The sequence below is a fragment of the Netta rufina genome, assembly GCF_964035555.1.
Source record: "Netta rufina genome assembly, chromosome: 5".
Taxonomy (NCBI): Eukaryota; Metazoa; Chordata; class Aves; order Anseriformes; family Anatidae; genus Netta; species Netta rufina.
Window position 1 is genome coordinate 56,636,637 of NC_140128.1, and position 143,552 is coordinate 56,780,188.

Below are 143,552 nucleotides of genomic sequence, written 5' to 3' on the forward strand. Positions count from 1 at the left end.
TAGTCAGCAGTAACTCTATTACATGTGTCAACAACCAACTTATAGGAGCAAAAGGAAAGGGAAAAATAAAAGTGACACCCACGGGTCACAGAAAGACAGAACACACTGAAGTTGTTCCTAATCCTTGTAGGTCATATTTCCTAGGTGCAACTGGAGGGCATGTGCCGTGAAGGAGAAGTGACAAAACTGAGACAGGAAAGTCCTCTCTGAAAGAGCAAACATAGAGCTATGCAAATCACTGATTTCTTTTTTTTTTTTTTTTTTTTTAAATAAGCTCTTCCAATCAAAATACAGCTAACTAGCACTGAGTTTTAGATTAAAAAACAACAACAGCAACAAAAAACATATTCCAAATATGTCACATATGAAATGTTCTAAGTCTAACTTCAATGTATTTATTGAACTTTTAAAACAGTTGAAATTGAGTAAATCTTTAAAAACATTTTCAAACAGAAAGCCAAACTTTGATTTAAACAGAAAATTTCTCTAGGCTTGTCAGCTGAATCAGTTCCCCGTTCTTGACCTGAAATGACATTTTCTTTCAGCTACTTTGAGCGGCACAGTCTTTTGGCACAAAATATAGATCGAGCATTTTCCTTCTCAAGCGTAAGGCCTCTGGCTGTTTGTGCTTGCCATCCTGCTGCTGGCTGTTGGCGTCCGGAGCCTGGCAGCTTGGTCCTCATGAAAATGAAAGTGTAATTCTGTAGTAATCTCTGCAGGGATAGTGACGCTCCTGTCTATTATTAGCTCTCCGAGACGAGAACATGTTAAACCGACAGTTTCTTCTTAGCAAACCTCCCACATATAAAGATCTTTCACTCTGTCTTGTAATACACATTTCTAACAAACTGGAGACCAAGCATGGCTGTAAAGAGAGTGTGCTAACTGGAGAGTGGCATCCAACTGTAAGGTGAGAGATTTATTTACTCTGTGTGGGGGAAGGCAGCAAGTCAGCAGCTGGCAGAAGGAGCCTCCTCTGAGAAACAGAAGTGGAGGAAGAAAGCAGATTTTTGTTTGCCCTGACATTTGCCAGTCTTCCCCTCCCCGTTGTGTAAGTGGGTCACACAAACCATTTTCCTTCTCCCCACAAACCCACTTCCATCCTTAGACACTCACCACTACAACACTGCTGGTAAGGGCAGAAATGTGTGATTGATGCTGGGCTGCTGTGTGGGATCAGATAAGCAGAGGGAAAACAGCCCTTTGCTGTTCATCCTCCCCCTTTCCTTTGCAGGCTGGAAAGGGGGAGGATGAGGAGATAAATCAGAGCTGTAAGTGCTTAGAGAGCTGCCAAGGGGGAGGAGAAAAATGATTCAATTTTCTGGAAGCATCCTTTGGGAAGAGCAGTCTCTGGAAACCAGCGTCTTTGTACCACATCGAGTTGACTGCTCACAACCTCTGGCACAGCAGAAGTCATTTTAGAGAACCCTGGCTTTAGACTGTGCTGTGTGCTTCCAAGTTTATATAATAGGTCTTAAATCGTGGGGGAGATCTGCAGAGGAGAGCAGCGTGTGTGTGGAGGTTGAGCTTGTGCTGCTGGAGCGTTGCTGGTCCTGTGATACAGTCCAGCCTCTCTTAGTCTGAACTAAACTGGTGATACTGGAGCAATGACTCCTTAGCTGCGTGGAGCCAGGAGGTTGTTGTTAGCTCCTGCTTCCAGACTTTTCTTTAATACATCCAGGATGTATTAATACAGTCATGAAGAAGTATGATGTAGCACTACCTTAGCGTTAAAGCTGGAAGTGACCAGAGAAAAGTCCTGAACTTCATACAAATATGCTGCTTCTTGTGAGGTGAAATCCTGAAGCCCATGAAATCCATGGGAGCTTTGGTTATTTACGTCAGCATAGTTTATGCCAGAATTTCAGTCCAGTGTACAAACAGAGCGAGGCAGCTTATTGCTAAGCTTGCTCACACGTGCATCGCACACACTGACTTGAACCCATCACACACTTGGCTGCTGCGATGTGCAATTTGGATGCTCAGCCTCTGAAGTCAGTGGAGGAACAGGGGCACTTCCAGAGCAATTTGGACCTTTAGCATGGCTGCTCACTGGAGTTGCCTCTTCTCTCTGAGTGCAGACAAAGGCTAGGTCATGCAGGATCCTGTCTGCAGCTTTCTGGTAACTTGAGGCTAAAGGGGTGGCAGTAGCCTTCACCTGGACCCAGCCCAGTTTTAATGGAGACTTAAGATGTTCCCAGTGATGGGTAATCTGTGTAGAGCAGTACATTCAGGAGAGAGCTGTCTGGTCACACAGGCTTCATATCAACTCCATGACCTTTTTTATCACATTTGGCCTCCTTTGAGTAACTGCTCTGTTGGTCCCAGGGAAAGCAGAGGATTCATAATACCATTATCTTCCCAGAGAAAGGCCGCTTTCTGCTATACCCGACCTATCCTCTGGCTCCTCCTAGTTTTTCCATCTACATTCACTGTAGAGCAACCTCCCTCAGATGCCAAAGCAGGGAACTGCATTCTTCAGTTCAACAGGATCGAGGGACTGCCTGGAGAATTACAGCAAAGTGGCTACCTGGGTAGTATTGACTTTGTAAAACCTTTGGATTTTTGCAGGAGACATGATTTCTTAGAAGCTGCCTCAAACTCAACATTGCACGTAACCTTCACCTTCAACAATTTCTCATCAAATTCCAAATACTTTTTATTTATGAAAGCTCTAAGATGTATTATTTCAAAGGAGCTAGCTTGCTCTTTTACATATATCCAAGGTCAACTGAGCAGAAGAGTTTGATAAGCAAGAAGAGAGGTGGTATTGAAGGGTTTGCTCCTAAGTTTGAAATGAAGTTTCTGATGGGCTGACAATAAAGCAGTGAGAATATTGCCATGTCCCAGGCACAAACAGCACCAAAAGCTGAGTAATTCTTTCAAGCAGTGTCTTCTTGTGCTGAGCTAGGCAATAAACTTACATCAGTGAACACCGTGAGAATTTAGTCATTCAACAGAGTTTGAATTGTGGGAAGTTATGCCAGATAGGTGGAGATCAGGATCTGGAACCTAAGAATTGAGTAGCAACAGCTAGATGGCAACTTGTCTCTGTAGTATTCATTGTGGAACTCGGTGCTTAAGAGGAAGTACTCAGCAGGAGGAGGAAGAAAACAGAAGAACCTGAAATAAATCTACTGGTGAAAAGCGTGTGCACCGTCTCCTCTATGTGTAGTTGGGAGTAACATCAGACTACAGAAGCACATCCACACAGGAGGTCTCCCAGGATGGTAAGTACACTGACGAGCTTTTGAGGGTGCTGGGAGTAGTAATGGAGAGGTAAATGCACTTTGTTCATTTGAGACCCTTTAAACATCTTGTGGGGAAGATTTTCTAGCCTGAAAAGTCTCACCCTTGTATTTGAAATCCAATATCTGAAACAGTTTGACCCTGAGGGAGAAAAGAAGTAACAAGTATTATTTTGGGGTGCAGGGAGAAAGCAACCTGATGCAATAAACAGCCTCCTGTGTGTACTGTGTAGATTGGGGTATTAGCTTGTGATCCAGTCTGTGAAGCAATGCTTAGTGCTTGCATTTATTACTCTTGGATGAACTTTAGTCATTGAAATTGGCAACCGGTGAAGCACTGAAAGCTAGAGGAAGCCATAGCTAATTACTGACCTGCTACAATATCATTATTAAGAATTCTGCTTGCCTGTGATGTTTTCTTTCTTGCTGAAATGAACCTCAAAGTGGTGCCCTTCCCCCCACTCTGTCCCTATATATTATAGTACATTTCTCATGACCTCTCTATAGCAGCTGGGAATCACAGTATTAGTGACAAATATCAAGGAGGACTTCATTTGAACCAAATGACAGATGACTATTATGGCATGCATGAGATATGTTAACTCATATTTTAAGAGAAATGTTGCTTTTTGAAGCCATTTTGTTGCTGTAGCAGAAAAAGGGAAGTGAAACGAATCATTTCTCACAAGCTCCATCCTTCTGAAGCCATCACACGACTGTCAGCGCACCTACAGCTGCAGCGTCCTACCAAGATGCTACCTGAGCCACAAAATGTGTCGTGGGGAGCACTTTAGCTCTGGGGGTCAGACAGACAAGATGGCACGTCCTGTGCTCAGGTTTGGTGTCGAGAACCACCTGGGCACCCAGAGGAGCCTGTTTGTTACCAGACAGCCCAGCTGGTCGGGACAGCTGCTGCCGAAGCAGGGAGCTGTGCAGCGGGGCCTGCAACCTCAGTGGGCTTTCCCTGGCTGAGGCTGAAGGGCTGCTGCTGTTGTTTTTCTGTGACCTTTCTCATCCTCTTTTAAAATCATTTTGCCTCAGTTTCTTAGCAAACTCCTTAGCCTCTTCTGCCTTGCTGTCTCTTCATTTTCTTCCTACTAACTTTCCTGGCTCAGCATTCAACCCAGACTTGCGTTGCTATCACACAGCTTTGTCACACAGCATGATGTGTTATATCCCCCTCTCTGCTTGGACTGTAAGCTCCTTAGGGTGAGACACCACGTCTTTGTACTGGGCTTAAAACACAAACTGGGATCTCAAGGTCACAAGGACCTGCACATGACCCTCACTATATTCCCCAAGTCAGTGTTTCAGGCTCAGCTCCCTTGTCTCCCAAGACATCCTCCATCTCTTCTGTTCAATCTCGCTAGTTTTTGTTAGTTGGATCCCACGAGAAGCCTTTGGGGCTATGGCCGTGCTGCATCCAAGTCCTGCCAGCACCGTGCAGCCACAGTGCAGCAAGGTGCAGGGAGGGCCAAATGCATGGCCATGCTGCCTTGCTGGTGTGGGAGGGCAGACAGCATCAGCCCCTGCAGTTCAGGTAACAATAGCTGTGAACATATGGTAAGATGGACAGGACAAGCCTGGCAGGATCCTTTCTACCTAAAACTAGCTTGAGTATGACCACCAGCAGAGCAACTGAGTATCTGATATCATAACAGCACGTTCATCCATCAGGCTACAAATGCCCGGTGGCTCAGGGATAGGAAGCAGCGGTCTGGGGACTGGACAGGTGGCGATATCATCTGGTATCACTTTTTGAAATCCACCATACCCCAGGATGTGCTTCTTGCTTCTGAGCATGAAACATGACAGCTGATTCCTCAGGGCAAGTTCACCTCTGGTGTCAGTGCAGTGATAGCATGCAGGGATGATTCATAACTCATTAGAAGTGTGTGAAGTGTTCGGTTTGGGCATTTGAGAAGGCAGAATAGGCAAGTGGCCAGCTTACCCCTGCCCCACCATCTGCTTTGAGTTTGGACATACTTTGGTATTTGCTCTTGTGGCTGCCTCTGCTGGTGATAAGACAGAGAATCCTGTCTGAAGAGGAAAATAAGTTAACTTAATTCCTAGCATCATGCTTGCAATAACAGAGGAGTCTAGATTTTGGCCTAATCTGGCCCAAGTCCTATTAACAGAGTCCTTTCTGGAAGAGACAGAAGCACTGAAAATGGCTCAAATGCATAGGGAGAGAGCAAGGGCCTAACAGAGTCACACACGTGATGAGATTGGTGCTGTACGTTATCACCCATGGTATCTGCGCTTAGTTATTGCTTGATGGCAAATGTGCTAGCCTGCAACAGTACAAAAGTGGGGGCTGGAGGATAACTTGAAGAGGCGGTGATGCAGTTGTTTACACATTAATTACTGCAGTGATTTTTGTGTGTAGACAGCACCAGGGAAAAGCTGCAGGAGACTGTCTCCCTCTCTCACACACTGGAATCTGTTAGTGTCACTCAAGATCCATAACACAGAGAGAACGTTGCACAGATCTGTACTTAAATCTCAGAGCACTATATAAAGCAATGGCAGTGACCTGCTTTTTTACTCTGTTACTGGCTTTCTTCAAACGTTACCACAACACTTTATTTTCCCTCTTGCATACATTTCTGTTTTTCAGATTGTGAAAAAAGCATTAGGAACATCCCTGATGGTTAACAAGTCTTCCAACACAAAATTAAGCATGAACAATCAAAAAGACGTCAAAATGGTAATTATTGGGATACACTACCTTTGCTTACAAGAGCTGAGATTACACTGACATTTCTGAAAAGATATAATAGATCAAGAAGAATGATTTTATTGCCTCCTTTAGAAACCTGTGTAGGTTTTAATCCTGTCTGTAAGCAAGTGAGTGACAAAACCCTCATTGATTTATCCAGTAGGCTGATCAAACCTTGCCGAGAGGGACAAACCTGGAGCCTAATCCTGCAGCCTTCACTCAGGACAGTGAATCTTGCTCATGCAAATAGCCTCACTTCTTTCATTAGCCTAGAGGCTAGTGAGTGCCAAATAAGTAAATGGAATTTGTATTTCTTCTGCTGATGTAAATCAGCACTGATTAAAGTCAGTTTCTATGAACATCCTATATTCCATATAATGCAAGAAGAATTTGGTCCATATAACATGGTGAAATTCTTCCTAACACCTCAACACTTTCCCCTTACTTTGTGAGGTCTTGTGTGTGTTGTCTGACACTTGGCTGACTGTCATTCAGGCTTAGTCTCACCATAGCAAGCTTCTGGAATCACTTGATTTATTTAGCATGCTTCAAGCACCTGGCATCACAGCATGGTGACAGCCAAGATGTGACTTGGAAATAGACCTTCTACCTGAGAAATGCCTTCTAAAACCTGCATGATGTTTAAGTCTTGCAGGCATGTTCCCAGGATGAAATTCAGAATTGTTAAAAATTGGTAGGATTTTCTTTGTCATCAACAAGAGTGAGAACAAGCCAGTGGGAATAAAATTAAGTAGATAGTTTAAAAGCATTTTTCTCATTCTAGGTCAAATCACTCTCTGAAATTGATGGCAGCACTGTAAATCTTGAGAAAAGCATAGAAAATGAAAAGTAAGAGATTTTATCCACATAGAAACCGAAATAGATGCTTTCAGAAGAAGCTGGCTTCTACTCAGTTTTCATATGTACCATTTTGGGAGTTCACATTTATAGCTACAGCTACTCGACTGCTGCCAGACTCACTTCTCCTGTCTGGAGGTCCAAAAGCCCAGCTCTGGATTGCACATTGCTTGCCATGGGGTGGTGGGTGCTCCCAGCTCCCAACACCGCCAGAGGGAGCCAGCCAAATTTTCTCACTGCTGGGGGAACATCGATTTGCTCTGGTGTCCGTCTTCTCCTTAAGAGTGCAATATGTAGAGCCTGGTGCTTTATGTTTCAGCATGTGAGTGGATGGACTACAGAGCTGGGTATATGAGGTAGCCAGGCTGTGGACTTTTTTTTTTTTTTTCCACTTTCAGGAAAAAAAAAAAAAAAAAAAGAAGAAGTAAAAGAAGTACAGAAAAAGGGAAATGAAGCCAATCCACCACACTAACATGTCACAAAATGTCTTTCCGTTTCTCCTTATGGTACTAGTAGGCTTGATACCACAGTTAATTTTGTGTTGTGGGCTTTCTTTCTTTGTTTTTGGTGGAAATTTTGTTGAACGTTCATTTCTCCTGTACTAAAATAATAATCAATGTCAAACTAATCATAAGGCTTGGGGGAAAAAATAAGTGTTTTTTTTTTTTTTTTTTTTTTTCCTTGACAAAATAAAACAAAACTAAAATCATGGTCCTCACATAGGCTAACATACTTGCCTCACGTAAGCCCACATATTTGGATCATGGTCCTCACTTTAAGTGATGTATCTAAGAAAACTGACTGCCAGTAGCTGAAAGCAGAACTACTGTTGAATGGCTTTGATTTACTCACCTGCAACAGGTAGTTATCCATTAGCTGATATATCAGTGACTTGGCGAGTGCTTAAATCTTACCCTGTTGGATTCTGTTCTAGTATCAATTCTCAGCAATTTTGATGCTTGGTTTTGTTGCCCTGATGGCTGTTTACTTCATGAGAACATCTAGCACAGTTGATCCTAAGGGAGAAACTGTTGTCAGCATTTACCGAGAGGTGGAAGAAGAAGAACTTCATGGAGACTTCCAGAGACCCACGATAACTGAGGAGGGCACCAATAGATCTAATGATTCCTGCAGGTAAGCCAGGCCTGATGGCTCATGGAGAATTAATCACCAGGTGGAGAAATAGCTACAATGCTGACAGCATCTACATGGATTTTGCTGCTTTCTCAGTGTGGAATAGCTGATAAAGTACCACTAACTGGGGAAGAGCAGGGGTGTTGTTTGGGCACAGGGTCATTAGTAGATGTTCCCCTAGTAGAAGGGGTGATAGGGGCGATATCACAGATCCACTATTGTCCTGTGCTGGTAGGTTCAGCACAACTCTGTAGCTGCCCCAGCACCTACAAGCACCCCCTTGGCAGCAGAATGGGAGGCAGCAGGGTGAGCAGCAGACAAAGCATCCCTACACTGAGATCACCTCTCTCAGATGCCACAGGGGGCAGTGGGTTTTGGTCTCTGGGAAAGGTCAGGGAGGGTGCCAAAGTGCCACCCAGCCCCAGGGGATAGCTTTTGTCCTCATCTTTAGGATGGTAAAAATCAAAGCTCAGAATGAGCTACTGAGAAGCCATTCTGATGGATATGGGAGGAAAAATTTACATGTATTCTTGACTATAAAAGCTGGGGATAGAGAGTACTCTCAGCTCATTTTTCCAACTCAGCTTGTTTGGTTTTGGCACTGACATTCAGAACGATCAGCTGTGCAGTGTGACAGGTGCTTGGTTTCCTGCTGGGTCACAGTTGCTTGCTTCACAATATACAATTGCTGTTGCAGATTTGAACTTGTGGAAAATGTTCCTTATGACTTACCTTTTGAGGTAAATACCACTGCAGCCAAACCCTTGTACCAAGCCTGGATAAGTCTCCTCGATATAGCCCAGGAAAATATTCATGTGGCTTCTTATTATTGGTCTCTTACTGGGAAAGATATCAATGTCAATGATTCCTCTTCAGAGCAGGTAGGAGAAAATCAACGACAAGCACATCTGCGGTTGTATATCTCATGTCCACGGGGCAGACTGACTGTATGGCTTATCTCTAAGAAACATTGCTTAACTCACATAAACCCGCAACAGTTTTTTATGCTGGTCTGAAGCAGCAGAGCAGTTTTCCTCCTCCAGTCAAGCTAGACTTCATGTAGGCTCTGTCCACATCTCTGAATACTTCCATGCTGTGTTTTAAGAGCAGCCTCGAGGTCAGTCTCAAGGTGTGACCTGTCACCCTGTGTGACCTGTGGTGTCTCCCTGGCTCCAGTGCTAAGAGCAGATAACACAGGCCAGTGCACAGGCTCACCCTGAGAACATCTGTCATGTTTAATTGCTCCTTGGTGCAGTTTTGGCCTATGGCAATTGGCAATTTCCCAAGCAATCCTGAGCAGGGTATGGGGGACAGTACAGGCTGGGGACTGCTCTAATACAGGCAAAAATGGACAAGACCACCCTGCTTCAGGCACGTAGAGAGTTTACCACATGTCAGGAATGGTGCTGTTTGAGATCTGGGCCAAAGAGCTGACACTGAACTGCTTTTTACTGTGGGCATAGCCACTGCCTCCCTCCTGAGTCACCTTCCTCATCCTCTTCAGGGGCTCCCTGTCCCTTCCTCCCAGGTGCTGGTGTGAGTTGACTCAGTCCTCAGCATGAGAGGAAATAAAAGTGGCAAATGTGAGGCTGAGCCCTACCTCGGTTAAAGGGACAGCCCAGTCTGAGTCTCTGCTAATCATATAGTAAAACATGATAAATAACAAAAAAACATATCACGTAGGGTGAAGATATTCTGAAGAGGTTTGAAAGATTACTTGCGGAGAATGTCTCTGTGTATATTGCAACAAGTATGCCAACTTTGTCTACGAATTCAACTGACCTTGAGCTTTTAGAAAATAAAGGTAATTTTCTCACCTCAGTGTTGATCTCTGAAGTTTGGTATTGCTTAAAGGCAAGATAAATTGGCCTCTGAGGCCTATTCTGGCATGGTGCTTACACGGTCCTGAGCTCGAAGTCATACTGTTCATAGGATAAGCACTGAATATTCACTACTTCACAATTCCTGCGTATTTTGCCATGACCTCAATGATTTTTCTTCAAGTTCATGTTTTGTATATTTTTGCAAATTATTGTATTTCCAGGAACTGGTGCTTTTGAGTTTGGTAGCCATTACTGGCCGCAAGCATTAAACATTCAGCCATGCTCTGGCTGTTAGGGGAACGGTACACTATACCACCTCCATGGTGTATCTAAACTTATTTCTCCATTCCCTGTCTTTCTTTAGGGGCTCATGTAAAGAAAATTGATTTTGAACATTTGACAGGAGGAGTTCTGCATAGCAAATTCTGGATTGTAGATATGAAACACGTATATATTGGTAGTGCAAATATGGACTGGAGATCTTTATCTCAGGTAAGCTCTGCTATTGTGTATTCAAACACCTTGGGTAAAATTAATGTCCAAGCACATAACAGAAAAAATCCTAATGACATAAAAATATTGACTGAAAGGGACAAACAGCAAAGAACCCCCTGATGCTGGAGGTGGCTCTTGCTGGGGCTGTGACATAGTGTGTTCTCTTTGCAGGTGAAAGAGTTTGGTGCTGTGATATACAACTGCAGCTGCTTAGCCAAAGACCTATGGAAAACATTTAGTACTTACTGGGATCTAGGACATACTAATGCTACCATCCCATTCCCTTGGCCTCGAAACTATTCTACCCACATTAACCACAGTCATCCTCTGGAAGTAGAATTTAATGGAACCTTGACAAAAGCCTACTTTTCTGTAAGTAAGTTTTAAAATAACAAGATGAATTATAAACTATGTTTAAGCTTTGACCAGAAAAGTTTCTTCAGTGCTTGTTAGCTACTTCCACTCTAGCTAGATAATAATTTATTCAACAGGTTTCTCTGGAACTACTCAAGGAATAAGGGTCACCATGGCTTGGGCTATCAGGTTGTATGGCAAGGACGGTGTGCAGGTCTCCCGTGGGTTTAATAACTCAATAAGTATTTGACTCACTGGGCCTGAGAAACAGTAGTGTTGCACCTCATATGCTTTGTTCTACTGTGATTAAAACTGAATAGACTTGAATGTGAATGAATCGCAGTCTGATAAAAGAAGGATGAAATCACTGACCTGCATGCTTTCTTCTGACAGGCTTCTCCTCCTGCATTTTGTCCAGAAGGCCGCACTCATGACCTCTTTGCTATTATCAGTGTTATCAGTGCGGCACATAAATTTGTCTATATTTCTGTTATGGAATATTTCCCTACCAGCCGTTTTGTTCACCCAGAAAGGTATGATTTTAATCCTGACCAAATCAGTTGACTGTCTAGGTTGCTTCTGTATCATCTTGGGCTATTTAAAGGGAAAATGTAATATTTCCTCCCCTGCTCCATCCAAAAAGGAAATCATTCAGCTTTCTTGAATACCAAGAACTGAGGCTTTGCTCCACAATCAGTGGCTGCCTCATTGACTGTGCAATTACTGTCTAGATCAAGAGCTCAGAGGATTTTCAGTTTCTGTGTAGTACAGTTGAACCTCTGGTTTTCTCATCTCCTGCTCTTTCCTATGAATACATTCACAGAAAGTCTCTTCCCCGCCTTAGGAATGGAAGTGCTAATTCTCCTCATTCTTCATGTGAAGCCTTAATCCTCCATTTGTGACATCTAGGGCCTGATCTGATGCAAGCAGGAGTTTGAAAGGCGAGGGGAAGCGGCACTAGGCCTCAGGCTATCTCCACAGCAACCAGCTGTAGGGCGATGAATTGGGGCTGATTAGTTCAGGTTAGGTTCTTCCAGCAGCTGAGGCACAGGGAACAAAGCAGCTGTCTTAATGCCCCAGTGTTAATCAACTAGAAACCAATACATTGAAAACATGGAAACTGTTCAAAAACAGCATTCCTAAATAGCATGTTTTTCCAAGCTTTTCAGGATCTACAAGTAAGTTTCAGACGGTCAGCCTGAGTCTGAAAGCACACAGCTGCTCTGGTTGTGATAGGAAGATGTGCGAGGGAGGATTTGAGAATTCAGGCCTTTGTACAATGGATCAAAAGGAATAAGCTAGGGAAATTAATTCATCATTGCTCATGGGACTGTGAGTGAGTGCTGGACCTCTCTGCATCAGCCATCCTGTCTGTGTAAGCGACACTTGCCTTCCTCTGTGCAGCACTTGTTATGTCTACGAAATGAAAGCCACATGAGAGTTTGGAGTTACTAGTCCTGGGCTGCACATTGCCCAGCTCTTTGTGTTATATAGTTAGGACCAGGATGTTAAATACTCTTCCCTAAGCTACTGCCAACACAAATGTCAAGAAAACTGACAGGCTCCGTGTTTAGGGGAGCACAGCTATGTTTGTTACCTTAGGGGCACACGGCATACTGAAGAGAGCAAGAAGGAATGGGGCAGCAGAGAGACCATGTTGGCTGATGGCACAGGACCACTGCAGATCCTAGAAATAGCCTTCAGGTCCCTGAAATGGCCACATTCTGCAAAACGTCTCTTAGGCTTTCCTCTGGGCTCTGCCCTGTCCTTTTTATGTTGTGCTGTATGATCTTGCTTTACATTGGAGTTCCTATTGTCATGTTTAGTTTCCTAAGGAAATGAGCATGATGTACACACATTCTATGTGTGTACGTGTATACATGCACTTTACTAAGTTTATTTATTTTTTAATATATATATATATATATATCAATTCCAACTAAATTTGAGAGACTGGATCTCTCTAAACAAATTGTGAAGAGACCTGGCTGAGTAGAAGGCAGACATCTTATGCATACCTTCAGTGAAGGCATGACTGCCGGTCCTAGTAGTCAATAGCGATCCCATTTGTGCACAGCATCACTTTTGTTCTCAGTTTATTTTCAAAGTTTTCTAGAGAGTCATTTCAAAAATTCTCTTCTCTCCACCCACTTTCTTTTCTCTAGATACTGGCCAACCATTGACAATGCTCTGAGACGTGTGGCTTTCAACTACAGAGTACAAATTCGGCTTCTGGTCAGCTGCTGGACCCACTCTGACCCAGCCATGCTCCACTACCTGAGGTCCCTGAGTGCTCTCAACAACCCACATACCCACATCAGTGTCAATGTGGTATGATAAGAAACCTGATTTTGAAAAGACAGTTTTCAGGATATGGTCTCCAAACTGATTTTTGTGTCTAAGCTGTCAGCTGCATGTGCAAATATAAGGTTTTAGAGAAGCAGATTGTTTCCACTGGTGTGCTACGTTTCAGGTCCTTCAGAAAATAAGGTCCAAATGATAACCTTTGAGGAAGGTTAATGCAAACCACTGGTGATATCAAGGGATGTGCCTAGCTGCAGCATTTGTGATGTTAGCAATGCAATCATTTTTGCTGAGCACCATGACAGTAACAGTTCAAATTATGACTTATTGCTCTTCTTATGACCCTTTTCTGTATGCAGTATCTCAGATGGGTCTATCTAGAATTAGCAGAATCACAGAATCATTAAGGTTTGAAAAGACCTCCAAGATCATCTGGTCCAACCATCACCCTACTACCACTGTCACCCACTAAGCCATGTCCCTAAGCACCACGTCCAACTTTTCCTTAAACACCCCCAGGGACGGTGACTGCACCACCTCCATGGGCAACCTGTTCCAATGCCTAACCACTCTTCCTAAGAAGAAATGTCTCCCCATTTCCAACCTGAACCTCCTTTGTTGCAACTTGAGGCCATTCCATCTGGTCCTATCACTAGTTACCTGTGAGAAGAGGTTGACTCTCAGCTCCCCACACCTTCCTTTCAGGTAGCTGTAGAGAGCAATAAGGTCTTCCCTGAGCCTCCTCTTCTCCAGACTAAACAACCCCAATTCCCTCAGCCTCTCCCCATAGGACTTGTGCTCCAGGCCCTTCACCAGCTTTGTAGCCCTTCTCTGGACATGCCCTAGGGCCTCGATGTCCTTCTTGTAGTGAGGAGACCAAAACTGAACACAGTACTTGAGGTGCGACCTCACCAGAGCAGAGCACAGGGGGACGACCACCTCCCTGGCCCTGCTGGCCGCACTATTCCTGATACAACCAGGATGCCGTTGGCCTTCTTGGCCACCTGGGCACACTGCCAGCTCGTGTCCAGGCAAGGATCAACCAGCACCCCCAGATTCTTTTCCTCTGCACAGCTTTTCAGCCAATCTGCCCCAAGCCTGTAGCGCTGCATGGGGTGGTTGTGGACAAAGTGCAGGACACAGCCCTTAGCCATGTTGAACCTCAACTCATTGGCATCTGCCCATCAACTCATCCTGTCCAGGTTGCTCTGCAGGGTCTTCCTACCCTCCAGCAGATCAACAACTTGGTGTCACCTGCAAACTTATTGAGGGTGTACTCAATTCTCTCATCCAAGTCATCAATAAAGATATTAAGGAGGATTGGCCCCAACACCAACTCCTGGGGAACACCACTAGTTGCCAGCTGGATTTAACTCCATGTTAAATGGAGTTAAACTGATCCACTATAATTTTATTTTATTTTATTTTATTTTATTTTATTTTATTTTATTTTATTTTATTTTATTTTATTTTATTTTATTTTCAATTGAGAGCTCTTCTATTTGCCTATATAAATTGATCCATTTTATTTCAGCAATGAATATTACACAGAGTCCACAGACAATAGAATGGAAAACACAGAGTGAGTAAGGGATGGTGTGGAGGCTCCCAACATGATGCATTTATCAAGAAAAAAAGGCAGTAACAGATGTAAGGTGGAATTGTTTTTACTGGGAAAAGGGAAAAAAAAAAGGATCAGAAATGTAGATTTAGTAAGATTTGACACAAAAAGTTAGGCATTATTGTTGTCTACAGTACTCCTTGTGTCTGTGATCAGCCCATTTTAGCACGAAATAAGAGCAGCAATCAGTGGTAAATGCAGATCTATTAAACAGCTGCCTAAAACTGCATTTAATTGTCTGCCCTGTAATGATAATAGCTGTGCCTCTAATGGAACATTGTGAAGCAAACATCCTTATCTGATTTCAATTGCTTATCCAATTTTATGTATAGTAGAAGTACTATTTGTTAGTTTTCTTGGATAAAAGTAAAATCTCTTTTATGGTACACTTAATAGCAGTGTGTGGAATATTCTTTCTGTAGTTTAATATTGCTTGAAAATATAGAAAATCTGCATTGTCAAATTACTCAGTCTGATCCTCACCTGGTATTTCTATCTATGTTTTAATTTCTCCCATCCAGAAACTCTTCATTGTTCCAGTTTTTAACCACACAAATATTCCTTATGCGAGAGTGAATCACAACAAATATATGGTCACTGATAAATCAGCCTATATTGGTACGTATTCCATTATTACAAACATTTTTAGTATCTTCAGATCTATAGGGCTGAGAATGAGATAGGATGGGCTGCAATATCAAAAAAAAAAAAAAAAAAAAAAAAAAAAGTTAATTTTGCCATATAAAGTAGATAAACATATCAAAATACACATCTTTTTCAGAATATCTTCCCTGGGCATAGAAGCAGAGATGCAAAGGGGAGAAAATAATGTAGGTCAAGTTCAGTAGGAGATTATCTCATATGATCGTGAACCATTAAGAATGGAGTGTGACAAGTCAGAGTGCATGGTTTGTGACAAGCACAGTGGGAATTTCACAGACTGTGTGCTCAGAATGATGCAGTGATAGCTAATGCTCTAGTACATTATCGTGCTTTAATAAAAATAAATTGCTGGGAGGATTTAATTCCACATAGTTTGTTGAACAGAATTCTAGGCATTGAAATAAGGAAATAAAGAAACTCTAGTGTCAATTGCTGCTCAGTTCCTGAAAGTCAGGATAGTGTTTATTTTTCTTGCTCTTTTACGAGGATCCCTCTAAAAAGGAAAGGGGCCTGTCATTTCAGTCAGTTCATCCTCCAAGCAATATAAACCAGCAAATATCCTGACCTTCCAAAGGGCTGAAGACTTGCAGCTCCAATTGCTTTTAATAGAACCTGTTTCTTACCATGTTGTCTTTTGAAGATAGGTATGCAGATAAGTTGTTTTCATGACTAAGCACCTTCTGGAATTGATAGTAGATTTTTCTGGCTAAGGCAAGCACCAGAAAAAAAATGCTAAGTGCTAAAATATGTATTGTTCCATAATGTTTGTTTTTCTGAATGCTGGTGGCTTTGGAGAGAGCCCTAAGCAACATTTACAGCCAGATTCCCAGCTTTGCCTGGTTTATAAGCAGGCTTTGCATTTTGAGCTCAGAACAGCTCCTGAGGATTTAATCTAGGATCCAGTTTCTCCTCTTATTTTCCTTTAACAAGTGAAGACCCACTCTGAAGCTCATTTGTTGCTAGTCCTTTGCTTCTGATAGTATACAAAGTGCTTGAGGTTATTTTACTGGTAGCATACTGCCTCATAGATAAAGAGAGAATTAAGTACATTGAAGATTCTCCTCTTCTCTCCTCTTCTTTATGCAGAAACCTGTATCAAACACCAGCTTTAGCCCCCTCATAATACCCAAATGCTGTGCTCTGTTCCCATATTTATTCAAGCAGATGCACACATCTCTGCCACACACTAAGAAATCAGATTGCTGTGAAGCTTCAGAGTGGCAGTTAACACTGTCTTTCCAAAACTTGAGGTCTGGAATAAGAAAGAGGTGACCTGATTTTTGTTGCTCAGTTAGCCCTAATGAGATTTGCAGTTGTACAGCAAATCAGCAAAGCAAGACAATGTATACTTAACAGGTCCGGAGATCAAACAAAACATTGGAAAATGAATGTTTTCTAATTAGCTCCTTTTCCACTACACAGGGACTTCCAATTGGTCAGAAGATTACTTCACTAACACAGCTGGTGTGGGACTAATTATCAAGCAGAATTCAACCAACCTGCGAAGAAGGCCTATCCAGGAACAATTAAAAACCCTTTTTGAGCGTGACTGGAATTCCAAATATTCAGTGAATCTAGAAGATGTGCAAGGACAGAAAGACTGTAACTGGAGAGACAGTCTCTGAAGTGAACTGAAGTATGCATTTAAAATAGAAAGAAAACTATATATTAATCTTGTTCCCTGTGCAAAACAGGGAGTTTTCTGTTTTATTTCTTTGTCAGAGAAATTTATTATTTGTGGTATCCATGCTGTCTGATGATGTTAGAACTTCTCATAGTTGAGTCTACCTGCCTACTCATTAGTCAGCGTGTGACATTTTCTTTGCTGTGTATGATTACCCCATCTCAGAGTTAATGAAACGCATGCAGTATGATAAGACAAGCTGTCTGATATTAAAGCAAACATGGAAGACATAACCAGATCTGAATACATCAGAGAAGCAGGTCATTATTGCTGTGCTGTTTTAGGATGCTGTATATTCAACCCTAATATTCCACTAACAGTGTTTTCTTACATGTGTTTAAAAATAAAGTTCTGGCTACTATAAGGTTTGAGTACTGCAAGTAATCACCTACAGCAGCAAGGGAAGATATTTGAAAGCATTTAGGCATTAGAGGTACAAGGAAGCACCTGTATTTAAATGTTGAGGCTAATCACTGGAGTTAAATACCCAGGATTTAAATCTTGGGATCAGCTTCCAGCTCAGCTGCCCTGGACTGCGTGTCTGGTGTGCTTGGATATCTGTGCATTGGCCTCCTGTAGTAAGCAAAATGGGGGCCAAGCTGTGATGAGAGGTGGAGCTGAACTAGGACTGAGATTCCTTGGACTGTTTAATCCATCACTACAAGCCACTGTTTGTCGTTAATAAGGCATATTTTTTAAGACGTAGTTATATCTACTGATCACGCTGCATATTCACATACATGTTAACATACTGAGGAGATACAGTTGCTTGCAATGCACTCCTCTCCCATTTATTTTCTAGAGTCTGCTTAAAATTTTGAGATTTCCATTCACTAATTAAAATTTCTTGCACAGTAGAATTTCCCAGTTCAGGTTTTCATTAGCTTCACAGGTTTCTCAACCTGTACCAAGAAATACATCTGGCCGTACACTGTATTAATAAATGTGTGCAGGAAAAACATCTGGACGGATTTTTCCCAGTACAAGCAGCACACGTGAATGGTGGGAGAATTTGAAAATCTTTTTGAGAAGTTAATGTGCTCATGAACATCAACGAAGCTACTTTCTGTAGAGCAATGCTCTCCTCTAGATGGCACTCGAAGCTACGTTTTCACTTTTTTTCCAAGGCAAGTTTAGCAGGAAAAGGAAGAAAACTTTTTCTTCCCCTTTTGAGCTCCAATCGGACAGTAATGGTAAGTTGTTTAGTGGGGCAAAGTTTCTGGGCAGGTTGTGAAGCTTGTATCTTGGTAATACAAGAATCCTCTAGAATCCTCTGGGATAAGATTCAACTTATAAAGGAAAATTTGATGCCTTCAAGGGTGCTATTTTATTTTCTGCCATCACCTGTTGTTTTTTGTTGTTGTTGTTTTGTTTTGTTTTGTTTTGTTTTTGTTTTGTTTTCCTCCACATACAAAGGAGGGCTTTGCAATTAAGGCAATGAACTGGATTTCAGATGAACTTGGGTTTAGTTTCCTTTTTTTTAATAAGTCTTTTGGGGCCTCTTGGTAGCTACACGTTATTTGTACTCTACTACAAAGGTAAAATATGGTGTAAATTATAACCTGGCCTTGCATCTCTCAGTATTTTCCTTTTCCATGTGTGAGACACGGATAGTAATAGTCCTTATCAACTCACCTATTGCTTGTCTCTTTCATTCAGATCGTGATTTCTTCAAGGTAATGATTTTCCCAAGTGTAACTCATTATTACACTTCACAATTCATTAATTATTATGTGTTAGCCTTGGATGGATTTTTCAGTTTGGAGGTCAACTAAGCCTTGACCACAGACAGTTCACATATTGCTCAGTACTGGTCTACTTGGGTGGGCCTAGGCAAAATTCCTGGCTTGGGTCTTGAGCATGGTAGTCTGCTAGACCCAGCTCTTCTCCCCTACCTGTGATGAAGTACATCTTTAGCTAATTGACCTGCCTTTATTTGAGAGGATTTCATGTAGAGCTTCTGCCCTGCTGTCCCAGCAAGTTTCTGAGGACACTTGGCTCAGTGCAAGGCCTTGTGGCTATAGCACTGCTGACAGCCATGCAGATGACAGCCATGCAGTACCTAGCAGGCTCCATAGCTTTATGTGTTTGGACAAGACAACAAAGTCACCTGAACTCATGCATTAGACATCAGCTTCATCCCAAAGCTTTTCTATTATCTGTTTTTGATCCTAATTTTTTGGTAGTTATAAATTTTTCAACACCTGCTGGCTCTTTCATCAGGAGCACTGGCTCCTTGGCCTTTGTGTTTTTTCATTCAGGATTAACTTTGGCTGCCTTGCCTTTGGGATATCAGAGGTCATACTTCAAACAGGAGACATGAAAAAGATGCAGAGTGACTTTTTTACACGGGCAGGTAGTGATAGGAGAAGGGGGTGTGGTTTTAAACTAAAAGTGAGGAATTTAGTCTAGAGGTTAGGAGGAAATTCTTCACCCAGAGGGTGGTGAGGCACTGACACAGGTTGCCCAGAGAAGCTGTGGATGCCCCATCCCTAGAGGTGCTCACAGCCAGGCTGGATGGGGCTTTGGGCAGCCTGGTCTGGTGGGAGGTGTCCCTGCCCATGGCAGGGGGGTGGAACTTGGTGATCTTTAAGGTCCATTACAACCCAAACCATTCTGTGATTCTGTGTTTCTAGGAAATATAACAGCAAAATAGCCAGCTAATTGTCATGTATTTATGTCCCAACAATGAAAGATACTGGGGTGGGGGAGAAGGAACGGCGACATACATGTCCTTCTTTTTAATGTATTTATAGCTCCCTTTCCATGCCAAATTGTAGTTCTAGGTTTGTGTGGCTGGAGACTGCACATAGATGTTTAGCTGAACAGCCCAATTTTCCAGCATTAAAAAATGAGCAGCAGTATCCCAAGAAACCTACCATAGTTAAGGAAACAGCCTGAGAGTCAAAAAATAGGTGGGGTCAGAAACACAGGAGCCTGTTGACAAGATGTCAGTGTTTTGCAGACTTGTGTCTGTGCTCCTTGCACTCTTTTAAGCTCTGTCCTTAGCTATTCCTGCAGTCAGACCATCGGGAAATACTTCGTTAACATGGTTGTTTTTTTCCTAACCTTCACTTTCACCAAGCTGACCGTAGCCTATTGGAGAAAGTTTTTATTGCTGCTTCTTTTCTCTATTGTTCTTTCCTCATCTACTTCATTCAACTTTTAATAACATAATAGAGAGTATTGCTCTGTGGTCATTGCTGTCTCAGAGCTCAGTTTTAATTGACCTCATTCTTTCACCATCATGACAGACTCCTACAGGTGGTGCTGTCAAGGTGGATTTCTTTCTGTGTGCCTAAGTTAAGGGACACTACCTGAGAAACTTTTTATGTGAAGGCTGCCTTTCAGGCAGATGAGAACTGCTGTTACAATGGGATGTCCTTTATTACATATATTACATTCTTCTGGTCTCAGTTTTTCTGGCGTGATCACAATGCTCTTCTTCAGTCCTCGTATATGTTGTCTGATGTGGTAACTTCGAGTCTTTTCAACAATGACACATAAACTTAGGGAAACTTTGGGGAAATGCTGCATGATCCACATACAGGCCTACTACTTATGTCCACAGTCTCTTCAGAGATAATATGAGGAACACAGGCTTCCAGAAGGTCTCTAGAATATTTAAGACTACCATGAAGATGCAGAAATGGAGAATACCTTGAGCTACAAGTGATTACACAAACAAGTACACTTCCATGATAACTCAATTTCTAAATTTTTTGCTATGTCTGCATTCCCTGTATGAAGTAGAATATAGAGATAGACAAGACAGGATGAGAAAAGGATGAGAAAAGACAGGATGAAAAAAAATAAAGATGCATGACTGCACATGCAAATTGTAAAACTTGGGATTGTAATGGGTGAAAAGTCTCAGATTAATTTGTAACCACTACCATCATATTTAGAAACTGTACTGCTATTAAGCAGTCACTTCAGAATAGATTAGGATACAATCAAACCTGCAAATCAAACCTGGGGTTTTCAGCTGCAGTTTTCAGAACCAGAAAATGGCACTATCAGTAATTCATGGTACTTGTTTTATTTTTCATATGGTGAGTTTATTGTGAATTAAGAATACAGACAGTGTTTTAATGATACATATGAAGGCTGTCACGTATGCACTCTGGTTTTGGCTGTGCACTTTAGAGAAGCATTAATATAAACAGAGGTAAATAATTATATACATCTCCTTTCCCAGAAAATCTTTGAAGCAATTCCACCAAAGTGTGGCAGATCATTCTGTGCATTTATCTATCCAGTAAATATACACATAAAAATTTATTTTTCCAAATTTTTATAATTATTCTTTACCACCATGTTTTATTTTGGTACCTTAAAATGTGAAATATTATTTTTGGTCTTGAATTTATTGATTTATTGATTTATTTTTGACCTTTTAAGGCTAAATATGACCCACCACAGTAATCTAAAATGAGAAGAGAGGAAGGGGTAAAGACTTAGTCTCTCTACACTAGTATTTTGTTTCCATTTTGCATTTTTAAATGACTGTGGAATATATGCATTACCTTAGCTGAAATAAAGAAAAATAGTTTAGTAAGAAAGCAAAAATAGGTCAGAAATGTCCAAAATCTAAACAGGTAAGTATAATTCTCGTAGTACTAGTTTATACTCTGTTTGCAAGTAATCTATAATCTAATCATAACTGGCATTGTTTTGAGAAGCATATTTAACAAGTTTGTATGTTGTCATTGAGTCTTTTCAATAGTTTACTTTCATGGTTCAGGTATCTTCTACGACTTTACTAAAACTATGAACTTCCCTGTACTTGTAGTAGTTGTTGCCTTTGGGGCAGATTTGGATGAAATAGTATTTTTATTACTGCACAGTACAGCACATTCATGTGTCTGAAGATTTAGAGGAGGTAAATCCTGTTCAGTCAATAGTTTTCATAAATATCAACTTTGAGTTTTGTTCAATTTTTGACTACTGGAAAATCAGGAAAACATTGTTTCTTTTTCTTTCTCTCTCTTTTTTCTTTCTCTATCTCTCTTTTTCTTTTTTCCGTATAGATTATTTTATTTTCACTGAGGGTGTTGAGAGAAGACAATCTTCATTTGGTTGTCTCTCCAGAAATATTAGATTGACTATCTTTTTCTTCCTCCAACAAGATTAGTTCAGTCCTTGCTGAAGATGTAACGATAGTTCGAGAGACTGGAACATTAGATGAGGTCCCATCAATTTCAACTTTTTCACCCTCTGTTGTTTCTTTGGGTGATAAGGTTTCTTGTGCATCGAAAAATACTTCAGGTTTATCTGATGGGCTATCTTCATCTGAGATTCTTCTCTCTTTATGACCTATCTCTTCTTTGTCAACAGTCTTAGCTTTTTTGGAAGGAGACGAGAAACCAAGCTTGGGAAATCTAAACCATCCAGTTTTTTCTGTTTGCTTAGAAGAATCACTAGCAGATGTGTCACTTGGTTTCATATCTTCTGGTTTCATTTCTTCTATTTTTTTTACTTCTGTTTTTGAATCTGAGCTTGTTTCATCACCAGAAGATGAAAAGCCAATACTTGGAAGCCAAAATTTGAATCTTCCAGGAGATCTTTTACTATCAGTCTTTTCTTTTTCGTTAGTTATGTATTTTTCTTCATCTTCTAGAGCTTCAGCTACATCCTCATCTTTAGAGAGAGGAGCTGTGGTTATTTCCTCTGGTGACTTGTCAGGATGACTCTCCTCAGGTTTACCAGAGGGCTTTACTTCAACGGCAAATGTTTTTAACTTTGGCAAACCTATCACTCTACTAGATCCTTCAGTCTCAGTGTGAGGTTTATCACATGGTTGAATCTCAGCACTGCCAGGCCTCTGTACGTCTGCTCCAAAGCTTTTACCAGAACATTCCATTGATGCATCTTCCACTGAAGATGGCTCCTGGACTAACACTTCTAAGTCACTGTGTGATTCAGGCAACTTCACCTTGAGCAATGAGAATCCCAAGGTAGCAGTTTTAACTTCAGATGAAAGAATCTCTGATTCCTTCACTATCTCAGTAGTGTAAATTTCACACCTTTCAATAGCAACATGTTCAGGTTCTACTATCTCACTCACTTCTTGGCCTTCTACATATGACCAATGAATGTCTTGCCCTGCATTTGAAAGGGAGGAATCTATGGTAGTAGTCATCTGTGCTGTTTTAATGTCAGGTTCAGTCAGAGTTAGAATTTTGCTTTTTGCTTTTTGAATATTGCCCTCTAGAGTCTCTGGAGTTTCTTCAGGGACAGCAGAACTTGCTTGCAGATGCACCACTTCAATGTCAGAAATAGTTCTTTTTTGATCCAGTACTACTTTTGACACTGAAACATCAGCTTCAGTTGGGAGAGCTTTGAAAGTGAATCTCGGTATTTTTAGCTTGGGAATTTTTATATTTACTTCCAGGCCATCTTGTGATTTGTCCACCGTTTCCTCTGTTATTCTAGCAGATGAGTCCATATGATCTCGAGTTGGACTTGTCAGGCCAATGGATCCTTCTAATTTTTGAAACTGCATTTCTGCTGTGCCTATTTCAGTTTCAGACACTGACATAGCTTCTGACTTTGGCAAATTGATATCATCTTTTAAACCCTTTACTTCTGAGTGCAACACTCCGAACTTTGGAATCTTAAACTTGTATGCTTTAATTTTACTCGTTTCTGCTCTGTCTTCTACTTGCTCTTCCACATTTGCAGACATGTCCTTTTCAACACTTTTTTTCACTTGAGATTTCATTTCAGGATCTACTCTGGCAATTTTAACATCCATTTTCACACCTGGAACTTCTACCTTTATATCTTCCAGCTTAGCTACAACATTTGTTGTAGACCATTCACACGAGGGCCATTTTAACTCACTGTCTTTTCCTATAATTTTCATCTCACCTGTCTTTATCTTTCCTGTATTAATCACTGCCCCTTGATTTTGAATGTCTAGCTCTCCCTTTGAAAGACTAACATCTGCTCTGTCCTGTGTTCCGTCCAGAGTAATTTCAGCTGATGATGTTTTAAATTCTGCACTTGAAGCCTCTAGTTCAGTGGTACTTTCAATCTTTGGGAGCTCTGTATCCTGTGATTTGACTTTATGCTCTTGAAGAGACAGAGTACATATAGGGAGCTTACTTGGTGAACTGCTGTCTCTGTCAATTTTTGAAACACTTATTTCTGGTTTAGTTAATTCTGTTGAAGACACTACGAATTCTGAAGTGTGCATTTTTTGTCCTTCAGCACCACGCTTAACTATGTCTGCATATGTTTCAGTTTTTGGAATATTCGCTCTACTATCTGTACTTTCTGCAGATAATGAAATATCGCCTTCCATCTTTGGCAAGCTAACACCAGAACCCTTCACAGATTCTCCTAATTTTTGAATCCCTTCTTTTCCAATAGTAATTTCAGCAACTGCATGTGGTAATGAGAAGGTATCTTCAGGAATACTCGTTTCAGTGTGTTCTTTGGAAGAGGGAATGCCTGCCTGAGTTTTTTCCAGACTTCTTTCAACATCAGCATCACCTTTTTTTTCCTTTAAGGATGTCCGGCCAAATGCAGGTATTCTGAATTTTGGCATTTTAAACCATCCCTGTTGTTCTTCAGTCTGAACTTCTTCAGCTTTAATTTCATGTTCTTCTTTTAATTTGACTTCTTTCTCCTCAGGACTCTCAGTATCTTCCTCTGTCATTGATTTAGACACTGCCTTGGGGCTTATGTCTACCTTTGGAGCTTCAGTGCCAGCTGTCAGAACTTGAGGTGTTTTTGCTTTACAAGCATAAATCCCTAATCCAGGATCTGGTGTATCAGATGTAAATTCTGATGCTGGCACTCCCACAGCAATGTCAGCAATTTCTGTTGTCATTTTTAGCTGGGGTAGCTCAGCTTCTATTTTTGGAGAGCTGATCTCTGACTCTGGGCCTTTCCCTTTTGTCAGGGAGATTCCAAACTTTGGCTTCTGGAATTTGGGCATTTTAATCTTCCCATCAGGACCTTCCACTTTCATCCTTCTTTCATCCATAATTAATGATCCTTCAGTTGCTGTTTCAGGGCTCTTCAGTTCAATTGCAGTATCTCCTTTGGAGTACTTAATACCCGTTTTTTGAATGAAATCATCATCAGAACTTGGTTTTAGGACAACCTGTTGAAAACTCCCCTCTGAGGCAGGCACAGCAGCATCAATCTTTGCTGAGATGACTCCCTTGTCAGTCTGGGAGGCTCCAGTTTCTGTTTTGGAAAACTCCAACGTGGAGATCTTAACTGCAGCTGGTTTTATGCTGATTTGTGCCCCTTCTTCTGTCCTTTTGGAATGACTTCTTTCTATATCAGGTATCTGTATGGAATCATCTCCATCTTTTTGTGTTTTAGGAATAGTAGCACCAGCTTCAACTTTTGGTGAGTGTGTCTGCGATTTGGGAACCTTGATCTTGGAAAGTGAAATTTTAGGCATGACAAACTGAGGTTTTTTAATTGGACTTTTCTGTTCATCTTTTCCTGCAGATATTTCGAGATCAAGGGCTGGCCTAGGACCTTGATCATCACTTGCAGTTCCTCCCACTTCAGTGTCTGTTCTGCCTGACTTTGCAGCAAGTTTATTATCTTCCAAAATTGCTCCAGAATCTGGCTTAACAGTTGTTTCCTTCTTTGGTGACCAATTGAAGGATGGAAGTTTGAATTTTGGCATTTTGAAATGTCCTTCTTTCTCTTCTCCATCTCCATCTGCACGCTTTATTTCCTCTTTATTTTTTAGTGCTATATCTGAATCCTGAATATCACTGTCTGTCTTTGGGATAGAAATGTCACCTGATGGGAGGTGAACATCAACTTCTGGTGCCTTATTGTCAGCTTCGGTTGTTTTGAATTTAGGGCTGGATGTTTCTGTTCCTGCACCACATTCCACCTCCAAATTTGGTGCTTCCATGGCAACATCAGCTATTTCTATCATTGCTTTTAGTTGGGGAACCATGGCTTCTGATTTGGATTGGCTGACCTCCTTTTCCGACCCTTTCCCTTTAGAATGTGTCATGCCAAACTTTGGCATTTGGAATTTAGACAATTTTGTTTTCCCTTCAGAACCTTCAGCTTTTATTTCTACACCCCCCACAGCAATTTCACTTTCAGTACTTGTCTCAGAACTCTTCACCTCAAAGGAGCCTTTAGCTATCATCTTAGTATCTGAGGTAGAGAGGCTGGTATCATCAACAGCTGATTTCAATGTTAAGCCATCCTGTTCACATACAGGAAGTATGATCTCACCTGTAGGCATGCTAATATCCACCTCTATTTTGGGAGCTTTGACTTCTGGTTTGGAAAATTCCAAAGTTGGAACTCTAACTTTTGGCATTTTTACACCCATTTCTGCCCTTTCTCCACTACTCCCTTTCTCAGATTCCTGTACTGAAACACCTCCGTCTTTTTCTTGCTTGGGGTCAAATACATCAGTTTCTAGTACGGGCAGAGAGACCTGGACTTTTTGACCCTTCACTTTAGGGAGTGAGATCTTTGGCATGATAAATTGGGACTTCTTGTTTTTTCCCTTTTCACCATCTTTTTCTGTTGCTGTATCCAATTCCATATGAAGGTGTTGATTCTCAGGGATAATTAGTGTTAACTTTGATTCTGTGTCTCCGGACGAAATAGACACATTGGATTCTTCCAGATGTCCCTCAGCTTCAGAAGGAGCAATAGCTTCTTTTTTTGGGGACCAACTAAATGAAGGTAGTTTGAATTTTGACATTTTAAATTTGCTTTCTTTCTCCTCCGTGTCCTTCTCTCCTGAAATTAATTCCTGTTCTGTCTTGCACTTTGGGCCATGGATTTCCATTTCTAATTCTGGCATGGCATCTTCTGTTGATGGGAGACTGACGTCCAACTTCGCTGCATCCGTAACACATTCGGGTGAAGGCTTTTGTAACTTTAGACTTAATTCTGCATCAGGAATCTGAGATGGATATTCAATATCAATATCAAACATATCAGATGTTATCTTTTCCTTGGCAATTTCAGATTCCACTTTGGAAACAACATCACTTTCTGATGGCTTTCCCTTAGACCAAGAAATTCCGAACTTTGGTTTTCGGAATTTAGGTATTTTAACTGTATATTCTGTGTGTCCAAGAGATATTTCAGCAGTTGGTGTTTTCATTCCTGGCTTTGTAATTCCTTCCTCCCAAGAACCATCTTCATTCAAAATTTCAAAATCTGATTCAGATTCTCCAATATTCATTTGATATTTAGTAAGAGTAACATCCCCCGTTGATAAAGGTGAATCCTGCTCAAATTTAGAAGAACTAATATCAACCTTAGAGAAACCCAAATTAGGAATTCTAAACTTGCTACTTTTGGGAGCATTATCTCCCTTAATATCAGAAAACAAATTAGAATCAAGACCGCCTGAAATCACAGCAGGAGATTCCTCGGTTACAGAATAACAACTAGATTCTGATTCAGAAACTTCCATAACAGACTTACTCTGTAGATGCTGCTTAGAACTTTTAGGAAGGGAAACCTTAGGAATTCTAAACAAAGAAGATTTAGTTTTAGTAACAGCCTCCTCCTTAACTGAGCTTGTACCTAAACCAACATCAATACCGGCCACTTGTATCTCGGCCCCGGGCAGGGTCACCTCAACGTCAGCAGCTCCCGAGGGCGCCGTCACTTGGGGCTCCTTGAGGCTCACGTCCACATCGGCGGCCACGGTGCCCTTGGCCTCTCTGCTGCTGGACCAGCCAAAGGAAGGCATGCCGAACTTGGGCATTTTGAACTTGCCGTCCTTGGCCTTCGTGGCCTCCTTCTCTGGGGCTTTTGCTTCCCCTTCGAGGGCGAGCGCCGCCTCGGGTGCCTGCAGCTCGACGCTGGCCTTTGGAAGGGTGACGTCGACGGAGGGCAGGCTGATGTCCACCTTGGGAGCTTTGATGTCAGCTTTGGGCATTTTGAGGGAGGGCTTTTCCAGCTTCCAGCCAGCCCCTTCGGTCTTGGCACCGGCAACGTCAGCTTTGAGGCCCAGTGCAGGGCCTTCCCCTGCCACCGTCACGGTGCCGGAGGGCAGGTCAACCTCAGCGGTGGGCAGGCTGACCTCGCCTTCGGGCCCTTCCGCCTTGGGCGCCGACACTCCGAATTTGGGCTTGTCGAACTTGGGCATCTTAAACTTCCCTTTGAGGCCCGTGGCTTCCAGCTCGGCTCCGTCAAGCGAGCCTTCGGCGGAGGGCACTTTCACGTCTACCTCGGGTGCCTGGAGGTCAAGGGAGCCTTCCACGGAGGGCAGCTTGATGTCGGGCGCCGAGATGCTGATGTCGACGGCGCCGGCCTTGACCTCTGCCTCTGGCAGGCTGGCCTCGACTTTGGGCAGGCTGACGTCCGCCTCGACTTTGGGAGCCTTGACGGTCGGCTTGGAGAAGGCCACGCTGGGCACCTTGACTTTTGGCATGTGTATTTTCATGCCGCTGCCCTCCACTTTGCCGGCAGCCACGTCCAGGCTGCCTTCGGCGTCGGGGCCCTGCAGGGTGAGCTCGCCCTCCGGGAGTTCGGCCTGGGCTTTGGGCACGGAGATCTCGCCCTTTGGCAGGCTGACCTGCACGTGGGGCGCTTTGACTTTGGGCAGCTTGACGCTGGGCATCTTGACATCGGGCATTTTGAACCGGCCTTTCTCGCCGTCTCCGCCGGCGGCTGTCTCGATGGTCACCTCGACGCCGGGAGCTTGGATCTCGGCCCCGGGCAGGGTCACCTCAACGTCGGCGGCTCCCGAGGGCGCCGTCACTTGGGGCTCCTTGAGGCTCACGTCCACATCGGCGGCCACGGTGCCCTTGGCCTCTCTGCTGCTGGACCAGCCAAAGGAAGGCATGCCGAACTTGGGCATTTTGAACTTGCCGTCCTTGGCCTTCGTGGCCTCCTTCTCTGGGGCTTTTGCTTCCCCTTCGAGGGCGAGCGCCGCCTCGGGTGCCTGCAGCTCGACGCTGGCCTTTGGAAGGGTGACGTCGACGGAGGGCAGGCTGATGTCCACCTTGGGAGCTTTGATGTCAGCTTTGGGCATTTTGAGGGAGGGCTTTTCCAGCTTCCAGCCAGCCCCTTCGGTCTTGGCACCGGCAACGTCAGCTTTGAGGCCCAGTGCAGGGCCTTCCCCTGCCACCGTCACGGTGCCGGAGGGCAGGTCAACCTCAGCGGTGGGCAGGCTGACCTCGCCTTTGGGCCCTTCCGCCTTGGGCGCCGACACTCTGAATTTGGGCTTGTCGAACTTGGGCATCTTAAACTTCCCTTTGAGGCCCGTGGCTTCCAGCTCGGCTCCGTCGAGCGAGCCTTCGGCAGAGGGCACTTTCACGTCTACCTCGGGTGCCTGGAGGTCAAGGGAGCCTTCCACGGAGGGCAGCTTGATGTCGGGCGCCGAGATGCTGATGTCGACGGCGCCGGCCTTGACCTCTGCCTCTGGCAGGCTGGCCTCGACTTTGGGCAGGCTGACGTCCGCCTCGACTTTGGGAGCCTTGACGGTCGGCTTGGAGAAGGCCACGCTGGGCACCTTGACTTTTGGCATGTGTATTTTCATGCCGCTGCCCTCCACTTTGCCGGCAGCCACGTCCAGGCTGCCTTCGGCGTCGGGGCCCTGCAGGGTGAGCTCGCCCTCCGGGAGTTCGGCCTGGGCTTTGGGCACGGAGATCTCTCCCTTTGGCAGGCTGACCTGCACGTGGGGCGCTTTGACTTTGGGCAGCTTGACGCTGGGCATCTTGACGTCGGGCATTTTGAACCGGCCTTTCTCGCCGTCTCCGCCGGCGGCTGTCTCGATGGTCACCTCGACGCCGGGAGCTTGGATCTCGGCCCCGGGCAGGGTCACCTCAACGTCGGCGGCTCCCGAGGGCGCCGTCACTTGGGGCTCCTTGAGGCTCACGTCCACATCGGCGGCCACGGTGCCCTTGGCCTCTCTGCTGCTGGACCAGCCAAAGGAAGGCATGCCGAACTTGGGCATTTTGAACTTGCCGTCCTTGGCCTTCGTGGCCTCCTTCTCTGGGGCTTTTGCTTCCCCTTCGAGGGCGAGCGCCGCCTCGGGTGCCTGCAGCTCGACGCTGGCCTTTGGAAGGGTGACGTCGACGGAGGGCAGGCTGATGTCCACCTTGGGAGCTTTGATGTCAGCTTTGGGCATTTTGAGGGAGGGCTTTTCCAGCTTCCAGCCAGCCCCTTCGGTCTTGGCACCGGCAACGTCAGCTTTGAGGCCCAGTGCAGGGCCTTCCCCTGCCACCGTCACGGTGCCGGAGGGCAGGTCAACCTCAGCGGTGGGCAGGCTGACCTCGCCTTCGGGCCCTTCCGCCTTGGGTGCCGACACTCCGAATTTGGGCTTGTCGAACTTGGGCATCTTAAACTTCCCTTTGAGGCCCGTGGCTTCCAGCTCGGCTCCGTCGAGCGAGCCTTCGGCGGAGGGCACTTTCACGTCTACCTCGGGTGCCTGGAGGTCAAGGGAGCCTTCCACGGAGGGCAGCTTGATGTCGGGCGCCGAGATGCTGATGTCGACGGCGCCGGCCTTGACCTCTGCCTCTGGCAGGCTGGCCTCGACTTTGGGCAGGCTGACGTCCGCCTCGACTTTGGGAGCCTTGACGGTCGGCTTGGAGAAGGCCACGCTGGGCACCTTGACTTTTGGCATGTGTATTTTCATGCCGCTGCCCTCCACTTTGCCGGCAGCCACGTCCAGGCTGCCTTCGGCGTCGGGGCCCTGCAGGGTGAGCTCGCCCTCCGGGAGTTCGGCCTGGGCTTTGGGCACGGAGATCTCGCCCTTTGGCAGGCTGACCTGCACGTGGGGCGCTTTGACTTTGGGCAGCTTGACGCTGGGCATCTTGACGTCGGGCATTTTGAACCGGCCTTTCTCGCCGTCTCCGCCGGCGGCTGTCTCGATGGTCACCTCGACGCCGGGAGCTTGGATCTCGGCCCCGGGCAGGGTCACCTCAACGTCGGCGGCTCCCGAGGGCGCCGTCACTTGGGGCTCCTTGAGGCTCACGTCCACATCGGCGGCCACGGTGCCCTTGGCCTCTCTGCTGCTGGACCAGCCAAAGGAAGGCATGCCGAACTTGGGCATTTTGAACTTGCCGTCCTTGGCCTTCGTGGCCTCCTTCTCTGGGGCTTTTGCTTCCCCTTCGAGGGCGAGCGCCGCCTCGGGTGCCTGCAGCTCGACGCTGGCCTTTGGAAGGGTGACGTCGACGGAGGGCAGGCTGATGTCCACCTTGGGAGCTTTGATGTCATCTTTGGGCATTTTGAGGGAGGGCTTTTCCAGCTTCCAGCCAGCCCCTTCGGTCTTGGCACCGGCAACGTCAGCTTTGAGGCCCAGTGCAGGGCCTTCCCCTGCCACCGTCACGGTGCCGGAGGGCAGGTCAACCTCAGTGGTGGGCAGGCTGATCTCGCCTTCGGGCCCTTCCGCCTTGGGTGCCGACACTCCGAATTTGGGCTTGTCGAACTTGGGCATCTTAAACTTCCCTTTGAGGCCCGTGGCTTCCAGCTCGGCTCCGTCGAGTGAGCCTTCGGCGGAGGGCACTTTCACGTCTACCTCGGGTGCCTGGAGGTCAAGGGAGCCTTCCACAGAGGGCAGCTTGATGTCGGGCGCCGAGATGCTGATGTCGACGGCGCCGGCCTTGACCTCTGCCTCTGGCAGGCTGGCCTCGACTTTGGGCAGGCTGACGTCCGCCTCGACTTTGGGAGCCTTGACGGTCGGCTTGGAGAAGGCCACGCTGGGCACCTTGACTTTTGGCATGTGTATTTTCATGCCGCTGCCCTCCACTTTGCCGGCAGCCACGTCCAGGCTGCCTTCGGCGTCGGGGCCCTGCAGGGTGAGCTCGCCCTCCGGGAGTTCGGCCTGGGCTTTGGGCACGGAGATCTCGCCCTTTGGCAGGCTGACCTGCACGTGGGGCGCTTTGACTTTGGGCAGCTTGACGCTGGGCATCTTGACGTCGGGCATTTTGAACCGGCCTTTCTCGCCGTCTCCGCCGGCGGCTGTCTCGATGGTCACCTCGACGCCGGGAGCTTGGATCTCGGCCCCGGGCAGGGTCACCTCAACGTCGGCGGCTCCCGAGGGCGCCGTCACTTGGGGCTCCTTGAGGCTCACGTCCACATCGGCGGCCACGGTGCCCTTGGCCTCTCTGCTGCTGGACCAGCCAAAGGAAGGCATGCCGAACTTGGGCATTTTGAACTTGCCGTCCTTGGCCTTCGTGGCCTCCTTCTCTGGGGCTTTTGCTTCCCCTTCGAGGGCGAGCGCCGCCTCGGGTGCCTGCAGCTCGACGCTGGCCTTTGGAAGGGTGACGTCGACGGAGGGCAGGCTGATGTCCACCTTGGGAGCTTTGATGTCAGCTTTGGGCATTTTGAGGGAGGGCTTTTCCAGCTTCCAGCCAGCCCCTTCGGTCTTGGCACCGGCAACGTCAGCTTTGAGGCCCAGTGCAGGGCCTTCCCCTGCCACCGTCACGGTGCCGGAGGGCAGGTCAACCTCAGCGGTGGGCAGGCTGACCTCGCCTTTGGGCCCTTCCGCCTTGGGTGCCGACACTCCGAATTTGGGCTTGTCGAACTTGGGCATCTTAAACTTCCCTTTGAGGCCCGTGGCTTCCAGCTCGGCTCCGTCGAGCGAGCCTTCGGCGGAGGGCACTTTCACGTCTACCTTGGGTGCCTGGAGGTCAAGGGAGCCTTCCACGGAGGGCAGCTTGATGTCGGGCGCCGAGATGCTGATGTCGACGGCGCCGGCCTTGACCTCTGCCTCTGGCAGGCTGGCCTCGACTTTGGGCAGGCTGACGTCCGCCTCGACTTTGGGAGCCTTGACGGTCGGCTTGGAGAAGGCCACGCTGGGCACCTTGACTTTTGGCATGTGTATTTTCATGCCGCTGCCCTCCACTTTGCCGGCAGCCACGTCCAGGCTGCCTTCGGCGTCGGGGCCCTGCAGGGTGAGCTCGCCCTCCGGGAGTTCGGCCTGGGCTTTGGGCACGGAGATCTCGCCCTTTGGCAGGCTGACCTGCACGTGGGGCGCTTTGACTTTGGGCAGCTTGACGCTGGGCATCTTGACGTCGGGCATTTTGAACCGGCCTTTCTCGCCGTCTCCGCCGGCGGCTGTCTCGATGGTCACCTCGACGCCGGGAGCTTGGATCTCGGCCCCGGGCAGGGTCACCTCAACGTCGGCGGCTCCCGAGGGCGCCGTCACTTGGGGCTCCTTGAGGCTCACGTCCACATCGGCGGCCACGGTGCCCTTGGCCTCTCTGCTGCTGGACCAGCCAAAGGAAGGCATGCCGAACTTGGGCATTTTGAACTTGCCGTCCTTGGCCTTCGTGGCTTCCTTCTCTGGGGCTTTTGCTTCCCCTTCGAGGGCGAGCGCCGCCTCGGGTGCCTGCAGCTCGACGCTGGCCTTTGGAAGGGTGACGTCGACGGAGGGCAGGCTGATGTCCACCTTGGGAGCTTTGATGTCAGCTTTGGGCATTTTGAGGGAGGGCTTTTCCAGCTTCCAGCCAGCCCCTTCGGTCTTGGCACCGGCAACGTCAGCTTTGAGGCCCAGTGCAGGGCCTTCCCCTGCCACCGTCACGGTGCCGGAGGGCAGGTCAACCTCAGCGGTGGGCAGGCTGACCTCGCCTTCGGGCCCTTCCGCCTTGGGCGCCGACACTCCGAATTTGGGCTTGTCGAACTTGGGCATCTTAAACTTCCCTTTGAGGCCCGCGGCTTCCAGCTCGGCTCCGTCGAGCGAGCCTTCGGCGGAGGGCACTTTCACGTCTACCTCGGGTGCCTGGAGGTCAAGGGAGCCTTCCACAGAGGGCAGCTTGATGTCGGGCGCCGAGATGCTGATGTCGACGGCGCCGGCCTTGACCTCTGCCTCTGGCAGGCTGGCCTCGACTTTGGGCAGGCTGACGTCCGCCTCGACTTTGGGAGCCTTGACGGTCGGCTTGGAGAAGGCCACGCTGGGCACCTTGACTTTTGGCATGTGTATTTTCATGCCGCTGCCCTCCACTTTGCCGGCAGCCACGTCCAGGCTGCCTTCGGCGTCGGGGCCCTGCAGGGTGAGCTCGCCCTCCGGGAGTTCGGCCTGGGCTTTGGGCACGGAGATCTCGCCCTTTGGCAGGCTGACCTGCACGTGGGGCGCTTTGACTTTGGGCAGCTTGACGCTGGGCATCTTGACGTCGGGCATTTTGAACCGGCCTTTCTCGCCGTCTCCGCCGGCGGCTGTCTCGATGGTCACCTCGACGCCGGGAGCTTGGATCTCGGCCCCGGGCAGGGTCACCTCAACGTCGGCGGCTCCCGAGGGCGCCGTCACTTGGGGCTCCTTGAGGCTCACGTCCACATCGGCGGCCACGGTGCCCTTGGCCTCTCTGCTGCTGGACCAGCCAAAGGAAGGCATGCCGAACTTGGGCATTTTGAACTTGCCGTCCTTGGCCTTCGTGGCTTCCTTCTCTGGGGCTTTTGCTTCCCCTTCGAGGGCGAGCGCCGCCTCGGGTGCCTGCAGCTCGACGCTGGCCTTTGGAAGGGTGACGTCGACGGAGGGCAGGCTGATGTCCACCTTGGGAGCTTTGATGTCAGCTTTGGGCATTTTGAGGGAGGGCTTTTCCAGCTTCCAGCCAGCCCCTTCGGTCTTGGCACCGGCAACGTCAGCTTTGAGGCCCAGTGCAGGGCCTTCCCCTGCCACCGTCACGGTGCCGGAGGGCAGGTCAACCTCAGCGGTGGGCAGGCTGACCTCGCCTTCGGGCCCTTCCGCCTTGGGCGCCGACACTCCGAATTTGGGCTTGTCGAACTTGGGCATCTTAAACTTCCCTTTGAGGCCCGCGGCTTCCAGCTCGGCTCCGTCGAGCGAGCCTTCGGCGGAGGGCACTTTCACGTCTACCTCGGGTGCCTGGAGGTCAAGGGAGCCTTCCACAGAGGGCAGCTTGATGTCGGGCGCCGAGATGCTGATGTCGACGGCGCCGGCCTTGACCTCTGCCTCTGGCAGGCTGGCCTCGACTTTGGGCAGGCTGACGTCCGCCTCGACTTTGGGAGCCTTGACGGTCGGCTTGGAGAAGGCCACGCTGGGCACCTTGACTTTTGGCATGTGTATTTTCATGCCGCTGCCCTCCACTTTGCCGGCAGCCACGTCCAGGCTGCCTTCGGCGTCGGGGCCCTGCAGGGTGAGCTCGCCCTCCGGGAGTTCGGCCTGGGCTTTGGGCACGGAGATCTCGCCCTTTGGCAGGCTGACCTGCACGTGGGGCGCTTTGACTTTGGGCAGCTTGACGCTGGGCATCTTGACGTCGGGCATTTTGAACCGGCCTTTCTCGCCGTCTCCGCCGGCGGCTGTCTCGATGGTCACCTCGACGCCGGGAGCTTGGATCTCGGCCCCGGGCAGGGTCACCTCAACGTCGGCGGCTCCCGAGGGCGCCGTCACTTGGGGCTCCTTGAGGCTCACGTCCACATCGGCGGCCACGGTGCCCTTGGCCTCTCTGCTGCTGGACCAGCCAAAGGAAGGCATGCCGAACTTGGGCATTTTGAACTTGCCGTCCTTGGCCTTCGTGGCTTCCTTCTCTGGGGCTTTTGCTTCCCCTTCGAGGGCGAGCGCCGCCTCGGGTGCCTGCAGCTCGACGCTGGCCTTTGGAAGGGTGACGTCGACGGAGGGCAGGCTGATGTCCACCTTGGGAGCTTTGATGTCAGCTTTGGGCATTTTGAGGGAGGGCTTTTCCAGCTTCCAGCCAGCCCCTTCAGTCTTGGCACCGGCAACGTCAGCTTTGAGGCCCAGTGCAGGGCCTTCCCCTGCCACCGTCACGGTGCCGGAGGGCAGGTCAGCCTCAGCGGTGGGCAGGCTGACCTCGCCTTCGGGCCCTTCCGCCTTGGGCGCCGACACTCCGAATTTGGGCTTGTCGAACTTGGGCATCTTAAACTTCCCTTTGAGGCCCGTGGCTTCCAGCTCGGCTCCGTCGAGCGAGCCTTCGGCGGAGGGCACTTTCACGTCTACCTCGGGTGCCTGGAGGTCAAGGGAGCCTTCCACGGAGGGCAGCTTGATGTCGGGCGCCGAGATGCTGATGTCGACGGCGCCGGCCTTGACCTCTGCCTCTGGCAGGCTGGCCTCGACTTTGGGCAGGCTGACGTCCGCCTCGACTTTGGGAGCCTTGACGGTCGGCTTGGAGAAGGCCACGCTGGGCACCTTGACTTTTGGCATGTGTATTTTCATGCCGCTGCCCTCCACTTTGCCGGCAGCCACGTCCAGGCTGCCTTCGGCGTCGGGGCCCTGCAGGGTGAGCTCGCCCTCCGGGAGTTCGGCCTGGGCTTTGGGCACGGAGATCTCGCCCTTTGGCAGGCTGACCTGCACGTGGGGCGCTTTGACTTTGGGCAGCTTGACGCTGGGCATCTTGACGTCGGGCATTTTGAACCGGCCTTTCTCGCCGTCTCCGCCGGCGGCTGTCTCGATGGTCACCTCGACGCCGGGAGCTTGGATCTCGGCCCCGGGCAGGGTCACCTCAACGTCGGCGGCTCCCGAGGGCGCCGTCACTTGGGGCTCCTTGAGGCTCACGTCCACATCGGCGGCCACGGTGCCCTTGGCCTCTCTGCTGCTGGACCAGCCAAAGGAAGGCATGCCGAACTTGGGCATTTTGAACTTGCCGTCCTTGGCCTTCGTGGCCTCCTTCTCTGGGGCTTTTGCTTCCCCTTCGAGGGTGAGCGCCGCCTCGGGTGCCTGCAGCTCGACGCTGGCCTTTGGAAGGGTGACGTCGACGGAGGGCAGGCTGATGTCCACCTTGGGAGCTTTGATGTCAGCTTTGGGCATTTTGAGGGAGGGCTTTTCCAGCTTCCAGCCAGCCCCTTCGGTCTTGGCACCGGCAACGTCAGCTTTGAGGCCCAGTGCAGGGCCTTCCCCTGCCACCGTCACGGTGCCGGAGGGCAGGTCAACCTCAGCGGTGGGCAGGCTGACCTCGCCTTCGGGCCCTTCCGCCTTGGGTGCCGACACTCCGAATTTGGGCTTGTCGAACTTGGGCATCTTAAACTTCCCTTTGAGGCCCGTGGCTTCCAGCTCGGCTCCGTCGAGCGAGCCTTCGGCGGAGGGCACTTTCACGTCTACCTCGGGTGCCTGGAGGTCAAGGGAGCCTTCCACGGAGGGCAGCTTGATGTCGGGCGCCGAGATGCTGATGTCGACGGCGCCGGCCTTGACCTCTGCCTCTGGCAGGCTGGCCTCGACTTTGGGCAGGCTGACGTCCGCCTCGACTTTGGGAGCCTTGACGGTCGGCTTGGAGAAGGCCACGCTGGGCACCTTGACTTTTGGCATGTGTATTTTCATGCCGCTGCCCTCCACTTTGCCGGCAGCCACGTCCAGGCTGCCTTCGGCGTCGGGGCCCTGCAGGGTGAGCTCGCCCTCCGGGAGTTCGGCCTGGGCTTTGGGCACGGAGATCTCGCCCTTTGGCAGGCTGACCTGCACGTGGGGCGCTTTGACTTTGGGCAGCTTGACGCTGGGCATCTTGACGTCGGGCATTTTGAACCGGCCTTTCTCGCCGTCTCCGCCGGCGGCTGTCTCGATGGTCACCTCGACGCCGGGAGCTTGGATCTCGGCCCCGGGCAGGGTCACCTCAACGTCGGCGGCTCCCGAGGGCGCCGTCACTTGGGGCTCCTTGAGGCTCACGTCCACATCGGCGGCCACGGTGCCCTTGGCCTCTCTGCTGCTGGACCAGCCAAAGGAAGGCATGCCGAACTTGGGCATTTTGAACTTGCCGTCCTTGGCCTTCGTGGCTTCCTTCTCTGGGGCTTTTGCTTCCCCTTCGAGGGCGAGCGCCGCCTCGGGTGCCTGCAGCTCGACGCTGGCCTTTGGAAGGGTGACGTCGACGGAGGGCAGGCTGATGTCCACCTTGGGAGCTTTGATGTCAGCTTTGGGCATTTTGAGGGAGGGCTTTTCCAGCTTCCAGCCAGCCCCTTCGGTCTTGGCACCGGCAACGTCAGCTTTGAGGCCCAGTGCAGGGCCTTCCCCTGCCACCGTCACGGTGCCGGAGGGCAGGTCAACCTCAGCGGTGGGCAGGCTGACCTCGCCTTCGGGCCCTTCCGCCTTGGGCGCCGACACTCCGAATTTGGGCTTGTCGAACTTGGGCATCTTAAACTTCCCTTTGAGGCCCGTGGCTTCCAGCTCGGCTCCGTCGAGCGAGCCTTCGGCAGAGGGCACTTTCACGTCTACCTCGGGTGCCTGGAGGTCAAGGGAGCCTTCCACGGAGGGCAGCTTGATGTCGGGCGCCGAGATGCTGATGTCGACGGCGCCGGCCTTGACCTCTGCCTCTGGCAGGCTGGCCTCGACTTTGGGCAGGCTGACGTCCGCCTCGACTTTGGGAGCCTTGACGGTCGGCTTGGAGAAGGCCACGCTGGGCACCTTGACTTTTGGCATGTGTATTTTCATGCCGCTGCCCTCCACTTTGCCGGCAGCCACGTCCAGGCTGCCTTCGGCGTCGGGGCCCTGCAGGGTGAGCTCGCCCTCCGGGAGTTCGGCCTGGGCTTTGGGCACGGAGATCTCGCCCTTTGGCAGGCTGACCTGCACGTGGGGCGCTTTGACTTTGGGCAGCTTGACGCTGGGCATCTTGACGTCGGGCATTTTGAACCGGCCTTTCTCGCCGTCTCCGCCGGCGGCTGTCTCGATGGTCACCTCGACGCCGGGAGCTTGGATCTCGGCCCCGGGCAGGGTCACCTCAACGTCGGCGGCTCCCGAGGGCGCCGTCACTTGGGGCTCCTTGAGGCTCACGTCCACATCGGCGGCCACGGTGCCCTTGGCCTCTCTGCTGCTGGACCAGCCAAAGGAAGGCATGCCGAACTTGGGCATTTTGAACTTGCCGTCCTTGGCCTTCGTGGCCTCCTTCTCTGGGGCTTTTGCTTCCCCTTCGAGGGCGAGCGCCGCCTCGGGTGCCTGCAGCTCGACGCTGGCCTTTGGAAGGGTGACGTCGACGGAGGGCAGGCTGATGTCCACCTTGGGAGCTTTGATGTCAGCTTTGGGCATTTTGAGGGAGGGCTTTTCCAGCTTCCAGCCAGCCCCTTCGGTCTTGGCACCGGCAACGTCAGCTTTGAGGCCCAGTGCAGGGCCTTCCCCTGCCACCGTCACGGTGCCGGAGGGCAGGTCAACCTCAGCGGTGGGCAGGCTGACCTCGCCTTCGGGCCCTTCCGCCTTGGGCGCCGACACTCCGAATTTGGGCTTGTCGAACTTGGGCATCTTAAACTTCCCTTTGAGGCCCGTGGCTTCCAGCTCGGCTCCGTCGAGCGAGCCTTCGGCAGAGGGCACTTTCACGTCTACCTCGGGTGCCTGGAGGTCAAGGGAGCCTTCCACGGAGGGCAGCTTGATGTCGGGCGCCGAGATGCTGATGTCGACGGCGCCGGCCTTGACCTCTGCCTCTGGCAGGCTGGCCTCGACTTTGGGCAGGCTGACGTCCGCCTCGACTTTGGGAGCCTTGACGGTCGGCTTGGAGAAGGCCACGCTGGGCACCTTGACTTTTGGCATGTGTATTTTCATGCCGCTGCCCTCCACTTTGCCGGCAGCCACGTCCAGGCTGCCTTCGGCGTCGGGGCCCTGCAGGGTGAGCTCGCCCTCCGGGAGTTCGGCCTGGGCTTTGGGCACGGAGATCTCGCCCTTTGGCAGGCTGACCTGCACGTGGGGCGCTTTGACTTTGGGCAGCTTGACGCTGGGCATCTTGACGTCGGGCATTTTGAACCGGCCTTTCTCGCCGTCTCCGCCGGCGGCTGTCTCGATGGTCACCTCGACGCCGGGAGCTTGGATCTCGGCCCCGGGCAGGGTCACCTCAACGTCGGCGGCTCCCGAGGGCGCCGTCACTTGGGGCTCCTTGAGGCTCACGTCCACATCGGCGGCCACGGTGCCCTTGGCCTCTCTGCTGCTGGACCAGCCAAAGGAAGGCATGCCGAACTTGGGCATTTTGAACTTGCCGTCCTTGGCCTTCGTGGCTTCCTTCTCTGGGGCTTTTGCTTCCCCTTCGAGGGCGAGCGCCGCCTCGGGTGCCTGCAGCTCGACGCTGGCCTTTGGAAGGGTGACGTCGACGGAGGGCAGGCTGATGTCCACGTTGGGAGCTTTGATGTCAGCTTTGGGCATTTTGAGGGAGGGCTTTTCCAGCTTCCAGCCAGCCCCTTCGGTCTTGGCACCGGCAACGTCAGCTTTGAGGCCCAGTGCAGGGCCTTCCCCTGCCACCGTCACGGTGCCGGAGGGCAGGTCAACCTCAGCGGTGGGCAGGCTGACCTCGCCTTCGGGCCCTTCCGCCTTGGGCGCCGACACTCCGAATTTGGGCTTGTCGAACTTGGGCATCTTAAACTTCCCTTTGAGGCCCGTGGCTTCCAGCTCGGCTCCGTCGAGCGAGCCTTCGGCGGAGGGCACTTTCACGTCTACCTCGGGTGCCTGGAGGTCAAGGGAGCCTTCCACGGAGGGCAGCTTGATGTCGGGCGCCGAGATGCTGATGTCGACGGCGCCGGCCTTGACCTCTGCCTCTGGCAGGCTGGCCTCGACTTTGGGCAGGCTGACGTCCGCCTCGACTTTGGGAGCCTTGCTGCTGGGCATCTTGACGTCGGGCATTTTGAACCAGCCTTTCTCACTGTCTCCGCTGGCGGCTGTCTCGATGGTCACCTCGATGCCGGGAGCTTGGATCTCGGCCCTGGACAGGGTCACCTCAACGTCGGCGGCTCCCGAGGGCGCCGTCACTTGGGGCTCCTTGAGGCTCACGTCCACATCGGCGGCCACGGTGCCCTTGGCCTCTCTGCTGCTGGACCAGCCAAAGGAAGGCATGCCGAACTTGGGCATTTTGAACTTGCCGTCCTTGGCCTTCGTGGCCTCCTTCTCTGGGGCTTTTGCTTCCCCTTCGAGGGCGTGCACCGCCTCGGGTGCCTGCAGCTCGACGCTGGCCTTTGGAAGGGTGACGTCGACGGAGGGCAGGCTGATGTCCACCTTAGGAGCTTTGGTGTCAGCTTTGAGGGAGGGTTTTTTCTCTATAACTTCCTGCGCTGTCATTGTAACCGTGATTTTTCCTTTTTTTGGTTCTGAAATTTCATTTTCTGAATATTTTACATTCGTTTTGTATTTTGTTATTTCTATATTTTCTGTTGGAACTTCTGTGTGTTGTTTAAATAATCCTTTTTTTGTTAATTTTCTCTTTTTTTCTTTCATTTTTATTTCTTTTTCATCTTTTGTTGTTCCTATTTGAGAGATAGTTTCTTCTTTTTTCTCGGTTGGTGTACTGGGTTCATCCATTTTTACTTCTTCGTCAGTTTTTATAGGCTGTATTTGTCCTGTTGTTTTTTCCAAATGTATGTCTGGTAATGACTCTTTTATATGTTGCTTTTTTATTGTTGGTAATTCATCTCCTAGTGTGTGTTCGATATTTTTTTCGCTTATTTTTTCTTTGGATATTCCTATCTCCATTTCAGCATTTGGAAATGTCGTATCTTCTCCTGATACACTCATTTCCATTTTTGCTCCTTCTTTTAGGGATGGCATCTTTGCTTCCTTGTCCCTTAACTGACTGTAAGGTTCCCCTGTCTCATCCTTTGCGGTTGCCCAGGTAAATGTAGGCAGTTTAAACTTTGGTAGTCTGAATTTGCTTTCTTTTCCTTCCGTATCCTTTTCACCTGTCTTCATGCCACTGTCCATCTTCAAGTCTTTATCACTCATGGGCATATCATCCTCTGTCTGTGCCTTTTTAACAATATCATCTGATTCAACTGTGCTGTCTTCTCTTGATATTTTAGTGTCAGCTTTAGGTATTTTGGCAATTTTGAATGATGGTATTTGCATTTTCAAAGTAGATTCTTCTGATTCTGCATCAGATATGTGAGTTTTCACTTCTAACTTCCTGCCTACCTCTGTAATTTCATCAGCTGTTGTTTCTGGTACAGAACATGGAACATCACTTTCTGGTTTGGTTAAAGTGTTCTCAGTCTCTGGCTCTTTTCTTTTGGGCACTGAAATTTCAGATTTTGTTTTCGGAAGTTTTGGTATTTGTGTGTCATCTTCCATTTGCTTTTCTTCTGTTTCCAGTATGTCAGGTGTATGTAATTCTGCTTTAGCAGTGCCTATTTCTAGACCTTTTACCTGTATGGATCCTTTTGCTGCATGATCCATTATGTCTATGTTAATTCCAGATTCTCCTTCTGTTTTATCAGCTGTTCCTTTCTGTTTCTTTTTCCGTGATCTTGATGAGGCTTGTGGTAGTTGTTTAGTTGGACTTTCTTTCAGATCTGCTGCTTCTGAACTGGGCTTCAGTACCTGTGTTGTTATAGCTGGTCCTTCAGGTACAGTAAGCTTCAGTGCTGATTTCTTTTCCTTTTCTGTTTTAATGCTTATTTCAACTTCAGGGCATTTTTTTTCATGAGTGGGAATACCGTTTTTCATATCTTTTAAGTCTTTTGTTAAAGTTTCATGTAACTCCTCTGTTTTCATTTCATAAGCAGGAGATGTGGTATATTCAACAGTCAGTATTTCAGGACTTTCCATGCTGATATCTTCTTTATGTATCTTTTGTCTTTCAGATAACAGTGTAGCTTTTATTTCTTTTTTTTGCTTGTCTTGAGATTCTCCTTTGGATCTGTGCATTTTGAATCCAATACTAGGGAACTTCAGTTTCTTTTGGCTTCCTTTTTTTTCTTTAATATGAACTTCTTGTTGAAATTGAGACTCTGTGTCTGTGCTTGTAGGGGAAATATCCTGTAGAGCAGGCTCATATGCATCAGATGTACTATGAGATCTTCTGTGTCCCAATATCTTTTTATTTTTAATTGACTGGAATTTTGGCCATGACAATCTGTCTTTTTTAGGTCTCTTGCTTCTTCCTACCCTTTGGTTTACAATTAATGTTTCCCTGTCTTCTTCTGAAATAGTTTTTCCTGAAATATGCAGTGTTTCTTCAGGAATGCTTTCACTGAGTTCTTTTTCCTGAAAGAACAAATATAGTTAGTAGATTAAGAGTTAACTAAATATAGAGGCAAGACAAAAAATATAGACAATAAAATATAGACAATAAAATATATACTATAAAATATGTAGAGAATTGAGCTTTGTATTCACGTTATCTGCTTCTTATGTTAAAAAATCCTGAAAATGGAGGATGTAATTCAGGCAGAAATTACATAAAGTAAATAGATTATATGACAGTAATATGTGGACTTGTGAAAGTATACCATCGTTGCAAAACATCTCTCTGTATTGCTGTATAAATACATGTATATATGAAGAGAAAATATGCAAAAATAATTTTGAATGTGGTGAAGACCTGTGAGCAGATCCTGCCTATGGAGATATCAGGGATTCAACATATTTTTATGATAATATTTCATTGCTGAGCTTTTGAGAAAAATATTTACTGGTATCTTACACTTTGAAAATATTGAACATAAATATTAGAGTTTACCTGAGCTCATTCAATCAGTGAACTGAAACAGCTCTGACTCACTAGAGAAGAATGTTTTTTCTACCCTAAATCAAGATTGTGTTTTTATCCAAAATCTATAGTCTTGCCCAGAATGTTTATAAGGATGCAAATATTGTGTGGGATTTTTTTATTCTAATGAATATTCATATTAGTAAGAAGATGTTTTAAGAAGAAAAGCACTGTATTTTCTAATCAGTATTTCCACATAACATGTTGCTACAGTGTTATACAAGCTTTGTAAATTAATCAAGTAACTAGTACCTGACTTAATCTTTCCTTTTTGTACTGGGCTGTAGAGTGAATATGTTCCAGCTCTTCTTTCCCAGCAATTTTTCTTTTGAGGCTGAACTGGACTCTGTATGGCTCAGAATATTGAAGAATCTTAAGTGCATCTTCATATTTGATGTTATCAAAAAATATTGTGGCACTTAGAAGCTGATCACCTGCAAAAAGAGTCAGACATCATGTCAATTAGTTTGTATTTTCTTGTGATTTTTCAGAATTTGCTGAATTAATGTTCATACAAGAGAAAAATATTTAACAACTACTATTGATTTACAATATAAAATTATGTTCACAGACTAGAATTACAGAATAGTTAAGGTTGAAGGGACCACTGGAGATCATCTAGTCCAACCACTCTGCTTAGGGCAGGGTTAATGACAGCACCTTGCTTCAGTCTGTGCGCAGTCAGGTTTTGAGTATTTCCAAGGGTGGTGACTCCATAACTTCTCTGGACAATCTGTTTCAGGGTCTGACCACCATGCCAGTAACAGTTTTTTCTTATATTTTTTTAGACTTTGGACTTCTGTTCTTGATTAAATCACTATTTATCGGAGTTTTGTGGCAGAATATTTTGTAGAAGAATGAAAGGCAGGTTCTTTGTGAATGTAATAATGAATTGTTTTCTCTCTCCATTTTAATTGTGTATATACTACTTTCTATATAACCTTTTCACTATTTCAGTGAAAATTTGATTTTTTTAATGGTATACAAAACAATTCACATATTGTTAATAATTAAGAAACTTATCTTGGAAATTATTAATATGGAAAGGTCATAATATTAGTTGGCTTGGCATCTTCTATTTTTATTACCTAAACAGATGACAGATCAGGCAGGTATCTATATACACAGAGATATATGCCTGATTATTATAAAACTTAAAAAAAAAAAATAAATTAGAAAATCAGACTGTACCTTCTCTCAGACTAAATACTTTTGAAGCAGGAGACTCCTTAAGTACTTTTTTAATAAATATTCCTTCATCTCCTCCACCTGTCACGCTAAAACCACTAGCACCAGCTTCCACTTCTGTTTTCAAGGTCACTTCCATTGTCTCCTAGATGTAGAAAAAGGTTTGAATTTATGATTACTCATTTGTATTAAAGTATTTAAGATTGTACAATGAGAAAAGTGAGAGTTCTCAGGTGTATTTTCAGTAGCTTAAGAAAGATTATCTAAAGCAGAGAATGTACTTGTTCAGTGTGAGTCAAGTCTGTTCTAAATTAAATTAAGCACATGTGTTAGGTCCTTGCTGCATCAGGGCCACAGGGAAAATAGATTATAATCTGAATATGTGAAACATATGGAAGTTTATAGGGCTGAAAGTCTGCATTTTCTGTGAAGATGTTAGGCACCTGAAATAGAGTCAACAGGCCAGAAAAGTCAGAATAAGAGTCAGTACTGTACTATACTGAAACCAGAGAAGACTAAAGAATGTTGAAAAGAATAACAGAAGGACCACAAATAGGGCAAGTAAGTGTTTATACCTGCTTGTGCCCCAGTGAACAATTTTTGAAGTTCCTGGCCAAACCAAGTCTAAAGTGATTCTTTGCCCATTTGTCCTTTCTGTCTACCCATCCACATCTGCATAACAGACTTTACTGTTTTGCAAACCATACACCTAAAACTACTGAGTGTTTTTAGACTGACCTGTGGATGACTCTGTTTTGATTTGTCTGTAGAATATTTTTTGTTTTCTTCTTGAAGCTGAAAAATAAATTTCAATTGTTTAGTGTTAATAATTAGTTCTGTTCTAAAGTTCAACAAAATGCTTGATTTAGACCAAGAACTGAGGCTGACTTTAGTGGCAACATAGTTAAATTTGGGATATACAAGTAAAATGTACAGTGTTAATGATTTAACTACATAATCCCCAGTAGTAAATTAGATGCAGGGCCTCCCTGACTTGTACCAAAATTTGAAGGAAATGAATGCCAGAGAGCAGTTGCATCAAGACATTGAGATCTTTTCTCAAGTAGCATATTTCTCATGGTTTCATCTTTGTGAACAGCACACGTTTTTCATTTATTTGATTTCAGCATGAACTTCAAAACATTGACTACTTAACACGAGTGTGCTAATTAATTTTTTTACTTTTGAATAATGAATAGAAACGGGTACTTTTGAAATATGTATTAGATTCAAGTAAGTTAAATATTTTAACTAGGAAAAGTGTTATAATTTTTTGGCACCTTGTGCCCCAGGTACCTTAAAAATGAAGTCAAAAGCTTTTTTTTTTTTTTTTGCCAAGAAAAAAGAACACAACCAACAACAAATCAATTAAAACAAAACAAAGACAAACAAACAAACAAACATCAATGAACATGACCCTTAATGAACATGGCAGGGAGGGAGACAATACATCATTGTATATGGCATTTGAGCCTTGGCTTGTTGTAGGGGCTGAAGTCCTTTCAATCAATCTGATAAAGCCATGCTCCTATGAAACTTCAGTGTCTTGCCTTTAAATATTCTTCTTCTATGGAATATTCATAAACTGGAGAGGAACCCTGTGGCCTTGGACGGATGTCTTCTACTGCCACTTCATTAACCTGAGGAAAAGAAATGAGTGATGGAAAAGGCACAACCAGGGTTAAGCAGTGACCCAATTTTTTAGGAGAGATTTTCATATTAGGCACAGTCTCTTTCTGTGTACACATCTTTTATTAGCAACGGTGAATACAGAATAATGAATAGCTCTTTCCTTTGGTCAACAACAAACATAATGCTCATTTAAGGATGCTATTCAAGAACACGAGGGACAGACTCCAGAGCGACAAAAGTGCTGGTAGAGTGACTGTGGTTTTCTTTACAAACTGTATGCATCAATGGGCTGAACAGACTGAAAATACTAACAGATCAGTTAGTGACAACTGAAAAAGGCTATAACACTGCCATACCCTGCTTTATTTGCAAGGTTAAACTTTGCATCTTGCAACTTCAGACTTTATTGCCATCTATAAACAAGCAAATCATGGGAGAGTCCCACAACAAGCTTTGCTGACAATCATCAGACTGTGGGAAACCAGCAAAAACTTTAAAGAAATGTAATTGTAGTGAACAGTCATGTCCTATTTTGCTAGGTCTTGGTATTAAACTCATGCTGGTGAATCATGGTCAACAGCAGATCACACCATGTTGAAGCATCATTCCGGCTTTTGAGCTGGCGGACTAATCCCAAGCAGAAATACTACAAGCTACAGTATTTCTGATTTGAAAAAGAATCACAAGCAAGACCCCACTATAAAAAAAAAATTAAAAAAAAAAATTGAAGATCCCAATTTCACAATGCAATTTAAAACAACAACAACAACAAACCAAAAACTCACAGAATCTTCATCTTCTGCATCAGCATCAGCATCTCCCGGAGGCTCTGCCGGTCTCAGCTGTCGTCCAGAACCTGAAAGCAGCACACAGGTTGTGGGTGTCCGTGTGAGCCTTGCAAAGCACAGAGCAGCGAGCTTCCAAACTGAAGCAACCCCGAGCAGCACTCCTGGAAAAAGCATGCAGCCAGCAGTAGGAAGGCCTGCTTTTGTTCAAATTCCTTATCTCAGATCGCATTAGGGTGATTTTTCCAAAAATACCAGACATATTCATATCCAGAAACATAAAGGCTTTTGCAAAATAAAATGAAAAAATCAAAGAAGGAAAAAGAAGAACTAGAAGATGGCCTGACTTTTTGCTTATTGACTACCAAGGGGGCTTAAGGTAGGCCTGGCAGGGTTTTGGCAGTGGGGTTGCAGGGTGGTCTCTGTGAGAGAAGAGTGTGACTGTCCTATGACAGATGCAGCTGGTACCAGCTGGTTCCAGATGGTTCCAGTCAGTGCCTGCTGGTTCCAGCTGGTTCCAGATGGTTCCAGATGGCTTGGTAAGGCACGGGACATATCCACTCCCTGCAATGCTAACCCGATCAGAGGAGTTTCTGGCACCTCTGTGAAAGCAAGTTTAAGAAACAGCGGTAAACACCGAGAAAGAAGGAACAATGCTAGAGGAGGAGGAAGAAGCAGAAGAACACACCAGAGCAGGAGGAGAGAGGAGACACGGAGAGCAGGAGAAACACCAAAGCAAAATTGCAGCTTGAGTAGGAGCTGAAGTAAAAAGCTGAGTGGGCACGGAAGGCAGGTTTGCTTCTGATGGGTGGAGGAACCCACACTGGAGCAGCTGAGTGTGAAACAAGGAGCTGAAAAAGAAAAGCAGCCCCAATCTGCTGACCCCTACCTCCCACACAGCCCCTGGCCTCCCTGAGGTGAGGGGACTGGAGACCAGAATTTGTCTGGAGGGGAGCTGAGATGTTTTTCCCAAGTGTGTGTTTGTTTGTTGATGGTGGTTGTTTTTTTCTTTCTTTCTTTCTTTCTTTCTTTCTTTTTTTTTTTTTTTTCTTTTTTAAAATCATAATTGGCATTTAAAAGTTTAAAAGTTTGCTAATTGGCAATATATTAAAGTGATTGAAATTCCTCACCTAGAAACTTTTCCTTGACTGTGATAGAGGTCTTAAGGGAGTAAGCATCATGAAGTTTTGATAGTCATAAAGACTCTGCTTTTATGGTTTTTAAAAGAATTCGGGGCAGAGAGGAGAAGGAATGAAGGAGAAGGGCCGTTTGAAAATATGATTCTTTTGAAATGTCTGAAGTTGAGCAACAAAGAATGAAAACAGCATGAATATATTATCTTTTTTAGCGATCTGGGTTTAGCCAGTAGATGACAGTGTGGCCGAGTTACACAGTCCCTGATGCACAGGATATTCTAATACATACATAAGTCTTGTCCTGATGATTAGACCTCTTTCCTGTCTCCATGACATATTGTTTTCAAGGCATCAGGCTGTCTCTCTCTCTCTCAGGACCAATTCTGCATAGTTCTGGCTCTCCTAAACATATCCCCTGGCTTAAAAATATGCTTGAACACTAGAGAAGACAGCCACAAGCAAAATTGTGTGATTTGTTCATTGTCTACTTTAAATGAAGAATTTTTGGCTGGAAAATGACATTTTTGACTTTGGATATTGCATGCTGTGTGTGCAGACAAGCTGGCATGTCTTCTGTATGCATGCAATCACTCTACAAGTTGCCAAGCTCTTGTTAAAATGGCTGTGATTTTGATAGCCTTTTTACATAGTTTGCTGATCTCCTACATTTCTTTTTTTTTTTCCTTGACTTTTTTTTTTTTTTTCTTCTACATATGATATTATTTACTATAGGCAGGCTCATAAAAGATCTGTGCCATGCGATCAGTGATGGACCACTTCAATAAGATGAATGGTGATAATGTGCTTCCAGTGGGAATGTCCCAGGTCAGTCTGGGGGCCAAATTTCCAAACTTGACTGAACAGAGGACACCTTACCCATGTGTACATCTTCTTATTCATCTCTCCTATGGTATTTTAGCTCCAGAGAATTAGGATCAATTTAGAATGTAGTGGGACTGACAGACCTTGCGTCCTTTAGTATTCACAGGACTAGTCGTGACCCCTACGATGGACAATTCCAGAAAATGGTCTTAATGCAGGCCCTAATTCAGATTAAAGACTTAAATAGAATGTTTTGATTTTTTTTCTTCCAGAAGCTCTAGCATTTGCAATTTTCAGAAACTCGATAAAATTGGAAAATGAGCATTTATATGTGTATTTATATGAACCTGGTTTTAGGCATTTCTACTTGAAATTTCTGGAATTCATTCATGAAACTCTTTACCACATTTATTTTAATGAGTATCATATGGGGAGAAGAGCTGCAGGACTGAGGTTTGATTGTTTAATTTACTTAGTGCTTCTAAATATTCAGGTGCCAACAGCAAATTTTATGGCTATTACTAAAATTCCAAGAAATTGTAAGGACTTAGGCTTGTGGCATTGCCGTATTTTTCACTTGGGAAAATCCCACCCACGAGCTTTGAAGTCCAGTAGTATGACTTAACAGAATAGTACTTGGATTGCTAGAGCTTTTGCACTTTAGTGCAGCACTTTAAGGCTAGTTACAGCATTGATCCCTGGTGGCTGCCAATGATTTGCTACTGGAAAACTAAAAGGAAAGAATTATCTGGGAGGATTTTTGGACTGGTTCACTGCTGTTTCTCTTGTTTTACTCTGGTGTAACTTTAGTGACGTTTTAGCTGTCTAGAACAGGAGCAATGCAAGTATGAGGTTCTTCATGCTAGGGGCTTATAGAATCATTTAGGTTGGAACAGACCTCTAAGATCATCCAGTCCAACCATTAACATAGCACTGACAGGTCCACCATTAAACTATGTCACTAAGCACTACATCTAAATGTTTTTGAAGTCCTCCAGGGATGTTGACTCAACTTGGTAGCCTGTTCCAATATTTCACAACCTTTTCAGTATAGAAGTTTCTCCTATTATCCAACTTAAACCTCCCCTGGAGCAACTTGAGGCCATTTCCCCTCATCTTATCACTTGGTGCTTGGGAGAAGAGCCTGATCCCCACCTCACTATTTCCTCCTTTCAGGTCATAGTAGAGTGCATAGGTCTCCTTTGTAGTTCTCCTTTGTAGGTCTCCCCTGAGCCACCTTTTCTTCAGGCTAAACAACTGCAGCTCCCTCAGCAGGTCCTCATAAAACTTGTTTGCTAGACCCTTCACCAGTTTCATAGCCCTTCTTTGGATGTGCATTAGCACTTTGATGTCCTCGTAGTGAGGGGCCCAAAACTGAACACAGTATTCAAGGTGCAGCCTCACCGGAGCTGAGCACAGAGGGACAATCACTTCCCTAGTGCCACTGGCCACACTATTTCTCATACAAGCCAGGATGCTGTTGGCCTTCTTGGCCACCTGAGCACACTCCTGGCTCGTGTTCAGACAGCTGTCAACCAATACCCTAAGGTCCCTTTTCACAAGGCAGCTTTCCAACCACTCCTCCCGTAGTGTATCATGGGGTTGTTGTGCCCCAAGTGCAGGACCCAGCACCTAGCCTAATGGTCTGCACTAGTTTGAATGTCCCTGTATAGTTTGCACAGTTGATTTATCTTGCCATCCAGCAGGGCATATCCTATAGGTTCTAACAGAGGAAAAACTCTAAAAAACAGTTACTTTAAACTAAGTATGCAAAGAATGATTAGGTGACCAGTACCTTCACAATCTTCCTGTTACTAAGACTGTGCTATCCCTAAAACCCAAGAGAATTAGATCATCACTTTCTGCAATGAGACCTGAACACTTACTTCATATCAGGATGACATTTTAAAGCAACAAATTACACTGCTAATTATTGTTCAGTGTGGTGGGTAAAAGCCTCTGCTCATCTTGTGTAGGAAGGGAAAGAGTCATCCTGTGAAAGCCCTTACTAAACTGCTACCTTTCCTAAATGGTAATAGCAGGATGCTTTCCTACAAAAAGGAGCAACGAACTACAGGGCAAATGGAGATGCAGCTGAGATTACATGGAGGGACATCAGCTACATAAATGACCTCCCTTCCCGAAGCTTCACAATTAGGGCCTTTGCAACCATCTGATTTCCCCAGACTCCGTGTGCTTGTATATTAGTTCTCCTCTCTACCACAGTCAACCTATATCAGCAAAGACTTCTTGTACCCCTCATTCCCACTGTAGAGTAGGTATAAGATTTGCTTTAGATTTTTTCCCTAAAAGCAATATCTATAAAAGAGGGGAATTACAGTACATTGATGAATTCCATTTTCAGCAAAGCCTTCTTTTTGTTTATAAAAGACTGTGCCAGTAAACTATAATTTATATGCATGTCATTCTCATGCCCCAAATAGTAACGATGCCAACATTTTATAGGTTTTAACTTTTTTATATAAATCCTGGACAACCAGTGCTTTGTTCAAAATGTTTTCATAAACAAGATGGAATTTACATCAGTGACTACTTCTAATAGCCAGTGAACTGACTTCAGAACAAGGGAATTTTTTGAAAGTAGGCAGTAGGAGTTACATAGAATGGAACATTTTCATATCATATGACTGAAAATTGTGTTTGCTTTCTAAAATACATTTTTAAATTATTATTATCTTTAATCTAGTAACCCAGCTGGGCAGTTTTGGGTAAAACTGCAAAAATGTAAAACCAATACTTTTTTTGGTGTGCACATTCTGTGGATAACAGTTTCAAAAAAAAAGAAAAAAAAAAAAGAGAGAAACTATAATCAATTTATATATGACAGTGTTATCTAATTCAAGGCAATTGGGTATTAATGTATTGTATAAACTGAACAGAAACCCAGCTTTAACTGTGCCACTGGTGTATAAATTTACCGTAATCTGAGTGCTTTAAAATCAAATTAGGAATAAAACAGCAAATGACAATACCGGATATGATTATCTTCCTTTCTCTGCACTTCTTAAATCTGGGCTTTCTGCCTCTTAAGATTTCATAGTACAGATATGTTTGCATATGAATGAAGTGAATTTAAGAAGTCTGTTCATACTTTTTAAGTATGCAGTTTTTCTTTGCATCAAGTCCTTAAACATTAGATTTCCTGCCAAAAGTGGCTTTGTTTTGTTTTGCTTTATTTATTTATTTCTGTGGAAGAGAACTATAATGCTGCTGTTGTCTTGTTTTCCCTGGGATTTTAATGTAGATTTGTTAAAATCAAGAGAAGTAGCAATTGTTGCAATGCACATATTTTTGACAAAGATTAAATGCTTATTCTCAAGTAGTATTGTCACCAGAGAAGGTTTCCTCTTGCCATGTACTGACTGGCATGAATTATCCAACTTCATTTCAACACTGGATTTCTCTTAAATAGACAGAAACCTGAGCTGTGGTAAACATAAATCTTTAGGTGAAAACCTGTATGTTTTGCTCACTCATTTATTATTGTTTGTTAACATATGAAATCCACAAAACCGTGCCTTTTCTTTACTAGGATTTTGTTAATTACCATTTCTTAGCTGCAATAAGAAACAGAGTTCTGTTTGTCCACTATTGATCTGGTCATGTGGAAATTAATAGCTTTGAGTCCATACTGAGTTAGAGGACTTGTGCTTAGACATGCACAAGGCTGAGACATCTTTAGATCAGGTCTTTTCTGGCAATGCAAAGCATACCCTGGGCACAGAACTTTATTAGTGTTATTAACAAGGAGAAGGAGGAGCGAATAATTGTGTGACAAACAACAACAATAATAATTTACTATCAGTATCATTGTTGGCACTCTGTTTAACCCAGCAAATAACTTATACAAGTATGTCAGCAATTTCATGGGGCTCCCTCATGTGTTTAATATCACATTTTGTTATAAATAATGTTGTGCATTGCTGCCATCATTCAGACCTTCAGCTGGCATCAAGACCCCTCTGCCAGGGCAGTACCTGCAGCCATTGGGTGCCCACATCTGCAGACCTGTCTGTCCCTGTGCCCTCAGCCCCCCTTTCCCAGCCCTGTTGCCTCTCATGCATACGCTGCTGGTCACTGCTAATGCACTGCTCCAGAATTGCTCCTGTTTTTTTAAATTGAATCCCTTTCTCAAAATTGGTAGTGTGTCCTTCCTTTTTATTTATTTTTTAATTATTATTTTTTTTTAATTTCCTGTTGCTTGTTTTCACTCACTTGTAGGTATCACAATTTCTTGGATTCCTTCTCTTCCCCCAGAGCTCTCACAGCCTCCTGAGCAGTGCTGCTATGAAGGCCCATAACCCCTTCTGATTCACTTCTCATATTTGAAATAGGGAATATTTAGAATATTTAGAATATTCAGAATCGTAGGTCCCAGTTCAGGAAAGCACTTGATAACAGGAACACTATGCACATGCTTGGCATTTAACATGGCCTCTCAAGAGCAATTTTTCTGATAGGTAAGTTCACCTGACTTTAGTTTACTAAGAGAAAATTTTCACTTTGAGCTAACAGGCAAAAAGGCAGTAATTCAAACATTTTACTTTTTCTTTGGCCTCCTCAGTGCTTTCCATATCTGGTTCTATTTTGTTTTCATCTCCATCCATAGCCTTAATTATTTTGATGGTTTATTAAATTAATGCATACGTCTTGCACTGAATTCTTTGGATTTCTGAGGATATCCCAGGAGACTGAAGACTGATGAACAAATGTAGATCAACTAGCTGATTAAGATGTCATTTCAACTAGGCAGTGTCATCAAGTATATAAGCTATTGCATTCTTGTTTTAGTTTCCTTAAAGCTCTAATGGCTGAAAACCAGCCTAAATCAGATTTTTATTTTTTTGTAAGCCCTCACAGACAAAATTATAACGATCACAAAAAGACCATCTTTTCTATCTCAGCTACCATTTTCTGTATATGAACATGATTTTTTGGCACTTCAAAAAATATTTTCACAATTTTCCAAAATCAGCTGTGCTAAAGATCTCTGAGCCCCAAAGGATGATTGTGTTCTCTCACTGCATGAGGGGCTTGGCTAGGTCAGTTCAGAGCAACCATCCCCACCATCCAAATCCTCCTAGGCAATTTGGAGGAAGAGTCACGTTCTTCCAAGCAAGCAGTGCTGTCTGTGAGGAAAATGACCCTGCAAGCATCACTTGGTAAAGATCAGAATCTGAAAGAAACTGCATATAAACTCCTCTATACGTGCACCATGCTTCTTAAGGAAGCTGCCACAAGGCATTGCCAGTAAGCAGCCCCGACAATGCTGGGGAAAAGCATCAGCTGAAAACTGAGAGGTCCATTTTCTACAGAAATCTCCTAGTGCATTTCAGAGAGCTGGTTTCATTCCATTGTCCTGCAAGATCCCCTGGGCTGAGAGTTACAGCAACTGCTGGGCAGGGCCCCGGGGCACGGCAGGACCGCAGCGGGAATGCCGCGGCTGTCACTCTATCCGGGCAGGATCCGTGGCGGTGGGGAGATGCGGGCGCAGTGTCACGGAGGAGGCTGTAACATTACAGGAATGTAATGTTACTTCACTTGAACCCCTGCCAGCGAGACAGCGGGGGCACCCGCTCGCTCCACCTAGACGAACTAGCTTGTCAGCTCCGAAATGAACTACTGCCAGTGGAAAAAGCAGCCATTCTGCCTCGGAAAAAGTGATGCAGTGGGGAATATTGCCCCCCAGTTTTTGTGTTTCCCCTCTGCCCTGGGCTGGGAGAGGGATCCTCCCCACCAAGCCCTGAAATTCTTGTTTCCCTAACTGCTTCTGTGAAGACAAAAGGCCTAGCCTGTGGAATGGCAATACAGAGGCTGCATGCAGCTAGAGGGGTGTAACAGGCCATGCTGTCTGCAGGATGCTATCAGAACCAGTCAGGCCTGTGTCTGAGCTCTACTCCCGCCTTTGTTTTGTATCTGGTTTGGTAATGCCCCCTGGCTGCACTCTGTCACTTGGCTGCATACTTGTGCCGTGATGAATGTAACGCGGCCTTCGAGGCGAAAGCCGGGCCTCGTAGCACAGCGGAGCTGGAGGAGCGGCTACTCCCAAATAACCAATGTGTGAATAGTTTCCTTCCATTCAAGGCATGAACAAGATGTTTTGATTCAATGCCTTGGTATGTTAAGCTGCCCTTGTCGGCAGTTAGAGTACTTCATTAAAAGCCTTCAAATCATTTCATCTCAAAACCATCTGAAACCAGAAAATATACGTGAGTTACAATCATCCATCTCCTCTCCTGGCCAGAGAGCTGTTTGTGAACTTAGCTCCTGCTTTTATCTAAGGGAACAGGCCTCTGCTCTCCAAAGTACATCCAAGTAAAGAAACATTTAGGGAGTCAAGGTTTCTTACACCCCAGACTGGGCTCTGTAGGATTTTATACAGCATTTTCTACAGGTTGACTAATATCAGGGAAGATGTGGAAGAGCACTGGCATCTAAGAACAGATATAAACACTACCATAAAAAGAGAAACTAGCAGCCCCCAGATGAAAAGGGGAGCGAATGGCTTTCCCGTGAGTGTGTGTTTATTGATAAGCTCTGTCCACAGATTTAAAACTATTGAAAGCATGCCTGCTCACACTTTGCAACAAGAGCAAAGCCTTTCATGATACCGATCAGAAAGGAGCTCTTTATTTTTACAGACGTGCATCTTTCCTCTGATGGTAAAGGTAAACTTAATAGAATCCATACGGCATTTCAGACCATCAGAATAAAAGCACCCTGGTGGGGCTCCACACAGACTTTCTCAGCTTAAGTCATATTTAAGCAATAAAATCACAGGGGATTTTTACTTCCAAGCATTTATTTTTTTTTTGAATTGCCAATTTGAAGTTTCCCAGATCCTGAGTTAATGAGTTTCATCCAACTATCACCATTTTTCAAGTACTTGGCTGAAAATTACTGCTACACATTTACAGTAGTTCTTGTGATCTATATAGGAAATGTAATCTAGACAGATCCACACAAATCTTCTGATGCTAGAATAAAATATTTACTAAAATATTTTAATAGCCCAATATTTCACCTAATACTGAAAAAGAGCAATGTTTTATAGGAGTAACACAGTATTTGAAAATAAGTTCTCTACCAAAGTTTATTGTGACATCATTAGGATGATGTCCAAAAGAGACAGCAAAAGCAGGCAGCTATCTGAATTTTTCCCTCCTGATTTCTCCTTTGTTGTGCTGGCTAAAATACAGTTACAAATGGCAGGGTTAAAAAGGCAGCTGGAAAATGCTCATGGCGCCACCCAGACAACCTGAGGGTCAGTGCTGTTTCTCCCTGACCAAATGTCCTGTCTCAGAAGTAAAAGTTTTGCATTATCTCTGTAGTTTTAGTCTAATGGTTGCCTGGAGGGTAGGTGTAATGTCCTGGTCCGTGTCTCTGTGTTTGCTTGGTCTAGGCACGAATTTTCCTCTCTCTCAGGTTTTACGTGACAGAAGGGGTTTTCAGTGTGTGTTTTACTTCCTGCATGAATTCTCACGGTGTTCTGGTGTGTAATTATTGTGATGCTAATATGACATTAGGAGCCTGTCTGATAATTATCAGTTAGGACCTTTCTCCAGGACTACAGTGCCTCTATTCTCACAGTGTCAATAAGGGAGAGGCATCACTTTTTAGCAGTCATTATTATTTACATCCCAGCTCCTGGGCTGAACAAAAATTGCTTATGACCCTCGTGAAAGGGGCAAGTGTGGTTTAGAGATTCATAGCCAAATAAAGCAATAAAGACTGGTTTAATCCATTTTGATCCTCAACAGTTTTATCTCCTGGGACTCTCAACAATTTTATCTCTTGGGATATACTGCTTTGACTTGCAATTGAGTCATTACTAGTGCTGTAAATACCCGTATGGCTACCCAGCTAAAATCTGCCAGGGTGTCACTGTCTGGATTTCAGGAAGGGTTTCAAGGACATGTTGCAAGTGAAATGCTCTCACTGGCTTACCCACTTCAGAAATCCTTGTAGGAACTACTCTGCAGGTATTAGTTATCCAATATACTGATTAGGTATGTTGCAGCTTTTTTCCCTCTGAAATCAACTCCTCCACCTATATAACAAATTTGCTCTGTGAAAGCGAATGCAAAGCTGCTGCCTTCTCGCAGGCGGCTCTCTTCTTACTGTCCTCCCTGCTAGATAGCTGTGAATTCAGCTCTTATCATGGCCTGCCTAGAAGCGGAGGCAGGTGGGTGCCTATTGCAGATAAGGCCCATAAAGCTCACACAAATTAACTTTCCCACATTCCTTCTCCTCGCTGATTCATCCCCCGAAGAATCCAGGCTTCTCCCGGAGCAGATTGCCTGCTCCATTGCCAAAGCACAGCCCTGGCCAGACTTAGAAATGATCAAACAAATATTTATCAAAAATCATCATTCTGTCTTGATTGGCAGCCCTGGAGACTGAATTTCTCTGGCTTCAGAGTAAGTATTGCTTGAGAAATAGTGGCTGTAACCCCAAGCGGTCTCTTAAGGCAGCCCAGTGCTGACCCAGAGAGGTTTCAATGGGTAGCAATGTAAGCTGACTGTCCCCTTTGCTGCTACATTAAAGGAGGATGTTAATTTGTGGTGCTTTTGGTAGAGTTCATGTTTATCCCTTAAGAATAAGTCTGAGAAAATCTACTAACACTATGTGAAAAGCCCAAAGCAACTGATACAGACTTTATATAAATGCCACTTACCACTCCAAATCAGAAACAGATTTTTTCAACCCAAACCGCTCTTCAAAACAGTTTTTAAAAAAATCCTCACCATAATCAATGTGCAGAAAAAAAAAAAAAAAAAAAAACAAACATTTATATTTATACATAGTTCAGGCTAAAGATTCTTATGGTCTAGGAAGACTTATTTCTCTTTACTCCACTGATAAAATTCAGTGCAAACTTAAGTGCCCAGATGTAGCAATATTAATGGAGTGATGTTACTGTGCATGTCTCTCTGGTATGCTGGGTATAGCCCCTCTCAAAACAGGAATGAAGAAAAAACCTTGTAGCTTTTTCACAACCTTTTATGGGGGGTTTAATATAAATAACTGCCCTTGGAAACAGGTTTTCAGTTTGAGAGAAAGTTCCCTGAGCAACTTGTTTGGTTGTAAATCACCACAGAAAAAAATATCTTTTAAGCTTTAAAATTCCTTAATGTATATGTAATACCAGAGATATGGGAAAAAGGTGACAGAAAATTCTTATGGGAAAATATTTTACATCAAAGATAAAGTTAGCGGTTCCTTCATTCTGTTAAGATAAAAATCTTTTCTGTCAATAAACAGTGATGGTAGCAAAATAGTATTTGGCACAGCTCAATTTCTCTTGTTTTTATGTAGTGCAAGAGAGTCCCTTTAAAAATTAAGGAGAATTTCTAGATGCAAACTGTGGGTTTACAAAAGCACAAAAGCTCATTTACAGATAAATTAATCCATTGATTTGATTTAATAAATTAATTAGTATAGTTCTGTTCACATCAGTGTAGTTCAAGTCTGAAAAAAATCAACTACAGGCTGTGTTTTCAGCCCAAAGAGGTCAGATTTCAAAAGAATTAATCAGGTGACCTAGCAAATTCTTTGTAAAAATGTTATCCCCTTGTTTTGGTTCCTTGGTATTCACCTCTTTTTTGAAAGACTCTCCCTAGCAGAGGTGTACCCAAATCCCATCTTGCCCCGGTATATTCTAAGCTTCAGTTTGATAACTGTCCTCATTTACAAATCAAATTTGTGAACTTAATCTGTACTCTTTGAAATCAGAAATAATCAAATATATGAGGGTCAAAAACATCAGAATTGCAAGTGTGTCGAGTTATGGGAGGAGAAGCTGAAAATAACAAGCTTTCTTTGTATTTTATTATTGAAGAAAAAAAAAAAAGTGAATCTTTCTGCATGAGTTTTAAATGATTCAGTGCTCACTTTCCTCCTCAACACCATCTAGCCAACCAGTGAAATGCCCAAAAATAACAAATTAGTGTGCTTGCTTAATAGATTAGAGGAAAACACAATTTAGTTAAGGAAGTAGATTTCAGTTTTATGTTTCACAGAGGTTAGTTAAAATGACAGGGAGAAAACATTTTTGAAAGACTCTTTGCTACAGTTCTGGATGTCTTTTTGATTAAAGACTCAAATAGTGAGAGAGTAACTGCACTTCGGTTCATCCATGTAGTAACTGGTGAATTAATTGAGATGGGTGGAGTTGTTTGAAAGCAATAAGAAAACTATTTCTTGAGTTTATCACCCTTACGTCTGATTCATAACAGTTGCAAACATTCAGAGACCTTCTGTAATAAGAAAATAATGATATCTTATGGAAATGAGTAATTATTTCTTTATCATAATGGTCTACTTACGCATAGGTCAAATGTATTTTAATTGAGTTAAAACAGGATGTGTTCTTTTTGAAGGCGCATGTTAATTTTTTATTTATTTATTGATGAATAGCTGTTCTAGATTCAGACTAATGTTATAAGGGAGATTAAATTACATTTTGAATGTAATTGAACCAGCAGCCTTGCACCAATACAAAGCTGGTATAAGGAAAAGGAAGACCCTAGGGCTTTGGTTACAGTCTTTGAGATCTACTGCAATAGGTGGAGCTGATTCTTTTCTCAGTTAGATACTTTGGAGTCATTTGCATCTGTGCAACAAGAGGAAAATCCAGTGGCTTGTCCTCACTTTGCAGAATGCCAATGACCACCTCAATTTGCAGAGCTGTGGAGAGTTTGAGTACAAGATGTTAGAATGGGAGGCATCTGAAGATGACCCTCAGTTCATCGCTAGGTTTTTCTGCACAATTTTTTCAAATCATACTTTGAATTCAATAGTGTTTTATTACTTATGCTCTCTTGAACTCTGCCTCATGCAATAGCCCCAGTGAGGACTCTGCTTTCTGTGAGCTGCAGTTGATCACGTATGACAGAGAGGATGCTGCTCTCCCCCAGAAAGTTACATTTGTCATCCTCTTGCCATCACCATATACAGCTTACAGTCAGTGATGCCAGAAAAGGAGAACAATTCCTGCCTTGAAACCACAAAGTGGAATAATTTTCATTTTACTGTAAACATCAAAAGCTTCATCACTGTCTTACTCCAGCATTTTTAAATTCTGCAGTACCGAAGTCCTCTGTAAACTGGGATGTCAATAACATTTTAGCAGTGAATGAAATATTTGCTTTATATTGTGCTGTTGGAGTTGGATTTGACAGCACTCTGTAACTGCAACTCTGAGTGCAGATCTTTTTTTCATTTCAAGTGCTCTGAACACCGCTCAATCACCCTTTAAACACTCTTTTGACGTAAGTCTGTCCCTTTTTGACTAAGGGAGAAAAGGAAATAGCAAAGTGTTTTGGCTGATCTCTGAAGAAGACAAGCAGCCAGAGCACTCCTGTTTTGAAAGAAACAAAGTATTTGGCATCTTTCAATGCACGGCATGATGCAACTGTGCATGGATGGGAGAAGGGCAAACACACCTCTTCTACACCAGGTAAATCTGCTATGGTAAGATGATTTCAGAAGGTTTTGAAAATACACCAGGGCATGCATCTCAAGAGCTCAGAACCCAGGACAAGCAATGAATGCTATGCCAAGCACAGTGAACAGGGCCAAGGTTAAAATTTTGGGTCTCCTGGGAGGTGTTCTGCTGCTGCTGGGTTCAGTTAGGGAAAAGAGCTCTTTCCTTTTTGGAACAGAGCTTGGGCAACACTTTGTGCTAGGTCTTGTTCTTGCTCCCTGGATTTGAAGGCCCATTCTCAGAGGGCCTGTGTATGTGCACATGCAAAGCACAGGTTGTTGCTGCAGGCTTACCCTCTGCAGACGGAATCACTGGCCCAGTTAAAAACTTCTGGACTGGTATTAGCATTGTGTGTAGGTACAAGAGGACTCTGGGGGGTTTGTTACTCTTATCGCTTGGACACATGCGGATATTATTCATGACTTAGTTACTCTGCAGACATCTGCAGCAGGGAGGGTCACAATCACTTCTACAGCCACATGCCTGAAGAGAGGGGTCTGAAAAAGTATCCGAACAGTTTCTAAGGAAGTTTCAGCTCTCCTTGCTGAACAGTGCCAGCCCAGGGATACTGGAAAACACATTTTTCATGCATGTGTTTTGCATTAAATACAGCTGTCAGAAAAGAGGAGGGCTCATGTTCCTGAAAAGGTGCGGCAAAGAGAAGACAAATGGTTGGAATAAAGCCTTGACAAGAATGTGCCTGCTTTGCCTAGGCAATAATCACCACTCCTACAGACCCTTCGGGGCAACCTTTAAACAAGCTGGCTCGGGGACTAGTAGCTGTCTGGCTGCGGGATTTCAGTGACTGCTGTACAAACCCAGCCAACTCCCCAGCTCCTCCCCATCCCCACACCGGCCGGATAGACACTGGCCCTGCACGAACTGCACCTTCCCTGTGCTGCATCGGCACATCTGCAGGGAGATTATCTTCAGCTGAGCCTGGCTCTCCCTGCCATGCTGCAGATAATGATTTCCAAGTGTGTTGGCAGCAAGATGAAACCATCTCCCACGGTCTGATAATGCTTACCTCTAATCGTTTTGCTACAGTAAAATTACGGAGGTGAGAGCAGCAATGGAAAAGCGACTGTTTATTTGCTTGATGATAATTTTCCTCTTATTCAATAGATTTAGGTTTGGATTTTTTCCCCTGATCTAAATGCACATTCTGAAGGAGTGCAGCTGGATTTACACCAGTGCAATACCAGAATTGGGCTTGTGATCCTCAAATGTCAACAACAATTAACAGATTTTCTTATTTCACTGTAGTATATATAAAGCTTATATTCAGCAATAATGGTTTAACTAGGATGCAGTTGTGTGGCAGCAGTGTACCACATAAATTAAGCTAACTCTGGGTAATATCACAAAAAAATATGTGTTTATAGCTTCATGCCAGTTTCTGACTAATGCTTTTGTTTGTTGCTATAGCAAACCACACATGAATCTGATAGCCAAAAGCATGTTTATGACTAACCTTAGCTCTCTGGGGATTGAAAATATGGAATCAAAAAAAAAAACCTCACAACACAATGTGAGTAGAACATGATAGGAAACACCTTTTTTGGCACAAGTTACTATGAACATTAAAAGTGAAGAACATCAAGAGTGGAAAACATTAGGAAATGGGAACTGTGGGAATAACTGGCTTTAACTCACAGCAAGTCAAATGCAGCTTTTATTTCACGTTGCAGAGTTATCTGTGCAGCACTAGAGTACATTGCAGAAAGACCTGGCTGGGTGTTAAGGGATGGATCTAAGCCTCTGAAGTCTGGAGAAGCTTTGAGTCACACTGCAAAACATTCAGATCACTTTACTCAAAATCATTTTTACGCTCTGCCTTGACACCTAAGACACTGGTATTCACGTAATTAATTTCTATTACGATTTATGCATCAGGAGTTTCCAAGAACCTGTCCCAAGACTGACACCTCATTAGGCTGTACAAACACACAGTGAAGAGCAATGCCATCCCAATGCACTGTTTGGCAAATGATTGGGGAGAGCCAAAGGGAGAGGAGGGTGGATGGAGGGGGAGTGGGAAGCACAGACAGAGGCAATGGGACTGCAACACCCACCAAACCACAGGCTGAACCCAGGGGTCTTGCACCCCAGCTCACTTTTCTGATTCAGATTGCCAAGATTGTTACTGTGCAAAGAATAACTCCTATCTACCCTGTAGAGGAGGCAAAATCAATAGTTAATAGTTGATTCCTAATCTAAGATAACATACAACAAAGCTACAAAGTATTATTCTTAATAACCTTCCTCTTTAATGGGTAAAAAAAAATAAAGGGGAATATTGCTGTATAGTGAATAGAGACAGAAACGATCAGTGTTTTCTATTGATGTGGATTACAGTAGCTCTAGACTGTATATTGCATATTTATTCACAGATTTTTCTGTGAGTAAAGACATAGTTATCACAATTCATGGCAAGTTCTTCCCAACACTCCGCAGAGTTGTGAGATCACATACAGCTTTGTGAGGAGGGTGGCCTGACCAAGCTGTGGAGTTCTGGCTGTTTCCAAGAGGGTGTTCATGAAAGCTGTCTGGACCTGTCAGTAGGGTAAACAAGATAGTATCATAAATGGAAGCCTGCAAAAAGATGTAGGACTCAGATCGTACCTGCTGGTCATTTAGTACCACGGGATCAAATCTTGAAGTACTCAGATTTCATTCTGTGCATACTCAAGCACAACATCCATGTGCCTCAATGAAACTGATATTGGGCGTGCTGCATCTTGTTCATTGTGTAATTCAGGCTAATACAGCCCGAGATCAGCTTGGATCCCCATCTCGTGGTATCCAGCTGAGTACACAGTGTTGCACACAGTAATCAAGCCTCCATCTTTGTAAGAGTAAATACTTTTAGGAAAAAAAAATGCAAGCATTTACAAAATGTTTGGCCATGAGTTCAATCTATGTATTCAGCAAGTAGCATGAGACATAAGTGTTGTACAAAGTGAAAACCAAGTCAAATAGGATTTCAGCTAAAGCCTAAATATCACTTCTCAATTGATGGTGATATGCAGAAGGCTGTGTATGACTCTTTTGCTATCATGTGCTTTTTTAATTCTCAACTTTTAGCTGAAAATGCACCTTAGAGAGAGAGAGAAAAAAAAAAAAAAAAAAAAAAAAAAAAGTTGTCAGGCTTCCTGTGACCTTGGGAACCTGGAAACAGTTTTTGCTACTGGAAGCACCATATGGAGACTGTATCAAAACAGCTACCCCAATTCCTGTGCCTTACCCCAAAAACAAGTACCTTTCCCAGGGAACAGTGTAGTAAATGAGATAAGAGATGGTTAAGTATATGTGAAGGAGGCTGAAAACCCCACTCTCTGAATGACTTTCCCATCTGTAGTAACAAAGGCTCTGATTTCTAGTACCTATGGGTAGATCTTTACACAGGTGCAGTGCTCTGTAGTGAGCCCTTTGGGTCTCCAAGAGCACGGCTACCCCTCCTGCACACTTTGGGATGCCGATCACCAGACAGCATTGCCTGCTATACTGTCTGTGGGTATGCCAGCTCAGGTCATGGTCACCAAGGAAGTCCCTGCACCTGCTCAGAGCACTGTGTGAAAGCGGGCGAGCTCTCCCTGCCTCGCAGAAAGTGAGGTAGCAAAGCAAAAAAAGCAACTTGAACCAAGTCAGAAAGCAAGCTGGCAGCAGAGCCAGCAGTAAACACAACCCAGATGTCCTGGATTCCACCTCCTCCCTGCACCATGCTGCCTCTCTCAGCTCAATTTTGAAAGGAAATGTTTTACATTTACTCATCCCTCCTCTTCCTTTGTCAATAGAAATTAAAGCAGGCATCTGACTGCCTAAGTCTTGAATACTCTGATGGTTTCCAAGGCTTGCGGTGAAGTTAGCCAACATTTCTATTGAATCCAGCCCTAATGGACAACTAAAATTGATTTCTCTGCCAGCTAGCCTATCAGTGCAAAACTCATCTAAGCACTTATTACTTTGATACAGATATGCATTGTATGTATATATATATTATATTATATATATATATAATATATATTTTGCAAAGAACCACTAATTGCAAAAATGCCATTGTTGCAACTCATCCAATGAATAGATGGATCTACCACTAAAAAAAAAAAAAAAAAAAAAAAAAGCTAAAAAGCTGCATCATGATTTTTGTAAGTATAGGTTTAAAACAAGGCTCTGTACCTCTGCACTGTGTTGAAAGGTAGGACGGTCTGACAGGATGATTCTTACATTGAACCCACTGAGGTCTGCCTAAGGACTGGTGGTTAATTTGTATTAATTTTCCGCAAATTATTTTTTTAACAGAGTTTACAAGTATTTAATATTTGCTCACTGAACTATCTGTGGTGCCTGTGGAGGGCCACTTCCATGTATTTTCCAAAAGCAATGGAATCTCTTTTCAATGAATGTAAATAAGTCATGTCCTGTCAGCAGAGCATCCTTACTGCTGTCAGCCCTATGTGAGTCCAGGTCTCTGAGCAGGTGAACTCACTCTTACTTGTTTTTTTTTTTACCCTTAAGGCAGAAGCCACTCCATTTTCCTGCCTGTCATCATAAAATTTCTGCTGGGGGCTGTAGGTGTTGTGCTGCTGTTGCCATAACTCCACTGGTGGGGATGCTGGAGGAGCTGCACAGAAGTGGGGCGTTATATGTTGTGTCCAATTCTCCTCCAAACACCCGAGGGGCATGACAGTGGGAAGAAAAATGTTAGCAGCTGCAGATTGCCTAAAATACTAAACTTCTCTTTGCAGAACTCCCTCTTTTTTCCTGACTAGAAAAAAAAAATCTAAATTTTCACAGCAAGATTTTGTATTCGGGTCTGCACACACAGGTCTCTGCCCTTCTGCAGGACAGCGGCAGGATTGCCCACACGTATGAAGATCACTGTTTACGCTCGGACGTATGGTGTGCTGCTGCCTCGAGCACTTTGCACGCACCCGCTTGCTGGATAACTGCGTCCACAGCTTTGCTCCAACCAGCAGGGATTTATTATGGCATAATTTCTGGGATCTTCTAGACAATGAGACAAACCAAAACACAGCCCAAAAAAAGCCTGCCTTCTTTCTCTGTAAGACTATTCTTCCACTATTTCCTCATTCCTGCCATCCCTGTTTCGCTTGACCAGCTTGACACAAAGCTTGCAAGTCCTCTGGGGCACGTCCTGGTGGGTGGCTATATATCACTTAACGTGGTGTGAGCCTTAACCTGCTATCAGACTGCAGCAACAACAAAAGATGGGAATAAATCTTGACAAACGAAGCTGGATTTGTGGCATTTTTGTGAAACAATAGCAAGTTTGTCAGATTTGGCTCTGCTTTCATCCCAGAGGTGTTTCCCTGCAAGACCCCTTCAGAGAAGTGTCAGTCTTTCTCCGTCCTCAAACCTCCTGCAGCCAGGTTAAGGAACTGCTTCAGCTTGGCAATTCCCAGCTCCCTTCACCTCAGCGTGCAGGCCCTGGCTGGCCAAGGACGTATTTTCTACTGTGTCCAACAGCCAAAACCTTATCACAGCCCACCTCTGTCTCCTCACAGGAATAGACCTAGCAGAGGAGTTAGCGTGGTCTGCTTGTGCTGGGGTGACAGCCAGCTCCTGTTTTGGATTAGAGGATGATGGTTTTCCTTCCCTCCCCATCCCTTATCAGGCATTTAAAAGAGAAGAATTCATGGGAAGGACAAAACGCTCATTTTCATGGCTTTTTATACCTCTTCTCCAAAATTGTTGGGTTTCTTTCCCCACCTTTTGCTTCTGTCCCTGCTCCAGAGTTGTCTTTGCCTCCATCCCTACAGCACAAAAGGTTTGCAGGCACCTTTAGGTGGTCGTGCTGGGGCACTAGTGGTGGGCTGTGTCTTTTTGCTGGGCTATCTTCTCTCATTGCTGCCAGGCAGACTGACCCTGCAGATGTCTGCCTGCAAAGGACCTCAAGGTGTGCCTGTCACAAGCTTCCTTCGTTGGTGCTGTATGAATTTAAACATGTATTCAGAAAGAGCTCCAGAAACTGAGAGTAGGAAAAAAAAAAAAAAAAAAAAAAGTTGGCTTTTTTTTTTTGAGGGGGAAGCACAAGGGAGAGCTCCAGGGCAAGCGTGCTGTGGAAAGTTTGCTTGTGATCTCCTCACCACGAGACCCAGGGATGATCTGTTATCACATGGACTGAGCACCCTGTTTTCTTTCTAAGAAACAAGCTGGAGTATTTAGGAGATTACATTAATTCTCGGGGTAATTTGCAAGTGCTGTGTTTATTCTCTGGACTTTAAGGTTTATTTGGAAAGAGTAAGGCTTATATCTTTGTTGGCGAAGCATACCGTGTATACATTATAATTATGCAATTAATGCCTTCATCTCTGGGATGAACTTTCCTGGCATAATGCAGTACAGTTATACAAAGGCTTCTCTTTAATCTCTGAGGAAGGATATTTTTTAAAAGAAAAATATGATTTCTCCTGCTATCTCTACTCAACCCGTTTCATTCACAGATTCCTGCTAGGCTGACTGAAGCAGCTGTTAAATCCACTGAGGACATAAAATCCAAATATAGATTTAAATCATGGTACCATTAATAAATGTGTTCCTTTCATAACAGGTCTGTGGGGGTTCTGCTTCCGTCCAGCTCTGTAAATCACTGAAGTAACTGAAATGTCCCCCTATAAATACTTTCAAAAGTCTGTTTTACACCACTCAGAGTCAATAATTTTCTAGTCCAACACTTGCCCCAAAAGCAGGGAGCAATAGCAAAGCCTATGAAAATATTGCCCTTCACTACCACTCCAGCAGTCTGTTCATAGGAAGCATGATGAGTAAGTTATCCTCACAACTGCATGCATTATTTACCTTTGTAGTCATCCATCACCACGAGTATAAAACCTACATGTAGTCATTCTCATGAGGAAATGCCCAGTTTGCCTCCTAAACGGGCTCTGACTAACTGGTTACTTTAATTAGGCACTGAGTTGTCTGAGCTGTGTGTTGCGCAAGTATTTTTTTCTCATAATCAAGCCCATTATGTGAAAAAGTCAACGTCAAGGAGTGCGAGAACACAGTTCATGTAAAAATCAATGCAACCTTTCACTAAAACATAAATCAGATCCACTCTGGCATATATGAAAATATTTGAGGAATGTTTAATGACATTTTTGCATTCTTGTACGTTTTCTCCTTTCAGCTGATTTTAGAAGCAGGAATAGGGAAAGCTCAGCTCACACCGGGAAATACCAGTGATCAAAACCACTCACTTTCTCGTGATACTTTCACAACTCTCCAACTCATATACCCTCTGACAAGCACACAGACATTTCAAACAGTCAAAAAAAACAACCTTTTGGATACTTATCTGACCTGAGGGTGAGCTGTTAACCTCTTTGAGGTTCATCAAAAACTGTTTTCTAACTACTTTTCAAAATAAAAATGCCTAATACCACTTAGACCTTTTTCCCTTCAGATTATAATGTCATCAGTTAACGTAGTTCTTGCTATGTAGAAGAATTATTACCCCATTTTTCACCAAATCCTAGTTTTCACTCCTGCAAGTATGTCCTTTGAGCTTCTCATTCAAGCTGAAATTTAAATTGTTGAATTCACTCCTCCAAATAATTCTGCTAAAGGTTGATCTTTGGACTAAAATGAGAATGAAGTGTCAGGGAAAAGAAAAATTCTTGCGTGTACTTATTTTGAATGACGAATTATGACTGACTGAGAATCAAAAGTCTGAGTGCTGGGGCAAACCACGCAGCAAGCAAAGGGAGAGGTGACCTGTGGAAAGCTGAATGGCATTAGTTTTCTAGGGCTGGAGTATGAGGATACTTGGGAAAAATAGGAATGATTGGGCTGGTAAAATGTGTGAGCATCCAGAACTCCCTGCATGGTGGAAGATTTTGTATCAATACTCATTTATAAGGCTAATTAGCTAGGACTTGTTGCAGAAATGGGAAGAAAGGCATGCAGTTTGCACCTTTGCTTTTTGGTGCTGGGAGGCTGAGCTGCAAACATAGCACTTGTCAAGGGGAGGGAGCTGAGAGGTCACCGGGCAGGTAGAAAGGTATTTAAAATCAGATGGCTGTGAGGATAACAGCTGCTCCCCTGACTCTGCAAATATCAGACACAGTCCACTGCTATCAAAATCAAGTGGTGTTTGTTCTCTTAACTACAGAGCAGAAATAACATTTGCCCAGCAGTGAAGAACAGTTACTATGACTTTGGAGTCTCGAAAATTATCAGTGGGCTTGGAAATCATATAAACCTTATCTCCTTGTTTGTGTTTTTGAAAAACAGATAACTTTGCCCTCTGAAGGCTCTGCTATCTTTATTGGGCAGATGAAGTGGACAGGCTTGGTGCCTGCTCTTCTTCAGGCACTTACATTCCTGCTCCATGGAATTCCACTGGGATTTGGGCTATTCCCACAACCTGGGACTGGCTCCCTGCAAAGCTGCTGTCCCTGCGCCATGGGAGCAGATGGGGCCTCCAGTGGCCACCTTGGCTTATTACTTCTGTGCCACAAGAACCTTAAAGTATTTTAATTGGGTCCAGATTCTTTGAACTTTGGCCAAATTTCAATGGTGAACCTGTGGCCTCCCTTTCTCCGATAGCAAACTATATGCCCATGCTCTGCAGTAAGGCAGTTGTTGCTTCCAGATATTTAGCTACCTACAGCCTCTGTACAGAATGTAAAAATGTTGATAAGAAGTATTCAGCATGTGAAAGGTCCTCTCCTAGCATGAAGTTTTGTTCCTCTCCATAAAATCGTGAATTCCAGCCTCAACCTTAAAATCTCAAGTGCATTAGTGAACACATGGATTTAGCAATTTTCCCTAGCTGCAGGTCATCTGGAGATTCATTCTTGAAACAAGAGCTTTGTCCTGATCTCTGTCACCTGTGTACAGATAGCAGCCTCTTCCTGGCAGGGCCTGATCTTAGCTCTGAAAGGAGCTCGGGGCGCTGCTCCACCGCTTGGCGTTGGAGGGCATCGCCTGCTGGTTGATCACTAGTTGCAGCTAAGGGAAGCAGGAAGGGCAGCAGCTGTCAGGTGATGTTGTCAGGAAAAGTTTTTTAGTGTACAAGGGCTCAAGGATGTGGCAAAGTGCCTGCAAGTAAAAGCCTGCCTGCCCCTACTTGGTCTTGGAGTGGCGGTGCGGAGGGGCTGGTGGGGCGATCTTTCATATCTGGCTGGTCTGGATTGACTGAACCTGCAGCATGGAGCCCAGAAACACAGCGAGATGGGCTTCCAGAACTGGAAAGCTGATTTTTCTACTCCCTGATGCTGGGAACATTTTGTAATGTGACAATAGCTAGATGTAGAAAATAGATTAAATCTATTTCCTCAAATATTTGCCCAGAATAATAGTAACAGTCACCCCTCTATGATAAACTAGCTTATATTCTGATTATTCTCTTGATGTGAAGAATCATAGGAGAAAACCTTACATGTATCCCTTGATATCTCACACATCTATAGGATGAACTAGCTTCCCAGTAGAAAGCTGAAGGAAAATTAAAACCAACCCTCTGTGCAACTTGAGAGGTTCAGACCAAGGCAATGCACATTTCTGTGGCATTACAACAGACACGATACCTTAGCATGATCCCGATGCCATACGTCCTACCCCTGCTACAACACTGGGAACGACAAGGAAAGCCCTGGTGAAGTTCCCAGCCTTGCTCCTGGAGAAGGGTGCCTCCAGCCTGGCCTCCTTGCACCGAGCTTGGGGTGCTGAACCCACTGAAGTCAGCAGGAGGTTAACTCAGATCACAGCTATTCCCCTGACCATGTATTACAGGCAGTTGGATTTTGTTTCAGTGATGAGCTTCAAGTACAGCCAAAAGCGAACAGAGGCACGTTGACCTCATAGCTGCGAATGCAGACTGAGCGTCCAAGACAATTAAAAGCATAAAACACGCGCCATCTCCAAATCCCTGGCAGATCAGTGCTAGAAGTTACCACTGCCCTGTCTGCCTGAGAAGACTTTAACGCTCTCTGCATAGGAGGTTGGAAGGCAGCCATCCCCAATGAATTACTTACAAGCTTTGACTAGAGTCAGAGTTGGAGATTTACACAAGCCTCGTAATCTAATAGTAGAGTTTACTTTATGAGAGTGCCACACCAAAGATAGTAAAATGCAATTTTAGCTAACAAATCTACATGCTTCCACAGAAAAGCTCCAGCCATCACGGAACATGTCAGCACTGCTGAGGGCCTCACACAGATTTATAGTTTTCAGTTTATGGTTGAAGAGTTATTGTTAACTCCATTGTTATAGGCTTACTGTAATTAAAAGCTCCAGTCACACTTATCATTTTAACCATAACTAATAAAACCCAACACATTCTGAGATGTGATGTGTTTTCCTGTGCTGCTAAACATCTGAAACCTTTTCATGCTGGACTTTCGACCTACGTTAGGATAGATTTTGGAAGTAAATTGTCATTATTTTCCTGTAATTTGCTTGGATCCACAAAATTCCTTTCAGTTTTGCTTTACTGTAGTAAAACACATAGCAAGGCAATGCTTAGAAGTTTTGCCTTGTGCATGCAACAGGTGATCATAAGCAAAGTCCTGTACCTCCTTAAGAGCCACCTTTCAACTTTCTGTGTTTCTTGTTTCGTAACTAGCAAGTAAGAATGGTTATTTTTGTTGCAGAGGGATAGACCTTTGGTATTTTGTCATGTGAATAACGCTTTTTCTATTTTCTCTCAAAACTTCAAGAACACATACTTTTTTTTTTTTTGGTCTTTCTACAGGTGGCTACAGATACAAATCCTACCTCAGATCATCTGAACTCATATTTTTGGAAACTTATTAAGGTGTATGGATGGGGCAGAGAACCTAGACAGGTGGAGAGGAAGATGTTAGCTATTTCCCAGCATTTTGCCAACTAGTCTCAGCAGCCTTGCAGTGAAGACGTACAGGATCCCACTTCTACTGACAGGGTTATGGATATCTGTCATCTAATTCTTCAAGGTTGATTTTAGTCTCAGATACCACTAACGTACAGAGCTCCTAATACAAAGTGAGTATATTATGATGATATAAATATATATATTGCAAATGGTATTTATTGAGATATAATATCCACGCAATATTATATCCTCTTGAAGAAACACAGATACTATAAAAATCTGAATATAACCATGGGGAAAGCACACAGAAAACTCACATGCATCAGAAACCAACTTCACTTCAACAGTTTGCACCTTGCAACTCATTGCAGCAATTGGGACTATGGCTCTTTGTACTACAAAGAGTTTCCCTATGTTTGAGATCATACGATGGGTTAAGTATACAGAGGGAGGAAGTCAGAAAAACAACGTGCGTGATCTGGAATAGAGATTACTGAATGGAGGGGTGTGTATAGGACGGAGAATCAACATGCCTCTGAAAGCTTCGGGAGGCATAGTGCCCAAGTTTGAAACCCCTGCATTAAAAAAGCAGAGCAGAAACTTTGGGCGGGCGGCACGCATTCGTTCATCCCTGACCGTACGTATGCAAGAAAGAGGCAAAACTGCATGCCAGGTGGGATGCACCTCGGCTGAAGTTCTCACCAGGTTTTTCCCCAGTGGTAACGCTTAACCTGCTACATTTGCAGGTTTTTCTTATTAGGTAGAACAGCAGGGAGCATTACAACTTTATTAGCAGAATGCCCAGCTTCTACATCAAAGGACACCAAGTGCACACGCCCACATCCCATTGCAATTTTTAAAGCCCATCTACTGCAAACTTGTGCAGTCTGCATCAAAGATAAAAAAGAAAGAAAGAGAGAGATTTGAAAAAAAATAATAAAAAGACTTACCGAAAATAACTGAAGTTCTCTAAAGTTGCCCTGAAGTTGAAATAGCCCAGAACACCAGTGCAGAGCCTGCCTTAAACTCTCTCTCTCTCTTTCCCACTCCCCCCTCTCTCTCCAGCAATTGGAAGGAGGGCTGTGCAGAAATTCAGCAAACAATTTTCCTTCTATGTCGACCGGGGCGTTCCTCTACGGGCAGAAAGGGGATGGCTAAGCCTGGGTGAGGCTTGTTGCTATCCCCAAGCCAAAGAGCGCTGTCGCAGATTACACAGCCCATGAAATCCAATCCCTTTCTCTACTCAGGCAACAGCTGTACAGCTTCAGCTGAGGCAGGAGCAGCTCATAGACCCTGGGCTTGTTCCCGATTGGGTTTTCCATGCTGGGGGAGGCAGAGGAACGGGGGTGCAGTGGTTTCTGCAGGCTCCGTGGCTTCTCCCTGCTCGGTGCCTACAGCCGCAGGCACGAGCGCATGCAGGGTGGAGGTACGGGGCAATTTCCTCATGACCGAAAGTATATGGGATGTGGGCGCCCGTGCAAAACAAACATCTCTTTTCCTGAAATTCATTCCCAGCCCTGCTTCAGGACATAAGCGGGCAATTAACATTATATGTATTAGTAAATTCTCAGGCAAGCATGCACACAGACAGGATGCAGTCTGTCACAACAGCATGGTTCAAACAGGTTTCAAGGCTGCTCAGGTGGCCTCTTTAAGTTCATTTTTTTTGGTGTCTCTTTTTGCCAACAGTTTGATTCTTTCCAAAAAAAGCCTGAACTCTGCACTGACAGACCTTGCACCACGTTAAGCGCTGTGGTGGCTGGCAGCTTGGGGTGCTGATGTGCTTAGCACTGCCTTTGCAGCATGTCCTGATACCAAGACGAGGAGAAAGCTGCTTTTGGCTAAAACTCCCAGCCCCTCCTCTCACCTGTCGCTATTTCTCCACCCCCTGCAAAGAAAAGAAATTCATAGTACAGCCGATTCTTCCCTCCCTGAGGAATTCCTCTGGCCCTCTGATCCCTCTTCCCTGACGTTTCCAAAAATCACAGCAAGAGATCTCAGTCGAGGCTTCCTTGTTTCGCAGAAGTATTTGCCTGCTTGTTTGCATGCTGTCAGACAGGTGAGAGGTGAGTGAGGGTGCAAAACACAAACAGCACACAAGCAGCCCTGGGAGTGCCCTGCAATTGCTCTGGCTGCTTTGCCAATGCACCGGAGCAGAACATGAACAGGTAAAATCCAGGCCAGCCAAAGGGACCCCTGTGTCCAAACAACAGCCTCCCTTCATGGCACCGCAGATGTGCTGGGGATTTCTCTGCTATGGGCTCTGAGTATGTTTCAGGGTCTCAAATTCTGTGGATGCCCTATATTAGGACCTAACTTCAGAACGGGATCACCCTGTTTCTACAGCGGGCATGTGGAAATTTGGCAGTGAAATCTGAGGGCATGGCACTGCTTCCATCCTGGGTGTGTGCGTAACACAGGCACTTTGCAAAAGTGGGTCTAACAGAACCACAGCATTTGTATTAAAGCCAACTCTGGAATGAATTTTGTGCAAATAATGGACATTATTATATCTGATTATATATTAATTATATGTCACATATATAGTGTAATTAATAAATACCACATATAATTATACCTAATTAATATACACAATTTGTCTGCCTATGAATAGTGCCTTATAAAATGTGCATATCAATTACACAATTATATCATATATAAAGTATAATATGCAATATGCAATTGTATATAGTATATATAATCATGTATAATTAATACAAATATTGTGGGAGGCACTGCCCAGTTCACTACCCATTACACAAACAGTTTCTTCTCATGAGGGTGGCACCCACACCCATGACAGAGGATTGGAGGCCTCCTGAGCTGCAGTCGGCAGCAGGAAAGGCAGCAAACTGTGTCAGGTGGGGAATGGATCAAGGCGTCTCCAATGCTTAGATCATTTTTTGGCTTGCTCTGCAGCTATCCCCATTTCTATTCTCAGTCCTTGGGACTACACCGAAGTCCAGCCTTTCTGAACCATCTTTCAACATCATCCTGACAAACAATATATATTTTTAGAAACAGACGTGCAAAACAAGGAGCCCAGCCCAACACCACGGTTCCATGCAGAGACAGCCCGCTTGGATGCAGAAATCTGGCTGCCACCTCGAGAACCGGCAGTACAACCAGCAGTGCTCCAGCCAGGCACAGACCCTGTGTAATGGCAACAGTGTGCTCCATCCTCAACCTATGCTTTATTTAAAACCTTTGTTGAATATACTGATGGGTGTTTCTTCGATCTTTCCAGAATTTTTTAAAGCCCGCATGAGACAAACCCATGGCTAAGTTGAGGGAAGCCAACTATTTTTTCCGTAAATGTGGAAGAAGTTATTATGTTCTTTTTTAAGGTATTGGGAAATCTACATTCATTGTGCCTGGGATTTTTCCAGTTTTAGCTCAGAACTGAATGCATAAGCCCTGACATCTGAGCAGTGCCACGCTGCTATAACTCTGCTGAGTGCAGCTGATATAGGGGAGATGTACACCCACATAACTCAAAGCCTAAAATCTTCCCTCTTGCCAATCAATAGAGGATCCATTTGGTAGAGTTCTGTGACTATCAAAGTACTTTAATGCTATTTGCCTGACACGAATGCACAATACTCAATTTATCTTTAAAAAAATCAGTGGGATAGCACAATGTTTATCAAATCAATTACTTGTCTACTGAGCTATTAAAAATACTACACCTAGATGGTTATTTCCAATTCTCCAAATGATTCCAGGACAACAGAGCTGAATAATTCAGTGGGCATACTCCAGGTAACTCTTCTTGTTTCCTTTTCTTGACAGACATCTAAATATTAAGAAACTATCTGAGTTTGGTGAGGCAATACTGAAAGCTCCTCTCAGCTCTATTGCCTTGCCAGACAGTGGAATCATATCTTGCATTTCTCTGTTTCACCTCTCCCACCCTTTCCCAGCTCCCTGTATTACAACTTTGTTTTCTTTCCTCAGTTCAGAGGTAAGGCTGAGAGTACACAATGGAATGACACAAACTTGCTGTTATTATTGTTATTGACATCCTGACCTCTGAATAGACTGGTATGAGGCCTGCGCATAAGGGTGTGTTGCTTTACTAGTAATTGAGAAAAAAAGAGGAAAAACAACTGGAATTTTATTCTGTTTTCTTTGGTGCAAAGAGAGGGAGATGAAGTGTTTGCTGAGACTGTAGTAAAGCATGCTCTGAAACAAAAATTCATGTTCTTTATTGTGGAGGATGTAAGGATGACCGTTTCTATTATTTTTCCTTTTTAACAATTATAAATATTTAGAGAGTTGGGGGAAAAGTCACAAACTTTCACCTGCAGATAAGACTGGGTCGCAGAGATCAGTTACTGGAAGCGATCTTGTCAGCCCGACTCAGAAATGACTTAAAATTTGTGGATCTCAGGCTTAAATGGAAATGGGCTGCCAGAAGGAAGAAGCATTGAAGAAGAAAAAAAAAGAAGGGAAAACCAAGCTCAGTATGAATGGAAGGTATAGAGGAGCAGATGGAAATGAATATCAGACCAACCATAGGAGGCGTGAATAGCTGGCTGTGGAGGGATCTGGCCACCAACTCTCAGATCAAGCCCAGAGGAAGATAAATATCACATCAGTCACCAATTTGCTGACATCTCCTATGCTTTGTCTCCCACAACTCTACATTTTGCTAAGACAAAGAAATTTATATATTTTATAATCTTGTAGTTTGAACTAAAAAGGAATGTTAGCCAGCCACACAGACTTCCTCTGAATTTCTTCTTTTCTGTGATACATAAGCTATTAATTTGATTGATTTGCTTCAATGCTTCTTTGCATAAAACTCATCCAGCTGCAGGTGGGCATATAACCTCAAAAACTGAAAGAGAGCCAGGTATGGAAATGAAGTTTCATCACTGCCTCTTTTAAGAAGCCTTAGAGCTGGACTCAAAGGCCTCATTCTGAAGCTGGTCAATTCAAACGAATTTGGCCTCCCCAAAAAAGTGAATGGGTGTCATTCACGTATCTTGTAACCTAACTGGATTCAGTCCTCCAAATAGGTTAGACTTGTGTTCTTTACATCCTTTTCATCTCAGAATTTGCTTAAAAGAGGCTTCAGAGTCTACCTGCTCTTGGTGGGCTCTACCAACACTACTTGCATGTTGCACTGACAACAAGCTGGAAACTTTACCATTTCTTGTAGTGATAGGTTTCTTCTTTGTGAAGATAAACAAATGTGAACTCCACAGTATCTAGTGAGGGAGAAAGAAAAGCCAAATTCGGGCTAAAAGCCAAAAAAAAAAAAAAGAAGAAGAAGAATTATGCATTTTCAGAAAGTCAAATGTACTCTTCTGGGATTCCTAAATACATATTTTTTCACTTTAGTGGTTAATATTCTTGCTTATTAGAAAAAAAAAAAAAAAAAAGCTAAATAAAAATGCTGATCTGCAACCAGCATTAAAAAAAAAAAAAAAATCACTAACAACAAAGAAAGCGTTATTTAGAAATGAAACAAAATGAGACGTTTCCAAGACCAATCCTTTCATGAACAGGAGAAGAAAAAGGAAACCAATTCACTCTGGACTTCTTTTACTTTGTCCTGGGGCATATGCTCCATCTCCCTTTGTCCTCCAAATGAATTTCCACCAGCCCTGACAGTGCTGGCATTGACCTTGTGCAACCAAAATAGCCTGGACAGAATGAACCAGAAAAAAGGAGCCAGGCACACCAAGGGCCAATGCAGCTATGGACCTGGGGGAAAACTTCTATAATTAGCAAGGCCTGTGCAGGAACTGAAGAAAACCGTAGTCCTGGTGGACTTGCTGCCTTCCTGCCCACATCAGCTGCGTATTTGCTCATCCGGAGCAGAGCAGAGCCGTTGCCTGCAGAGGTCCTCGCCCAGCCTGGGCTGGTGGGTCACCCAACAGTCCGTGTTCTCCTCTACAACAGGAGATCCAGCTCCAGACTGCTTGCTGTGAAGGGTTTTAATTAAAGATTAATATTTACTCCTTATTCCCCCCAGCCATCTCATTCCCTCCTCTCCGTTGTGTTCAATTCCCCTCTCAACCAGGGTTCAGAGCTGGCTGACCCTGGACCTTTATTATTTTACTATTTTGAAACTTGCAATATTGGCCAGAAGGCAGAACCAGGAGTGTCCCTGAAAAGTGAAAATTAGTGACAAACAGCTGACAACGTGAGAACAAAAGCATATTTTCAAGCTGGAGAGATAGGTGTTATTACCCACAAATAACCTGATTGCACCAGGTGGCAATGCTCAAGAATCTGAAAAAAGAATTATTTGAAATGAATTATTTCTTTTCCTGCAATGTCACTAGACTGCCTTAAGCGCTTTTCTTTTATCACCAGCTTAAATCGGTCATTTTTCTTCAGTTCAGAGACTGGGGGGAAGAGGGACTAAAACCTGCCAAACTGTAAACGCAACATTAACAAGTTCTGTATTTTCAATTGACAATGTACTGAGTCAGGTATTTCTGAAGGGAAACGTACTAAAAAAATCTTTGTGGGATATTTGATGTATTCAATCAAGACACTTTTTTTCTCTCAGATTGGAAGTTACAAGGAAGTTGCACTGATGCTTCTAGATCTGGTGTAAGAAGCAGACACTGATAAAAATAAAGTGTAAACATTTCATACGATAGTTCACATGCTATTGGAAAAGCAAAATTTTCAGCTGTTGTAGCAAAACACAATTTGGTTGCTTCACTATGCTGTTTTTGGCTCCTTTCATTTTTACCAGGCATTCTATTAAAGGATATAAACTCGCTTTTTGTTGGAGCTTGTGCGGTCAGGGCTTATGACAAAGGCTTTTTGCAGCTGTGGAAATGATTCTAAGTGAATTCTCCCTTGTGCTTTTTTTTTCTTTTTTTTCTTTCTTTCTTTTTTTTCTTTTTTTCTTTTTTTTTTTTTCCCTAAGCCTTAAAAAAGTGCTTAAACAAAACAAAACAAAACAAAAATCTTAAAATAAAAAAGAACTGGCAAATGATCTCACTGTGTGCCCTGGGGTTTCCATGGCATTTAGCAAGCAACCACGGATGAGTACATTTGCTGAAGTGGAGCAGATAAAGCAGTAACTGGGAGTGGGACTGGAACAATCCCCTCCCTGGCTGGGTGCTCCCTGTGAAGCATGCCCTGGGTGCTGGAGGGGGTGAAAATGTCCCCTGGGGCCTTGTGGTGCCCCTTTCATCTTGCTTGGAAAGAGCTGTGTGTGGGGTGGCACTTTTCTTCCAGTTAATTCTTTCTCAGATTGTTTTAACCCCGGTGCTTGCACAGATGCTGCCTCTTAAATTACTTGTGCCCAATGTAATGCCCTGATCTGTGGACATGAGCTGAGGACATGGTCCTGAGGATGCCCAGGTGAATGGCAAAAACAGGGGAAACTCCCTCAAACTGCCCAGCACCAGCTCCCTTCGTCTTAATTACACAAACTGTCCACCTCCAGGCCATTTTGCCCCACTGCTACCGGTGTTAAATGAGGGTTTAATGGACACAGGGGTGTGCGGTGTGCCAGTGGCTGGTACCAGCCTCCATGGAAAATGAGGGTCAGCACTGCCACGATGCCATGCCACGGTGCGTGTCGTTGGCTGTGGCAGAGGAGGGACTCGGCGGTGACAATGGGGACACTGTTCGTGGTCGGAGGCTGGCAGTGTGGCAGGATTTACTTCTCAGTGAAGTGAGCCGCTTAGCTGGTATCAAGTGTCTGTTTGTTAAGTCGAGTGATGGGGCAGATCCAAACATTAGAGGGCTTTGTTTCAAATAAACCACTCACTGCGCTGTGCTGGCTTACGCTGCGTAAACAACATCCACGGGAGATGGAAATTCATTTGGCTAATTCATTGTGAGGCTACGAGGTCTCCTGCTTTCTTACAGAGATGAAGATGATTTTCCAAAAAGCAGAAAATTCACTTCGAAGCCCTACATCCCAATGTACACGGGTCTTGGGAAGGCCCACAGAATTTCTGCCACTTACAGTAACATCCCTGGTGGAGACAGAATTCCCTCATAGGGGGGAAAGGCAGAAGGGTAAATAAAATCAGGTAATTTGCAAACTTATCTGACACCAGTAGTTCAGCTTTTTCAACTGAACCAGCTCGCAGGTGCCCCAGAAGGGAAACCTGTGGGATGTGGCAGCCAGGAGGGCACAAGGACAGGCTGCTGGTTCCCTGTTGGCTTCACCCTCTGTGCAAGGTTGCAGTCCACTCTTTGGCCATTGAGAGCATCCAATTCCTCCTAGCATCTTGGTGCTTTTTAGCTCTGGGCCTTTCCACTCCACATTCACTGTCACTGAAGCTGTTGAAGGGTTCCCCTCTGAAAGGCATCCTCCTCCCCAGGGCTATACGCTACATAAAGCAGCCCTGGTACTGCTGACGTGCTGCAAAAACCTTTCCCACCGCAGCGCTGGTGCCTTTGAGTTCAGCTGCCAAGTACTTGCTTGAATGAACAAACCTTATGTGCAATAATTAATTCCCCCTAATTTGATAACGATGCTAATGGCAAACAAAGTTACAGTTCAGTCCTGCACAGCACGCAGGGCTGTGTTGGCTCTAGCTGCATTTGTCCCTAGGTAGGAATTGCTGAAATGAGAGTAAATAACTCATAGTGTTTTAGAAGTTTTATATATATATATATTACGGACCTTCAGCCACAGAAGTGCTCTCATTTTCTGGTGCAAACACAGTGAACACAGACTAAGAAGAAAGGCTACAAAGTCTGCAATGGGCCAGAGGTGGGCAGAGGAGAAGAGCAGTTTCTCCAGGAGTGTGGCAAACCAGGTGCTGCCAGCAATGAGCCGGATCCCTTCCACCAGCTGCCATCCCACAAGAGTACTTATCTTTCTGGTATTTCTTTACTTGTGAAGATTTTTTTATTATTATTTCTAAGTACTTGGGGAGTAGGAGGATAATTGAATTTCAATAATTTTTCCAAAATGTTCATTAAAATATATGGAAAACCAAATCAAAAAGTACCAATAGTTTATCTTTTTCTATATATTTTTTCTTCAAATTGTTATTGATCTAAAATTATTTTATTAATTAAAAGAATGCCAAGAGGTACCTAGGTTGGCCAGTGAAAAAGCAGAACAGCAAAAAAGAAAAGGAAAGGGGATGTTGCTTTGCTTTTTTCTACATCGTGTTGAGTCAGCTTAATTACATGGCTGCTTTGTTTAAACACCTTTCTTTAAAATGTGAAAAAGTTTCCTTAATTTTTTTTTATTTAAAATCAGTACTTCTGTGTATAAACGGGTGAGACAGAAATTATTGGGGGATTTTTTTATTTTTTTTTTTAATTTATTTTTCAGCCACTGCCAGGTTCTTGCTCAAGGAATTAAAACAGGTGCCTGTGGCCCTGCTGGCAGCTGCAGCATCCTGCATGGAGCAGCCCCGCATGCTCCCCGGCTGGGTGTGTGAGCAGTGGGGGTGACTCAGGGAACCAAAAGCTCTGTTCCCACTTCATGCTACATCAACACGATTCATCCTCTGCTGACAGCATTCTGTGTATGGAGAGGTTCGGTTAAGCGGCACTCACCCTATAGATTTCCAAACTCAAGATCCTGGTTTCAGGAAACTATTGTTTTCCAAATATTCAGCAAATGCACAACAGAGGAAGGTGTGTGATAAGGAAGCAGAAGGGCAGAACTGTAATTAGCATCTGTCCTGTGCTTCAGTCTGATCTGTCACTCCTTAATGAAGGTCTTTGGGTGCATGGAGAGAGGCACGTCAGCCTTCAAGCAGCATCCACACAAGATAAGGATGCTGAATGTACCTGTATCCAGCACAGGTCCCTCAGGCAAAGCAGCGGGGGCTCAGTCCCCAGGGCTGCCTGTGAACAAAGCACGGCTGGGTCACCACAGCGGGTGCAGCAGGGGCATCCTCAGCCCCTCACGCAGCACAACAGAGCTCAGTGACGCCTTATTTATTTGGATCCGACAAAAGTTTACCCAGGCATTTACTTACAGCAATAGAAGGGCTCGGCGCCTGGTGATAAACTGATGCCTGAAGCCCATTTCCATCTGTAATTGTTAGCACAGCTGATGATTGTCCCTCGGTTCACAAAATCACCCGTTATTCTGGGCTCTGCTTCATGACTCAGCTCCTGAGAGCTATTTCGAGTGGCAGAGGGGACAAGCTGCCAGGCTGGCATCCCCTTCTGCTGGCTGGGTGGAAATAGGATGTGGCTTCGCACGACACGGTGTTTTATCTGCCCCGACAAAAGAAGTGTGTTCCTGCTCTGCGAGCCGTCTGAAGGGATTACGCTGACTGAAGCCATAATCGTATGCTCTGATATTGTTAATGTATTATAAATGGTCCATTATTCATCCGCATGAGGAAAGCCAGAGGAATGGAAAATTAAAATGCGAAACTAGTGAGCACAAAAAAACGAGCGAGTGATTCATGCTGTGTGGAAAATGGGCCTCACTGGGTGTAGGTCGGTGGTGCTGTTGAAGTAAGTCCTGCATCAGGGGCTAATAATTTAGCTCATTCACAGCAACATTTGTCTCCCTCTCAGTCCTGAAAAATGCACGAGTAAAAACAGCACACAGAGCCTCCGTGAGACTTGGTCCTCCTGCTCTGTTCCCTTGTGCCCTTCAGCCCTCCCTGATGGCAAAGGGATCTTCTCCCCAGAAGCCTTTGGAGGCAATGGGAAGTCAACTACCTGAAAATTCAGAAGGATTGAAGGAGTGAAACATCCCGAATGCCCAATTAGCCAGCTTTATTATCATATCATGTGTGGTCTCTGTGAAAATCTAGCCACATCTTGCAAGCTCAGAGACCATCAAAAAGATGCTGCATGTGTACGCTCGGTAATCAGGTTATCAGAAACCCATGAGGAGGTTCCTAATGTGAGTCACACTAAGATAGGAGACAGAGCAGTCAATTCACTGTTAAATAGGAGCAGGAGCCCAGTGCAGAATCAGCAAATCCAGGCAACCGTGGATATGGCAGACAAGTTTGAACAGTGTTTTATTTACAGTCTCACAAATGCCTAAAAATCAGCAGAGCTGCAGATCTAACTCTATACTGATTTGAAGGAAGGAGGTGCCACTGACAGCTTCGAAGATTTATTTGCACTTTGTTGCACCCACCCAACTTTTCTGTAAACTTGGAGGGAGGGGAACCAAGAGCTGTGAGATGAAGGAGCAAGAGCATGGTTGAAATGGTCTTGGGCAACTGCATGGAAGAGAAGCCTTCAGGAGATCTTACAAGGCATCTTGGAAAAGAGATTAGATTCAGGTACAGTGTTAATCTCTCTTTTTTTTAGTTTACATTTTTTTTTAATCCAGGGGAGCTTTTGACTTCTGGCGACAGAACAAGTTACAACAGAGCAGCACTGCAGAACAGCCCTTGGGTGTCTACAAAGCAGAACAGGTTTGGGAATCTGCAGCATAGGCCCACTGTCATCACCCAGTGATATGCAAAAAGGGAAAAGCCACCCTGCCAGAAGTTACCTAGAGCCTTAACAGCCAAACAATCCATGAATTGTAAGAAACAGACATTTTATAAAAAACAAACTGACCAGGCAACAGGCAGAGCAGGAAGAGTAGTGATGGTAACACTGCTGGAGTATGTGCATCCTGATAACAGCACCTTGATACACAGCAGTCTGATGCAGCCTTTCCTTCCCAGCCACTGTAAGATTCCCTTACCTGTCTACCTTAGTGCAATGGTCCTGTTTGTTTTCTCTCTCTCTCTTTTTTTTTTTTTTTTTCCCCACTTAAAAATTCTCTGATTCTGGCCAGAACATGCCCCTGCAAAGAACGCCCATCTCCTGGGGCAGAGTGGGTTGGCAGCAAGTCAGCCCCTGCTTGGGAACAATGCTGCAGATTGCAGAGCTGGAGAGAGGAGACAGTGGACAAAAGCCATGGCAGACATCTCTGCAATAGCTGCTGGAGAGATGAGGTGAAGATACAGGTGGGACCTAGATAAGGATTGGCTTAGAAGAGAACATCTTCACCTGGATTGAATGAGGAGCAAGGTGGAAACCTCCTGAGCCCTTGGAGTGCAAAAGAAGCTGGAATTTATTGTGTGGAGCAAGGAGGGGAGTCAAGGAAAGCTGGGTCTCTTGGGAATTAGTCCTCCTAGGTGTATGGCTAAGATTTGCCCCTCATGCATTTTCTGCCCACCACACTGACATTTTCACAAATTGTCTAGTGCACAACTTCCTGGGGAAGAGCCTGGATGAAGATTTTGAACATGTATTAATAGTAAGTATAGAAATTGGACTGTAAAATCTCACATGGTCAAACAACGCAATTCCAGTTTTGACCATGAGTGCTCATAGCACAAATTAAGACAGACCAAAGTACAGAGGAGCCACAGCTGGAGCTATCAAAACTACTGTTATTTCCCTGGGAAGCATGGAAATCTCTGGCTGCTCATCAAAGCTGCTCAGCAAATAATTTTCAGCCATGGGAGCTTTCAGCTTTTAGGTGGCACTCTGCCAATAGAAAGCAAGGTGGTGCACATCAAAAATATTGTTAATTTTGACTGCACCTGTTGACCCTGACCCTGTGGCAGATGGAACATGTCATGCATTTCATAATGTGTAAATAGTGTGTGACTCCAGGCTGCAGGATTGTCCATAGCATGATCCACTGAAAGTCCACCTCTTCTCCTGTACCTACACATCTGACAAGGCAGATGGAAGCTGGTTTTGAACACTTTTCTCCTTTCTGGGGATCCCACAGCCTTTGTATCCTTTTATCTTTATTTTAAATCAGCATTGTTTCAATTTAATTTGAGAATAGAGATGTCCCCCAGGTTTAGGCTCACACGTGAAGTGTAAATCTCTGCACATCTCATCAGTGATCACAAGCAGTGAAGGACAGAGTGCAGCTAGCAGGAATGAGGTTGCACTTACAAGTCTTATTTGCACTTACAAGTTTATGCACCAAGTCATGCCTTTCCTGTAACCTGCAGGCTGCGCGAGCTGTGTGTGCTCCAAGCCTGGAGGGTGTCAGGCTGTGTGCTGAGAGCCAGCGTGGGCAGATGCCTGGATTAGGGCTTTTCCATGGTCTTTTGAAGTACCCATACATGACGAGCAGCACAAACTACTGGTGAATTGACACCCTCAAGCAAGGACAGACTTTTATTCTGAAAAAAATACTTAAATCCAATCTGCTGCTGTGTAATGTATATGCCAAAGGGACAAAATATGGTGTAAAATAAGATCTCAGCGAGCTGCGATCCAGCTTACATATTTGGCCTGCTTAATCCAAGGATGAAAATAATTACACAGTCAGTCTAAGCAATCCCAGAAGGATCTGAGCATATGAAATATGGTCATCGCGATGAGCGGAAGGAAGGGAGAACTACACTAGTTTCAGTTCCCCTTGGCTTCCTTCTACTCGTGTGTGAATTTGGCCCAGAAAACTGTCTGGCATTGGGGCTGGTGATCATTCATCCCTTCTATTTGCACAAGAATGTGGGAAGGGCTTAGAAAAAGCTCCTCTTCTCCCATCTGGGGGCCTGGGTGGGTGCCAGTTAAGTCAAATGATTCATAACCATTTCAAGAAGCTCCTTGCCACTCTCTATTTTGCAGGCGCTTGTGAAGAAAGCAAACATACATGCCACAGCAGCACGTAGGTTGCTCTGTCAGGATGGGGGGGGATCCGACTTTCTGCTGTTTGTCATAACAGCAGTGGCAGGAGAAGGAAAATAAAACCAGCTTATCATCCTAGCACGCATCCAGCCCCGGCAGCTGGGGGAAATGAAAGCGAAGAGATGTAAGGCACAGGTGGAAGCGCTGGATGCAGTGTGTGCTCGGAGGAGCAAGGAGGTCACTGGAGCCCTGTGTGATGGTGAGGAGAAAAGCCAGCGCCTACCTGGGTGCCACGGGCAGCTCTCCGTCCCCGTCTCCCCGCTGACAGCCGTCCCCGCCGTGATGAATGAGGTGCTTCGGGTCATTCATGGGCCCCGGTCCCCGGGGTGGGGCGGATTTGGCCCCAAACCCCGCCTCGCATCATGTGAGCCGCTCGTGGCCAGGGCTTCCCAAAGCCAACTCCCTTTGCCCGCGTTCCTGCAAGCCTTCGTGAGCTTCTCCGCGTGCCGGGCGGCAAACAGCAGCCAGCCCGCCTTGCCTTTGAGACCTCGCCAGGGCTTTGTTTGTTTTCTCTTCTGTTCAAAACATTCCTTGTGTCTCCCTGCCTCGCTTAATTAGCTACAATGCTCAGCTTCTCCTGTTTTTAAGCAGTGCCTAAACAACAGCCGGCCAGATGTAGGGAGGCTTCTGTACGGCTGTGCTGGACAGAGAAGGTGCCACTCTGCATGTCCCCACTGAGGGTGATGGGTTCATCCCCACAGTGATGAACCTGAAAGCAGCAGTAGGGAAGACATGGTGGTTTGGGGTTAATGACCAGAGTAGGGCTGGTGCCTCGGTCTTGCAGTGCCCTGCAGCCCACACTACCACATTTTTGTTCTCTGAATTGAGGAAACTTCTTAACCACACCTGCAATTGAAGGAGGGGTGGCAAGGGCACAAAAGGAGGATGACACTGCAGACAAGTGAATGCCTCCAAGGGGTCCTCAGCAGCCAGGAAGGGTGGGAAGCCTGAGAAAGAGGCATATGGGGAATGGGAGGAACCCCCTTGGGACAGCTGGGGAGGAGAGGTGAGGAGAAAGACAGAAAGGTCGTGCACAAGCAGGTAGGTCGGAAAGAAAAGTGGCCTTGGATATTTGGAGCAGTCCCATCAGATGGACCTCCAAGATGTGTTTTAGAGGTCTGAGTGAGCTGGACTATTCTCATATCCCCATCACTTGCTTATCTTTACCTATCACAGTGCAGTCTGTCCGGGGGTTAAAACTGCAGTTTTCGACCATGTGGCAGGCTGTTGTAATCCATCTCTATTACATAACCCAACAAATATTCTGCTAAAGTTCAGTTATATTGCAGGGCTGGTGATGGCGAGGATCAGATTCTCCTTTACAACTTCTTCCCCTTTGGAAATCAGGGCAGCGACACGCAAGTGACAGCTTTTCCTCTGCTCGCCAAGTTCAGTGAGCAGGCAAAGGCGCTGTGTTCGCCTTCACACCGGGCATGTTCTGCTCATCGAGGAGCAGGTTGGCATTTATCCTTCCTCTACTCACTCCCGCTTTGGGACAGGGCAGGGATTAGAGTGTATGAGACAAGCACGGCACAGGTCGAACAAAGAAATGGGAACAGTGTAGAGGGGAGGTGAGTTATCCTTAGGCTGAGTTAGGTGGAGTCCAGCTGCTCTTGTGCTGTTTCAGTAAGGTCACTCTGGGAGTAAGAGCGGACACAATGAGGAAGGGAGGATGACAAGAAAAGTCCTGTTATTTAGCTTCTTCCTGAGATGTTTTATAGGTTGCTTGACATAAAATTTCATGATTTTTCATGGAAAAGCTTTTCTAGGATGTTTTTGTCCTCCTCCCTTTAATGCTACTGCTGCCTTTGTGGTGATGCGGGACCTGTGCAGCACTCCAAGTCTCATATTTTTTCCTGCTCCTCCTCATCTGTGTAGGGACTGGAGCCCAACCCTGCTTCTCTCTTCTCATTAGGATTCCTGGCCTTTCTCTGTAATACAGACAGCAGCTGCTGAAAGCTCAAAAACTCTGAATGTTGATCCAGATCCCCAGTTGCTCTGTATTTTAGAACAGCTTGGGTTCCAGCTCCTTCACACTTGGCTGCTCAGTCTCACCTTCTTCACCTTTTTCCATACATTCTGTTCTAGTCCTTTTTTTTTTTCCTAATCATTGCTTTATTCTAAATGTACTAAGGCTTTTTGTGGCCCAACTACCTCTTCCAGTTATGCTAGCGTAAATCTAGAGTAAATCTGCAGGTGTAATTGGGATTGTAAGATAGGAGATGAGTATACATTCCAGCAGCTGGAGCCAAAACCAATGCCACCACCGTCAGCATCTTTCTTGCTGTTGTTCCTAATATCAAAGAGAGTCTGTAGCCTGGGAATGATGATATTAATCATCAGACTTGCACAACGTCCCTACTTCTACCATCTCCAGATACTTTACAGCCATTAATTAAATATAGGAGCCCAATAAAGAGGAGGGTATTCATTTTCAGGGTGAGGCACTAAGAAGGCAGCAATGTCCTCAAAGGCACATATCAAGGGTCCAGCCTTGCTTTGTGGTGAAGTCCCCCATCGATTACATTAACTCACAGTCAGCAATAGGAGTCAGCAGAACAGTCCCCATAACTTGTCTCTGTGCTGCCAGAACATTGATCCCCTGGGAAAATGGGTTCCACAGAAATGCTAAATTTTCTCTATGTAAAGCAGAAAAAAAATGATAAGCTGTATAGAATTTTGGGTCAGTAGAAGAATCTTTTCTTGTTATTATGTTAAATAGTGGCAGTAGAGACCTTTACAAAACAGAAACTGTATTCTCAAATGAGAATTTCTGGGGCAAACCACCCCATGTAGTAGCATTGGCTTCACTGAGGGCTCTGACATTTCCTCTCCCAAGTAGTGGCAGCAAGATTTGCAATATCCCAAGAGTGTGGAGTGGTTTCACCCCTTTCATGCTAGTGCTGAGTCTCAATGGGAGTTCCTGACATTGATCATCAGTCCAATATGAGTGCTGCTTCTGTGTGACCAGACTTTGAAAACAAAAGTGTAGGGAACCTGGCCTGTTCTGTATTCATGCACATCCACAGCACGTCTTCTGCAGGACGTTAAAGCATGCTGCTTCGTGCTGCATGTCACGAACTTTAAAAAAAGAATAGAGAATGAGTTTGGAAAAAAATCCTAGGTTATACAGTGCATCTACCTTCTGTGCCCTATGAAAATGGTGAAGCATATAAGGCTGTTCTCTTTATTTCTTTTTGGTGCCTAGGTGGGCTCTCACAGTGAACTCATTCAGTGGTCCATCCCACCTGTGCATTTCATAAGAAAAATTCCATATTGAGGTGAGATGGAAAGCTCTGTGGTGGTGAAGGGGAGGTGAAGGAGTTTTGTGTCTTTCCTTTTACGTATTCTATGAGTGCAGCATTGAGCACACGCTATAATTTACAATGACTTTGCCAGCATAAATTTACTAATATTTCACCCACAATAATTTTACCAACTGGACACTTTTTTTTTTTTTTTTTTTTTTTTTCCAGCCTGTTCTGGCAGAGGAACTCACACAGATAGAAATCTGATGGTGCAATTGTACTAAAGAAAACCCTGCAAGCACAGCCAGGACTAATTACTCTAACCTCAGACCTGGCTGCTGTCCACACGATGAGGCTCTGTGCCGGCACATGGACTAGCAGAGTTTGTAGAGGAAAAAACTGATGGAGAAACAGGAATGAAAGGCTACACTTGTGAAACCTTTATGGCCCCAAAAATACTTCAACATACAATGAAGATGTTAAGCCAGTAAGCTTTGGTCCGTAGATGCTACTACTTAGTAAGCCCATAGGGTTAAGCCTAGAAAAATGAGGATCTTGAAGGCATTTTAAAACTCATCTGTATCTTGTAACCAAGTGAAGTTATGTAATTGCCTGTGCTGATGTAAAGACGTGGATGTAACCTTGAGACACGGCTATTCCTTTGGTATTTGACAGATTGGTGGTGATCGTTTTCCAGAATGAATGGACTCCAGAGTGGGTTGAAAAGGGTGGAGGAAGCTCCCTTGTAAGGGGGAACAGCTCCAGGTGCCTTTTCTGTGGCAGCAACACTCCCCCTCCTCTGCCCCTCCTCAACACCACCTCATCCCCAAAGGTGTGCACTATGTGGGAGCAGGGTGAAAATAGCCCTCTGGCAACCTCACTGCCAGCCAAAATCCCACGGGGATACCACATCACTAAATATCACAGCCTCGAGCATCCCAGGGATTCAGGCTACCAGAGGTGACTGTGGTGGGGATGGGGTGTTGATGGGGACAATGGGACACGGTACCCAGGCTTCTTCTGCAGCCGCTCCTTTGTATGGACAAGCGCATCCCAGCTGTTTGTTGGCTGTTTGTCTTGGCAGTGAGTCCTCACATCAAACCGAGGGTGTCATTTATCCTCAGCATCAACAGCCCCCACCAGAGCGAGCAGCAAGAGCTGGCAGGGGGCTCCCTCTGGCCTTTGCTTCACATTCCTCCACCTCTCACACAATAACAAGGGTCCTACAGAAGAGACCTCGGCCAATTCTCTGCCTCTTCCTTGTAGTTTTGAAATGCAACAGTCAAGAAAAATCGTGTTTTTCAGCCGGTTTTGGTTTGCTCCCAGGGCATGTCCGTTCCTCTCGTGAATCAGAAGTGGTGGCAAACACAACGTGCTGTGCCTCTATCGGGTACATACCATCCCCATTCCTTGCTATTCGATGGAGAACAACAGCATGGTTTATTGCCCTGTGGATGGACAAAGAGAGCCTTGTTCCTGTGGGACTCTGTCATGCTGATGTTTCTTTTCCACTTGGCGCTTCTGTGTCACCAAAAGAGCCGGTGCGCACCCATTGGACATAGAAGTGTGAATTTAATAACCAGAAATAAAAACTCGTGAGATGGCTCTAGGGAGGGAGAACAGAGAGAAGCCAGAGGGATGCAATTTACTGTGCCTGATTCACCGTGCTGGCAGGGAGCTCTCCGCCAGAGCCAAGTGAATCAGATCCTCTTTCAGCCTCTGCTGGCACCGCAGTTATTTTGGTGTCACCATGGATAGAAGGAGCTTACATTTAAGAAGCTTTTTTAGACACAGTGAGTTTAGACACTCTGACGTGTGCCCTGAAACTGAAATGGCCTGAGTCATTCTAACATTACACTGGTGAAATAAGTGAAAAAATAGGGAAAATCAATTAGGGTGGGATGTCAGGTCAGAGCCTCTCCTGAGAGCCAGGGAGGTTGCTCCTTGCCCACGCTGGGAGCCTGGCTCCTGCAGGTGTTGTTTATCTCTCTCATTTAATGGGGCTGGAGTAGATGCTGTTGCAGCTCGTAGACAAACATCTTGAGAAAATTTCTAAGAAAAAATGCAACTCCGCTGGCATTTTGCTTTGGGTCCTTTAAATCTGTGTGCCGCATTCAGCAGCTCTTAAAACAGAATGGACACCCAGCCCTCAAAGTGCTTTTAGCATCACAGATATAATAGCAGAGAAGAAGGGATTTATTCGAGCTGTTAATGTTTTCTGAATGTCTCAGCTTGCAAAGGCATCCTGCCCATGGATTTTCACAGCCCTGACCCATATCATGAGTGCTCATGTGCTGTTCTCACACAGCGCAAAAATGAATCTGGCACCTGAGAAGCAGCAACTTTATGGTCCAAATGCCAATTCAGCAAACCCCAAAAGTACGTATCTTGTTTTGACCCCATGCTCCAGTCCTGTGGCCATCAGGGGGCCATCAGGAGGCCGTACAAACCTCCTCAAGTGTCTCACTGAGCTGAGTCTTTTAAAGAGTGTCATCACTTTCTGGGAGTTCAGGCCAAGCCCCAAAAATGATAAGGAGCAAGCGTAGAAAATGTTTGTGCTAGAAAGACCTTTATATTTTAGGATTTGGCCAATTGCCACGGTTTGCTGATGCAGACACTCTCTTCTGCTACTTATTTGTTGTTCTGACTCAAAAGTTATCCATGGAAAACATTGTCTCGGTGTTCATCAACAACTGCAAAATGCTCCCGGCATCCTCCAGATATCAGGTCTGAGTGCAAGCTTGTGCTTGCCCGGTTAATAAGGAAAACTAGCAAATTTTTGTTTATCTGTTTCCCACCTGTATTATCATGACAGTCAGCTAATGCAAGGGCAGATGAACATAGCCAGCAGAGATTGCAGCTTACGAAACGAGCCTATTTTTAACAAGCTTCCCTTCCACTCTGTGGAGGAAACAAGGGATTTAATATGCGCTTCTTGATGTGGGATTCACTCTGTGGTTTTCCCCACCCTTTTTCAGATGAGCCTGCCTCATCGCCAGGCTAAAACCCCTTCTACCTTTCTCCTGGACTTGGCACGCTTTCCCAAACACACATCACATGCTCCAGGCAGCCAGCCAGCCTACCTGTCTGAGAAAAACAGACCTGCTTTTCCCTGCCGCACCCTGACCTCTGAGGATGATAACCCGCTGGCAAGAAATATCAGCAATAACTGTTTGGAAAACAGATGCCTGTTAAGTTTCGCATGCAACTGGCTTTCCCTGCTGCCTCCCTTCCCAGCCTGGCCTTCAACAGCCACCGGGATGCTCCCCTTGCCCGTGACCCACCACAGCATCCTTTCACACTGCTGGAAAACTGGTATCGGAGAGATCCCAACCCGTGTTCGTGGCATGGGAGCATGACGTTTCCTGAGTAACAAATACCCAAACCTTTTTGCTAATTGCTGGGGAAAGCCTGGAGGGTGGCGATGTGGAGCGCTCTGCTAGTGTTAAGCTTTTATTTGTTTCTATCAGGTAGCACCTAGAAGTCCCAACAACACGTCTCTGATGTGGAATATAGCAAAACCCATTAAACTAATTTATTTCCTAAGTAAATAAACCCGTGCAGGCAGAGAATCAATAGGAAAATAAGCTGAAAGAAAATCTTTCCCCCAAAACTTACATTGAATATATTTTGAGAAAATCAAATGAAATTACTGTCTGGGTGTAGCACTAAAATATTTGCTATGATCTTGCATCAATTCAGTTACCTAATCTAAACACCAGGTAAGCAGCAGAGGGTTGTGTTGTATCTTTTCAATGGGTGGAGACAAATGACTTATTCCTTGAGTTGGCTCCTTCATGTCAACAAGGCAATTCAAGCAGCAAGATGCTACTTTGTCTACTGGGAGTCTGGCAAGCAATCTATGACTTTCCATTGTTGTGGAAAATATAATCCTAAATTATTTACTACAGAAAAGCAGAAGTAATCAGGCATATTTAAAAAAATACTCTCCACTTTTAGTCTATCAAAATGTTTACACACTGTATTTTGTAGATAACAACTTCTTCAACCAGAATAAATAGCGAGCAAATTTATTACAGAATGTAAATAAACATAGATTTGGTATGTTTTAGGAAAAAAAAAAAAAAAAAAAAGTACTGTAGAAATTTCAGATTCCTGACATTTTTGCAGACACAACCTTAAGACTACTAGTTGCTTATTTTAAAACAGGATAATCTGTGCATAAATTAAAAAACGGATTTTTAATTTATTGATATACTTCTGCCAGCTAAGAACTGGTTTTCATTACTCTTTTGACTCATTCCTGCAATCATCACTGTTCTGTTTCAGCAATATTTTACATTCAAATGTATATATTTTCCCCTTTAAAAGAGGGGTTAGGTTTCTAATTTCCTTCTGCTCTGCAGTAGGGAAACACAAAGAAAAAAAAAAAAACCTTCTTCCAGAGTGCTGTATTGTTCAGCCAACAGATTGAATACAGAGCATCGGACACGTTGAATTTGCAAACACACACTATGCAGCACAGCTTTTAGCTATTGTAAATGCCAGGTAGATTGTATCATGCACCATATCCTGCCAGTCACTTCCTAATCGCTATGAGAAATGAAGGGCAAGCATGTGAATTAAGGCATGCAATCTGAAACAGTTAATTTAGACACAATTGAATTTAATTTGTATACAAAGTCAAAGGCTTCCCCAAGCTTAGCTTCAACATAATGTAGGCACCGAGGAAAGTTTAGAGGAGGCTTTTCTTAACACTATTTTTCCTTATCTGATTCATGCAGCATCAGAGAAAGCCACACCCTAGAAGCTGCAGGGTTTGCCTCGGCGGTTGATTCGCAGCTAGCAGAGCACAGAAAAGCAGAAGCAGAATACAGAAAAGTATAGAAAATGTAAGCCCACCACTGGCTGGAGATCCTGGCCAGTTAGGAAGAACTAGATGAAAGCAGTCACACATCTTGGTAGATTATGGTGGTACAGCAATAACAAGAGAGGAAAACTTTGTCTTTGCAGAGGATCCCAGTGCAGAATCAGTCCCAATCCAGAGGAGGAGACGGAGACTTAGTGACTCTGTGCTGCAGGAAAAGTGCAGCTAGACTGAAACTAAATGCTGACACACTCCTTAGCCTCTCCGTGAATATACATCCTCGGATGCCAACCAGATTATTCCGGGCTGCCCTGCATTGCATTATGCCTGACTGATCACTGCTTGCAGAGCTGGAGCTTCAGGTCATTGCAGAGAGAGAACAGGAGTGATGTGGATGTTCCTAGCCGAGCCCGAAGACACTCAGGGAGATTGATGAAGGATACCCGGGCTGCCCGATTGGCTGCTGCGCTCCCCGAGCTCGAGTTGAGAGGGCAAACAGAGAGAGCGCAGCAGCCTCCCAGGGACGGAGAGAGCCAGGAGAGCCCCGAGGGGACAGGAGCCAGAAACGGCAGGGCGAGTTTCTGCACGCTTCCCTGGGAGAAAGCAGGGAGGTGGGCAAGGAAGGGGAGTGGATCCCTGGATTTTTTCCTCCTGGGAGACAGGGCCCGATCCGAATCCCCCTAAAGCCAGTAGAAGGGATCCCACTCACCTGCTAATGCTTAAAAATCACACGCTTTAAGTCTGTTCTCCCAGCAAAGGAAGGGGCTTGGGACCCAGCCTGAGAATGAGCTTCATCTCATTTTCCAACCCAAATTTCCGAGGATGGAAAAGAGCAAGATATAAGTTATATGAAACTCTTAAGTGCTGCACTTATTAAAATGCTCAGTCATTTATGCAAATGCAAATCAGGCAAAGAAATCCCTAAACCCCTCCATGCTTTTCATTAGTAATTCTTATAAAACATTGAAATTGTGCTGCCCATTCCACATGCAACCAGCCCAGGGCCAGAAACTGCTGCTGTGTGAGAATGTGCACTAGGTCTGATACAGTGCCCACTGAGATTAGTGAGACCAGCCTTCCTGATCCTGGTGGGAGCTGAGGATAAAAGTCAGCAACCAGTGCAAGCCAAGAAGTGAGAATTGCTAAGGGCAGGGAATGTGCCTGTACTGGCACCCCTGTTTCCTATTAGTGACTACTGCATTGGTATTGGTAAGGAAAATGGGACAGGAAGGGGCTTCAAAGCTTCCTGATAGAGCTGGATGGTAGGGAGTGCCCCTATCACTGGCATGTCACAGCCAGGACGGTGTACATGTGACTGCTCTGCTTCTGGCACTCAGGTTAGCTCATACCCAGTCCCCAAGTCATCTTAATGGGCATAATCCCCATGACATCAGTTTGCTGGTCCCAGCCAGGACTGGGGGGATTCAGTGCCTCGAAGAGCACAGGAATGGTGACTCCCACCGGAAGTGGGGTATGTGGACTTCTGAGGGTAGGGTTCAACTCCCATAACTCTAGACATCTCCAGAGTAAATGTCTGTACCCTGTGCCCTGCTGCAGCCAAAGGACTATAGTCATCCAACCCTGTGTTGGTGTTAAGAGACTGTGCCATTGACTTAATTGTCTGTACAGACCTCAGTGCCTACAGTCTCACCTCCATGGCTGTAAAACCTTGACTTCTTGATCTGCCCAGAGGGTCCAAATGCCAAGATGTACCTACACTGCAGGCACTTACAGTCAGGTGAGACAAATTCCACCCAAGGTGTTTGTGGGACTGTAGATGCCCGAGGCAGGGGATCACAAGACAGGACTGAAGTTGTGTTAAATACACCAGCCCAGATGAACCAGCTGTCACAGTGCTGGGCCAGGGCCTGTGCCAGACACAGCCTCTGCTCTAGGAAGGGAGTGCAAGGTCACAACTCTTGCTTGTGTGGGTCAACAATGCTCTGCCTCTGCATGTCCCTCACACCTACCTGGACCTCAACAGGGCTTGAGAAGAGGATATTTACCATCTCAGCACAGTCCATTGAGGCACCATGTGGGTAGGAGTGGTAGTAGCAGTTAATAAATATAATAGTTATATGTAACAGTTAATAGTTATATAACAGTTAATAAATATTTTGCTAGAGTATTTATATTCTGCTACCTATGCCTGATGGCATAAATCCCTGGATGGCAGGGCTAGTCCAAAGCCCTACCACTTGTCACAGATTGAGTATGGGGCAGATGAATAAGAACATAAAGAGAAGTGACTCAGGGATTTTCTGCGCGCATGGGATGTGCTTTCTCTGTATTTACAGAACCAGCTGATCAGGAGAGCGGTGTGGCATCTGACAAGTGAATTATTCTTAGTGCAGCACAGGAATTAAAAATACATGTGTCATTTCCTACTGTTGACAGGCCTTTACAAATTATACTTTTGAACATAGTAAAATATTCAGTGAAGATGAGAACAGTTCCAGTAAAAATGCACACACAGGCATGCGCACTCATGCACACACACACAGAAAGTAGAGCAGCTCAGCTGGAAGATTCCCCTTATTTACTCATTTCAGCCATGAGATTTCACCTACAAAGCCAAAATACTTCTTAGAACGGATCCTTTTTTGGTTAGTTTTGTTTTTGCCTGTAATATCAGTAGTGAATTCCCATAGAAAGCAGAAACTTTGTGGTGTCAGAAATGCCCCAATACGTCACCATCTGGCCCAGGAAGCAGCAAGGCAGGACCTGGAAGAGATCCATAGTTGGGAACTAGATTGAAATTAAGTTTGGGGGTTTGAAGCATGACATGTACAGAAATTAGTCTAGCACTGTGCTGCCAAACACCCCAACTCTCTGTTTGGGCTGCTGTCTAATGCTGAACACACACACACTCTGGAGGCACCTAATTTTTGTTGCCCAAGAGATTGGATCTGCTCTGGCATGTACCCACAGCTGTCTGGTGGGAGAAGCTCAGTCTTCCTGCACTCCTGTGCCTCCTCAGCCCCTGGATCTCTGATGGATCTCCAGAGATGTTAGGTGTCCTTGGAGCATGCGTAATCCACACTAGAAGATTTGGGCTTCTCAGCCTGTTGTGGTTCAGGGTGGTACCCGATTTTACAATAGCACTCCAGTGTATGGAGCACTCTGCTGGAATGCTGACAGTCCAGGCACAACTCCCTCTCTGTTTTGCGAGGGTTTGGATCCACACCTTTCATACCTCAGAAGAACCAGATACATGAATAAATGGCAGAACTGGGTCTGGAAAGTATTGTCTCTTGGAGTCTGCACTTGCAGGGACTCCCCATGAGCCGCAGCCTCCTCCAGGCCATGCCCACCTTCGGCACCGGGGGCTCCTTCACGGGCTGCAGCGTGGAGATCTGCTCCATGTGGGACCCATGGGCTTCAGAGGCACAGTCTGCTCCACCAGGGGCCTCTCCACAGGCCACAGGGGAACTTCTTCATGCCTGGAGCACCTCCTGCCCCCCTGCTGCACTGAGCTTGGGTCTGCAGGGATGGCTCCCTCACATTTTCTCAGTCCTCACTCTCCCAGCTGCTGTAGCACAGCAGGACTTTTTTCCCCCCTTTCTTAAATATGTCTCACAGAAGCACAAACAACTTCAATTATTGGCTCGTCTCTGGCCAGAATTGTTTCCCTTTTGAGCCATCTGAAACTGGCCCTTATCTAACATGGGGCAGAGAGGCTCACAGAAGCCACCCTTGCAGCCCCCCGCTACCAAAACCTTTCCATGTAAACCCAATACAGCCCATCCTCCCTCAGCCCTTCCCAGCCTTCCTGCTGGTCTCCAGAAGTATTTTCAACCTATGAATACAGCTTAGGCTACATTTTCCTGAGAATGTCCTTTCTCTGTAAAACCCAAATGCCTCAGCCTCTGAAGATGTCCTCCCTCCATTGTTCATTATGTCTAACCAGGTGGAGATGCCCTCAGGGCTGGCAGCTGGGTCTGATGGCAAAAGTGTCATGGAAACATAGACAGATGACAGAAGAATTGGGAAAAGCAATTGCAATGTGCTAACACTCCCCTCAGGGGCTGTGAATGAGAACAAGATAAAAAAAAGACAATAGCAGGCCTTTCCTGTGACATTTTGTACCCAGAAGATTTGCACCAGGAGAAGAGCAGCCCCTGGTGCAAGTGCCCCAGGGGTTGTAGGATGGGAAAACTGCCTGTCCCAGGGCCTTTTTCCATCTGCTGCTCTGTGTCCCTTTGCTGCTTGTCATGACTCTGCTTCACGAGACCAGGCTGAGTTGGCTGTGGTATGATAGAGCTGTGAGGCCGGACCAGACCACCAGTGGAGCAATGTCACAGAGTGAGGCAAAGTCATCACATTTCAGAAGAAGTTCGGTGGTGTGATATTTCTGGACCCTCTGCTTCCCACTGAGTCTAAAAAGTACTGGAGTGAGGTACTGGGAGAGTATGTTTGTGTGAATAAAAGAGGGAACAACTGAAATGTCTTTATTTTTTTTTTTTAAGAGGGACAGGTGCAGTATAAGTTCATTTTCAACATATGGTGAATGGAATGAGAATTCACCTTCAAAGAGAGATTCTTCCCCCGTCTTCAGTGCCAGGCCTTGCAGATGCACACATCTCTCCCATCCCTGAACAGGGAGCATGGAGGGCAGGTTCAGTCCAGTTGTGCCATTTCATTGCATGTGTATGCATGCACAGTGCTGATCCAGCCACCTCAGAGTCTCTGAGTTGTCTTCATGGGGCTGGCAGAGCCAACACAGTACCTGGAGGAAACCTGTCTGCCTCCAGAGTGGCCAGCTGAGGCAAGGCAGGCTCACTAAATGTCCCAGATAGCATCACCTGCCTGAATTTGGCCAACTGAACCTAGCCAAGAAGGTCTAACCTCCATGTTGTTAAAGCCAGGTCAACATAACTGTTCTGGATCTAGACGAACTGAATAACTGGGAGATTGGAATTACTCTGTGCTGAGTATTTATTTTTCTACATACATTCCTATTTATTTGGCTTGATTTCCTCTTTCCCTTGCAATTCAGCTTTTCTAAATACTGAGGCACCTGTAAAGATGGCTCTTCTAGAGAGCTTGTGTTCCTATTCTCTCTGTATGCGTTCATTGGATAGCAAAGGTAATTGGGGCTTCCTCTTAGAAACTTCCCTCTCTGGCTGTATGACTTAGCTCATTTCATGAGTAAGGCTTTTCCAGCATGATTTATTTATTTACCTGGCACACCACGTTCCCTCTGCATTGTTCAAGGAGGGCAGCCCACGCAGGAACACAATGGCAGGGCGAGAGTAGGGTATGGAGGAATCAGGCTGGCTGCAGCGCACCTGAGTTCCTCCCACAGCTGGCTCATGGGCAGCTGCACAATGAGGCCATGATCCCATCAAAAATAGAAGGACTAGAAGAGAATTTGGGCTGGAAATCTACCGGAGGTATCCTGAGCAATTTCTCCAAGTTTTGGCTATATCAGCCCTCACCACATCTGAATGCTAATGTGTTTGAATGACATTGCCATGGGTCAGCGACGGTATGTACAGGGGAAGGAATTCCAGCTGTCCTCTTGCTTTGCAGCTTTCATACCACTGAAAGGTTAATGGGGCCGAATGCCTCCCTGATCCTCGAAGACGTGGGGAAAACACGGGGATCACAGTTAGTCCTTTGAAACTTAGAGCTGGAGGAAGGCTGATCAGCCGCTGGCATCTGTTCTCAGCAGGGCCGGCTGCGTGAGCCTTGCAGTGTCTTCTCTGGTGCTCCAGCTGCTCTCCAATGGCATGTTTCTTAAGTGGGAGAAGCTCCTTCATTTCCCCAGGACCGGATGGCACTGTCACTCTGAATTTTAACTTCCCAGGTTGCACAACTGTCTGCCAGCCTCTGTTCTGACATTCCAACCTGCATTTGCACTCTAGCAGTCAAATGAATACCCTTGCTCTTGCAAAAACCCGAATCACTCTCTCCTTCTTCCCTTCTTCCTTGCTTTCAAAGAGAGGGTTCCTCCGTTCTTTAGCACTGCTTCTCAATTGCTATTTGGTGGCTAGAAAGTGTTGCTACTGCATGTGTGAATATGGAAAATGGCTGGCATAAGATTTTTTTCACCAAGATCTACTGGGACCAGTAGGCAACTGCATTATCCTGGGAGATGTGCACTCTGCCATGCCCAAGAGAAAGCCCAGCAAGTCCTGCCCCAGCCTCACTCACCTCATCAATGGGCTCCTGAAGTGCAACTAGTCATATTGCTAGGTCTCTTTTGCTTAGATTTATGGTCTGGCAAGCTCAGCTATTTGCAATGCTGAAAGATGGCTTGCTGCAACCTCTCCTGAATTACCTGTCATCTTATTAATCATATCAACCTCTGTGCATTTTCTATGTTTTTTGTTTTGTTTTGTTTAACTTTCTAGACTACAAGGCGTTTTAGTTTATGTGGCATGGACAAGTTCCAGTGACTTCTCACACCTGACTTTTGTGATGTGGGATCTGCTGAGTTACCCAATCTTCTCTGCTGGTAACATCCAGAGAGTCACTTCTCCAGGGTAAAAATGTGCTTAGGGAGGTGCTCTGATCTCAGATGCACAAATCTTTTCTGGCACAAATGCAATGTGAAAGTAAGGTAACAAAGTTCTCAGGAGCCAAATGGATGTTATTCATTTCTGTCATCCTGTAGTCTTGCTGCTTTAAGCAATACTTCAAGAAAATAACAGAGAACAGAAGCAAGTTTAGAAGGTGCCTGAAACTGTGCCTACAGTACCTCCAGGCATGCAAATCTCATAATTGTGCACAGAAAAAATAGATAAAAATATCAAAAAAGAAAAAAAAAAAGCCTGAAATAAAAAGACCTGCCTAATTTCCCCCTTCCCTCCTTTCGAAATATGCCTGTGATTTTTCAGCTGCTGGAGCTGTGCACATGAAGTATCCAAAGTGCACTGGTGAGTCACCACGTGGTCCCTGCTGCAGCCCCTTTGATGCCAAAGCAGCCCAGGAGCACTGGCCTTTAGCCTGCACAGTCCAGATGCATGAAAAAAACCCTGAACTTTTCAAAGAAAATGTGGGCCAGCTGCTGTGTTTTCTCTAGCTTGACATCTTTTTAAGGTCTCAGTTAGCTCGGGCCTCACTACTTTGCTGGGCTGACCGAAAAACCTAACATATAGGTCTTGATTTTCAAAGATCTTTTCCTTTTCTTTATGTGCACATATCTAATGTATGCATGTGAGTTTGTATTAGTGCATCCATGGGGCAAGGGAGGAGGAAAACATGCACTGTCCAGTGAGTCTCTGTAGGGTCCTGTTTTGATGTCCTGACTTGGCCACCCCTTAAGGCCAGGCTCCTCTGACCAGCTGTTCGAAGCCATGGGGGCACTGGACTACTCTATATAGTTCAGCATCTGATGCACACTGACAGAGGTGTGACCGAGACTTTTAGAGACTGTCCATCTGTGGTTATTATTTGTAAAGACCTTGGCTTTTACTGCTAACAAAGATGGGCTGTCTGTGCCTCAATTTGGGGGAGATTTTCTATTATTGCATTCAATGGATTTGCAGGAGTTCTCTTTATGGTTTTAGCCTTAGCCTCCTGATAAGCCTCTAAGCAGAGATCAAGGCTTAGACAGAAAATATTTCACTGCCTTAAACCATGGAAAAGACCTAGGCCAAGTTTACTCTCCTGGACTGTCATCAAACTATAGTAACACAAATGTGCAATACAGATATTCTTTATAAAATATATTCATTTTCAGGCCTCTTTTTTATTTTATTTTATTTTTTTTTTTTATTTTTTAGGCAACCCAGAAAGAGTCTTTTAGTTAGTATTCTAAGGTTCATTAAGATATATCTGAATGTTTCTGAGTGAAATCTATCAACCTCAAATATATGAAACCTTTCATTTTTATAAGAATATACGAGCACACTCTGACTTGTCCAGTTTTGAGCACAGCTCATTTTTCTCCTTCTGGCTCAGGTGTTTGAGTCCCAGAAAATCAATTACAGAAAATTCTTCCACACAGAGACATTTTTCATCATTATTTTCCTTGGGCTATGATGAGGTATTGTAAGCTTGAGAAAATGCCCATGGTAATCTAAAGCCTGCCAGTTTTCTCTAGATCTATTTCCCAATCTCCTCTTCCTAGCTTAAGAGAAAACATCAGTGCAGAAAGACCTCTTCCTCCAGAGTGGTTGAATCAATGCTGCTCCATTAGCCAGCCAAAAAGTAATGATCTGCTAGCTACCTGGGTGACATGCATTACCCTTACAGATAAAAAAGGTAGTAATGAAAAAGGATTTAGATGCTGCAGGGCTGAGTATTTCAGGGGTCTACCCCATGTGTTTCCCTATCCAGATCTGATCTGAGTCCTGTGCAGTGCCTAGGAAGAGCAAGACATGGAGAGTTGGATTCACCAAATCAAACAAGGTTCAGTCACGTAAGTTATGCTGCAGAAAACGGCAAAGGATTAGCAGGGACCTGCAAAGAGATACAGGCACTTAGCTCTGAGCTGCAGAGGTACCGGCTTACACCTTAGTTTTGTAGACATTGAAAGTTCAACATGCAACCATGGGTGACATGGACATGAAACCCATGGAGATTGTGTCCAAGTCACCCTTTTGTCACAAAACACAGCTAGGGAGGTGCCCTTTTCTCTTTGCATGCAATGGCTCAGTGTTTGGAGGACTCTTCAGGTAGGCAAGAAGCTGAAGAGCAATTACCTCCATTTCCTAGAAGAGGGCACCTGAAGGTGGCTTCTCCCACTGTACAAAAGCCTTTTGTAAGCGTTGGCTATGCCACAGAGAACTGCTACAGTAGAGAAGAGATGCATTGCCCTACATAAAACTGTTCAAACTAATCTCTTGCATATCTGGGAAAATTCATTAACTCGTGGGTGCCTCTTATTCTGTGTGTTGCCAGAGGCCCTGCTCCAGTGCTTGCTGGCTTGGAGGATGCTTGCTTTGTAAAGCCCATCGTGACTCATCTCTGCAAACTCATCTGCCACATGAGAAAAGCCTTTTAACCCCATGGTCTCGTGTGTTGCTGAAATCTGCCCAGTACATCTTTGCTAACAGGTCTTCTCTGTCTACTGCAGATTTATGTGTAACACTTGGCCTTTGTTGCATCTGCTCTTTCTTTCTCTCAGCCTCATCCATGCCAAGATCATTCCCCCAATTTCCTGAGGTTGGCTTTGTGGATAAAAGCCTTTTACTTTTATGGAGATGACTTCATAACAAGTGGCTGACAATCCTTCTGGCCATCTCCTTCCCCCATCATTTGGGTTCCCAAGGGGGCCACTCAGGAGGTGACAACGAATTAAGAGCCTTTGGAGTGTTAGCAGACCGACGTGCTCTGGTACTGGCTTGGCAAATGCACGTTTTGTGCAGCTGCAGACATTCCCCAGTAACCGGGCAGGGAAGGGTGATGGCTTTGTTTGGCCGTGTTTGCACTTTATGCTCAACCTGGACTATCAGGTGGCAAGAAGCACCCAGCAGGCCAGATAAAAAGTGCCCTAGTGAACAAAATGCTGTTGAAAGTTCATATTTGAGTTGGGCTGACACTAAATCCCCACTGGTGGCTGGACTGGGATGGGACCTCGGGCAGGGCTGGGACCTTTACTTGTTGCTCTCTCTGCCAGCACCTAATATGTGGCATGGGCTAGGAGCTGCTCATGATTTCCACTCTTTGCCTCTGGACGGGAGTCTCACGGCTCTCCAGATGACGTTGCCTCATAAACAAAAACATTCACTCAGTTCCTCTGTCATTTCCTGAGCAGGCGCATTCGTCTCCATCCCACTTGTGGCTGACAGCCAGTGCCTGGATCCATGCAGGAAATCTGCCTTGAACAATACGTGAGAGCTGCCAAGAATGCATTGCTGTTCCCCACAGGCACCAGCAGACAACATTATAATTACTTATCCTCGGGAGATCGCCTCGCGCATGGTGTTTCTTCTCAAAAAAAGGCCAGCACTTTCATATTGCACAGTAGCTCTGGAAGAGTTTGGGGCTGTTATTAGACCCAGATAGCAGAGAGGTGCTATGGGATCGTTTCAGTGTTGCAGCCCTCATAGTGCCCAGCGCATCTGTGTGTTGTCCCATCCCACTGGGGTGGGCACTGGCTGTGGCTGTGGGATTTTTGCCCCTCTTGGCCATAAGGAGTGGGGAGCAGAGAAAAAGTGATCCTGCTGCCTACCAGAGTTTTGCCTGGTCCCCAGTAAGTTGGGAGCCTTTCATCAGGGCTGCTGTTGTTTATTTGTCTCCTACGTGCTTACCTCTGTGAAAGGAAAGCATGACAGTGACTCAGCCACCACAGCAAAGGCTCCAGGAGCTGCCGTGCTGCCAGCACACACACACACATCACCCGCTGCAGCCACTGCTTGTCGCTGCTGTAAGAGCCTGGGACTGGATCCTGCACTGCTGGTAGCAGGAGCCATCGCCCCCGCCCTGCACAGCACCGCCTCCAGGCACAAGCCAGCCAGGAAGGCTCGCAGAGATGGCTCATTGCCTCCTTGGTTGGCCCGATGCTGTTTTTCAGAGAATAGAGACAAAAAATCGGACGTGATGCTCTTGTGCTGATCTCCCTGGGAGATCACTGTGTGTGTAAGCAAAACGGTGATCCCAAACACTAAAGTGGTCACGCAGCTGAAATATGTATGTGGCTGGAGGAGGGAGAGGGAAGGTAACTCCTGTACCCCAGGAGGTAACGGGGGATTTTCTGCCTTCCTAATTGTCTCTGCCCTATGCCCAGTACAGAACCATGGAATCGTGGAATATCCTGAGCTGGACAGGACCCACAGGGACCATTGAGTCCAGTTCCTGAAGGCACAGGACTGTGCTTTGCAGAGATTTCTGAGTCTTTAGGACAGACTGTTGTCAACTGTGTGCTTGAGCAGAGCCATCTCCAGCAGCTGGCAAGATGATGCTGGCCACCTGCTCTTTGCCCTTCTGGTGTCCATCTGCAGTGTCGCGTTAAGCACATTGGTTTCTTCACGTTGATCATCACTGGCTGACATTGCCATAATACTACCATCCAGCTTGAGTTATACCCCAAAATGTGCTCCTCTCTGAGACCAGCATCCTTCTCAGAATTGCAAGGAAACGCCTACACCCAGCTGGGACACCTATACCACCCAGGAGGCTTGCTGAAGACATATGTAGACACAACATCTTTCACAGGTCTCCTCAAATCTTCTTTTCTTTACAAGTGAAATCCCAGGATGCAGGTTGGGTGAGTGAAGAGACTCAAATCCCTGCTCGCTAACCAGTTAGCCCAGTGGGGGCTGGTGGGACTTCCCATCACTCCTGCTGAAGACAGGTCTGCTGTGCAGCAAAGAACTCAAACTCTGATCAGATAGAGCAAACATGGCTATGACTTAGTGGTCGGGGTATGTGGATGGCTGCCAAACCTTGTTGTGCATTTTACATTAAATATTTAGCAGATAAAATAAAGAAATGGTTTTCTAGAGCAGGTTGCCCCTTCTCCTGGGTAAGCAATTTGACTGCTAAACCGTCAAAGTCATCATTTTTTTCCCCTGCTGCAGATGCTCTGAGATTTCTTTGCATTCTGGAGTCAGAAGGAAACAGGAAAGTTGGGGGTGTCCTGACAGAGGCAACCTGCAAAATATTTCACTGGGGGACAACAGAATAGCAGGATTGTATCACTGCTGTCAGCGGGTTTACAGGACTCAGTCTGGCTCCAGCTTGCTGGCTGTCAAGTTATTTTACGACGCAAGTCTACTCTAAGACAAATGAGTGAAATGCTCTTTTTTCTAGGCTGCCCCACCCATGCGGAGAATGAAGGCGATAACGTGGCTGTTTTCCACTCCGCCTGTCTGCGTGGTTCCATGGTGACCTCTGAGCAGACAGCAGCACAAAGACACCCCGCGGCTCGATGCGAGAGGTGGGCACAGCCAGCAGCACAGGACACTGTTCTACCATGGCTATAATTACCCAGAGGGGTCTTCTGAGAGAGGCTACGAAGGCTTCTTTGCTGCCTTAGACCTTTTAATGAAGACTGGTGTCCATAGGGATTCAGAAGATCGCCCTGCAGTTATCGCAGGGTAAGAGTCAACGCGTGGCCAAGGGGGAAGGTGGAGAGAAGGAGGGGTCACAGCAGTGAAGCCGTAGTTCAAGAAGGCAAGTGTACAGCCAACAGGAGGGGCTAGGGACAGGCTGCTCAGAAGGAACACTGCTTGGAAAATAACATAATTTGGCTTTTTTGTTGTTGTTTCAAAGAAAAATACAGCGTCCTCTGTGTAAGCCTGTGCTGGGGACGCCCTGTCCGACCCTGCTCTGAACCTGGGTGTGTGGCAGCCTTGGAGCCACTTGTTTTAGGTATTGTCTGCAGCAGCTGTTCCCACCCGAGAAGGAAGATCTGTGCTGGGAACAGGGGTGGGGACAAGGCCCCGGTGACAGTGGGACACAGCTGGGCAGCAGCAGGACCATGGCCACCCAGCTCCCGCACCTTCCCAGCCCGCTGCTGGTGGTTCTGCCATCCATCCGTCCTGCAGGGTTTGTTTGCCGTGATGCAAGCCTGTCCTTATGACTCAGCACGCCGAATATAAGCATCAAATGACCACGGAGTCATCTGATTTACAGGAGTCTCTCTTATAACAGCTCGTTACGGAGCCAGCAAAGTATCTGTGAGCCAGCCAGCGGAGGGCAGATTGGAGAGCTTAGAAAAGCAGATTTTGGGAAGATTTTCCTAAGCGGGCCAGTGAAACCATCGACTTTATGCTGATAAGCAAAACCATCCTGCCTTACTTTTTGTTTTTCCTTTCCAGTTGTCCAGGGAAAAGAGCTACCCTGATCCAGGCAGCTCAGGAAGCCAAGCTGCAGCAACCGAAGCCACCTAAGGAATGGTCTGGTGGCTGTTTAAAACCAAGTCAAAAAGAGAAATCTGGCTGAGAACTTGGCACCAGAAATAATTCTTTCCACCAACATAGTGTAAGAGCAAAGGATCTCCCAGAGCTTATGGCTCTGCCAAAAGCAGGATTTGTGTGCAGCATCCCTGCATCTGCTAGCTTGCCCTTTCAAAAGTCAGTTGGTGGCCAGAAGCTCCTGTTGGGCGTGAAGTGTATTGTTCACTCACAGGCTCTCAGTATTTGTTTTATTACATAAACAGAGACAGACCCAAACTTTTTTTTTTTCTTAAAACATGCTACTGTACTTTACAGTTTACTCTTAAAAATGCTAGATATGGTCAGTGTCATGGTAAGGGCTGTGGGAAGTTCAGCCTAAGATACATTCCCTGAATTACAACAGCTAAAGCTACTCTCCTGGCAATATCCCACGCACTAGGCTTGTGTTATCTGGCTGCAAGGCACCTGTTTGGTATCACCTGTCTCTAAGCTAGAGTAATTAAGGAAATGGAGAATCTAACATTCAAAAGCACAATGCCACTGACATTCATCTGTCACCTAACCTGATCCCCATGGTCACATGCATTTCTTTTTGCAGTTGTGCAGGACTACTTGTGCTCAGAAAACAAGAAGTTAGGGTGATGGGTCTTCAGCCACTCTTGGAGAGCATGTACTACTCATGGATATGGAGGGCACATGCCCAAATCCCTTCTCCTCATGGCACAACACAAACATCTCTAGCAGCGCATTTCCCTAACCCCCAGGCTACAAGATAGTTGGGATAAGGGTTTTCCAGGAGCATAGAAGGGCACCCAGTCTCCCCACATCTAGCTGGATCTCACACCAGTCCCTTGGATCCACGGAGGAAAGGAACAGCAACAAGGTTTTATTCCAAGTGCTTGGCTGGGTCAGCACCAGAAACCCCACAGGCTCCATCCCTCATGATCTGGCACATTGTTCCCTAAATTAATTGATGCTGGTCCTTCTCTCTTGGTGGGTCAGGTAATAGCTGGGCTCTGCTTGCCTGAGTCACAGCCACTCCCACATAGTGGCTGCACTCCCCACCTGCACATCTCTTGCTAGTCGACAGCAGATTGCCACAACTTAGAAAATGCATGTAAGGGACTGAATTTTTAAGGAAAATCAACACTGTCTGGGTGTATGGAAATCCATGGGTGTTATTCATAGCCTCTCACCATCTTTATGCAAATGTTGCATGGAAAACATGACAGCCAGAACCTCTTGGGGTTTCTCCATGTACAACAGTCATTTAAATTAAAAAAAAAAAAAAAAAATCTGTAAAAACTGGCCCCAGTTCCCTCAGCTTATTGCTTCAGGATCAGACTTTCTGGAATTCTGTGAGATCTTTCAGGATCAAAACAGCCTAGCAAAGGTAGGGTGCTGTTATCATCATGTCTTCAGTTGTCTTATTTTCCCCATAGGGAGAAGTAATTAGAGATGCAGTTTGTGTCTGGGGGCAGCACATTCTGCAGAAATGCTGCTTATTACTGCATTGCATTTCATTTGCAGAGGGGAAAAGCGATGAGAATATGCCTGGAGGAGCAGAAAAGTGGTAATATGAATCTAATTCTACTCTGCCTAGGAGAACCTCATGCAGACAAGGACTTGATAAAAGAGTCAACACTGAATAAAAATTCCCAATTACAGCCCAATCAAAAGCAGCACTTATGCAGCAAGATGTGTTAGCTCTCGCTGTTTTTAGAGAAGCCTGTGTTACTGTGTGCTTACTTGGCTTTTTTATAATGTCTGCACGTCTCCTCTCCTGAAGTCATTGATTTCTTTCCACCAGCACACGGCTTTGAATAGCTGGGTGGCCTAAAGTGCTGGGCAGTTGGGTAAAGGTGCTGCAAAGTCATTTTGGAAATGGTTTTTTTTGGAAATTCCCAACCCCCTAATTAATGACTTACTGGGTGTGCCTCTGCTAAGAAATTACTCATTTTCATTCAGGGGAAAAGAAGCGATACTTTTTCCTCATTCTTTCAAATTTTATCACAGCATCATCGAATAAAAAAGGGCCAAAAGGGACATCTGAAAGTCATCCAGCCCTGGGACAGAGCCAGGACAGACCGAGCGTCTAAAATCCCTTTGGACTTTACTTGGCCCGGCTGTAGGGGCAGAGCCACACACAGCACTGTGGTGTAACAGCTGCTCTGTAGTAGGCGATTTGCAGGATCCTCCTCACCTAACATTCAAGCAGCCCCAGCACAGACCTCTTTCCCTCTGCACCCATGGAAGTTTAATTTTGAGGCTGAGGTGTGCCCGAGAGCAGATGCACCTCCCTCAAACATACTCCTAGCGGGGCTTTCACAAGAAATCAGTGTGTTGGCACCAGGCAGCACAAAAGAAACCACCAAAACAACCACTTGGAGCTGATGCAGAGCCCCGGCAGTCTCAGTGGTGAGGGACAGTGGGTGCAGCCAGCACAGAGGCTGCTGGAGGAGCAGAGGTGGTGCAGGGGAGGTCTCTCTGTGGATGTTCTCACCCCTTCATCACCATCAGCCCAGCAGGACTGCTGACTTTTTAGTATTGGAGATGCTGCTGCAAGGTTATACCACCAGCAAGAGGTACCAAGCAAGTCCATCAGGCAAAACTACAGGTCTTTGCAAAGGGTGTCAGCCTGCTGTGGGCAGCCAGGTCCTTGTGTCACCATTGGTGACCTCTCCAGAGAATTTGGGGTCCATGGTGCCATGCCTCTGTGGCCAAAGCATAACCACTCCTTCCCAAAGTAGGGTAAAGGTGTTTAAAGCAGTGCTCTGATCAGATACCTATCTTCTTTACAGCCATCAGATTTCCAAGCAGATGTGTTTTGTAGTTTCTAAATCATCTGGGTGGGAAGCCATGCGCTGCTAGCATTACTGCTGCATGAACCCATGAAGAACCCATTTTTCATCTCTCTCTCTCTCTCTTTTTCTTTTTTTTTTTTTTTTTCTTTCTTTGATAGTGTCCTTAATGCATCCTTGCTATGGGCACAGCATGGTGCCAAAGAAAAATAAAATCAATAAATTTCATTGAGGGCATATGACCCTGTACTAGCTTCCAGGAAGAGTGAGCATTTTTCATCTGGTATTTGAATTTAAAAAGTACTCATGATTGACTCTTGTTTTTTTTCTCTCTACAGCCCCACAGACCTGCCACACCAGCCCTGTATCTTTCCTCCTTCTTGAGGAGCTCTGGACCTGGGCTTTGAGAGGACAAGTGCTCTCACCAGGAGAGGGAACGCTGCCTTCCTCCAGCCACAGCCACTGGTTGGAGAGCCCAGGGACTGCTCCTTGGGCAGGACTTCCCCGAGCAGGGATCCACCCTTCTCTGAAGTCACACCTTACAAAGAAGTGGAGTCATGGGGAAGGTTGTGACAAGTGGGCACAGGGCGATCTAAAGCAGGTCAGCTGCTGAAGGCTGTTTGGTCTTCGCTTAATGCATGAAGCGAGCAGTTCAGCCACAGGCAAAAGGTGTTGTTAGTCTCACTTCTGCAGTTTCAGGATCCAGGACATTTGTTTTTCTGCAATTTGATATCAACACAGAGCACTCAGATCACATCGATCGATGTAGTTAGTGCTGGTAACATGCAGCTAAGAGAGGAATCTATGCAGTCCAAAGCAAATTTAGCAAAATATATAAATGTGAGGGGGGGGAAAAACCTCTAAAGAGATCACTTGTGTAAATATGTACATAAAAATTTAAGCCACTTCAATACAGTACACACAAATAGTTTGCAGCCTGTCTTGAGCCCTTGCTGTTCTACTGTGATTTCTAAATAGAGTATGATTAATGTTCAAAATAATCCAATAGATGAATTCTGCCTTTTGGATTGTTTTACCAGGTCAAAGGCCATTATTGCAGTAATTGAATAATCCCACGGACCTTTGCTCCAGACATTCACTATGGAAACTAAGCAATGAGGATTGGCTATTCTATTTTCCGATCATCTAGACAGCATTTTAATGGGAGAGAAAAGTCTGATGCAGTTAAAAGCCCCTCTAAAAGCAGATTATGGGGAAAAAATAGATGCTGAGATGAGATGTAGGCTGGTGATTCACTTCAGAGTGCTGTAAATGTTAAAGACTCTGATAATCACTTTGGCAGGAATGCAAAGACATGTAAATGCTTTTTTCCCTTCCTTCTCTACCCGGAGAGGCAAGGGGGAGGGGTGTTTGCTCTCCACTAGACCAGAGAAAAGCTCAGATTTTTAAAGGAGAAATCAGAGTGTTGCTCTGAGAACACTTTGAGACTATCAGATGAAAAATACACTGTTGTTAGAAGTGTTGCGTGTCATATTAGATAACAATGAACACAGTGTTGCTTATTAATTATAGGGTAGGATCGTCTAATGACCCCAGCTGAGACTGTGACATGGTGTGCCAAGCGTTGTACACACATCACACAGGGAGCTGCAAGCACAGCCAGGGACACCTTACCTCAAAATGGACTCGTAAAAAACCACTGCTTGTTTCACCTGCTTTTACATTCTTGCAAATCCATTGACTCCTGTTAAGATGCTCCTGACTTTCCTCAACTTTGAATGCAGATAAGCCAGAGGAAAATGCTATTGGTGTCCTCACTTTATATGAGAATGGAGCAAGGAAAAGATAAGCTATTTGTCTAAAGCCACAGGAGTAATCTATGGAAAGATGGCATTGACTCCAGCTGCAATGTATTAATTGCATAGGTCTTTTTTCCTTCTGTCAGAAACTGTCTAAGCTCACTTCAGGATGAGTGAGAGTTTGCCAGAAACACTCAACTGTTGTTCGGTGTGGGGTCTCCAGCCCTTCTCCTCCTCACCCCTGGAGATTTTCCTGGCGTCCTGGTGGGTTCACATCCACAGCAGTCCTTTCGCAACCAACAAGAATGATGCTGTAGAATTTGGGAGATCCAGGGAAAGCAATTGCAAATTGAAATGCAGATGTGAGGCATGATCCAAGCCCTTGACCATGCACGGCTGCCAACACAGCGCTTCTCAGGCCGGTAACTGAGCCAGCCAGACTCAGATGATGTTGTTAAAAACTTAATGGAATTTGGTTGCAGGATTTAACCATGAGAAGTCCAGCAGCTTCCCCACAGGTCCTCCGAGAGGCTACGCAGTCAGCTTTGAAACTTTGCAGATCCATTTCTTTATACATCTTCAGTAGCCTAAAAAAAGCTAGGTCTGCTGAATAGGTATTGCTGCATTACCGGGAGGGAGCCATTTAAGATCTGGCACGGTGAAGAGCAAATATTTAAAAGACATTAAAAGACAAAGACATAAAAGACCTATCAGTCTTTAATGAGGTTATGTGAGGACTGAGTGGTCATCGCATTATTGAGTAATCCTTAATGCAATGTGCACTGAATCTATAATTAAAGCAGCTTCCACCTTTATCTCGCATGCTGAATCTCGATTTCTTCCAGTTCTTTCAAAACCCCTCTCCATTTTAGAGGCGCACCTGATGTATCCATGTGCCTTGAAAGTATTCATTCCGATGAGCCTACTGGAACCATGAAGGGCTCACTCAGAGTTGTACAGGAAAAAGAGAAGCTCAGACCCACAGTCACATTTCCTAACTCTATTTTAACTAAATAAATTGGGTTTCAACAGAGTGAGGTGCCTTTCCCAACTCTTGTTACCCACCGTGTCTCGATGCAGTATGGCTCCTGGCTGCTCATGCTCTTTCCCTATGGAGAAAGTCTTCTCTGTACCTTCTTTAAAAGCTGCTCTTTCAGCCCAGAGGTCCTCAGGTCTCCCAGGAATCTTCTTGCCTTCTTTCTCCCCAGTCAAAAACTCTCCCAGCTGAGCCATTGTGAAACACTCCAACAGCACCTGTTGCTGACAAAAGCAACTCAGGGCAAAAATAATTAACTATATTTCTAGAAATTACAGCTGGGAAATGCTTACTCAAGCTTAATGGCTGCCAAGATACCCGCAGAGATAAGAAAATGAAAGAAGCTTATAGGTCCTAGAGGGCAAATTCTCACAAAGCAAAACCAGTGAGAGTGGAGTTATGCCTGACTGAGCCCTCTGCCTGTTTTTCTTGGGCAAATGTGTAATTGTTCTGAAAGCACCATGAAGAGGTATTTCTTTGTAGCCCAAGATATCAGATAAAGTCTTCATAGTCCAAGCACTGACCAACAATTTGGGGATTTCTTCCAGTTTGTAACTGTTCCTCAGCTTCCCTGTGTGACCACCACCAAGTCCCTTAGACCCAGCTCCCCCTCAAATACTGAGGTTCCCAGTTCCCACTGAGTTAAGCCAGCGTGCATGAAGGACCTCTACAGTGGTCAAGCTCTTCCTCAGAGCCTCACCAGTACAACCTTTCCTTTCTCCTGATGACACTTGCTGACTTAGACACGCTGGTTCTGGGTGGCAGAGCCTGTCTCCTCTGCAGCATCCACCATACGAGAGCTCTGGTTTCGATTTAGGCCTCCAATTACTCTTCAGCACCACAGCACAGTAGTCATAAAGTACAGATGGTGGCAATGCTTTCATGTCTAAGCAAGAAGTGCACAGAGCACTTTATCTTCCCGTAGCAGATAACCTAAATAAAGCCTTAGTTTTCCTCCAGATATTGAGCTAGAAGCGTGCGCCAGGCGTAGTTTCCACAAAACAGTAATTTATCTAATCATGTAGCCGTAGAGCAGAGCCATGTTGATAGCTGGCTCAGCACAAAGAGATAAACATGTCAAGAGTTTCTCCTCAAGTAGGAGCAACGTCTGGGCTGTGACTGTGGGAACCACGTTGCCATCCCCAAGAATTCAGAAGAACTGGCGCGATTTCACAGCACCACTTGTGTGTAAAACGAGAGGCTTCTGAAGGCAGGCGAGCAGAGGCCAGCTTTCTAAACACCCCAAGTGTGTTACAAACAGCTCCCAAGAGCTGCAGCCAAGTCCTGCTGAGCTCTTTCTGCTGCCTGCCGTCTGAGAGGGCTCTGCGTGCGCCGTGCCTGCTGCCCAGATCGTTTGGGTAACACCCAACTGATGGGATGGAGTCGGCCCTGGGCTTTGGGTGGGCTGTGGCATACAGCATGGACTTCTCTTCCAAACCAAGACCTGTATGTGGTCATTCTCCCATCTACTGTGCCCATTTTCCACAAACATCCCAGGCCTGTAAGATGGAGGGTACCTTGTTATGGCCTGACCAGCAGGGATGCTGGGAGACACCTCAGGGAGTCTCCCTGTCCCATGTGGGACGTCTCTTTGGGGACAGATTTTCCTACCGGCCCTGATCCTCATCCCTGCCCTGCTGCTTGGTAAAAATCTGGGGAGCAGGAGGGCTGAAGGGAAGTTGCCCACCCTAGAGGACTGCAGGGGAGGGGATCAGGTGAATTTGCCTGAGCAATGCAGCAGAAGTGGAATTGAGCACTTTGAGCAAACGGTCACATTTTGTTCCCTGCTCCTCTAACATATAAAGCCACTGCAGCTAACTGCAAAGGGATCTATCTACAGAGATATTTTTGCAATTCACTTTTACCGAAATTAATGGGAATTAGGCATTAAGCAGCTAATGCATTTCTGGCTCTGGCCCTAATTCTGTAATGCGTCCAGTGCCCCATTAAGAAGACAAACTCTTTAAATGCCACGGAGCCTCTGAAGCAAAGGTGACTGATGAGTTGGTAAATTGGAAAAGCAATTCATTCCGTCTTCAGTTAGAGAACTGCGTCCTGCATCTGACATTGGTTGCATTATATCAATGTTTTTCTGTTTTTGGACATTGTGCTCTTGGGGAATTTGACCCATGTATAAATCAACCAGGTTTACATTTCAATTTTTTTATTGTTATTATTAAATTGAACAACTACTGGAAGTCAGAGTTTTAGAAGAGCGCTTTCAAATTAATGTGAAGCTTGAATTATTCTTCTTCTGCAAACCAGTGGGAAGGAGTAAAGTTCTTTCTGACTGGCAGCCAAAAGCCACTTAAATTAAGGAAGAATCAAACCTTTTGCCAGCTTTGAAAAAGTCAACACATCTGTCTGAGTTATGAATTAGGGATGCAAAGTTTAGACCAAAAATATGGACAGAACTATATCTGGATCTTAACTTGTGATGCAGAAGACTGGTATCTGTTACTCCTACTTTTATGTTCATCAAAACAATGTTGAAAATCACCTCTACCTAAGTAACATAAATAATTAGTGGAATACTAACAGTCCTGGAATCCCTTGATACTTTTCTTTCATATAGGCTTTCTTTTGTTGGTTTACTTATACTAAAACTCTGGTTTAAAATTAAGGGCAATTTTGCTCTGTACTGAAAGAACTTGGGATCTTCTGTTTCTTGGGGATCTGTTGTGTATGTTGTCTCAAGCTGTGCAAAAATTAAATTTTAATAGGAGTTTTAATTATAATTTCATGATGATGTATATACAAATTATATATATAATTTGATTATAATTTCATTATAATAGCCATTACCAGCCCTGTAGGTAACATTTACTATGAGTAGGCTTCAAAGCATTTCACAAAGGGAGTAAACATGTAATTAGCACCATTTTACAAATGGGGAAACTGAGTCAGGAGCTGACTTGTCCAGAAGAAGACAAACTGTTAGCACCAGGTACCAACCACATCTTAGTCCTCTGAGTGCAGCTCCTTGCTCAGAGCCAAGGGATGTTTGGATGCTCTTGCACCCTTCTGACAGGATAAGCTAGGTTGTGGATTTGGAACCTGCAGCCTTATTTTCCAAACGTTCTCCTCTGTGCTTCTACAATGGAAAGTCCTAAATATCACTCACCCTAAAATAAATAAATAAATAAATACAACTTTGGCGATGCGTGCTAATTATTATTGTGGCAAAACTTTCTATCTTCAGCAATCAGTCATGCAAGACATTGTAATGGAAGCCTTTAGTTACCTGCCTAGATGTTAAAAAACAACATCTTTAAAGTGACTAACCCTGTTTAGACATCTTGAGGCTTCCTCTGTACAAACCACTGTCCCACCTGTAAGCATTTTGCTACTGGGCCACCTCCCGTGCTCCCTGCAGCTACAGCAGCTGCTTATCCATGCAGACATGCCGAGAGCTGATGGTATTTTTTGCCAGGTCATCATACCAAAGAGATAAGCAGGTCTGTATTGGTGCAAGAAATGCATGGGCGAAGAATTCATCCTGGCTTAATTTGCTGTTGATAACCCACTTGCTGTGACATGGCTCTATGCCAAGCATTTGACTGAATACATTTTCAGATCTTATGAAAGCAGAGCTACATAACTGATCCACAGTGGGATCCAAAAGGTATAGAAAGGTGTTTATTAAAGAAAATAAAGCTATAAAAGGATGTACAAGAACAGATAAGGATATATATATATATATAAAAAAAAAAAAAAAAAAGAGAGAAAAAGCAGAAATGAAGGGTTTGACTGTGGCAGTAACTGACCTTCATGACATCTGAGTGATTAATGATGATTTCTGTCAGCTCAATACTAGCAAAAGATTGAGCTATGATTCTTTTTCATTACTTTTTAACAATTTCTCTTTTTTTTCCTCTGCTCTGGTGAAATGACAGCACATTCTCTGGAAAAGAGAAGATAAAAACAGAGTTCAAATAAATTGAAAAGGAACAGGAAAAGTATGGAGTAAAAATATATCTGAATGAATCATGCATGCACTGCTGGGAAAGATGAATTTATACGGGAAGGTTGGCATGTTTTTAAATTTTCCTGCCTAGATTTTGACAGCAAAGCTCACACGTGGCTTTTGCACCAACCCTTGTGTGTCCATGCTGGAGGCTTCTGTCCATGCAATATTCTCCTCTGCTGCTTTGAACAATCCTCCGGGTTCCAGCCCAGAGGGGAAGGCGAACACAGTCGTCACAGCAGGCAATGTGTGCAACATGACCTGTGTCCTCACAGTAACTTCCATTAGCCCAGGGAGGTGAGAAGGGAGGGAAAGGTGTTTTGTGCCATTTTGCTTGAAGACCTTCAACACAGAGCATTGCACTGAAGTGTAGGATCCCCTGCTCTCAATCCTGGCTCTTTATCAGCTTGCGGGGTGGCTTTGGACAATAAATAAATAAATAAATGGAATAATTAATTAATTAACCACTTGGTATCTCTGCTTCCTTCTCATAAAGAAGAGACTGTCCGGATGTTGTTTGTGGATCATTCCAAGATTTCTGTGTGTGCAACGGGTAGATAAAGTCCAGCAGATGTCAAGCTCTTATCCAAGAGGAATATATTTAAGTTATGACGTGGTAGCATAGCATGAGTGGGATGGGATGGGATGGGATGGGATGGGATGGGATGGGATGGGATGGGATGGGATAGGATGGGATGGGATAGGATGGGATGGGATAGGATAGGATAGGATAGGATAGGATAGGATAGGATAGGATAGGATAGGATAGGATAGGATAGGGATAGAGGGGGAAAGGTGTGGGAGAAACAGAGCATAAAACATAGGACCGAAGAATGACATTGGGGCCTGTCATGGTGATGCTGCATTGAGGAGAAAGAAAGAGAGAAAGAGAGGGAAAGAGAGAGAGAGAGAGAGAAAGAGAGGGAGAAACAGAGAGCAAAAGTGAGAGAGAAAGAAAGAAAACAACAACAAAACCACTCAGTATTTCCCCGGTGTGACTTTCAGGGTCAGGACAGGAGGTCAGAAAATCCTTGCTGTTGCCCAGCTCTTTCTCAGCTCTCTGCCCGTCCCCAGACCTGAATAGCAAATCTCCCGAGGGATGTTCCACAGGTGTAAATGCCTTAATCCCCTGGCCTTGGGAGTGAAGGGGATCACTGATCTAAGCCATCTAAGGATCTGGCATCTACATGCATGAGCCCAGAATGGTTTGACCTGAGAAGGAAATGCCATCCCAAACTGGGTGTGCCAGGGTGGTCAGAAAGAAACGAGCAGCCCAACAGGTGAAAGCTGTCTCAGAAAAGCTGATACTTCTGCAGAAGTTACATCATTTGCATTTGTTATTCTTCATCCATTCCCAAAATCTAGGTTCCGGGATGTCTCTGTGCTTTTGCTAGCTAATGGGAAGCCTGCGCATCTCGCTCAGACGTTATTAATTCCAAGCAAATACACTTGTTAGCTTTCCCTGCTTACCCTCCTCATGTTCTCACATAAAAATGACTCAAAAAAAAAAATTTATTTCCTGGAACAGTCCTTGACAGCCTGTTTACCATCTCAAATTGATCACCCATCACAGATTCTTTCTCTGCCACTCAGTATTTCAGGGCTGGGCCAAGAGCTCCCATTAAGCAGGGAAGATTTGCACACCATGTCTCTAAGCCAGAGGAGCCCTTTGAAAGGTTAAATGCCGGGGTCTGTGGCTCTCTGCCTTGGCTGGAGGCTGACACACTGCAGGCAGGAGCGAAAGGCAAAAACACTCTTCAGCAGGCAGATGCAAGCACAGGGACTGCACGCTCAGAGCTGAACGCTGGTGGAAACGGGAGCAGCTCTACTTCTGAAGGTGAACTGAGCAATTTCTGCTTCCCTTTTTTTATTTCCCCCCAATGGAATTTTTCAAAACTGCAATAAAAGTGCGATTTTCATTTTGCCTTGATGTGAATAAAAACACAAAATGGGTCACAGTTGTCATTCTTTTTTTTTTTTCCCTCCTTTTCCTTTCCCCCCCAGTTCCATTATTGCCAGATAGGAGAATGCGGGATGGAAGAGCAGAAAGGAAGGAGAAACAGCCACACGGGACCTAAATGAGTGAAAAATTCAAATGATCTTGAAACACAAGGAAAATTTTCATTTTACAAAATCAAAGCAAAATACAGTTTTGCTTAAAAACTATGAGTGCAGAACACATAGATAAATAGGAGCTCTCATGCTATTTTAAAAGTAATCTCTTATTTCAAGACCGCTGCTCACTGACAGTATTTCAGCTTCCACTCGAGTGCCTCTTATCCAAATTTCCATCCCGATTCCTGTGGCACAGAAGGTCCCTGGGGGTGGCTTGAGCCAAAGTGAGGGTGATGGGGGGATATGGGATATATGGAAATACACATTCCTGCTTCTAACAGAGTGTTACCTGGGGCCCCAGTCCCATTGCAGGTACTGACCCTTCGGTGTTGGTGGCCGAGCAGCAGCCAGGGGTGTGCATCCAAGAAATTAAGGGTCTGTGAGCCAGAGCTTGACCTGATGCTGCTTTCGGGTGCCAGGAACTGTGCTGAGTCAGTCTGGAGCCAGCACGTGATCTCGTTATTTCTTTAGAGCATTTACTTTCATTAAAACACACCGGAGAGCAGCAGGAGGCTCGGATCAGTCCATTTCTGGGTAGGCTTGTGCAGCCCTTTGTTTCCCGCAGCATTAATTATCCATGGCTAGCTGCGTGGGGGTGGCGTAAAAGCAAGCCCGGGGAGAAAGGGACCTGCGATGAGCAGCTTTTGGAGAGGAGATTTTGGGCTTTTGTGTGCAGTGAGATGTGAGCAAGCCTGGCAGGTGGGCAGCGCACAGCACGTGCTGTGCAGAGAGCAGCAGGCATCCCGGGCACACACACATCCATAGCCTGGGGCTGCTCCCCTTGGGGCAGCAGTGCTGGGACCCAGGTCCTGATCCCACAGAATGCAAACTTCTGCTGATGCAGGGTCTCTCTGTTGCATGGATGGATTTGCTCTTGGTCACTGCGTGGGTCTAGCAGAGCTGAGCCAGGCAGTGCCTGGTCTCCTCATGTTGCAGCTCCCCACTGGAAGCTGTGGGGCATCTACCCTGCAGGGAGTTTTGAGGATAAATCCATCAAAACTCTGGGTACTGCTCAAAGGAGGCCTTGTAAATCCCACCCATCGCTTCTGAATTATGTTTAATGCGATTCAGGCCTTGTGTACCCATGATGTTGTTTTCAGAGAAAAGCCAGCATGTTGTAAAACATTTCCTAGTGAGGACAAGCTCCTACCACTAACCCCTATGTATCCAGGTCCTGAGGACTGTTTTGTTCCAGCTCTACAAGCAATATAAACAGTGAGGTTAGCAGATTCATCCTGAAATCCATATGGACCCGTTGTAAAAGCAGAGGTAGACATCTCTGGTTGCTCAGCCATCCCTCACCTGGTGCTGAGCTGAGCCCTTTGCCAGAGGTCCTGGGCGAGCCCATCAGTGGTTTGCAGCCCCCTTATACCATGAACCAAGCACGGTTTGATCCAGCTCCTGCTGGACCTAGCTTGGCCATGCCACTGGTTTGTCCTGGAGCAGAGTCAGGCCATTCCGAGGACCGGTCCAGTCACCCCCACACTGCCCCTTAATCATCCCGTAGCCAGGCAGATTAATGCACTTCTCCCTTTCCCCCTCATCCTCTCCATGTTTCCCCACATGAATAGCTCCTGAGCAGCTGACTTTAGCATAATGCAGTGATCCAAACACACGCAGACACAGCAGGGCTTACTGGAAGACGTGGTCTCTCACAATCCATTATTTATAGCAGTCTTTTATGATTAAACCTGAAGCCATTAGGATGGTGAAAGCTCAGGCTGGAACAGTTCAGCTTGCTCAGAAACACATAGGCATGGCTGCTCCCCCAAAATACAATTGCATACACTGTCTGTGGGGTGTATGGGGAAAGGTTAAGCAAGAAAACAAGAGGAGGGTGTGAGGCTGAAGGGCCTGATTCTGATCTTGTGGGAAGGCAGGTGTCTCGTAGTGCTGGGGCCAGCCTGTCTGAGCAGCCCCGGCTGGAGATGTGGCCGTGTCCTACTTCTCCCCAGCCTGGCCCCAATTGCAGGTGCTCTCCGTGGAGACACCGAGTCCCTCTGGGGCACCCACACCCTGGTGTCTCCCACAGACCTCGGTGGGGAGCTATGCAACTCTCCATCCCTCTAGCAATTACCTATGGAAGTGTGCAAATCCCTAATGCTTGCTGCTGCTGGGCCCACAGGGAGCTTTTCGTCACACGTGGGTCTTCACACCTGTGAAGGTGTCATCCACAGCTGGCAGCTACAGCCCTACTGTATATTTATATTCACATATTCAGTCCTACTGGTAATATCTGGAGCACCCAGGATGCATCTAACTCCTGGAAGGTCTGAACCTTCAGCCCTCAAATCCGCAGGTAGGCTGAGGACTGCCTGCTTGTTCACAACCCCACTGTGCTCACCAGGCTTCATGCTCAGGCCAGTGCAACCCCATGGTGGTCTGGGCATGGCTGCTGCTGGGAGACAGCACGAGGACAACCTGTGTTCACTCAGGAGATGCTGCCTGAGAGTGACCAGAAAGCAAAACTTGCCTCCGAGAGCACCTCTGAATAACCATCACGCTACAGTCCCTCCACGCCAACTTCCTCACTACAGATAGGTCCAGGTGCTTGTGGAGGGTCCAAAAACCCAACTGAGGTGCTCCTCAGCTGTACAGCAGCCTGTGCTGACCATTCGGGGCTGGTTTGTCAAAGATTTCTCCTTTCAGAGAGCCCTTCTTCCCATGGCACCATCAGCAAGATTGCACGAGCGAGCAGCTGCTCACAAGCAAGAAATTACTCTCAGTGTAGATGGATGGAGGCTTTTCCACCCCACCTAGCTCAGCTCCCAGGTGGAGCAGGGCTTTCAGCCAGCATTTGAATTATTTAGATAAGAGCCGTGACGATCCCAGAGGAGACTTAAAAATAAGCCTCTCCAAGCCATCTTCTTCATGCAGGGTCGCTCACAGCCCCAGCAAGTCAGAGGCACAGGGCGCTCTCCCACCCCACCATGCTGCCGGGGGGGGTCCCTCTGGCATCGAGATGGAGATGCTGGGGCCTCCCAGAGGAGCTGCAGAAGGTGTGGGAGTGCAGGGGGAGGTGGGAGAGATTGCTGCTTTTCTCCAGCACTTAATCTCAGTGAATGAGGAGAGACAGCCCAGCAGAGCAGAAAGGGAGAAGCCTTTTTCTCTAAGAGCAAAAGGGCTTGTGTCAGTATAGCAGTTATCTGATGGCTCCCTGCCATACCCAGGGCTCTAGCAGACAGGAAAACTCATCTATCACTGGCTGCGGTGGCTCAACATGAGAGGTAGCAGGAATGGTTTTTCAGCATCCTTCAAAAATGCTTGCAGTGATGCTCTCCAGAGCCACCCTCCTGATATCCCTTGCCTTGACCCCTTCCTCACCCAGGAGCTGACTCTGAATGGCTCCGTGTGCAGCTGGAGGTCAAAGGCCAGAAATTTCCAAACTCAGGGAGGAGAAAAATAAAGCAGAGGGGAGAAAAATTTAAAAAATGCTGGCAGCTGTTTGCCAGAGCAGTGAAATAAGAAATTCTCTATGGCAAACACCAGCATGGCAGATTTCTCATCGCCAGCTCTACAGCTCAAGCTGTGGAGTCAGTTTTTATCTCTGCTGCCTCTAGTTCAGTGCAGAGCAGAGACTATTTCAGTCATCCTGCTTTTGTTGGACATACCTCGCTTGACAAACATTAACTCTGCTCCTCTGACTTTACCGGGAGCAAGATGGTGACCAATATGCTCAGGTCCCAGCACTGGGCAGAGTTTGATCTTGCTTTTTGGAAAACCAAAGAAGTTCCTCTCCCCAGAGCCACAGGCTGACAGTGCATAGAAAGGCTCTGAAAAACTAAGTCTAGACAGCATGAAGTGCAAAAATTACTGCGTTTCAGGGAACAGCCTCACCATCCCATAGAAGAAACCACCTGAGCACTGCCCCTAGCTCTCCTCTCTACCCCTAGTTTCTCTGTTTCCATCTGAGATGAAATCCTCCCTGTAGAGGATTTCAGCAGCAGCTTGCTGATTAAGGTAAAAACCACCTGCGGGTGTTAGCTGTGTGGTGGTGACAGCTCCTCAGAGATTGGGGCCAGGAGCTCGGGGACCAGGGCTGTGCCCGGGCTGTGCCGCGTCTGGGTCAGTGGCTCTCCACCACTATAACCCACCTTGTTCGGAGCTGGAGACCTGTGTGGGCACCACAGAGCCCTTCTGACCTTGTTCCCAACTTTCCCTCCTGGGGAACATCTGACCTAATAAAGGAGGAGCTCAGTGTTGACGTAGCTGGTGTGACACATCACATTTTATTTACACAGCCACTTGTGCATCAGAGAACTCCTTCAGCACACCGTTGCACTGGCTCAAATTAGGAGTAGCAACATGGCAACCCAGAGATTATGTCTGTGATGAGTAACAGATTCCCTGGTAGTTCGTTATCTCACTGTAACCTCGATCCATCATTTCTGGAGAACAAATTCCTATATCAAACTTCAGACCTGAAGTCTTTCTGTCACTGGCTATCAGGGTCAGTTATGCTGCTAGACCTCTAACACCACTTTAAGGGCTCATCTACAGCTATTCATAACTTGCTAATATTTTCATGTTCTTATACATGTGCCTTCATCTGCCTGGCTGTAATATTAATAAACCTGAAAATATCCCAACTTGTGTTTTGCCTCATGGGGGCACATACATGGTGGACATAGGGGGCAGATGATTTTTTCGTACTTTCATATTCCTTTGGGATAACCTTTAACTTATACAAGTCCAGTGGGGTCAGTGCCATGACTCATACTCTTTTCAGATTTTGTCATCAAACTGTTCTGTTCTTAGGAGCGTGGCATCTTGTTAGCCAGTCATGAGATGTCAACAAACAGGGCAAGCATTTGCTTGTTCTAATGAGCAAATCCACTCCTTGTGTTGGATAATTGGCTAATTTTCTATAACTCTAAACAATTTCTGGTGTTTGAGGTTCATTCTGTTCTTTCAGCAGCCCCCCAAGCCAAAAGATGCTCCAGTTATAACCCAAAGGAAGTGTGGTTCCAATTGCATTTCCACTTTTTTAAACTTCCCCAAAAATGTACATTTGTGCAACTCAACTAAAAGCAGAGCCATTCCAGTGATAACTGGGCATCAGCGACCTCCTGCAAGTTCTTTTGAGCTGTACTTTGGACTGGTTTATCCAAGAATTCATTACTGAACAACAACAAGAAAAATTCAAGGTGGGTTTGGTTTTAACCAGGAGACACAATTCTGTACACAGTATTGGGGTGACTGGCCTGTTGAGCTTACTTTTGCTGATGTTAAATTTATTGCAGCAAAACAAAGTGCAAGAGCTGGTGAGTTTACAAGTAGATGAAGCATATCTCCCTGCATGTTGGGTCATCCTGAACTGACGTGCTGGGGTTTCTTGTACATCTCTTCATGGTATTTTTCCCTTTGAGTCATAAAGTGATTGATCCACTTCGTGAGGATTATTATTGGTTCAGGCATCAGTGTCTGATCTTCAGCAAACACAAGACTGGAAGAGCAGGTCTAGCTTCAGGTCCAGCCAGAAAGCTCACAAAGCAGGCAAGGCCTTGTCCTTCTCAGCAGGAAAAAGGTGAGGTGGCTTCCTAAAACAAAGGCACTATCAAATAAATCCTGTGTTCAACTTGGTGCCTATAGCAAGCACTCAGAGCAAGCTGGTATCTCCTGCCATAGCAGTCTAATTTAGCTGCCTCTGTATAATCCCAAGTAAATTGGTGCTTATGGCTGATTCCTGGCTATTCTGCCCTGCAGAAAATATTGTGGGATTCTTGCGGGATTCTTGGTACCAGGGGGTAGAACAGCAATAAAAGGTAAGGACATGAGAAATGGTTGGAGGGGGTATGAAAGAAGGTTTTACAGTCACACGCAGTGTGGGGAAGGTGGCTGAGGAAGAGTTGTACATTATTTGTTGTACATGAGAACTGAAGGGTGCTGGGTGAAATGAGCAAGTAGCAGATCCATTTTTAAATAAACAAGGGGAAGTGCTTGTTCACACAATGCATAGCTGAACTGTGACTCATCACTGCAGGATGTTGTGGAGGCCAAAAGCCTACACAGGTTTAGACAAACTTGAGAAAAAAAAAGCCCAGGGAGAGATACTAAACATGATAGCACAGATGCTACCTATATTTCACAATTCCTAAATCACTGGTTGCTGGGAATTATTCTGGGATGGCATAAGCAGGGGATAGGTAACTCAATACCTGCCTTGTTTCCTACCTCTTCCCCCAGGAATCTGCTTCTTGTTGGTGTCAGGGAAGGCTGTGCTAGCTGGGCTTTCTGACTTAGCATGCATCTATGTTTTGCAACACCAGCTTATTTGTGAAACCAATTGTGGTCATGTTGATGACATGCCGATGGGCAGATTGCCAGGGGGGGTCTGCTGTATGTGTGGGACATGCACAACATGCCTCTGGAGCTGGATAAGTGGATGGCCAATTACACATCTAAGGGTGTGAGTGCCTTTATTCATTTGCTTTGCTTCCAGGCTGTGATAGACTGTTGTGAGCAAAGTCTCCTCGGAGGAGTGCAGCTCTTGTCACTTACTTGGGGGTTTTACTGTGAAGGTGAAACTGGTGACAGCCCCACAAGGACCAGTTAGTTTTGCTGTCTGGGGTTCTTAGAGGTGAGTGAAGGAAGGGAAATGCAAAAGTCTATTTTGGCACTGAAGTCATTTATAACAGGCTGTATAAGCACGGGGGTGACATCTTACTATTGGAAAGCCTTGGTCTGACAGCTTTGGCAGTAGGTGATGTGATCTGCTCCCACGCCTGCACCCATTGCTCTCAGGGCAATGAACAGCCTGGACTTGATGCTGAAAGTTTCTGCTTGCAGCTTGTAGCTGAAGTAAGCACATAACACCAGGGAATGGTGGCAGGGAAAGGGCAGGGTAAACGATATCATAATCACAGAGGACAGTGAGCCTCTAGCATTGCACAAAACACTGTGCAAACAAACATCCCTACAGAGCAGATGGGCCTTCAGCTGTGAAAAGTATTTTCTTCCTCACTTTCAGGTGGAGAGTGAGGTGGAGAGACCTGAATGCCAAGGAAAATATGAAGAGGTAAATCCCAAGGTCCAAGCTTGGGAAGACAAAAAAATACCACAGTGAAGTGTATTTTTTTGTTGTTTGTTTTGTTTTCTCAGAAGTAAATCTAGTGCCATTGTATTAGTGATCTGTAGTAAAATGTTTTCTCTTCTGTCTTTGCTTTGGCTCATTGAGATTAGCTGAAACATTCAGTTCTAAAAACATGGAAAATTCATGTTTTTTCCTGTCATTTACTCTCTCCTGGCCTAATGCACAGAAAAAAGGATATGCCCATGTTTGATCTGGCTTGGTTCTTATGTAGATTCTCTGAACATTTTATAGGTATTGGATCTGGTCACATTCCCCCCCTACAAGTCTGGAAGGGTTACTGGATCAGTCAGAGGAAAGCAGCTGTACAAATCAGTTATCAGCTGCTAAATGTTCAGAAATGGTAACTACCAGGATCAATCAAGTTAACAGTTTGGTGTTTTGCTCCTTCTGCTAAATTAATGGGAAAAAAAAAAAAAAAAATATATATATATATATATATATATCTGCTCATAAAGTAAACCACTAGAAGTCATCCTCTTACTGCTAGGATTGCTCTTCATGCACTAACATTTTGTTTGCCAACGCCGTGTTGTGGAATTAGAGTTTATCTCCCTGTGTTATTTGAGAATGTGATTTGTTGTGCAGTATTTTGGTGAGATGAAACAAATTGCAGGAAATTGAGCTTGGATGGGTGGCACCGGGTCCATACTGAATTCCTCAGGTTTTAACTAAGGGGCCTTTTTGATTTCATATTCATTTTCTCTGCTTTAAACCATATGGAATTAACTGTCCTTGGATGAGAAAGGGACGAGGTGCAGAAACTCGTCCAGCTTTGTTCTTTCCTTGTCCTGCCAGAGCTGACTCCTGAAAGAGAGAATGGATCTGAAGCAGTCCTCTTCTCCAGGCAGTATAAAGTGCTGCACTGAGTCCCAACCACTGCCTTTAAGTCCTTTGAGACAAGAAAATCATCAAAGAAAAACCGTCTCAACAACAAATAGAAGTACTACACTTTGGGAATAGAAGTACTATATCTTTGGGAATTCTTACCTCAAAAAGGAACCCCACTCCCTGTTAGCCATGAACTGAAGGCCGTGGCTGACCGTGGGGACTTGGTCTGCACACTGATGCTGCAATATTTGTTTCACACACCTCCTCTGACAGTTTGGCGCTACAGCAAGGTCACTGTCATCATCAGACAGCTCGGTGTACAAGGCCGTCAAAAGGGAGAGGATGCTGGAGAACTGATTTGGGGGAAACTAACATACCTTTAGCTTTATGTCCTTTCCTACATAAGAAATCCTGCTAATGCACCAGCTCTACAAGCTTTCTTTTTAATGCTGCTCCTTCCTGCAAGTGCGCAGAAAGCCTCTAACAAAATATACTCACTTATAGCTCCCAGTAGTTTTGTTTGAAGAGGTCTTGTTAAAAATGAAACTCCTTATTCCACACCCAAAGGGAGGTTTGAGTTAAAGACAAATGACTTAAGCCATCTGGGAAGTACATATGTGCTTTGCTGTCTTGTTGAGCTCACAGCCACGCTGCTCAAAATGAGAGGATGGGGAGTCATGAGCCGCTCCTGTATCCCTCTTACAACTTGCAAACTCCAGAGCTTGCTCACTACAACATACTGAGCACAGAAAAAAACACAAACAGTTTCAGCAACTGAAACATACACTGAGATGTGGGAACTGTACAAACCCTCAAAGATGCCCTCTCTGGCCACCTCTCGTTGCCTCCAACTGTCCCATGACAGCTCTGCACAGTGGGATGGGCATGGCATTTCATCCTGTGAAGTCTTCATGCTTGTCTCCTTTTTTTGTCTCATCCCAAGACCCCTTTAGACCGGATCTATGTAGCTGTTCTTTCATAATGGAGGAAAAAAGAAAAAATAATTTAAAAAAAGTCACTGTGTTTTTTATATTGCTATTTTCTCCAGGTTCACGGAGGAGATAATTTGTTCTGCTCAGCCATGCAAAATTTCACCAACCTGAACTGGCCTGATTACTTATCCAATTGAATAATTGTTTCAACTACAGAAAGCTAAATAGAGAGTTTCCAGAGGTTTGTTTTTGTGTGTGTGTGTGTGTGTTTGTTTGTTTGTTTTTTTTTTGGTGTTGGTGTTGGTGATGGGTTTTGTTGTTGTTGTTATTTTTTCCCTACATTTAAGTAGGTTTGAAGTATTAGCATTTAACTCAGCTTTGAAAAACAAAACAAAACAAAATAAAACTTTATACTTTGGAAGATGTTAACTTTGGCTCCTAAAAAGGATTAGCCATAATACTAAACACATGCTATCGTTACTCAGGAAATCAGATACACACAAACTCTTTTTTTCAGTGATTTTGTACATTGTCTCTGTGTGTAACTTTATACATAAATAATAATTCTTTCTCTCTCACCCTACCCACATATTTTTAATATTGTCTCTGGAAAGGCTTTTCTTAAACACATTAAGGAAGTTTCTTCTTTTTCAAAGATTCCTCCTGCCTCTCTCCTTAAATCAGGAACTTGGGTGGCCTCTTTTCTGATAAAAGGGCGTCAGCCTTGTGAGCTTTGGGGTTTCAGCTCTTTCCCCAAGCATCTGTCCTGGCTTATGCCTGCACATGTGGTGAATGAAGCAGGTGCTCTAGGAAGACTCCAGGAGAAAATGTTATGCCAGCAATGTTCCCGTAGCAATAACTGCAATGAGCAGAAATTTAGAACTACCTTGGCAACAACACCCATGAACACTTTTGATCCAGAGACTACCACATTTTAAGGATTAATGGTTTAAGGATGTTTTGGAGCCCAGATAGCCCTGACACCACCCCAAAAACCTCAGGCAGTTGCTCCTCATTGTAGTAGGACAGGAATCCAATAGTGGCTCCCCGTCCCTCCCATAGCACTTGTTTATTCTTGATTCAAAAAGTTCTGAGAGGAGAGAGGATGTAGCAGACAGGAAAGTTAGGGGTCTGGAGCAGGTGGTGTGCAAGGAGGGACTGGGGAAACTAGCCTTGTACAGCCCTGAAGAGAGAAGGCTGAGGGGGATTTTACTGCATATCTTCAACCTCGTAGGAGAGGTTCTCCAGTCCCTTCAGCATCTTGGTGGCCTTGCATCGGACTACTTACAGTATGTCCAGGTCTCTCTTATACTGAGGGACCCAGAACTGGACACAACACTCCGGGTATCATCTCACCAGTGCTGAGCAGAGGGGAAGCATCACCTCTCTTGACCTGCTTGCAAAACTTTGCCTTATGTAGCCAAGAATACCATTAGCCTTTTTAGCAGCAAGGGCACATTGCTGACTCACATTCAACTTTGTGTAGCCGTGCCTAGTCATTTGCTCTGAAACCTGCATAAGAAATAATTTTGGCTGGCCCAGATTTGAGGACTGACTATCCTCAAAACCATTTGGGGATCCAGGAAATGTGGTCATTCTTTCACCTTCATAGATGTCTCATTTATAAGTCATGGCTTGCTTGTTTCATTTGCCTTCCAGTCCCTAGACCCTCTATTCTGATCCTACAATAGCAAAAACAAATAAATAAATAAAATCCCTCTGGAGATGAGTGTTACATACACTGGTAAGAGAAAAGGAGACGGTGTCATGCACTAATAGAAGTGGAGCACTTTCATTAACTATGCCTTCATGCAGAGACTTATTTCTGTAGTAGTATAGTTCCTCCTCTTGATTACTCCAGCACACTGCCAAGTGTGAAGAGAAAGACCTTGAATAACCCTTGATTTCTCTTAACTTAAAACAGATTATCAAAAGCACTAAAAGGTAGACCCGAAGAGGAGCCTTTGTCTAACAGAAGTTAAAGAGAATAAACATGGACTGCCAGTATTGCATCCAGCCAAGCAGGGAATGCCAGGTCCTTGCTGAAAAGAAGCTACATGAGATTCACTCACCTTTTCTGCTTTCATTGGTATGAAGTCACCAAATGTTCCTATTCCTTTTCTACATAAACATTTCCACTGAAGTCAAAATGACTATATAAGAACATGAATTAGCTCCATGCTTGCCAAGTCTTTGATATTCTTGGAAAACCAGTCTGTAGAGGTTTTAGCCATTATTTATTAACGTAAGTATTGATTCTTGTATAATACAGTCTGCTAAGAATACTGTCCTGTCACTGTTTAAGCGTTATGGTATTGCAACATGTACTTGCAATATAAGCCAGAACATGGGTTGTATTTGTCAGTCCAGGCATGTATGTGTACATCGCACCACCAGTACATGCTGGGGGCCACCCATCTGGAAAGCAGCTTTGCACAGAAGGACCTCGAGGTCCTGGTGGACACCACCTTGAACATGAGTCAGCAATGTGCCCTTGCTGCCAAGAAGGCTAATGGTATTCTTGGCTGCATGAGGTAAAGTATTGCCAGCAAGCCAAGAGTGGTATCCTTCTGCTGTACTCAGCATTGGTGAGGCCGCGCCTGCAGTGCTGTGTCCAGTTCTGTGCCCCCAGTAAAAGAAAGGCCTGAACATACTGGAGAGAGTCCAGTAGAGGGCGACTGAAGTCCAGTGGGGTGTCTCTCCATCACACAGCAATGTGCTAATGTGCTCCCAGAGAAAACCACCATCACTGGTGCTCCTCAGGCTTCTTATGTTTGGAGTAGGCCCTCAACATGTAACGCAGGATCACCAGGTTGCTGGGGGAAGAGTAGAAAGACTTATTGTTAAAATCTCACCCATGTGCAGTGATGAGGCTCCCAAAACTTGCATCCCATCCCATTGGGATCCATATCCTGCACCCCATCAAGAAAGGGAGCTCAGAGCTTTTCTAAGTGCAAAATCTACTCTTTTCTCTCAAAACATGAACAAAAGCATTGTACTGAAGAATGTTTTGCAGGCAAAGTCTTCCATAAGGAGAGAGAATTTAAGACATGGGACATCCAGTGTCAGTCTCTGTGTAGTGTGTGGGACAATCTCTCAGACCTTCAACCTCTGTTTTCCTGGGACTGTCTGTGCACTACACATGAAAGTCATCTGCTTTAGTTCCAGGAAGAAAGGTTATACTAAAGTACTTATGATCCTCAAGTGATTACCTTGATCTTAACATTTGTTTTTGCTCTCTTTCTGACAAAATTTATCTTGAATTCCTCTCAAGTGAAAGCTGAGAGAGGCCTTCTCTTCGAGACCCAGAGGTTAGGGTTGTATCCTAAGGAATGTGTGACATAAGTGAGTAATGAACCTGGCTTTCCTGCAATCCCAGTGAGTGCTCTACTGAAGGGATTGGCACTTGTGGGAGCACAGACCTGGGTTTCCTGCCCTCAGGCAGCAGCAACCTGTATGTGGTGGGAGCCCCCTTCTGCTGGAGCCTCCTCTGTGTGCTCCTTTAACTGCCCTGTGAGATGCACATGAGGAGTGCCAGGTTTGTAGATCTGCAGGCCCAGAGCATGCTGGCCAGAAGTCGGAGGAGTGTTAAGGTCAGGAAGTGAAGGACCTTTACTGTTTAGATACTACAGACCTTGTCTGCTGAGGGAAGGTTGTCAGAGCCAGAGCTACTTGGTGGCTGACAACGTTCCCTATAGGAGAAATCCTTGGCCTCCTTAACCCCGAATGTGGGGAGAAAACCATGCCATGGTGCCCACCAGCAGCTTAGTGACAATGATGACTACAGACAGTGCTCAGATCCTGGCCTCAGCCTGTTTACTCACAGACAATAAGCTTGTATCTTAAACTACATGGGTCCATACTTCTATTTAGGGAGGTTCTGGGTTTACTTCACAGTGTACCTGTGCCCCCTGGGAGATGTTCTGTTTCTGCTGAACTTCCTTCTGGGGAAACACTGTATTTCATTTTAGTATTTACACCTGATGGTGAGTAACAGGTATACCAATGCTGGCCCAACTATGAGCACATACAATCACCCACACAAAGGTAATTGCTATATCAGGTTATAAAGCCTTCGATGACAGACAGTATCTGCCTCATGGATAGAAAGGTACTTTCTAACAAAACCGGTCTGAACTCTTTCCAAGTAAGTGCCATCTGTATGATCCCTCTGTCTTTATCTCTTTAAATAGGGTTTGCTAGGGAAGATTTTCATACCTGTGGTTCTACCTCCATTGCCAAAAAGTGGGTGGTTTGAACAAGTCTTTGCTACTTGAAATCCTGCTGAGGTACATCTCAGAGGAAAAAACAGATGAGTCCATCAGATAATGTTACAGCTGAAAGTGAAGAGAATCAACAGACATTATGCAATTTTTGAATGAGAAAAACTACTATTTATTGTAATTATGAAGATGAGCAACTCTGAAAAATAATTAACACATTCAGCTAATGCATATATTTCAGTGTCAGCACTTAAACATGCCATAGCATGAATGTAGTGGAATATGTGCACACTATGGGTGCACCATACAAGTTACATCCAAACATTTCATTCATAAAATCCAGATTGTCCATTTTGCCAGTTCTGCAGGTAGAGAACAGCCCTCCTGGCATTCCTCTCTGCCCAGCCTTAGCACCTTTCTCCCCTGCAAGTCCTGGAAGCAAAACCTTTGGGCCCTGATCCATTGTGATGGTCAGTGGGGAGTCTGCACTTCCAGAGAGCTGTCACCTGAGCAGGAGTCTGCCTATGAGGAGATTTGGGGGCATCAGATCCTTGGTCAATACACGTCTGGAGCACAGACGTCAGCTGGGAATGACCGAGTCTGAAAATCACTAGAACTGTTTTCTAAACAATGTGGTGGATAATTAATGACTGCATTATAAAGAAATGGCTATGGTAACAACTTCAAATTGACTTTTGGCAGGCTTCTTTGGCAGAGTGGATCTGAAATAGCAGAGAGGATCTCCTGGGATCCGGATCTGTTTGCTGCACTCAACGTTTGCATCCATCAACTCCTGAGGATCTGTACAGATCACTACTGACACCCGAAGATGGATGGCTTTGGAAAGACTTCTTATTTAGTGTCCTTCCTCAAAAAGGACTAAACTTTTTGGCATCCTATGCAGGATGCCAAACTTACCCTTACTATAGGTAAAACTTGGGCTTGGACCTACAAATGAACATTTGTTCAGACTTCTGCTAACGGCCCACAGGGATCTGCACCATGTGCAGGGCACTGCTGGCACAGTTCTTGGACTTGGACTCTTTGGGCAAGTGAAAAATGCCAGACTAATCACAAACATTTTCAAGATTGGCAGAAGAAAGGAATGATACTCATAGGTCATAGTTACATTCAAGACTTTATCAAATGAGTTAAGTTATTTAAAGTGAGAATGTCTTCTCTTCTTTCCCTCTCTTTTCTCATTGTCATACTATCTCAGATGTGCTTTTGTAAGAAGATAAACTAAAATGGAAAGCAACAAAGCCATCAACAGAGCATTGGAAACACTGTTTTGGTCCATCAGATATGGGTCATACTGTTCAAATCTGTGATTATGCCACTAACTGATTTGATTTCCTGGAAGACAGTAAACAACGTGAAAAATATTCTCCAAAATCAGACCATTGAAACACTAATTTCTGGGAAGCCGGATGATCCCACAGATATGAACAAGTATTGCTTTTGTGTCTGCCAAGCACTCACTTGCTCTGCCTTAAAATCACTTCTCCTGAGGCCCCTTCCAGCCCCAGGCTCCACACCACATTTCCTTCCTAGGCCTCTGAAGCTCAGTTTCTTGACTTGCTTTATAGTCTCACTGACTGCTTTTTCCTTCTGTAATCTGAGGGCGACATTTTTAAAGTTACTTTTCATGTCAGGTGCCTCTTAGATGTTCTAAATATTCCAAAAGAAGACCCATTAAAAGAACACAGATCTTTCAAACTTCTCATTCTCAGTAGTCTTGGTCATGGTATGTAGCTTGCACAGCACGGTAGGTCCCAAATAATTTGCTATCACACAAAAATAATTAAAAAAATAAAATGAATAGAAGGGAAAATGATGTGTTGTGTGCCTACAGGAGTAAATGACATACATATGCCCCCATTTTCAGGCCAGCAAACACTCTGAGTGGTTGCTTGAGTCCCAGCTGCCTGAAATGGCTATGAGTACTGAGCTCTGGACTCGCTAAGCCAGGAGCCAGAGAGATGCTGTCCTTTGTCAAAAATAGGGAGCAGAGCTGAATCAACAGCCAGTGTCAGTTTGGCCACATGAAGATACACATCAGTCTGTCACTTCATTCTGCATAAGCCCGCTGTTAAATACTGTACACAAAAGCCACTGCAGCCATAGCAACATTTTTTTTTTAAACAAACTATTCCTCAGAATAGTTTTTATAGATTGACGTAACCCCTTCTTTGGCAAATTTTGGGGGATGTATCCTTCTATGTAAGTATTTAAATATGAATCTTTGTGTATTTAATATAAGTCTGTGTACATATGGGTACATATATGTGTGCATGTATAGTGAATGTACAGCCGTGGTGATGTGCTGTAAGGCACAGAGCTCTCACAGTATGCTCAGTGTCTCAAAGTACTGCTCACAGCCTTGCGAGGGGAGCCCTTGCTCTTCAGGTCAGATCATCCTGTGTGCCAATTCAGCCACCAGCCTGGCAGCAACTACCCCAGTGGAGAATAACAGCATCCTTTTCTGCAATGTTAGAGAGCTGATGGGGCTGACGGGAAGCCCAGTGAGAACCAGAGCTGGCTGCAGAGAGCAGAAGGGCTGGAGGAAGGGACATTGCTCTTTCAGCATCTTCTCATGAGGTCAGTTCAGTGGATTTGCAGCCCCAGCTGTTCTCCTGGAAAAGCCTTTTTCTCTTTCCTGTGATTGTGGAAAGAGCCAAGGGAGAAGAATCTTCCTTGTATTAGCTTTACTAAGTATTCCTCACAGTGCCTACACTAGGATTTACAACAGCTTAACCAAGCAGGTCACAAAACTGATTAAAGTAAATCCACGGAATCCAAGACGCATGAATTTCCACACTTTAACCACATCTGTTAGTTTTAACTTCTCATCTTTTCTTGTCCACTTTTGCAACAAGTCTAAGGCAGCGTCACATGGCCCTGGAGATTAATGGCTCTTTGAGCTGTTTCTGTTATTTGAAGACAACTTGTAATGGGAGGGTTTCAGTGGGGCGCAGTGGAACAGCTCAGAAAGAATATTAACATACTTCAAAGTGGTATTGTATAGCTATGACAGCTAGAACAGCTTGGACATTTCACCTCATGCCTCTTGCAAGTCGAAAGATAAGAACACAGTCCCCCTAAGGCAAAATATTGTCATATTTCTTACTTAACACTCTGTATACATGAAAAATGCCTCTCAAAATTACTCAAATAATGGGAAAATAAGCATTAAGTGTTCATCAAGCATGTGTTTTCCTTAAGATGACTGTTTTGCAACTTTATATATACACCATGAATCATTTAATCTGATTATTTAAACCACTGCATATACATTTACTCTTTTAGCACTATGAATCCACCTCTGAAATATAAAATTCTGGATGAAATCATTCAAAAGCTCAGCCTGCAAGTCCGTAAAATGACTCAATTCATTTTTATATTATGGAAAAATGGTTGTCATTAATTGAAGAAAGATGTTGGATCAATTGGAACAACCAAAGCTTGGCATGAATTTATCATATCATACAATTATTTCATATATGATGTTAGGGTAAATTGCTATTTAAGAGGAGATAAGGATCTTTTAGTATGGATTTCCTGAGCTTGGTTATTATAGAATTCTGATAAAGTTAATAGGAAAACTGGGCAAATGCAAGAATTATTTTTAGTGAAACACACAGACAGGTTTATTTCTCTGTACCAACAGCTGAGGCCTTAGGGAAGAGTTCTGTAGGATAAAATAAACTTGGTATAGACACTGCTGTTGCATCTGGGATGGGCCAACCAGCCTTGCTAACTCATAGTTATGGTAGAGGTGTGGATGAACATCAAAAACTATTAAGGTTCCACAGCCTGGGTAGCAGTTCCTCCTGTTTGCTTTCCATCTGCTTCACCCAAGGAACAAAACATACTTGTTAACGCAGCAGCAAATGCATACGGGATGAGCAACTAGGGCTCAGCTGATGGGAGGTAGCTCCTTAAGCCATGAAGGTCCCCTTGCTCATGGAAGAGCTCTAAAAAAAAATGATGTTTTGCAATACGATCCATTGATGGCCAAAACTGTTTTAAATTACAATAGCATTTGCCAGTTACACATCACATGGTTTTACTCCTAGTGGTTCTAGAGTATACGAAAGCTAAGAAGGTGACATTAAGAAAACTTAGGAAAATCATATCCCCAGGCTCTTCCTCATGCAAGATGCATGCTCCATTCAGACACACGGTCCTCATATTTCTTGCCGAGTCTTGTTACTTCGAGTGTCAAGGACTTTGGGAATCAAATAAAAAAATCAAAATCAAAAGTCAGCAAATGGTTTCTGGACTTTTTTTTTTTTCTTTCTCTTTTTACTGTTGTAAAATTAAAATTCCATATCGTATTTAAAAAAAAAATAATAAAAAAAAATTAATTTCTTTTTAATTTCTTGGTTAAAGCATGAAGATGGAAAGGGGTATGGTGCTGGAGCCAATCCGCACTACTGCACACACGCCAGTTCTTCTAGATTTAATTGCTTCAAGACTCTATCCTATGCTATAGATCAGACATTTGAAATCAGTAATTTGGTCTGGCTGGTTGAATGTTGAAATTCTTGCTGTAAATGAAGCCAAATTAGCTAAGGCCCTTCAGATTCTTTGGAGATGTAGCAAAAGAAAAGGGTAAAAATAACAGCAAAACTGAGATAGAACAGACAGACAGCTCTCTTACATAAAGAGCACTCTGAATTGCAGACTGCTGGTGTGGCTGTCTGGTGAATGAGGTGTAAATCATCCATGTAGTCCTTTGGCTGAACCAAGTGATGGGTAATCATATTTTTTCCTCATGCTCATGAGTGAGAAAGGGAAGAACACGGGCAGTGGCACCCATAGCGTACCAAGGCGAGGGACACAGGGCATATTCAAGACAAGTGGCATCCTCACACACAGCTAGAGGATACCTGGTAGCAGATTGCAGCTCCCTGCACAAGGGGTGATCAGCCAGCAGCCACATGATGCTTCCAAGCAGAGGAAGCCCAGCACTTCTCCAGGCCCACGGCTCACATGCTGCTCAGTTAGCCAAATCCCTGGCATGGGGGCTAAATCAGAGAGGCACACTGAAATTGAACAAAGCAGGATGCCCAGGTACCAACCCAAACCTTGGTCAGTCTATCAGGATGGAGGAATGGCTTTGTGGCACAGAGCGTGTGGCAAATTCTGGCATGTGGCATGGTTAGCCTCGCATCCCCCCTACCAGCTGAACACAGACCTCCGCTTTCACTTCTGATCACACATGACCACTGTCTACAGTAGGTAGCTCAAATGTTGTCTTCACCAGCAAACATCTGGAGACTTACAGGGCACACAGCTGGAGCCTCACCAGCTCTTTGGGTGCAAAGTGTGGTGTCAGGAGGGCCTGTCCCTCACCCCTGCTGCAAGAACATTGCCATGGAGCAGCAGTCAGCCTTGCCACCAGCTTTCATGGCTGTGGGACAAGGCATTCACAGCAATACCACAGTGCAGACCAAGAGCTGCTAGAGTAGCAATAGCTAGAGCAGAGGCTCCCACTGCACTTGCATTTTGGCTAAGCTGACATTTCCCTTTCCAGCACTGTCTGAGGATCATCTTCAACCTGTAGAACAGACCTCAGATGTTTTTTCCCATGTTACAGGTTCTGCTTTGCTGCTTTTCACACTACACTAACAGCCTTTCAAATACTCAGCAGTCCTGAAATGAGAACTTCTGGGCATCCCACTGGGGAAGTAGGATACAACATGCACCTCATTACACCAGCAGGTTCAGACCTAGGAAAATTATACCGCTGTCCAGCCCAAGGCTTCTGCCTGGAAAATGGCAGCTTGAGTCTGACCATGGCTCGAAAGGGTCCCTTGCAGCAAATGCTGTCACGATGTGCTGATCCAGATGTGCTGACCATGTGCATTTTTACCCCCGATGTCATTGTCTTCTAAGTCTCTGTTTGGGATGTTCTGCAAGAAGGTGCTTTGTGCTGTTAAGATCCCTCATAAAGATGCTGTCAAATGCATCCACGGCCCTTACTTACTTAGCATAGGCTGCATTAACTGGCACTAAATATAGTCCAATATATCTATGCTGAAAGATGCTGTGTTCAAATGCAAAATTAATGCATTAAAAATTAAACAAGGCAAAGATATGAAATTCTTTATTATGAAAAGATATGAAATTCTATATGAAATATGAAGTTACCCCACCAAACTCAATTCAGCCCTCTCTTTATTTGGAGTATTTTTGCCTAGCAGCCTTTCCATATTAAATGATTTAAATATAGAAACCTTGGTGTCATTATTTCAAAATAGAGGACCCAGTCTTTTTTCCAGTTACAGCTAATGGCCCAGTCTTGCTAACCATAGGGAGAATATCCAGGTGTTAGCTGTAAGTTAAAAATTGTAAGGCTCCCAGAAGCTTTCAAATCACCTCATTCTGCAGGTTTCTGCTCATAAACAGCATATAAAGCATTAATAGCTTATAAGTAGAAAGCAACTGGTGAACATTTAGATGGCTAGTACATGGCTAAGTATTTTATAAAATGTAATAGCTCAGTAAATTTGTTTTAAAAGACGGTTTTAGTTAGCAAAATGTATTTCCTTGACATGTTCATATCCAAGTAAATCATGTCTGTATTCAAGCTAATAATAAATTAGTGCTCTTTTATAAAATATTCAAAATATGGAAAATTAACATAAAATGTGACCAGACTTTTCAACAAGAGATTTTTTTTTTAAATACATTTTTGGTGTGTCTATGCCTCTAAAGCTTATATTTTGCTGTATAAGTCATTTACATGATGTGCACACTTTGATGTTGCTTGAATTGAACATTGGCCTTTTACTACAACTGTTTTCTTTAATGTAAAATGTGTGTGGCATGGTTCTTAATGCTAATTGCAACCTTATGATAATACTCCATAGAGCACTGCTAACCTCATTTACAATAGCATAAGAAGCCTAGGCCAGCTGCTAATAGATGCGTTCGTTCGTTCGTTCTTTCTTTCTTTCTTTCTTTCTTTCTTTCTTTCTTTCTTTCTTTCTTTCTTTCTTTCTTTCTTTCTTTCTTTCTTTCTCTCTCTCTCTCTCTCTCTCTCTCTCTCTCTCTCTCTCTCTCTTCTCTCCCATAAATGGAAATGAACACAATCTAAATCTTAAAATGCAAGTACTTGGGCATTTGGGGAGAGTTTGTATCTAGGTCAAGGCTCTGAAGTCCCAGGCCGGACCCAGCTGTGGCAGCAGAGGTTCCCTGAATTTACGGCTCATTTGTTTTGCTCTCAAAAATGTGACCTCAGCAGTGGAGCCAATAAACCATTAAACACAACACATGCTGCCCTCTTGCAGCTTTAGCCGTGATAGCATTGCTAGCACAGGAGGAAGGGGTTGTGTGCTCTCGCCTGCCCTCTTTTGATCTGTTCTGTGAATTGTCCAGCCTTGCTGTTACGGTGCTGAGCAGCCTCCTTTCCCCGTCCAGCTCCTCACAACCAGCTTTAACCTTGTAGGCTTGAGTTTTTCTTCTTACAGAAGCTGATACACTGAGCTGTAGTTAGTTTAGCACTTTGCAATCAAGGCAGAATGAAGTTAAAGACTGCCTTATTAACTGCACGCTGCAAAGAGTAGCTGGAAACAAGGCTCATGGGGGTGGTTGAATCAGGCTTTAAAGCAGTCCCCATGCCATATGAATTCTAAAAATCGCTCTGTATCTGACTGGGTGTGGTACACACGGTATTTTTAGCAGTGACGAGAAGGAAGATGAGCTGGGAGCACTCTCAGGGAAGGCAGGAGGGAAGGGCTTGTTCCTGCAGCCCCGCGCTGACAGTCTGCCCTGCCTCGCTGGGCTCACTCGCAGCCAAATGCAATCGAGGGTTATTTTATTGCAGCTCCACGAGCTGCCATCTGTCCCCTGGGCTGCCAGAACTCCTTGTGCACATTTGTGGCTCCCCCAGCTATGAGATGCACTTGTCCGACCTTAAAGCTCAGTGAGAGGTCCCAGAGAGCACGTTCTCACCTGCCAAATGTAAAAGCAGGCATCATGAGAGCTTGAAAGCTCAGCTGGGAGTTCACCTCAGCTTAAAAACTTGTCAGCTATTTTGCTTGGTAGCTAAACCCTTGCCTGCTGTCTATACCACAGTCATGGTGCTCTACCTGGTGGTGGCACCATCTAGCAGGAACGGTAGATGACTGCCTTACGCACGTATGCAAAACTCACACAAATTCTGCCTTTCTGCCATTTCATTCCATGTTTTTATTTTCTAGCAATGATGGCATGTATTTTTCATTCATACTGCAGTGATGCCCTCCAAGGAATAAAATGACATCTGTACTGATGAGTAATTAATTTTACTTCACAGAATTTGTGACAAGGAGACATCTACCAGCCTCAGTGCCTTCTTTCAGGGATGGATACCTTCAACCTCCTTTCATTCTTTGTGTCACAGGGCAGGAGGATGGTGGTGATTCTCCCTCTGCAAAATGAAATGCTGACCATTGCTCCACCTGCCTTGGAGCCCTTACGAAGCTCACCTGGGGAAAGAAGAGGCAAGGTTCTTGTAATCTCTTGCATCTTCTTCAGAGATGCTAATTATTGTAATTTGGTGTTCTTCCAAATGTTGCTTGAAGGGAAGGATTCAAGTTTTTTTAAAAAAAAAATCTTTGTGCTAATGATTTTATTTTTTTCTGGATTTTTTTTTTTTTTTAAGTATCAAGTGCTCAGACTTAAAGTTGAAGCGCAGCAATCCTAATGGAGTGCCTGACCTTTCAGCAACCTCACTGAAGCGATGAAATTTCCAAGCAGGCTAATTAATACACTGGTATGGCACCAGTCAGGTGTACCTTTAGCAGCTTAGCGCTCAGCCAAGAGGATGAAATCCTCCTGCCCTCCACACACGCACATCTCACTAACAATAACGGATTTGGAGCCTAATCGGGCATTAAAACAGAGGATTAGCGAGCTGCAAACCACAGCGATCACAACTCAATTTACAGTGCGTGCAGGGCACTGGCAAAAACTACAAGGCGTGTTTTCTATAAATTAATGTCTAGATATCTAAAAAAAAATGCAGGTGGCAGAGACTGTTGGATTTATGGAGGTGCTCAGTGCAGTCTATGATGCTTTGGAATGATCAGCAGAAAAGAGACACAGAACTGTAGCTTAATAGGAAATTATCAAAGAGCAAGGAGCAGGTGTAAGTTGGTGACACCGATTAGCACTGAATACAGCTTTGTTATGGTACCACGTGCTGCTGCCATACATTTAACAACCTCCTCTTTGAAGATGTGGGATGTGTAGCATTTTTCTAGGAGCAAGTCCAGAGAGTGCAGGGCCCACTTTCAGCTGCGTTCAGAAGGGAAACCATAAAAAGCTATGCTCCCAGTTTTTCTGATTTGACTGCACTCAGGGCAAGGAGTGGAGCTTTAAGTAGGAGAAAACAGCAATAAGAGAAAAATAAGAACACTTTTGTGGGGCCACGCCACCTAACCAGACAGCCCTCAAGCTGTACTTACGAGAACTGGATGTTGTATAGGTTCTACAGCTACCCAAAGGGATTTTACAGAAAGGAGGGCATCAGCATTTTTTCTTGGGTGACAAGTGATAGGATGCAAGGAAATGGCCTCAAGCTGTACCAGGGAAGGTTTAGGTTGGATCAGGAGAATTTCTTCACAGAAAAAGTGGTTAGCCATTGGAATGGGATGGCTAGGGAAGTGGTAGAGTTGTCTTCCTTGGAGGTATTTGAGAGAGGTGTGGATGTGGTGCTTAGGGACGTTATTTAGTGGTGAACTTTGCAGTGTTAGGTGATGGTTGGACTGGATGATCTTAAGGGTCTTTCCCAAGCTAAATGATGCTATGATTGTATGACAATATTTGTCGCATGGGTGGGAGGCAAAGCCATCCATGCCAGGTCAGGACGGGGCAGGCAGTTCATGATGGCTGCTGATGGTTTCACATAGCTGCTGGGTGAATGATTTCCCCTGCGGCTCACAGGGGTCTGCTTTTAATGGTGTGCCAGCCCTCCCAAGCTGCCTGGTGATATTTATCACTTCCCTGCAGAGCTGAGCTCAAAGCTGTAATTCCATTAGAAGCCTTGTGTCCCTCCTCACCAAGAAACAAGTACGGAAGAGCAGCACCCTTACTGTGTTGGAAACAGGAGCAGGCACACAGAGGGTGCCACTGCCAGTCGTGGTGGGGAGGAGGCCAAAAAACTATCTCACAGTGCAACCTCGGAGGGGTCTTCTGTGGGATCCAGGAATAGCAGCCCTGGAGCAATGCCAAAGCACTGACAGTTCTCCTGGTTTTCCACCAGGGTGATAAAGCCCACATGAGCAGCTGCTGACATGTGCTTGCTTACAAGGTGCGTGCCTGCCACGCTCTTGGTGAAGTGCAATGGGACCTCAAGACCACCTTTAATCTCCTGAAATTTATGGACTGTTGCTTGCCATACCAAGAGCAGGCATGAGGTTAGCAGCCTCCTGCTTCTGCCACCAAATTATTCTGCTACTCAGGAGACATTTTGCCCCATATAGCAAGAATTCATGAGTGCTACCTCTTCCTTAGGGCCCCAAGCTGTAGCTCCCTGAGTTTTAAGGAGACTAAAGGCAGAAGAGAGAACAGTTGGCAAATGGGGAGTAGAAAAGAAAATCTGATAAAAGAAATGAGGGGTTCAGCAAGTGGGATTGCCAACAGAAGGGAAAGCAGCTGAAGACAGGAAAGGATTTCAATCTAGAAGTGTCACTGGATGATGGAGTGGTGGCAAAGAGTTGGTGCCTCTAGCACCTGGCCCTTTATATATACCACAAGAACCACCTCAGGATGTTGCAGGAACTCTGAAAGGTTCGAGTCTCCTTTTGGCACATGTGTCAGGTAACATGATGGGGGTTCTTCAAGTAGTGCAGCCCACATACATCTTTGGAAGACGGTGTTTCCATGAACCGCCAGAGTGAAATGGCACTTCCCTGCCTTTCCCCAAAAGTCATTTAGTTTGGGCTTTTAAAATCACTCTGAAAAACAGAGTGATTTCACACTGGTTTTCAGACTATCCACAGAAGTAAATGTGAGCTTTGTTTTGCAATGACACTTCTGGGCTGGACAGAATTGCTGAGAACAGCCACTGAACCCAGGGCACATCCATCTCATGCGTGTATCTTCCACATCCCAGGGAAGACGAGAGGGACCTAAAATACATCTTACATCTCCTGGCAAAGGATGTTGACTTTATTGTAAGTAGGCCTTTCTACAGACAGACAGTGAAGGGGTCCTGTGAAATGGCTTTTCCGTGGTCAGCACATAAAGCAGGTGCTCCAATACCTCTTTAATGTAGTGTGTAGAGGGGATGAATTACTTGCCTCGCACAGAAGCATCAATATTGTTGCGTGCATGCAAGAGACACAAGGGAGAGCTGCCACCTGCTGTTGAAAATACACTGGTTGATCCTTTAGCCAAAACACTAACTGCTAGAGGTGCCACAGAGCAAATATTTCATAGGGGTTGCAGGAAATCTGGACCCACCTTGCAATGGGGAGAAGTGTCTGCCCTGAAGCAATGCCATTCTCATTTCTCAATCAGGAAAAAGACAAAGGATTTTACTGATATTTTGAAATATCTACACTGTGACACCAACAGCAATGTGAAGCTGGAAGGTATCTCAACATTGTTGTGCCAGGAGGGAGTTTAGTGGAATTATGAACCGTACTGTCAAATTTGAGCCACAGCTGACCAATTAAACCAGTGTTTAGAGATGATCTCTGCAATTTTTTTGTTGTTTTTGTTGTTTGTTTTTTTTTTTTCAAAAAAATGAGCACTCCATGCTGCTGTTGAAATGACTGCTGATGTCCTAAACATCTGAAAACCTGGGTATTTACAGTGAGAAAAGATTATTACTCATCTTCTGAAAAGACAGCTTATTTACTGAAAAGTTGGTTTTGAGTCACCCAAAATTGACCTTTATTTTTACTTGCTGAATGTCATCTTAAGCCAGTGTAGATAAATGTAACATATTCTTTTTTTTCAATAAAATAATATTTCTTTATATTAAAGAAATTATATTATATCCAATATTTAATATAAAGAAAACATTCATCATTTAAATAGCAAGTTAATTTTGTTTAATGCTTCAATTAAAGGAAGAAAAAGAAATACTGAAAATACAAAGCTATTATTTGTTTGTGTTTTTACCAGGAGGGAAAATGAATGAACAAAGCAGTCATCAATATCACCTTAGTTGTTTACAGGGAACCACATAATTCAATAATTCAGGACCAGATCACTCCACAAATGAGTGAAAATTCATATTACAGTGGTGTGGTACTGATTTTCTGTGAAGGTAAATATTTTTCAGCTATTCTATTGAGCTTCTTTATTGCAAATTAGGTGGTTTTGTTTTGGTTTGTTTTTCCCTTTTCTTTTTTCTTTTTTTTCCCCATAAAAGACAAAATGAAAAAGAATAATTCTAGAGTATATGTGCTGAACTCAAACAATTTTCCAGGAGGAATGGTGGCAGGAGCAGCAATAGAAGCTGCAGGTTAGTGTTCAGTTAGATCAGTCATTTGTATCAGTGAGTAGTGAGGTTCTGCTCTACTACTTGTATACATTGAAGTGTATAAATATAAGCTTATAGTCCATGCTTGAAGCTTTTTGCAGACTGATTCTTTACATAAAGACTGGCTTTATTTATTTATTTATTTATTCATTTTTAATAGAAATGATAGTTCAGAAAGAAATTACAGAACTAAAGCAGGAATTACAGGGTAAGTCTCAAACCCTGTTTTATGCCAGACAAAATCACAAGATTTACACACCAAACAAATAACAGGAATTTTGTCCCCAGTTCAGAACTCTCAGAGGGAAAAAACTGTTAATCCAGCTGCGATACTGCTTTCCATTTAAATTTTTGGCCTAGAAGAGGGTGTCATTTAAAACATGGATTTGCAGCTGCTGCACTCACAGCATTGTCTCTCAGCTGGGCTGAGTCAAGAGATGCTAATTCAGATGGGTCAGGTGGAATCCACTTTACCTCACGCTGATTCCCTCTGATTTTAAAACCTGCCCTAAATACCCAGAGGAGATATTTCTTGGGGTGATTTTGTGAGTTTTTAGCTGCCTTTGCCCGAGAGCGAGGCAGTAGTAGGTGCGTCCAGCAGGTGGTGCAGCCCGTGCTCCTGTGGCCTCTGGGGCACCATTGCTTCTCCTGTAGGGACTCAGTTAGCAACTGGTGATTTCCCAGGTAGAATTCTAAGGTGTGTTCCTGCTCTTACAGAGGAGTTTCTGAGACGTGGGG

The 143,552-nt window shown here is 45.0% G+C and overlaps 2 protein-coding genes across 2 annotated transcripts; one reads left to right on the forward strand and one right to left on the reverse strand.

Moving 5' to 3' along the window:
* Window positions 1–4,656: 4,656 nt before the first annotated feature.
* PLD4 (phospholipase D family member 4) lies at window positions 4,657–16,847 on the forward strand (the record flags this gene model as incomplete). The annotated part of the gene is made up of 11 exons (XM_084288005.1): window positions 4,657–4,710; window positions 5,869–5,958; window positions 7,763–7,962; window positions 8,660–8,843; window positions 9,646–9,766; window positions 10,150–10,277; window positions 10,452–10,652; window positions 11,028–11,167; window positions 12,800–12,965; window positions 15,081–15,177; window positions 16,645–16,847. 11 exons carry the CDS (start codon window positions 4,657–4,659, stop codon window positions 16,845–16,847), a joined length of 1,584 nt encoding a protein of 527 aa, XP_084144131.1.
* Window positions 16,848–20,971: 4,124 nt separating this feature from the next.
* AHNAK2 (AHNAK nucleoprotein 2) lies at window positions 20,972–72,223 on the reverse strand. The gene is made up of 7 exons (XM_084288515.1): window positions 72,069–72,223; window positions 46,830–46,900; window positions 45,963–46,052; window positions 45,151–45,207; window positions 44,416–44,557; window positions 43,477–43,658; window positions 20,972–42,719 (listed from the first exon to the last, which is right to left on the reverse strand). The coding sequence occupies exons 5-7, from the start codon at window positions 44,549–44,551 to the stop codon at window positions 21,981–21,983; spliced, it is 21,057 nt and encodes a 7,018-aa protein (XP_084144641.1). The 5' UTR covers window positions 44,552–44,557; window positions 45,151–45,207; window positions 45,963–46,052; window positions 46,830–46,900; window positions 72,069–72,223; the 3' UTR covers window positions 20,972–21,980.
* Window positions 72,224–143,552: the final 71,329 nt, after the last annotated feature.

Bases quoted from the DNA above. Each gene is read 5' to 3' on its own strand.
- AHNAK2 (XM_084288515.1), bottom strand. From the start codon at position 44,551: ATGGAAGTGACCTTGAAAACAGAAGTGGAAGCTGGTGCTAGTGGTTTT. The intron at 43,659-44,415 runs GTACAGTCTGAT...CTCTTTTTGCAG, and splicing joins AGTATTTAGTCTGAGAGAAG to GTGATCAGCTTCTAAGTGCC. The intron at 42,720-43,476 runs GTACTAGTTACT...TTGTTCTTTCAG, and splicing joins AAAAGGAAAGATTAAGTCAG to GAAAAAGAACTCAGTGAAAG.